Genomic DNA, 144,179 nt, shown 5'->3' with positions numbered 1-144,179 from the left:
AGTGCTTTTCTGCCCAAAGATAAATAAATAATAGATGTAGTAAAGGAAAAGGGACAATAGATGTAGTATTTCTTAATGCCACCACAGTCACAATTTAAAAATATAAATAAGCAAACAATTCATTCAGCTAACTAAATACAAAAATAGCTATACCATCAGTATTTATTGAGCAACATGTATTGATTTACAAGAAATCAGCATGTGCTATATGCCAAAAACTGTGCTGAATGCTTTATTTATCTGTATATACAAGAAGTAGCATGGCCCTGGTTAATGCTGTTGAATTAATTGTTTGGTTTCCAATCCTGGCTACTCTATTTACTAGCTGTATGACCTTGAGCAGGTATTTATCCCAACTGGACCTCAATCTGCAGTATGGATATAATAACAGTACCTTACTGACTGGGTTGTTATAATGAACTAGAGGCCCGGTGCACAAAATTGTGCATGGGGAGGGGGGTCCCCTCAGCCCAGCCTGCACCCTTTCCAATCTGGGACATCCCTCTCGCAATCTGGGACCACTGGCTCCTAATTGCTCCCCTGCCTGCCTGCCTGATTGCCCCTACCCACCTCTGCCTGCCAGCCTAATCACCCCCTAACTGCTCCCCTGCAGGCCTGATCGCCCCTAACTTCCCTCCCCTGCCAGCCTGATCACCCCTAACTGCCTCTTCCTCAGCCCCTGCCACCATGGCTTTGTCCGGAAAGATGTCCAGAAGATGTCCGGTCTAATTAGCGTATTACCCTTTTATTAGTATAGATTAGTAATAAATGCAAAGTCCTTTGAATAATGTTTAGCCTATAGGAGGCACTGTAATATTAGATTCTGCTATCATTACTTTATCTGTACCTTAAAACTCTGAAGTCGGAATGATTCTTTTCACTATTTTACAGACAAGAGTATTAGGACAGAAAATTTAGATAATAATATTCAGTTAGTATTTACTACAAACACAAGACATTCTTAGTGCTTTACGTAAGTTCCCTCATTTAATCCTTAATTCAGCAACCCCATGAGATAGATTCATTGCATTTTTCAGATGAAGATAGCAAGACTCAGAGGGACCACCGATGGAGGGGAAAAGCCCACTTGAATCTCTAAATAAGGGTCCAGAACAGAGCTTATTTCATAAATAGCCCTTTTCAGTTTATCTCCATTCTGGGTCAGAAAAGATGATCTCTCTTTACATTTCTTCTGTCCCCTTACCTCTATTGTCCTTTACCTGACTGTTACATGTGTATAGTGTGGTGAATGCAGAGATTTATTTTCATTCCTTCAACAGCTGTTTATTGAACTAGCTTCTGGAGACACTACAATTGAAGATCTGCTCCCTGTCTACTCTTGCACTAGAACATTAGGAGACTGAGAGAGTACAATTTTCCATATTGCATTTATCCTCACACATCATCGCTTGAGCTGCCTGCTGGGAGAGGTTGCCCTGATAATCATAACTCAGCCAAGAAGTTGACCCCATGAGTTCTTCTAATGGTTAATTGATCCAACTGGTCCCAACTAGCTTTGCAACCAAGAGAAGTATCCTTCAAGATGGGACATCTCAACAAGGGAAAAAAAAAAATATATATATATATATATATGTATATATATATATATATATATATATATATATATATATATATATATTGTTATTGATTTCAGAGAGGAAAGGGGAGAGAGAGAGAGAGAGATCAATGATGACAGAGAATCATTGATTGGCTGCCTCCTGCATACCCCCTACTGGGGATGGAGCCCACAACCCACACATGTGCCCTAATCAGGAATCGAACCATGACCTCCTGATTCATAGATCGACCCTCAACCACTGAGCCAGTCTTGAAACATATTCATGAAAATTTGAATGCCCATCAAGTGACTGTATCATGGTTTCCTTAATCACTTCCCCTACCTTTGGACATTTAGATTGTTTCAAACTTTTCATTTTTAAAAACAAGATGAGATAAATATCTTTGTACACAAAGTCTTTTCTGTGGTTAAGATTATTTCCCAGAAGTGCAGATACAAGGTCAAAGGTAAGAACATGTACTTGGCTTTGGATCCTATCACTCAATGCTTTTCCAAACTGGCCCACTTTGTGTCAGTAGCCAGCGGCCTCCTGAGTCAGCCCTGGATGTTCTGATCCAGTCAGTTCTTCATGGTTCCGCTCTATTTTTATCAACTCTCCTGGTGATTCGGATGCTGGCCAATTTTGGGAGGTTTGCCCTATCCAAGTGGTTTCCTTTCCTAAGCAAATATTCTAAGACTTCATATGTGTTAATTCTTTGCTACCACCTTGAGGAACAAATCCAAGATAGTATCTCCAATGACATAAAAGTGGTTGCAAACATTAATTTATTCAACAAATTCAATAAATATATATGGGTGATGGACATCCAATACCAAGTTCCTACTTCCACATGGCTTTCATTAGAATATGATTTGACAGGTAACATACAAGAAAACAAACAGGTAAAGAAGTGATTTCAGCCCTAGCTGGTTTGGCTTAGTGGATAAAATGGCCTACAGACTGAAGAGTCCTGGGTTCAATTCTGGTCAAGGGCACATGCCTGGGTTTCAGGCTCCATCCCCTGTAGGGAATGTGCAGGAGGCAGCTGATCAATGATTCTTTCTCATCATTGATGTTTCTATCTATCTCTCCCTCTCCCTTCCTCTCTGAAATCAATAAAAATATATATTTTTAAAAAGGTGATTTCAGAGAGTGATATATGCTGTGAAAGTACCAAAATGAAATAATGTGATAGATAGCAGTGTGGCATGGGAGGGGTTACTATACTAGTATACAGTATGGTTAGAAGTGACACTGTGTGAAAAGAAGGATGTGTAGATCTGCCAGAAAGTGTTCCAGGCTGAAGAGACTGCAAACTTGAAAAGTTTGAGCAACAGAAGCAAAAAACCAGCATGGGTGGAATGTAGCTAGTGAAGGGAAGAGTGAAGAGGAAAGGAGAGTGGGCAAGGATCAGATAACGAAGGTCTAGTAGGAGTAACTGTGGCTACATTCAGGACACAATTGGTGGGTTTTAAGTAGGGCAACGACATGCTATGATACACACTTGGAAAAGATCACTGTGCTTCATGTGTGTAGAAGGGAATGGAGAGAAGCAGGTAGCGATTAAGAGACCGCCGAGAGAGCGACTGAAATTCCAGGCAAGCGATGGTGGAAATTGGGTCTAGAGTAATGGAAAAGGGGTGCAGAGAAGTGAATAGACTCCAGCTGTGTTGGAGGCAGAGGGGCTGTGACACTCCATAGAAGAACTAGTATCTCATATAGTTTTAGCCAAGAGCAGACATTAAAGGTAATGCCTGCAATAAATGAATTGAAGCAGAGGGTCTTGGATTCTAGTTCTAGCCCTGTAGTCTCAAAGCGATGTGACCTTGAACAAGTCACTTTATCATTCCTGGCCTTGCTTTCCAGAGTTGAAATAAACATAAAGATCATTTCTAGTTCCAATATTTTTCTACGCATTTTGTGATGTAGTAATTTCTACATTACTCCTCCTTTATTCAACAAATATTTATAGAATGCCTACTAAGTGTCAGCACTGAACTAAGTGTTGATGATCCATCAATACTTAGTCTCCTCTATTGGAGGTGACAGCTCAGGAGAGGTGACAGTAAATAAATAATTGTACAAGAAATTATTTCAATAGCTATTGTGATAAGAGTTACTGGAAGAATCACAGGGGATGTAGGCTTGACCGGAGGTTAGGGAAAGGCCTCCTTGAAGAAGGGGCATTTTGGCTATGGTATTTGGCGAGGGCACAGTCTATTTAAGACAAATCAAGAGGCGATGTCTTGTGAACTTCGACTGCAAGCCATAGTCACCTTAAAGTCAGTTGCCTGTGACACTGAAGTGACTCAAGCCCAGGACTGCCACAAGGGGCCACGTGGTTCTGGGTACATGCTCTCCTGAGGTCAGCTGGTTCTAGTTCGACAAAGCCAAGCATTTTTTCCTAGAACTGAAAGTCATCGGAGGCACGCCCTATGACCTGATGTCATGATACCCCAGAGCGAAGGAGGCATTTGGCAACATATCAGGCTCCTCGGTCTCTCTCTCTGCCTCTTTCTCTGCCTCCATCCAGGGTCCTGAGCCAGGAAGCCAACTAACTGCTGAGCCTCCTGGGGCCACATTTGGCCCATCCATTTGGAAAATTGGTACCCTTCAACTTTTGATTTTGAGGATTATGTCAGGAATGACTGTCCAGCATGAGAAAGAGGAAAGCATTTCAAAGCTCTTGTCACTTTTGTACATGACTCCAGTTTCTCCATCCCCCACCCAACTGTTACACGAAGGCATTGAAACAGGACCTAGACTGGGCAAGAGTTTCCAGGATCCGGGGCTGATGTGATCACACTGCTTTCTTATCTGGAGGCGGATCCTAGAAAACTCTCACCCGGTGAAATCACCTACCGTCCAGACCCAGGGTGTCCGCATGTCTGGCAACACTGCACATGGGAAAGAAGCCCTTTTCCTGAGGCTGAAGAGCATGGGAGGAGGACTGGGGCTCTCCCTCTGGGCCCTGCCCCAGGTACTAAAGAAAGCCCACGGCCCATAAGGAGGGTGCCCTGTTTGCTAACTGGTCTCCTAATTAGGAATGCTAGGTCATTAAAAAATTCCATCTTTATGGAATATTTCCATCACTCTGAATAAGAACCCATGGCCCCACAGCCTCCCCTATAGCGAGGCAGTGTGGTGTAATGGTTAGGTGAACAGATCCTCCAGCCAGACTGCTTGGGTTCAAATCGTAAACCTGTGACTTCAGTCAGACACATCACCCTCGAAGCTTTACTTTCCGTATCTTTTTGTGAAACTGATCTAAACACCCCTATCATAGGTAGTTTTTTAAAATAGAGGTGTAATTGAAAGATAACATTACATGAGTTTCAGGTGTACCTATCATAGGTTTTTTATTTTAAGAAATGAGCTGATGTAGGTCACGTGTGTAGCACAGGATTTGAGCTCAATCACTGACTTAACGTTATTATCAGGTGTCCACAGGAATCTATGTTTCCACTGAGGGATGGTCTAGGTACGAGCTACTGGGCACAAGTGGCCACGCGGTCAGTGGCAAGAGTGACAGATGGAAAGCGGAAGCTCTGCCACCAATTCTTCCTGTGACCTAGCCCAAGTCGGTAGAGCTGGAGATCCAGGGTCTGAAAATGAAAAGAATGAAATAAAATGTACTCTAAGGCCCTGATGAACATTGTCAGTTTTCAGAGGGCTCACGTTGGTCACCGGGAGGAAGTAAAAGCTCCAAATTAGTGGTGTGACTTTCAGGGTTTCTTTTGCCTTTTGGCATCTTCATCCCACAGCCTCCCCCTCCCCCTGTCATTTCCCAGGGAAGAGGAGAGCATCTGCCAATGCACATTCGTGGTCCAGGTGACTCCCGACATCATCTGTCCAGGCTTTCTCTCTGCAGATGAGGAAACCGAGGCCCATACATGTGAGGGGGGTCTACCTACCATCACACAGCTACGGGTCCCAGAGCCCGCACTGGAACCCACTTTCTTTTACTCTAAGTTTGCCACCCTTACCCTAAGTTTACTCTGAGTCACTGCCTCTCCGCTTTCACCCAAATCAGTGGTAGGAGCACAAGGAAGGAGTGACACCTGGACCCCTCATGTGAGCAGCTTTGCTTGGAACCGAGCAACCTCCAAATACGCCAAAACACAAGAACTTGGGAGGCCTGTCCTGACTCCATTTTTAGCCCAAGCTGGCTGCGTGTTTTGAGTAAACCACCTAATTTCTCTGCGCCTTTTTTTCCCCACTTGACCCCAACAGCTCTTAAAGCAAGACTTTCCCGTACCTTACCAACCCATTATACAAAAGGCCCCACGGTGATAAAACCTTCCTTAGACATGAAGTCGCCCAAAGGGATGACTCAGCCCCTGGCTCCTGCTGGGGGAATTCGAGGGAAGCTTTCAGCTCAGCTCCCAGGGTTTGACACTGAGCCTCGGAGCTTTCTCTTCCAGTGGGTGAACAATGCCTATTTAGAAACCAAACCTACGGGCCAGCCCCTGGGGTCCAGGTCCAACCCCGGGATTTGTGCGGGCCAGAGAGGAAAGCACCTGCTGCCCGACTCAATGGGCCCATTATGCCCGGCTGATTCCATCACAGAACATTGTGTCTCCGAGAGCCTGGCGGCAACTGGTCCTACCTGTTTAGGGTCAGTGCGTTGTGTTTGCTGGACAGATGGGAGCAGAGCAGCACATACCACATCTCAGCATCGTAAACGCCATTTCGGGTTAATGATTACCACGTACAGTAGTACTGTCGTCAAACTCCGCACACACCAAGCGCCCTTCCCCTGGAGGCTGCCGGGCGGTGCATAAAAGGAGTCATTGTGTGCGCTGGGTGAGGAGGGAGAGGTGCCTATGGATGCCAAGTGCGGTCTCATAGCTCACACACTCGGGAGCGGGGAGGTGGGGACGCTGTGCACGTATGCTCTCATTTTATAAGACAGTCTATTTGCAGTCACTATTGACACTGGGGTACTGTTACTGAAGCTGGAATTTGTGTCATTCAATAAAATACCCTATCAGCCTAACCTGACATTACAGAACATCAACTGGATCCCACACAAAAAGTTCCCGTCTCTGGCCAGAACCAGTTCTTGGGCAACGAGAGCCATTCTCCTCTGCAGGGGAGTCATGTGGGCCTGTCTGCAGACTGACAGTTGAGGGGTGTTTCTAACCACCTGGATGACTGCAGTTGATGGTATCAGGCCCCGACCAGCCTCTCTGTCAGCCAGAGACAAAGCAAGAATGTTCCCCTCCTGAAGTCTCAATTTACAGGCTTTCTACATTGACAATTAGGCAAGGTTTGCCACCTGCCCTTCTGTTTAGAGATTCCTCCCAAGACAGTCCTGACATGGCTTTAATCAGCCCAGCTGTGACACCACCTGTTTCCATTGCCACCTCCAGACAGGAGATTGCTCTAGGCTAGAAGGCTGTGACCTTGGCCAACTTTGTGGGTCAACAAAACCAGTTGTGTAGTTTGGCAGGACCTAAGAGACCTTCCTCTCCTAAGAAAAGAAAAATCTCCCAACACTGGAAATGCCATCTCTAACGTATAATTCTTTGTGTCAAGCATTGTCCTCTGTTGCAATTCTTACTTCAAGTCCCAATAATTCTGGGAGGGCTAGGAAATATAGATGTTTAGCATCAAATACATTTATCAGACTGGGAAAGGTAGAATGAAATTTTTGGGTGTTGGAGATGGGGGGATGCATCAAAAAATGGGGGAAGGGAGTCCGAGGAGATGGGAGCCAAGCTGAGCATTAAAGAGGAGGTATGGCATCAAAGGCACAATGACAGGGTTTCCTGGGTAACAGGAGTTTCAGATTCTTATCTCCTTTCCCCCCTTACAACAAACAAACACCGAATAAAAACACAGGCTTTCACGTGCATGAATTCCTAGTGACCACAGTTGACATTGTCGTTTGCCCATCCAGCAAACAACATTCTCCTTTCTGTTGGAAACCTTTCCTCTGTACTTTAAGTCCATGTGGTTCAGGGGAAGCTGACTTCCCTCCAGGTTGTGAGCATCATCTAAGCCTCATCCATGAGATCACTGCCTCCCATAGCCCCACTTGTCACAGTCATTGTTACATCAATGGACAGGCATGTGGCCTGAGCAAAACAACAGAACTCAAATGTAGAGCTCTTGCTGAAACTATTGGAAAAGAGAGTGCTAAGCTGATGGAACATAGGCCTAGACCAGTTAGTGGCCTTCCTACCCTGGCATACGATGAGCCTGCCAGGGAGTGAAACCAATTCAGAGTATAGAACTCAACCTTTCAGACATCCTTATTCATCATGATAGCATTCAAGCACCAAGATCTGACTATACCTGCAGCCAGCATAACCTCAGATATTTTAGTGGCATGAACCAAAAAACTCCCCCCTCTTCCTTAAGTGGATTTGAATTTCTGATGCAATAGAACAAGTTCTCAGAGTAACACTGACTTTATCATATGGTTCACAATGGTGCTAGTACCCAGCTGCTGGAAGCATTCTTCTCTACCTGATTCTGCCACAGTACCGTGAACTTGACCCAAACCTATGCCTTGGTATACCCAGGAGCTACTTGGGGTTTATAACGGGGAAGGTTGAAGGGAGAAAGAATTACTGATATGGAAGAACTTTGCTCTTCTTGGAAGACCTCCACTGCAGAAATCCAAAGTCTTGGATGAACAGAGCTAGACTTCACACTTGGCCTTTGAGGGGACTCTGGAGCTTTGCCACTTAAGGTGAGGTCCCTGGGCCAGCAATGGGCCTCACCTGGAACCTCAGGGTTACCCCTGCCCTAGGAATCAGAACCTGCACTTTCACGAGGCCCTCGAGTGACTCATGGACACAGGAAAGGTAGCAAGACATTGCTTAAGAGCCCCCAGGAGGGCAGAGCCCCCAGGAACACATATGGGTTTTATATGCTCAGGCACCATGCATGGGCTCAGGCAAAAGTAGGTTCCCTTACTTGCAAAAAGTTTAAAAAACTCTTCTTATCACTTCAATCTCCACATTGCACAGAGGGTTTTGTTAAGGCCGAGAAAGGGTAAATGACTTGTTTAGAATCAGAAGCAGCTTCTCAGTCAAGAAGAAAAGCAAGGGTTCTGAAAGGATTTGTGACCTTGGCTTAGGCAAAGATTTCTTAGATAGAACACCAGAAGCATGGTCAATTTTTAAAAATCATAAATTGGACTACATCAAAATTAAAAACTTCTATTCTTCAATAGTTATTGTTAAGAAAATAAAGACAAGCAATAGTCTGGTAGAAAATATTTGCAAAACACATATTTGCTAAAGGGATTTTATCTTCTCACACTCACTAATAAGAAAACAAACAACCCAATTAAAAATGGGATAAAGAGTTTAATTGATACTTCACAAAAGAAGTTATATGGATGGCAAAATAACCACAAAAAAATGCTCAGCATTGCCCAGCTGGTGTGGCTCAGTGGTTGAGTGTTGACCTATGAACCAGGAGGTCACAGTTTGATTCCCGGTCAGGGCACATGCCTGGGTTGCAGGCTCGATCCCCAGTGGGGGGCATGCTGGAGGCAGCCAATCAATGATTCTCTCTCATCATTGATGTTTCTATCTCTCTCTCCCTCTCCCTTCCTCTCTCTAAACTTTAATAAAAACGTTATTTTTAAATGCTCAGCATCTTTAGTTATTAGGAAAATGCAAATAAAACCACAGTGAGATACTGTACATACCTACTAGGTTGTGAAACACCTCAAAGGTTCATACATACTGGCAGCAATGCAAAAATGAAGCAGCCACTTTGGAACCAATTTGGTAGTTTCTTACCAATGTAAGCCTACACTTATCATATGACCAAAGAAGCCTGCCCCAGGTATTTGCCCAAGAGAAATGAAAACTTGCATTCACACATTAAAAAAAAAAAATTTATGCAAACATTTATGGAGGCTTTAGTCAGAATAACCAAAACCTGCAAATAACCCAAGTATCCTTCAACTGGTGAATGGATAAATAAACTGTGGTACAGCCATACAATGGAACACTCCTCAGCGATAAAAAGGAATGAAAAGTAAAGGAACATGGATGAATCTCAAAAGCTTTCTGCTGGATGAAGGAAGACAGACTCCAAAGCTCCGTACTATACAGTGGCCAGATTATTATGATCTCTGAACGCATAATAATCTGGCCACTTAGTGTATATCCTATATAATAAAAGGCTAATATGCAAATTGTCCCCTTGACCAGGAGTTCAACCAGCAGTCAGGCCGGCCAACCGCCCATGTCCCCTCCCCCTGGCCAGGCTGGCCGGACCCCACCCATGCACGAATTCATGCACCGGGCCTATATATACACACACACACACACACACACATATACACTGAGTGGCCAGATTATTATGCATTCAGAGATCATAATAATCCGGCCACTCAGTGTATATCCCACGTATGTGAAATTCTAGAAAAAGTAAAACTATAGGCCACAGGTCAGATCAGTGATGGCCAGGGGCTGAGGTGAGGGAGGTGATGGGCTGCAAAGTGGCTAGATTAGCTTGCTGGGGCCACCACCACAAAGTGCCACCCTGGGGGCTTACTCCACAGAAATGCACTGCCTCAGAGTTCTGGAGGCCAGAAGTCTGAAATGAGGGAGCTAGCAGGCCGGTTTCTGGTTCCTTCTGCAGGCTGTGAGGGAAGGATGTGTCCAGGCTCTCCCATCTCCATGCTCACAGGGTGTCCTCTCTGTGTGAGCCTGTCTCCTGATCTCCCCTTTTGGTAAGGACACCATTCATATTGGATGAGGGCCCACCCTAATGACCTCATGTGAACTCGATTACTTTTGTTAAGACCCACTCTCCAAACAAGCTCACATTCAGAGGGGCTGAGGATTAGAAGTTCACTGTATGAGTTTTGCAAGGACCCAATTCAACCCACAAGGGAACTTTTTGAGGCCATGGAACTGCCCTATATCCTCATCGTGGTCCCATGTATGTATGTGTTTGCCAAAACTCATGTAACTGTACACTAAAAAGGGTAAATTTTACTGCAGGCAACAATCTGTACACTCTAAAAAATAAAGCTGATCTCCCCAATTTTTCTTCCCAACCTGCCGCACCATCCTGGCTTTGCCTGTGTTTCAGGCGTCCGTGGGTAAGGGAGGTTATGTTTTAGAACCCCAATAGGTCACATTTTCACAGAAAAGGCTATTTCTCTGCTGTGTGAATTTATCCATAAGCAACATTCCACCAAAGCATAAGGGCCCCATCACATCAGATGGCCCCTTTAATAAACTGCCTTTTTGGAGTGGGATGAAGTAATTCATGGCAAGGGCCTGCTGAGAAGATCTGGTTTGGGACCTGCCAAGGGTACGTGGAGCTGGGCTCCACTCCTAGGGGGTTGAAGCTACACATCTGAAGTGACGGCCCCACTGGAGGAGGCCACTCAGGGGACACCTGCAGGAGAGGGAGACAGGAGATCAAGCAACCTGCCAGCAACACTCAGAGACACAGGAGGTGACCTCATCTTCACGGGAGGGGAGCAGGTGGGTGAACTTGCTCCACACACTTCCTTTGTGGGGAGGGAGATGTGTAGATTAGAGACATACAGACCTTGCTTCATGAAGGAGAAAAACAATATTGGAAGGGGGCAGAGATAACAAACCTTGGAGCACACACCACCACCACCCCCCCCATCCCTGGCAGCTTCTGCCCCCGTGCATTCTTATCTGTCTTATTCTGCCACCGTGTGACTTTTAGCCATTCTGCAGGTCACTGACTGTACATGCTCAGGTCAGATGGAATGGCTTGATCAGTAGTGGAAGCAGAAAGTCCATGTTCCTTCTTTCCCTGAGAGAGAGAGAGAGAGAGAGAGAGAGAGGCCTAAGTCAAGGTGCACGGGGATGACTGAAGAAGGGAAACCATGATTCTGGAAAAATCAAAAGTGTGCTACAGCACAGGGGGCAGTTCTCCTCTTGGTGGACAGCTCCTTCTGAGCACCCCCACTTCGTCAGTGTGCACAGGGGTGGCGTGGCTGAGACTGGGAACGTGAGCCAACTGGAGCCAACAGGGATCCAACGGGGAAGCAGGGACCTCCGAGCGAATCTTCTCCAGGGGCTTGAGGGGAACATTACCCGGGGGGAGCTGCGAAGGTGGAGGAGCGCGGAGCCACATGGCCCCGCTGGGCCAGACGGCTGTTGGCATGTTGGCCGGCTGCCGGCCAGGCCTCTGCGGTGTTTGGCAACACGGCTTGTCCTTTCGGGTTATTTGTCAGAAATGAGCTCACTGTTTTGTTAACCTTCTCAGCCCTCACCTATTCGTGGAGCCTCTGTCTATGTAGTTTCTATGTGGTCTGGCCAGGCTGGATTTTTTTTTTTCTTTGTGTTTTTATTTCTGGTTCTTCTTTATTTTAATCTCCTAAATTTTATTGCCCTTAGTGTTATTTCCTAAACTGAAACAAAAAGATTCCATTTGGATGGACTTAGCTTTCTCATCTGTAAAAGGAACACAGATGAAGGGTGCTTCTCTCTGTCAGTGATGCATCCAGAAAGCAGGCATCTGGACTCGGAGGGCCTGGATTTCCATGTTTCCTCCCCGCACACATTTATAAACACGGCTAGAGACCACATGCCACACACACTCCCTCTTGCCCTCTTTCTTTCTCTCTCTTATGCTGTCTTCACGACAACCTTATGGGGTAATATTATTATCTTCACTTTACATACGAGGTAACTGAGACACAAAACTTCCACATTACATGACTAGCCGAGGTGGAGGGCAGGCAGGATTTGAATGCCAGGGTGCATACTTCCTCCCCCCGCTCACCCCAGCTTTGTTAAAATAGAATTGACATATAAAATTATGTAAGTTTAAGACATAAAGTGTGACAGTTTGATATATGTACATGTTGTGACACAATTACCCCAATATGTGAGTTAACACATCCATCCCCTCACAGAGTTACAATTTATTTTTTCTAATGAGAACTTTTCAAATCTACCCTCTTAGCAACTTTCAAACACGGTATTGTTAACTACAGTCACTATGCTGTACATTGAAGAGATCATTGCACCTACATGTTCACTGTAGCATTACTCACAATAGCCAAGATTTGGAAACAACCTACCTGTCCATCAATAGATTGAAAAAAAAAATGGTGTGTGTGTGCATAAATATGCACATACACATACATATATGTATAGAACGTGGGAGGCATATGTGTGTGTGATGGACTATTATTCAGCCAGAAAAAAGAAGAAAATCCTGCCATTTGTGACAACATGGATAACCGTTTAGGACGTTATGCTACTTGAAATAAGTTAGAGAAAGACAAATACTGTATGAGCTCACTTATACGTGGACTCTAAAAAAACAGAGCCTAGCTCTGGCCGGGTAGCTCAGTTGGGTAGAGCGTTGTCCTGTCAGAATGCTGTCATCAATAAATCAACAAGTAAGTATTGGCAAGGATGTGGAAAAAAGGGAACCCTCGTGCACTGTTGGCGAGTGTGCAAATGGACACAGCCACTGTGGAAAACAGTATGGAGCTTTCTCAAAAAAATAAAATGGAATTGCCTTACGACCCAGTGATCTCACTTCTGTATATGTATCCAAAAAAACCCAAAACACTGATTCCAAGGAATCTATATACTCCTATGTTCATGAAGGGTTATTCACAATAGCCAAGAGATGGAAGTAACCCGAGTGCCCGTCAACCGATGGAAGGATAAAAACGCTATGGTACACATACAGTGGAATGTTACCCGGCTGTAAAAACAAAGAATGAAATTTTACCACCTGCAGCAGCATGGATGGACCCAGAGGGCATTATGCTAAGTGAAATAAGTCAGTCAGAGAATGACAAATATCTTGTGATTTCACTTATATGTGGAATCTAATGAACAAAATAAACAAGTAAACAAAATTGAAACAGACTCATATAGAGAACAGACTGGTGGTTGCCAGAGGGAGAGGGGCTGGGCGACTGGGTGAAAGAGGTGAAGGGTTTAAGCCAGCCGTGGGCAAACTACGGCCCGCGGGCCGGATCCGGCCTGTTCGGCTGTTCTATCCGGCCCGTGGAGCCGAAAGAGCGGAGGGTTTCTTGCTCTCCCCTCCGCTCCTTTACTTTGAATTTATATTAGTTCACACAAACACTCCATCCATGCTTTTGTTCCGGCCCTCCGGTCCAGTTTAAGAACCCATTGTGGCCCTCCAGTCAAAAAGTTTGCCCACCCCTGGTTTAAGCAGTACAAATGGGTAGTTACAAAATAGTCACAGGGATGTAAAGTACAGCATAGGGAATACAGTAAAAAATGTTGTAATAACAGCATGGGGAATATGGTAAGAGATGTTGTAATAACAGCATGGGGAATATAGTAAGAAATGTTGTAATAACAGCATGGGGAATATGGTAAGAAATGTATAGTAAAAAATGGTGTCCTACATGGGCTTCTCAGGGGGAACATTGTGTGAAGTGTCTGGCTGTCTCACTACAATGCTGTACATTTGAAACCAATCCTTCCTATATAATAAAACCCTAATATGCAAATTGACCGAATGACAGAATGACTGGTCGCTATGATGTGCACTGACCACCAGGGGGCAGACGCTCAAGGCAGGAGCTGCCCCCTGGTGGTCAGTGCGCTCCCACAGGGGGAGCGCCGCTCAGCCAGAAGCCGGGCTCATGGCTGGCGAGTGCAGCAGCGTGGCAGGAGCCTCTCCCGCAGCAGTGCTAAGGACCCCTCGGGAGATGTCCGACTGCTAGCTTAGGCCCGCTCCACACAGGGGAGGGTGCAGGCTGGGCTGAGGGACCCCTCCCGCCCCCCCCCCCCCCCATGCACGGATGTCGTGCACTAGGCCTCGAGTACAACATAATATTGAATGTAATCTGAAATTTAAAACAAAAAAGACATGTCTGGATCAATGCTAGGACAAAACAAACAACAAAAAACAGCCGCCGCCGCTGCTGCTACTGCTGTATTTAGATGTCAGCTTTTCACTTTCAAACCCCTACTTAGCACTTTGTGTTGCCCTGGCCAAAGAAAAGACCCCCCCCCTTTTTTTTTGAGAGTATGTTTATTAAAACTGGGGACAGTGAAACAAGGAAGGGCTTAGGACAGAAGAAGCAACAGGAGAGCCCAGATGGGGCTGCTTTGGCTCACTGAGAAGTCAGAGAAAAGGGGGCCTTGGGGACAGGGTCACGGTGTTAGCCTGAGAAGAGCTGCCACAGCCCGCTGCTCCCCTGGTTACATGTCTCCTGGGGTCCTGGGAGATGCATGCCTGTGGGGGACACACAGGGGGAACGGAAAGGTGTGGGCATGCTCCCAGGAGGGGGAGAGCATGCTGGGTTCTTCCTCTTGAGGATTTTAAAGGCTGTGAGTTTAGGGAAGGATCTCAATAGACTCTTTATCAGCTTTTCCAGGTGTATCCTTTCAGGGTCCTGGTCTCCACTGATTGGTCGGCGCCAGGGCAAGGGTTCGTGAGTTATTGCAGCTGGTCCTGGCATCGCCTGCCTGGCTTTGCTGCTTTTCTGGACCTGGAGCTGAAGTACAACTGAGGCCTAGATGTGATCTCTGGAGAGAAAAGGTAAGGGGGTGTCCAAACCACATGGCCACCGGTAAACCAGGGGAGGAGGGGCCACCCTGGGGATGAGGTCTGGTCCCTGTTTTGTCTGTTGCTAGGCACCCGGGGCTTTCTGCTCTGATGATCTTCTGGATTTGTCTGTAAATTGTTCTGTCAGTTTGTTCAGCTATCTGCCTCAGTTTCCCCATTGCACTTGCCAAGGAATTTTCCTAGCTGATTGTCTGCCTCAGAGACTTCCATCCCTGAAATCTTTCAGGGGTGATGAGGGCGGAACGTCTGCCTTCAGTCACTTCTCCCTGCTGACAAGGATTGTGGTCCCTGCCTGCATAGGGTATAAAATGCTCTCCCTGACTGACCTGAGGGAGACAAGGGAATGGGACCGGTGACTGGAACAGAGAGGCTGTGAGCTGATTCTTCTAAAGTAGGGATAGGCTAGAATCCCTGAAGCATCATCATCTTGGTATGGAATTGTATCCTAGCGGTGACAAATTTGACAAGAAGGTTAAAAAGGCGTGACCTGGAAATGAGAAGAAAAATTATAGTAACTAACAGTCTGTGGGGAGGGAGGAACCAGGTGATGGAGGGAGGGACCGACTTCCCAGTGTCCCAGAGTCAGTGGTGGGGGGGCTACCCAGGACCAAGGGGTGTCACCTGCCCGAAGCCCTTTTGTTTACTATACTTTATTCAAATGAGGCTAAGGGGAACATCCTAAGATCGCCTTCTGGAGGTAGGGTTTTGTGTGTGTTTTTTCTGTCTGAACCTCTTGGCAGAAAAGCGAAAGCAATTTCAAGGTGGCAGAATTATGGTCCCTTCAGGCCCTCCCTTTAAAGAATAAAGGTTTACATTCCAGAAGCAAAGTTGGCAGATTGCTCCATATTTCATGGACTGACTCGGTCATTTAGTTCTCAATGTAAGTCAGTTCAGTTACATTGCTGAGTCTCATTTCAGGAGGCAGAGATGCAGATGGGCTTCCAGTGTGAGACCTGTATTGTGTGAACAAGCAATCGGGTCCTTAATAAGTTGTTTCAGGAAGCTGAGTTTTCTCTAGCCTTTCTTTCTCATCCACCACCCAGGATCGGAGTTCCTACATCCCGGAAAGGAAGGAGGCAGAGCCAGGGGAATGGTCCCAAACAGCACCATAGACCCCCAATGCCAGGGAGCAATGGGGTGGATGGGGAGATGAGGATGTGAGGGGTTAACATGAGCAGTAAGAGTCAGGGCCCATGTCAGCAGGGTCCAGCCTAACATATAAAATAGATAAATCTAGTATTAACACCTTGCCCGACGGAGTGGCTCGGTTGAGTGTTGAACTATGAACCGGGAGGTCACGGTTCAATTCCCAATCAGGGCACATACCCAGGTTGTGGGCTCAGTCCCCAGTAGGGGGCATTCAGGAGGCAGCCAATCAATGATTCTCTCTGATCATTGATGTTTCTATCTCTCTCCCGCACTCTCTGAAATCAATAAAAAAATACATTAAAAAAAAAAACACCTGGACAGCCTTTCCTTAAAAGTCTTTCTATCCCCCATTACCTTTCACCTCCAGGGACTCTTTCACTAACTCTTCCCACAAGGCCTTCCTCTGTGTCAATCCATTTCTACTAAGTTTATCTGTGATTTAATTTACAGAAATTAGCTACCTGACAGTATTTGAATTTTAATAGAAAACTTCTGGGGACCACAAGCAATTAATCACCAAATTGCATTTCTTTTGAGGGGATGGGCTGAGCTGGCTCCTAGTCTAGGGTCACACATCCACAGGTCTCCAGTAAATGCAGACTTAGGAAGCAGGTGCATGGCAGCGGCAGCGGTGGGAGGTTGTGGCAGAATGGAGAACCATGCCCCAGCCAAAGGCATTCCATTTCCAGCATTTAAAAACACCCTTCAGGCAAAAGAAAAGAAACACAAACAAAAACAGCTACAACCTAAATGCAATGTGATGTCCTGGCTTAGATCCTGGGACAGAAAAAAAGGACAATCAAGGAAGAACCAATGAACTGGGAATAATGTCCTTTAGATCATAGTAATGGACCAATGGTAATTTCTTAGTTTTGGCAAATGTACTATGTTTGTGTAAGATGTTAATGTTAGAGGGAGTTGGGTGAAGAACACATAGGAACTCTCTTCATTAACTTTGCATCATTTTTGTAAATTTAAAGCTATTTCAAAGTGATAAATGTATTAAAAAACAAAACAGCTATATTCATAGGTGACATCTATGATAACAATAGCTACCACTTATTTACTAGTAGATAAGAGGCTTACTATGTTTAAGAGCTTAATATATAGTGGATTAGTGTGTATATATATGTATGTATATGTGTGTGTGTGTATATATATATATATATATATATATATATATATATATATATATATTATATACTAGAGGCCCATTGCACGATGTTCGTGCAAGAATTGGCCCCTGGCTTCACTCCCAGCCGCCCGGAAGCCAGCAAGACCCTGCTCCTGGGCTGCCCAGAGCCGGCATGTCCTCACTTCTATTTGGAGCACCACTCCAGTAGCTCTCTCTGCCGCCCCCCTTCCCCTCATAGCAGGCTTCACACCACTCTGTGCCTGCCTATGCAAATTAACCTCCATCTTTGTTGGGTTAATTTGCATGTTTCTCTTTTATTAGGTAAGATGCTATATATACTAGTACACACTATAATGATATATACTAGATATTCATATATACACACACATATATTAATCCACTTAATTCTCCTGGAAACTCTATCAGGTAAATATAATTATCATCCTCCTTTTATTGATGGGGAAAATAAGGCACAGGCAGGTTAAGTCTCTTGCCCGAGGTCACACAGGTATAGTGTGGCAGAGCCAGACTTCTGATTCAAATGCAGGGTATTTTTTCCTACACCAGCCACTGTAGGATGTCTGTCAGGATCAGAGGCTCATTAGATGTCAATTTGTAACCAGGGGACAGGGGACAGACTAATTACAGTGAGGTGAGTGAGACACCCTCTCCGGTACAAAATTGAAGAGGCAGTACCACCTCACAACCACGAAGATGCCTACTATTTAAAAAAAGAGAGAGAGAGAAATAAGTGTGGGCAAGGATGATGAAAAATTGGAACCCTAGTACACTATTGATGGAAATGTAAAAGCTCCCTAGATGATTCTGATATTCAGCATTCCCCAATATCCACCACACACACACACACACACACACACACACACACACACACACACGCGAAAATTTCAACATGTGTGGGGGAAACTGATCCAATATGGTTAACTCTCACTTATTAGAGGTCACCACTGAATTTTGGTGGCATGTCTGGGAGCTCAACAGCCCGAGAAGGATGCATTTGGGGACTGGATGCCTGCTGTCCCACCCCCACGCAGTTCTGTCTCAGGGGCCCTGTGACCCAGGCTTTGAGGTGCTTATTAGGACGCCAGGCCTGCACTTCTGTGGCCGGATCTGTGGGACAGTTTACCCACCAGCTCCAGGCTGATTTTTACATTTCTTTCAGACCTAACCTCCCAGTACCCTGCTGCCCTTTGCCAAGTCCCTTGGGAAGTTGCAGATGGGGAGGCAGCTTTGGGACAAGTTTCTGCAGCAACAACTGGGGTTTAGGTACCTCCATTAGCAATGCAAATGCAGGGAGTGTCAGCTGATTTATTAAATGGAGCTCTTGGCAGGTCCTCCTGCCCCATTCGGGGTTCATCTGTCATCCCCTCGTCAGCCCTGAGAGCGGGGTGTTTGGGCTACATGTGCTAACCCAGCTCAATTAATATTGTCTCACAGTTCCGGATTTGTGCAGGCTTATTTCTTAATTTTTGGATCCCAATGATTAGAGTCATGAGATCCTGTCATTAGCCCTGTGGGCGCTCTCTCTCTCTCTCTCTCTCTCTCTCTCTCTCTCTCTCTCTCTCTCTCTGCATCTTCCTGTTTTCCTTACCAGGGAGCAGACAACTGGTTTCTTCTTTCTCAGCCTGCAGGGTCTGGCCCTGTCTGCCTCTCAGAGTGCATCGCCAGCCCCTCCAGACGCACGGCCCTCCCACAGGGGCCTCTGCAGATCCGGCTCCCTGCCCTTGGCATACCTTCCCCCTTCTGCCCCTCTCCAGTTCCCCAGCACCTGGCCGCTCCATGGTTCAGTGGTTCTAAACTATGGGTGATTTTGCCCCGCAGGAGACATTTGGCAATGTCTGGAGACATTTTGGTTATCACACCCGGGACGTGTCATATCTAAATAGTTGAGGTCAAGGCTGCTGCTAAAGATTGTACTGTGCACAGGACAGCCCCACACAGCAAACAGTTATCTGATCTCACATGTCAATAGTTTCTAGGCTGAGAAACACTGGCCCAGCTAACCACATCCATCAACTGTAGCTCAAGCATCACTTGCTCCCCCAGGGAAGCTGTGTCTGACCCAAATTTCCTGCCATCCTCATCCCCTGACCACCACCCCAAATGCACACTAGACGATGCCATTTTCAGGGTATGCACCTTCTTTCCGTTAGGGTATTTAACAGAGTCTCTCATTATACTTCTGTGTTTTTGTTTGATTGATGTCTACTCCAGGCTCCAAGCTGCACAAGGTCAGGGACCTTGTCTGTGCTCACTCACTTTTATGTCTCCAGAGCAGGTTGCTTGATGAATAATAAGTTTAATGGGATCTATTGGATGAATCATGGATATATCCTCCCTCTATATTCCTTACAGAGGGCCCTCCAGGTTCAAGGCAGCTTCTAGGACATGACGGATGGAAATGGCTGGGAAAGGGCTCAGCCTGTATGTACCACAGGGGGCTGAGAATGAGGGATGAATGGATCCTGATAGAGTCTCCCCCTCCCTTTCTCTCCCTATTTCCTTCCCCTCTCTTTCTCTGTTCCCCCCCTCTCTCTTTCTCCCCTCTATCCCTACATCTTTTCTTCCCAATAACAAATATTTATTGAGCACCTACTGAATACCAGGAGCTACTCAGTATCAAGTATACAACAATGAACAAGATGGACACAGGACCTGACTTCATTAGTTGTCAATCTTTGGCAAGACATTGGTTAAACAAGTTACTTCAAGTGTGATGAATGTCCCAATGGGGAAGCAATAGGAAACCTAACTGGGTGGGGAAGGTCGGGGAAGGTCTCCCTTCTTTCTTCCTCCTCCTTGCCACCCTCCTACAGTGCCTCTGCCCCTATCCCTGGGCTGGGATTAATGTGCATAGTGTTTTAAACTGTAAGCCTTGGGAATCATCTCCAAAGTGGGTAGGCATAGCTCATGGGGGCACAAGACAACTTCTGGGGTGTAAATAGAAAATATCAGAGCTCTTTATATTTATTTTCACCTCATCCTTATTGGAGTTTTAATTTGGGGCTATATTTGACAATGCGCATAATTGTCTATGATTGGGTCCTCAGAAACAGACTCTGAAATGTGGCGCTGTGTGCAGGTTTATGGTGGCGTGGTCACAGGTGATACAGCTGTAAGGAAGTGAGGAGGGCAGGATTGGCCAGAAGGGCAGCTGACCTGAACACACACAACAGAGGCTCAGCCATCCTACAGAGATCTCCAGAGCTGAGATGGCCCCATAGAGCAGCCCTGAATTAAGGCAAAGAGTTGAGTCTTTGTATCCCCATCTGTCAGTCACTGGCTGCAGACCACCCCTGGGAAGGCATGGCCTTGGGTGAGCAGTTTCCCTCAGCTCAGGGCAGTTTCCAATGAGGAATGCAGCGTGTGATATTCCCAGATCCTGGAGATGGAGACATCAGCTCTAAAGAGGAGATCTGGACAGATCACTATAGTATCCACCTAAGAATCTATTCATAGAGCAGTATATGTGAATTTCACTCACACACACACACACAAACACTCATGCTTTGAGGATTATGTGCCCCCACATGTTATACTGTAGGTCATGACATCCAGAAAATTTGAAGACTATTAATTTGGAGTTGGGGTACCCAATTAATAAAAGGACCCCTTTTTATCAATTCATACACACACTTCCATTTCCATATGAGTCCCATGTTTCAAAAAAGGTCCTCTCAAACTGCTACATTAAGTAATGCATTTCTTTCCCTATTTTGAAAGTAATAAAAGACAAAACAATGGTGGGTGATGGAAAGCAGGACAGGGAACAATCAAATCCCATCTGATTTGGACTTCTGATATGACTTTTAGTTAATACAGTTGTTACGAGTCTGGGTTTGGAGCCTAGCTATCGGGGTTCAGATACCAGTTCTACTACTTACTATGTGAACTTGAGCAAGCTAGTTAACTTTCCTCATTCCTGTTTTCTCGTCTATAAAACAAGAATAACATAGCACTTACTTCATGGTATTATTGTGAGGATTAAGTGAACTAATGCATGTAAAGTGCTTAGGACAGTGTCTGAGACATAGTAAGCATTCAACAGATATTACTCAGTATCATTAACCTATGTGGTTTTTCACCAGGGAAATGGAGGATTTGGGCTTTTGAAACTATTGTGGAATCCCTTGTATTGGTTAAGATTTGGCTTCACTATGAGTGATTTTAAAAAAAAAACTTGAAGTAAGAGGTACAAGTTTATTTCCCTGTTATGGTATGCATTTCCAGCTAGTATGGCAACTTCACAGTCTTCAAAGAGCAAAAATTCTTTAAGCTTGTTGCATGTTAACTTCAACATGAAGATCCTACCTCATGGTCCAGTCTGGCTGCTCCAGCCCCAGCCATCATGCCTGTATTCCAAGTCAGTTGGAAGGAGAAGGGCATACTTCCTCTCTTTACAAACATTTCATGGACATTGCACACTTGCTGCATTCATCCTTTGGGCTAGAACTTAGTCTCATGGCAGAGCTGAGCTGCAAGGGAGGTTGGGAAATGTAGTCTTTGTTCTGGGTAGCTGCATGTTCAACTAAAATGTGGAATGGGGACCTATTGCTCTGGAAGGAGGAGAGAAGAAATATCAGAGAACAATTAGCAGTTTCTGCCAAATGGCCTAACTATGCTCTTAACATCAGAAGGGCAGGAAGGCACAGCCCATTGCTCACGGTATCTCACTGATCACTAATGGTGAACTCAGGAGGATATAAAGAACTACTCTTTCCCGTGTCTGAAGCTGACCACTGTGATCCCGCGGGACCCACCTTTGTCATGGACTCAGGAATGCATCCTGACTGAGCCATCATTTGAAGGGCTTCTCCTCTCCTGGCCCCTCAGGGAATCTTTCTCCTCTGGGGGCATCCAAATCACACACATCCCGAGGTCCCGGGACCCCCTAAATCCCATCTTTTCCCTTCCTTGGTCATTAAGCTGATTGTTCAGCTACTCCTTTTCATCTGATTTCCAGTGTTGTGGGCATTTTCCCTCAGAGACGGAGAGGCCTTAGGATGACTGCGCTCCAGGACAGGAGCGGGAGGAGGTAAACTTGACCACAGGCACCAGCTCTGCCCAGACTTGTATTAGACACAAATGTGTTAGCCACACAGGAAGTGCCTCTTATAGCCACTCCTGTTGTTATTCAGGGCCATCTCAGTCTCTCTTCCACCTGGGCATACTTTTGACACAAGTCCGTCTCATTAGCATGCCGGGCGTGGTTGCCCCAGAAGGAGTTGGTGGTGGGTTCTCAGCGGGTCGCATCCTAGAACATGTTAGCCACTGCCCCCTTCAAGGACCACTGAGGATTTCAACTGAGAGTTGTGTATGGCACTAGCGGAGTCGAAGTTACTCATGTAGGCAGTAGACTTTATTTCTTACCAAGGCCCAGACAATTGCCTAGCCCTGCCAACCCTTGTATGACCTTTTACAATAATTTATTACTAAAGGGACTAATAGTTACTGGGTATCCACTATTCCCAGGAACTCTGCCAGGGACATAAATTAGTTCATTAAATCCTTCAAACAGCTTTTTGAGTTGGGAGATTTTAGCTCCATTTACAAATGAGAAAACTAAAGCTCAGAGAGGTTGAGTAATGCCCCCAACCTTATAGTTCTTGAAAGTTATGTGGTGTGGCCTAGACTAGAACTCAGGTCTGATTCCCAGACTATGTTCTTTATCCTATAAGAGTTGCCTGTCACTTAAATGCATTTGATAATTTGGTGGTGTGCGTGGGGGTGTGGAAAAGCAACAAAATTAATGCAACATATATTTACTGAGCCTCTACTAAGTGCTAGTTATTGAGGATATGAAGATGAATAAGACACAACCCCTCAAGGAATATCAGTAGAGCCAGGGAGACAGTCATAGATACAAACTATTTTGCATCAGTTCATTAGGAGCAAAGATGTAACACAGAATATTATGGATAATCCATACCTGGGGAAGACAGGGGACTGCTGCAGACTTAGCCAAGGAATCCCCCCAGATGCAGCTGCTTTTTACTAGAAGAGATGAACACATCTTAATGTATATGGCGTTCAGCTCTCCAGTTTTAAGTTCCCATCAGAAAGGAGGTTTGGAAGGAGCTGACATGTACATGCCATTAACAATTATATACGTTCGCAGTTTCGCCTCAGGGCTGTGTGCTCTTCTGCCCTCTCTGTCACGATGTAGTCCAAAGGAACCTAAACCATCTGACAATCATGCAGAACATCACCTCGGTCCACTGTATTGATGAGATCATGTTATTCAAACCTGATGAGAGGTGGCAAATTCACCAGATGCCTTGGCAACATACATGTGCTTCTAGGAATGGAAGATTCACTACAAAGATTCAGTGACTTGCCCCATTGGGGCACTTTTTAGGTGTCCAGTGACCCAAGGCATGCTGAATTATCCTATTTAAAATTAAGGTCCATTTTCTTGTACAATGGTTGAGCGTTGACCTATGAAGCAGGAGGTCACGGGTTTAATTCCCCTAAGGGCACATGCCCAGGTTGTGGGCTCAATCCCCAGTAGAGGGTATGGAGAAGGCATCCAATCAATGATTCTCTCTCATCGTTGATGTTTCTATCTCTTTCCCTCTCCCTTCCTCTCTGAAATCAATAAAAATATATTTTAAAAAAGAAAGAAACACAGTGCTTGATAGGCCTGTTCAGGTTTAACAGGTAGCATGCTCCACGCTGGGATACTGATGGTTTTTGGGGTAACACAGAAGGAGCCTAGATTGAGTGGGATCTACAACACTTTTCCAATTAATCTCTTAAACTAGAACTCTCACCTCAGGCTCTGTTCCAGGAAACCCGGCCTGAGACAGGTGCTTCTGAAGAGACCAAGTTGTTCAGAGCCAGAAGGCAGAATGCCTGGGTTTTAGTTCTACTGAGTTTTCTTCTGGCTGAATGATCTAGGCATGTTCTTTTGCCTCTCTTAAGCCTTCATGTTTTAATCTGCAAAATGTGGAATTTGTGTTGGTTCAGCATGTCTTCCATCAGATAACAAACATGACAGGTAAGATCTACATGCCTGACACACTCCCAAGGGCGCGCCCCTGGGCATCCATAAAAGAGGCTGTGGGTTATGTGCACTTCCCAGCAGGCTGGCTGTAACCACCCCCCCTCCCCCCCCACCCACTCAGGAAAGGACATTGCAATGGGGTAAGAGTGAAATAATAGTAGGATAGCCTAGATGCTGTCCTAATACATTTTTGTAAAACATCATTCAAAATCTATAGCACTTTCATGTGTGTTAAAAATTACTGTTAATGCCCAGCTGGTGTGGCTCCATGGTTGAGCATTGACCTATGAACCAGGAGGTCACAGTTCAATTCCAGTCAGGGCCTATGCCCGGGTTGCGGGGTCAATCCCCAGTGTGGGGCGTGCAGGAAGCAGTTGATCAATGATTCTCATCATTGATATTTCTTTGTCTCTCTCCCTCTCCCTTTCTCTCTGAAATCAATAAAAATATATATATTTTTTAAATAAAATAAATAATATGATTTCTTTACTGCAGAACTTCTCAAAGCCTTTAATCTAGTCTGCTAATAGGTCTTGTAAATCTCCAGGAGAAAAATTTAGTCTTTCCCAAAGATTTTGAAGGTAGAATCCATAGAACAATAGTTTCCAGGAAAAGACTTTAGAAAAGTCTGTCTACCAGCAATAGCAGGCTTCAGTGGTTCCCAGAGATATTATGCTGAATATTCTGCAGTGATATCATGCTGGCTTACTCACCACCAATAGAATTATGCTCCTGAGTGAAGTGCAGTGCTGTCTACTGAATGTGCTTCCCACTCTTCCTCATTACTTCCTTCCCATCTATAGTCCAGATCCCACAAAAGCAAACATCCAGTGGGTCCACTCTACAAAGTGTATGGCTGCCCTTCTCAGGTACTGACAGACATTTGCTGGGTAATGGACAAGTGGTCAATACACCCAGATATGCTCTGGCACCCAGTAGAAAGGCAACCAGGAATAAGAAACTATGATTAAATGAGATACATTAACTAAAATAAGCGTGCTTATGTCTGTGCAATGAGCTGATATTTTTTTTAAATGTTGCTTATAGATGTATTTTTTTAAAATATATTTTATTGATTTTTTACAGAGAGGAAGGGAGAGGGATAGAGAGTTAGAAACATCGATGAGAGAGAAACATCAATCAGCTGCCTCCTGCACACCCCCCACTGGGGATGTGCCCGCAACCAAGGTACATGCCCTCGACCGGAATCAAACCTGGGACCCCTCAGTCCGCAGGCCGACGCTCTATCCACTGAGCCAAACCGGTTAGGGCTAGATGTATTTTTTAAAAATAAAATAAAAAGCCTATGGCATTTCCAGGCACACAGTCTTGAAGATGGAAACCTGGAAAGAAATATATTAATGGTCTCATTGATTAAACACTCTATGCCTGAACTGTGCTAATGTTTTACACTCGGATCTTGGCTCACATGCTACTTTCTCAAAGAGGCCCATCCTGGCTGTTCTTTCTCAGATAGACTCCCTGTCACTCTCTGCACCCTAACAAGGGTTTATGCTTTATCGACTTTATCCCTGCCCAACATTCTATTATTTTTATGCTTATTGTTTGTTTCCCCAACTAGAATTTAAGCTCCGTGAGGACAGAGATTTTATATATTAGATATATGCTATAACCCTAACATCTAGAATAGTGTTTGGAACATTACAGGCCCTCAGTAAAGTATTCATACAAGAAAGGCATGAATGAATGATCAGGTGGAATCCTAACCACCACCCTATGAGCTGAATTCTATTACTATAGCCATTTGGTAATTAAGGAGACTGGACCACAAAGAGACTAAGTCACTTGCTTAAGGACATAGTAAGTGGGAGAGCCTGTATTCAGAACTAGGTGTGACTTACAGCCTTAGCTAGCAGGCTATTCATGAACACAGCATTGCTTCTCAGAAGGTGGTATCTGGTCTCTGGAGGGACTAATTAAAATGTAGATTATTTGGGGTTCACTCTGATATATTGAAACAGAATGGGTGGAAAAGTACGGGGTAGGGGAAGGGAGGAGGAAGAAAGAGAAAAGAATATCTATCTCAGATATCAGTTCCCAAACGGACCTGTCTGACCCCCAGGGACTCTTGTCTGATCCCTCCCAGAGAGAGGCAAGAAGGAGGTGTTTTCACAAGGGGGTCCGTGAGACCTGGTATGCTTTGATGCCAAGGTGAAAAATAGTACCAATTTGGCCCCTTTCTGGCTAGCAGCTCTGTAGCACCATGAGACACAGTCTTGACCCAGACACCAGGCTTGTCATGGAGACCATGGGGGGAATCTTGGGGACCAGACATTGTCAGCACAGAGCTAGAATGGAAAACAGCAGGCTTGTATGTGAATGCCTATGGAACATCAACTGGGGCCTCCCAGAAAACGTTGCAAAGTGGGCAGAATTTTCTAGAGTCTGATGCCTCGTGTTCACATAAGTGTGGGCAGGTGCTAGCTACTGACATGTGAATTGTTATTGTTGTAGTGATTCCCCTAGTAACTACAAATATGTTTTCCTCTTTCAAGATCCCTGCTTTCCTTAGTCTGTTTGGGCCTGGGTGGTTCTGCTCCCTCAGGCCACGCTGGCCTATTGGGCTTTTATCCTGGCATGAGCAAGAGCAAGACAGATGGGCAGCATTGATCTTTTCTTCTCTGTAACTATCTATAATTCTCTGCTAATTTTATTTCTTTTTTTAAATAAATTTTTTTAAAATTAGTTTCTTATTAATCCTCACCCGAGGATATTTTCCCATTGATTTTTAGAGGGAGTGGAAGGGAGGAGGAAGGATATATAGAGAGAAACATCAATGTGAGAGAGACACATTAATTGGTTGCATCCCACATGCACCCCAACCAGGGTCAGGGATCTAGCCTGCAACTGAGTTATGTGCCCTTGACCAGAATTGAACCTGAGACCCTTGTGTCCTAGGGCCGACGCACTATCCACTGAGCCAAACCTGCTAGGCCCACAGGGGTGGGCAAACGTTTTGACTCGAGGGCCACAATGGGTTCTTAAACTGGACCGGAGGGCCGGAACAAAAGCATGAATGGAGTGTTTGTGTGAACTAATATAAATTCAAAGTAAAGGAGCGGAGGGGAGAGCAAGAGAGCCCTCCGCTCCGCTGGCCGGATAGAACAGCCGAACTGGCCGGATCTGGCCCGCGGGCCGTAGTTTGCCCATGGCTGTAGGGCATCTCTGCTGAATTTAAATAGGGAAAAACAAAGTCCAGAATAGAAACTACATGGGAGGATTCCGAATCTGTTCTGGAATCCCACCTCCTGGCGTCCCATCTCTATGGACATGGGTGAGCTCCTGAGAGAGAAAGGAACCCTTTGTCCTCCCCTTGGTCCAGGCCCAACTACCTTGCTGTGCCTAAATTCCAGTGTCACAGGATTGGAGTGAAGTTGCCCTTGATTTCTGGTAGCTGAGCTTTCTGGAGAGGCCCCTTCAGTATTGAGCTATTCACTCACCACTCCTTTATTTACATATCAGTTGGGTGAAGTACACCCACTCAGATTGTGAAACACCATTCATTGTTTTTGGCGAGTCACTCTTTAGGTGTAGTCAAGAAGTCTTATTCTTAGGGGTTCAAAAGTGTTTCATAGCTATGTCAACTCCATAGTTATGGCCCTAAGTGAAAACCTTGACCTGAGAAATGAGAAAAACTCCCAATCGGTGAGGGAAGTAATTAAGCAAAGGACTATACTTTATTGTGTAAATTACACCACATTTACTGTGACGCTAAACTTCCAATAACCCTTATGAAGTCCTCCTGGGTAATGACTGAACCATGACTAGTGAGTTCCAGGGCTGCAGAACAGAACACGTTTGTCCTTTAAATGCTATTGGGAAAGAGAAACTGGATTAAAACGGAAAACAGCAGGGTTCCCAGTCTCCAGTCATTGAAGATTTGGCTTGGGTTCAGGGGTGGAATCCTGGTTTTCCCCCCAAACCTCCCCAGCACCAGGTTATGCAAATCTTAGGTGTATCAAGAGTTGAGCATGAAATCGGTTAATGTTTGGAATGTTTGTAGCATACATGCAACTCGGTAGAATATTCTCTCTCTCTTCTCCTTGGCCATTTTGCTCCCTGGAACTGAGAGGCATGTGACCATTGCTTTCAGAACCACAAGGTTTGCTTCCTAAATATGGAAACTGTGTGCATAACTCCGGGAAGCACCATGACCTTATGTGAATGTTGCCCCCTAGAGTTGTGCAAACCACCAACCCTGATTCCTGTATAATGGGGCCATTCATACAAGTGCCTGCAAAAACAGTGTTCCTGTCCTTCTGGATATTCCATTCTAGTGTTCTCTTCCCACCACCTGGTTCAGGTTAAATGATGTTGCTAGTCTTCATCTATTTTCACCTTTTCCTGTTCACCCTTCAAAGGTGGGACCTTTCATCCATGTCCATGACCAAGGGTTGTAATATGCAACATCTGGCACAAGGAGATTGGTGTGTGTGGCGGGGGAGGGAGGAGATGAGGGCAGTGAAAAAGAGAAAAAGTCCTAAATGGCCCCAAAGAAGCTGGAAAATGTGTGAGAATTTGTTCTGGAAAAGATGTGATAATTGGCTTTTGATAGAAAATAGTATTTCAGAACCCATAGCTTGTGTTTGGTGCTGAGATGAAACGAAGGCATGGCATTGCTGGCAGATGATGAGGAAAGTGATGTATTCCCCTCACCCCCACGTCCCTTTTTCTTTCAGAAAAGCAGGTTTTTTTGTTCTTTTTGCAACGGGCCTACTTACAAAAACAGCTGGTTCTCTTAGGAAGTATGCATCCAACTAATCCTCCACATAGATACTTGGCCTCAACAGAGAAAATAAGTTTGCCACATTCAGCATAAAACTTGATTGCACTTGTCTCTGGGCCTTTGAACAAACAGGGCTACTTTGCCCATAAGGCACTACAGGCATAGTGCCTAGGCTGGGGCCCAAGAACATTTCCAGAGCCGATTAAAATACCTTATACCTAGGAGGGGACAAAAAAGAGAGAGAGAGAGAGAGAGAGAGAGAGAGAGAGAGAGAGAGAGAGAGAGAGAAGGAAATGTTTTGCTTCCTAAATATGGAATTGTGAAATCAGAATTTAAAATGTTTAGTGACATAGCTGCAAGTTATAGCATACGTCATCTTCATCAGTTATTAAGTTCAATATTTATAAGCATCTCGTTACAATTAAAAATAATTTGTGGGTTAGATTTTCTTAATATTTCTCATGGGTGTCCAATGATTGCTGAGAAGGCATAATCTAGTGTGAATCAAAGGAATTACTCATAAAAGATAATTTTGAGAAAGTCAAATTAGAAAATGCTTTTCAAGTTACTTTTGTCCCGAAATGATGGTGGATGTGCATATATCCGAACGTGTTTGATAAGATATGGGTGGAGCTACCTAATACTAAAGAGGATCTTCAAGTAGCCGGGTGGGTGGGTCATTTCCCCTTCCTGGGTCTCTACAACCCATGTTCTTTCTTTGATTTAAACCTTTAAAGGAAACTCCCCAAGAATATTCCTTTGTTCTGTTGCACTGGTCTCCTTGACTATTTCTTTAGCAATCACACATTGAAGGACTTTGTATTTGCTTGTGTTACAGACCCCTTACATTCCTTTATTTTTACTTTTGAGGGCCTTCTTACATTTATTTTATGTATTTATGTTCTATTTCAACTAAAGTGAGAGCCTGGTAAGGGAAAGCATTTATTCATTCATTTATGGATTCAACGAAGCTACCATGTGCTGCTTGGGATAAAGTTGAGGGAAGCACAGTGTCTGACCACTTCCTGCGAGACTTTGCAGTCTGGGAAAGAAGGTAGAAAAGAAAGCAGGTAAATTATAGCACGGCCACCTCCTGGAGGATTATTCTCTGTTGCTTGAACTGGCACAGGGTTCAATATGTTTTTATTTATTTCTTAAGTGTTTTGTGTATCGGGTACTGTTCTCAACAAGGTGCTGGTTAATACTTTTGCAAATATTAACCCATTTAATTCTCAAGACAGTGCTATGTAGCATTATTATTATCCCCATTTTACAGATGAGGACATTGAATGATACTTGAATTGCTTTGTATGAAATGGGATTTTGCCCAACAGATAAATTTGAAGTCTAGGATGAAGAATTGCATTCCAAATAGAAAGAATAGCTTATGCCACAGTCTACAGGTATAAACAAACAAACAGATATGATGCCTTGTTTACAAATAATCTACATGGCTGGAACTTGATGTGCTTGGAGAGGATGTGTAGAGATAAGAGTTGAAAGGAAAGCAAGATAAACATAAGCCCTTGGTTATCTTGAGGGGTTTGGCTTTTAGACAGTTTTGACTTTGGTGGGTTAAATGTTAATGGCCTCCCCCAACTTCTACTGCTTTAAAACCGTGAAAGAAATGCTTACTAAATTTAATTATGCAAAAGAAGATTTTTAGTATGCAGGGAAGGAAATGACACAAAGTCAAAAGTCAAACAATAACTTAGGATGAAATATTTGCTCTGCACAATGCAGTCAACCTTTCTTAATTTACTAAGTGTGTTTACAAGTCAATGAGGGAATTATGTGGGGTGATGGATGTTAACTGGACTCATTGTGGTGATCATTTCACAAGACTTACAAATATCGAGTCATTATGTTGTACACCTGAAACTAACAGAATGTTATAGGTCAATTTTGTCAATAAAAAATAAGTGGGGAAAAGACCAACAGATTAAGAGACAAAGGACATGAACAGATAGTCCAAAGAAAAGGCAGGTAAACATTTCTGAAGGTGTTCTGTCTACTTAAAATAAGAGAAATGCACGTGAAAATAAGAAGAAAATATAATTGTCACTGTTGGTTTAGCAAAGGTAAAACGTTTGATGATACATTAGCCCAGCCAGAGTTTGGGGAAATATCCACTCTCATACGTAGCTGGTAGGAGGATAAATTGGCCCAACCTCTGTGAGGGCAATTGGGCAACATCTATCAAAATTATGTATGTGCATACTTGTTAACCTGACAGTTTCACTCTCAGAAGTTTATTCTGCAGGTATACTAACACATGGACATGATGTTGTACATATAAGAATATGTCCTTCACTAAGGAACTGGCTAAGTCCATACCACTCCCTAGAATTCTTTGATGTCTTTAAGAAGAGCGAGTCTGTGCTATATGTACTGATGAGGAAGGAACTATATGTTTTTTCAAATATATGTATTTTTTCAATATATAGTGAAAAAAAACAAAGTACACAACAGTGGGTTGGGTTTGTTACCATTGTATGTGCATGTGCGTTTAAGGAAACATATACATTTAGGCTTCACTATGCATTAAACGCTTTAGAAGAATCAGAAGAAACTGATAACACCAATTGCCTCTAGGGAAGGAAACTAGGTAGCTGGGAAAGATTATGAAGACATACTTTTCATAGTATGATTTTGGTCTCTTTTGAGTTTTTTTAAACCATGTTTCTTTTTTATTTATTTATATATTTTTAATGTATTTTTATTGATTTCAGAGAGGAAGGGATAGAAACATTAATGATGAGAGAGAATCATTGATTGGCTGCCTCCTGCATGCCCCCCACTGGAGATCAAGCCCACAACCCAGTCATATGCCCTGACCAGGAATTGAACCATGACTTCCTGGTTCATAGGTCAACGCTCAACCACTAAGCCATGCCGCCTCAGCCATGTGTTTCCTTTTTAAAAATTTTTTGCCATCTGTTATTTTATTTTTAATTAACTTTTAAAATGTTGGGTTGACACCCCCCATCTTAAACCATTGCATTGTGTTGTATTTGGTAGGAAGATCAATTGATACATTTCATAGATTTAATCCTATGTAATAAAAGGCTAATATGCAAATCGACCAAAGGGTGGAACAATTGGTTGCTATGACGCGCACTGACCACCAGGGGGCAGACGCTCAACGCAGAAGGTTCCCCCCTGGTGGTCAGTGGGAGCGCCGCTCAGCCAGAAGCCGGGCTCACAGGCTGGCAAGTGCAGTGGCAGTGGCAGTGGCGGGACCCTCTCCCACCTCCGCGGCAGTGCTAATGATGTCTGACTAACAGCTTAGGCCCGCTCCCCAAGGGCTCCCAGACTGTGAGAGGGCGCAGGCCAGGCTGAGGGACCCCTCAAGTGCATGAATTTCGTGCACCGGGCTCTAGTTTTTTATAAAACTCCAAAGTAAGTTCTGTTCTTGAGGGAGGGAGAGGAGAGAAGGGTGTGGCCATGATAAGCAGGAGCCTCAGGTTGAAGTTGGCTTGGAGAGGTGGCTGCTCTGTCCACCTCCTGCTGTGGGGTTTGATCATGAGCCTCCCTGCAGGACCGGCCAGTGGGAGAGATGGTGTGTCCAGGGAAGGTGTGCAGCAGAGCTTGTTGTTATTTAAACACCTTCCCAAATGCTGGCTTTGTGGTTACTTAAGCCCAGAGATAAAGGTTGTGAAATCCTTCTGGCTTCAGTTTTGGTTACAACCCTGGGTTTGTGCTCACTGACACATTCCGGCATGCACATAATCCTCGCTGACCCTAATTGCAGCAAGGCTCAGTGTGGCTGAAAGGACTGAATTATCTATATATCTATTTTTAGTGAGTGTCTGGTATCAATCTGCATTGCTCTAATATGCTTATGTAACCTCCCTGAAGGACTGATGTCCTCAGTTAAGAAGGGTGAGTGCAGAAGACCTGCGTGCCCATTTAAAAGAGCCTGCGTTCAGACCTCTCAAGGTCTAGTGAATAAAGAGAATAAAGGATCAAAGTTTACTTCAACTGACAAGGCCAGGCCCTTCTAATTATGAAAACTGCCCAGTTGCCCTGCAATATTTTCTTTGCCAGGAGACAACTCCCATCCCCAAAGTTTAAGCGACTTCTTGCCGAGCTGGTTTCGGAGGATTAAGCTCAGTGTAATTTCATCTTTCCCAGGTGTGAGACGCTTGTGTGAGCAGTAATATGATTCTGTGCTGTCAGGGAAAACAGTGCGTCTTTGTCAGCTCTGCCTGATGGTGTCAAACCAACCCCTGAATCATGACCTCACTCTCAGCAAGTGTGGTCACCACTTGCCCTTCTGCTGAGAAATGCGAAGGCTCAGCTGCAGCCACACGGCTACCCTGGTCAGCAGAGTGGAGGTGTGTGCCAGTGACCAAGTTGGACTTCAGAAAGCATATCCAGTCCCATTCCTTTGGATTTGGCTCCTACGTGGTGAACAATACTGTCTCTATTTTCAGCCAGGGTGAAAACAAAATGCTTAGTAGTAATTAATTTGTGTTTGCTTTAGCTAGTCATTGGGTCAATTATATCTCAGAGCCTTTGAGTCATGTCCTCAATGATGGTTTCCTGATTAATGTTGGCATTTTTTGTATATAATATGTACTCTGTAATGTAAAATATTAGCTATCATTTATTAATAATGATGATGAACTTTCACTGAGGTATAAGAGTCATGTACTGCTCTATGTGCTTACATGGATTATTGCTTTTGAGACATGCCTCTACAATTATCATGCCCATTTTACAGATTGAAAAGTAAAATGCAGGTGATGATAAGTAACCTGACCAAGGGTTGGCTGTAGGATTCAAACCCAGGAGTCTGAGTCTGGCATTTTTGCATGTAACGACAAAGGTATCTACCTCCATAGGCAGACACATGAACACCCTGAGGGGTGGTGATGGCCCTACCCACTTTATAGATGGGCAAATAGGGTCTCAGAGAGTTGAAATAAGTTACCCAGGTCCCACAGGTAGTAAAAGGTTAATACTAGCGAGCTCAGATCCAGAACTGAGCTCTTAACTCACAAATTGTTTGATGGAGAAAGATGAATCTATTCTTATCTTGTCCACATGGCGCCTAGCACATGCGATGAGTAGAAAGATATGGGCCATATTGCCACTTGTCTGTACCTGTCCATACAGAGAAGCGTTGGAAGTAAGCTGGGGATTATAGAAACTTGTTACTGAGTCTTGCTGCCTTACCCTGAGTCTTCTTGTAGCAAAAGAAGAGTCTTGAAGGGGTGGAACCTTAAATATCATAGGTCAAACCCCATAATTTCACAGATGAGGAGCTACCACTTCAGAGATAGGAAGCAACTTATGCAAAGTCACAGAGGAAATGTTAGTGGCCTTTGCTGGGGTTGGAGCCAGAGTCTCCTGACACCTGGGCTCGAGATCTCTCTTTTACACCTTTTTGTTACCACAGAGCTTTACTGTCCCTTGTATCGCAAAAGTATCATTTAGGCGTGGTTTCCTATTGTGTAGTTTCGGGTCAGTCCTGTTCTCCAATATCGTACTTTAAAGTTCTTTATCTGAAGTCTCTATACAGTTAACCCAAAGCCCGAATTTGCTGCTTTTATGGTACAAAAAGATTGAATATAATCAACTTCTTACAATTCTACCTGATAGTTTTTAATTTAGGAAGTACCAACTGGTATAGGCTGCCTTGAATTTAGTAAATCAAAAAAGCATGTTCTTGCCCTAACCGGCTTGGCTCAGTGGATAGAGCATCAGCTGGAGGACTGAAAGGTCCTGGTTCGATTTCCATTAAAGGGCATGTACCTCGATTGCAGGCTCGATCCCTGGCTCTGGTTGGGCCCATGCAGGAGGCAACCAATTGATGTGTCTCATATTGGTGTTTCTCTTTCTCTGTCTCTCCCCCTCTCTTCCACTCTTTCTAAAAATCAATGGAAAAATATCCTCAGGTAAGTATTAACAATAACAACAACAACAAAAATAATGATAAAGCATGTTCTCTTATTGGATTACTTCTTTATCCAAATACATCTCCTAAACCTATGTGGATACTTTCTAGTCTTCCCTGTCCATCCAGAGAAAACATTAAACAACTCACGAAGAGTAGAGGAGGGACATCATAGCTAAGACTTTTTCAGGGTTTCCAAGTATGATGAGTTGTGAATGTCCTCTGTGTTCTTGGCAATTAACTTTGATATTCTTTAACTCCATCATCATGACCACCAAAATCAGGTCAAACTTCTTTATCTTTCATTCTCATAGTACCCCATAGCTCTCTTTTGTAGCATTTACACTTTTCTATTGACTTGTAAAATGATTTGACAATTTCTTCTGGCTCCATTAGGGCAGGAACCTGACTGGTTTTGCTCATATTGCACTTCAATACTTCGCACAGTATCCAGCGCATAGTAGGTGCTCAGCAAATACATGTTGAATGAAAAATGAACAAAAATAAAAACATAATGCTTTGTTTTATTCCTGTCCTCACCACCCAGTAACCTAATATCAGAATGTTTTGTTTAAATTGAACAATGAAATCTGTAGAACAAGTTCATCTTATCACTTTGAGAGATACACCTGCCCCACGCCAGCCAATGAACTACACCCAGTATCAAGGTACTCAGAAAGCAGCTCTGGCAAGGATTCCACTTGAAATTTCTTTGTATGGCCATGAGATGAGTAGTATATAGATTAACTTAAATTTTGAAATCTCAAGCTTTAGGAGGCTTTAAAACCCATCAGCCAGACATCACCATAAACATTTGGTCATTATGCTTTCTGACCATTCTGCAATTTCCCTTACTATTCTGGCTAGCACATATGCACACACAGCAGATCAAAGGCAGACCCAAGTGGACATAGGCTGGTAGAGCCACTCCTTCTAACAAGGGCAGGGATTGGAAGTGAGAGGAACATAAATGGAAGGTCCAGTCTCCCCATGTTCACTAGGGGCTAAGTTAGTATCATTGTGACACAGTAGAAGATGCTCAGGAATTGATTTGAATGGGACAGAGGTCTTAAGAACGTTGAGCCACACCCTAGTCTTTGACCCCCATCACCGTGCAGTCCTTCTTTGAGAAAGTTATCTGACCCTAGAGTGATTCATAGCCTGTCAGTAATTGGGAAAGCTAAATCCTCACAGATGACCTAGTTGTTGCCCTACGTGCATCCCAGAACCTGACATGAAACCTGGTATTACTGCAGAGACTAGAACTTTTGGTGATTGCTTTATTTGTTTAAGCCAAGGCATAGAAAGAATGATCTCTCCCCAGTTGGAAAAAAGACAGTGTGACTTGGCACCTTAACTGCTCTTAAATGCCTTGCAATCTTCTAGTCAAGATCATTATCTACAGGCTGGATGTACCAGAAAGTAGAGTCTTCTCCACTGACATCTCAGCAGGGATTATGATCCTTTCTGCTTATGGGACCTGAGAAAGCCAGGCCCTGGGAAAGAGCCAAGACAGATTGCTTGCTTGAGAAACCATCTCATCAAACAGGACTTAGTTTAAGTAATTGGTCTAAGCTTAGGTTGAACTTGACAGTTGCACAGTCAGAATTTCCTGTGTCTCTGTCTTTTTACTACCACACTTCTCCAATGAGTGATCTGTGCCTACTTCTCAAGGTCTTCTCCTTTGCCCTCTGACGTCTAGCTTCCATTTTTCAGTCTTCCCCAAGCTCAGCCATCTCCCCTTTTGGATCTGGGTTTGTCGGTACGTTCTACAGTTGCCTCTGATGTTTCTCTTAAAGGTTCCCTATTACTATCCCTGCCTCCAAGGTCCAAGTAAGGGCAAGAGGAAAATGGTTTGTAGCCTTCTCACTTGGGTTGACTCTGATGATTGATTGATTTGTATGCTGTGGAAGACAGTGTCCAATTCAGCTGCAAGTTCTGAGTTTTGAGAGCCTGAGTATATATTTTGCTTAAATTTCCAGCTGTGTGACTGACCACATGCTCTAAGTGAAAAGCTTGAAGCATCTGGGCACCAATTGGTGGCCCTAAATTACTATCAATATTTCCCCTTTATTAGCTTTCTTCTTACATCTTATCAGAAGAATGCATAGTGAAAGGGTGCATAGTGAGATACATAAGACAGTGGCAGGTTTTATGAACATGTTTGTTGGATTTTAAAGACATTAGGCAAATTTCCTAGGATTCACCAATTCTCCTTTTTGCAAATTCAAAGGTGCCCCCCCAAACTCAAAAAGCTGAAAAACTAAACCTCTACTTATTAAGAAGTATACTTGACACTTTGTATATATAATCTCATTTACATAACCCTATGGGGGGGCATTTTCATCCCCATCAAAATCATATCAACAATCAGTGGTGAAGGTAGGACTCATAGTTATGTTATTCTGAAGCTATAGTCCATATTCTTAATATTATACTACATTTCCCCCCTCAGTCATATTCTTGATTTTTTAGCAGTAGGTGATATTTTATTTTCTTTCTTCCTTCTGAAACTCTCACATCTTAAACTAAATGTTATGCTCTTCCAGTTTTCCACCTATCTCCTCTTTCTCTACTTCCTTTGTTGGTTTATTTTCTCTTTTTTACATGCTAGAATGTGCCCCAAAGCTTAGTGTTTCTTCAAACCTTGGAAAGATTGTCTATACTCATGGTTTCAATTAACACTTGGATAATACCACCAGATTCTACTGGTAAGCACCACAATAAAAGAGACCAGCTCTGTCATATTCCCTGGAAAATTTTGAACATCTTTCAGAGTTCCTGAAATATAGTAGATATTCAACAAATATTGTTGACTAAATAAATGGCTCAATGGATGGATGAATCACTGATCTGCTGAGATTTCTCAGATACTGTTTTTCCCAAAGTCTAAACCTATATTTTTAGCTACCCACTGGATATTGCCACCTTAGTGTCCTGCCCTTGCTATGAAATGGTAGTAAGAGTTTGGTGAAACTACTGAGGGTTTTAAGAATTTGCTTGGGCAGCCACACCAGTTTAACTCTCTCATGTTTTCCTTTTGGAGGAAGCTGTATTACCAAGATGGATTATAAACCTCTTCCAGGAGATAATAGAAACATGGTTCCTTCCAATGACATGAGTTTGAGCTCCTTAGGGAGTGTCTCAGTGTAGCTACTGAATGGCATCCTTACTAAGTAGACATAGATGGAGAAGATTTTCTGCATCTTAAGCAAATGGTAGCTCATTTGAGGGTGGCAATATCACCACTCTCAGTGGGTAAATGCAACCTAATGTTGAATGCCCAGGGAGGCTTAATTCCAGGTCAAGTCTAGACATGAAAGGATAATGAGCTCATAGCCATGAAGAGTCATGATTCTATCAGGGGCTCCAGATCTGTCTCTTAGTTGCCTTCTCCTACTCTGAGTCCTCAAATATGCCTATATATAATTTGGCTGTGAATGCCAAAGTTGGTGGCTGTTCTTAGTTACTAGGGTTGTGGCCCACTGAAAATTTGTTCACCCTGAAATAACTAATCAAATAACTTCTTGGTGGGGGGCGGTGATTATCAAAGAGACTTAGAGGCTAGATGGCATCTACTGGCTGAGTCATCCTATCCATTTTTTCATAACTATTCTATAGTATGTGCCCTCTGGTGGGCATTAACATATGATTCAAATATCTTCACACTTCATGACCACTCTCATATCTCTGTCTATCCTCATGCTTCTGTCCCAGACCAATTCGACCCCAACTTTCCAATCTTTCTCCTTCCAGACACCTGATCAGCCAGTTAGGCCATTTGCCACTGCCAATGAGTCTGTACTAGTATATATTTTAACTTTGGGCCACTTCTTTTGTCCATATAAACTGGGCAACCAGATTTTCTTCCTAATTGGAAGAATTTTTGCATCACCTCTATCTTTCAAGGCCACCTCTGGATGGGGATGTAGTGCAGCTGCTGGCCATTTTTGGCTTCCCCCCATATACTAGTGACCCACCCATAAATCAAGTGCAGACTTTTTCCTTCACTTTCAGCTGGATGGAAGAAATCTACCACATGACCATAGGTGTGAGCTATGTCTACCAATACAGGGCTTTCCAACATTCATATTGTTTTGGCCTTAACTTTACCCTACAACATTAATGCCTATATTTCTATTTTTTTCTCTTCATGGTCCCCTTCCCCCCCCCCCCCGCAAATTATCTTATTATGTAAATTTTCACATCGTCCTCAATCCTTTTTAGAATGAGTGAGGGTATATATAAATGCAATATAAATTCTCTAACACCATATACATGTTTCTAAAGAATCCATGCTATGCTAAAAATAATAAGACATATGGGATCAACAAGACCAAAAAATTTATGGAACTATGTAGCTAGAACAGCAATAAAAACAATAATCCTATCTAATAAAAGAGAAACATGCAAATTGACCATACCTCCGCTACGCCCACAAGCACGCCCACCAGCCAATCAGGAGCGAGTATGCAAATTAACCGAACAAATATGGCAGAGGCCATTGAGCTGGAGCAAGCAGGAGGCTTGGGTTGCCCCCAGTGATGGAGGAAGCCAAGCTTCCCACCAGCCCTGGCCGGCACTGGCCTCTGCTCAAGGCTACAAAGTTTCAATTATAGAAGATAAATAAATCCCAACAAAAATGGCGGCAGCAACGGAGCTGGAGAGAGCAGGAGGCTTGGGTTGCTCCTGGCGATGGAGGCAGCCAAGCTTCCTGCCAGCCCTGGCCTGCCCAGGCCTCTGCTCAAGGCTACAAAGTTTCAATTATAGAAGATAAATAAGTCCCAGATACCAGGGCCTCCGCTTGGGTCGCTGGGGGTGTGTGGCCAGCCTGCAAACCACTGCAGGCTTCTCGCCCAGGCTGCCCCATGCCCCAAGGGAACCCCCACCCTGATCTGGGACACCCTTCAGGGCAAACCAGGTGGCCCCCCACCCATGCACCAGGCCTCTATCCCATCTAATAAAATAGTAATATGCAAATTGACCATTACTCCAACACAAGATGGCTACCCCCATGTGGTCAAAGATGGCTGCCCCCATGTGGACACAAGATGGCCGCCACAAAATGGCCAGCAGGGGAGAGCAGTTGGGAGGGACCAGGCCTACAAGGGAGGGCAGTTGTGGGTGATCAGGCCAGTAGGGGAGGGAAATTAGGGGTGACCAAGCTGGCAGAGGAGGGAAGTTGGGGGCAACCAGGCCTGCAGGGAAGAGCAGTTGGGGAGGACCCAGGCCTGCAGGGGAGAGCAGTTGGGGGCAATCAGGCTGACAGGGGAGCAGTTAGGCATCAATCAGGCTGGCAGGGGAGTGGTTAGGGGGTGATCAGGCAGGCAGAAGTGGTTAGGGGCAATCAGAAAGGCAGGCAGGTGAGCAGTTGGGAGCCAGCAGTCCTGGATTATGAGAGGGATGTCCGTCTGCCCGTTTAAGCCGGATCCTACTGGGATTGGGCCTAAATGGGCAGTCAGACATCCCTCAAGGGGCCCCAGATTGGAGAGGGTGCAGGCTGGGCTGAGGGACACCCCCCCCCCCCCGTGCACGAATTTCGTGCACCGGGCCTCTAGTATTACTAATAAAAATGCTAAAGCAGTTACCTCTCTTCCGGTGTTTGCTCTTAGCATCACTGTTAAGCACTTACTTCCTTATGATTCCATTTGAAGCCTCCTTCATTAGTCCATTGTTCTATGTAGTGGCGGGGGGGGGGGGGGGTGGGTAGGGGAGGGAGTTGTCTTCTTAGTATCTTTATCCATGGCTGTTCCAGACAGCTCAGCAGAGTGAAAACACCGAGGGCTTGCAAAGTTACTAAATGAACCTTTTTATTTATTCATTTTGTAATGAAGTAAAAACTGCAGATTTTCAGCTTTCCCCCCAAGGTTTCCTATTTTCTTTTTCTAAAATACAGTCTTTTTTGTGTGTGTTTGTGTTTTTGGTTTTTTTGTATGTTTTTTTAATATATTTTATTGATTTTTTACAGAGAGGAAAGGAGAGGGATAGAGAGTCAGAAACATCGATGAGAGAGAAACATCAATTCAGCTGCCTCTTGCACACTCCCTACTGGGGATGTGCCGCAACCAAGGTACATGCACTTGACCGGAATCAAACCTGGAACCCTTGAGTCCGCAGGCCGACGCTCTATCCACTGAGCCAAACCGGTTAGGGCTGTTTGTGTTTTTTTAAATATATTTTTATTGATTTCAGAGAGGAAGGGAGAGGGAGAGAGAGCTAGAAATATCAATGATGAGAGAGAATCATTGATCAGCTGCCTTCTACACTGGGGTTGGAGCCCGCACTGGGGATGGAGCCCAACCGGAAATTGAACCCTGTGACCTCCTGGTTCATACGTCGTCGATGCTCAGCCACTGAGTCATGCCAGCTGGGCAGGTGTCCTATTTTCTAAAGCTTTCTCAATTGTGAGAGCTTGCCTTGATGGCTCTAACACAATGTGCTGAGAAAAATTGTGTATGAACCCACACCACTTTCAGTGATGCCAATATATCAACATCACTTATCTATTTACCAATTCTGTAATTAAGTGCCTAAAAGACTGTGGTCTTATCTACATTAATGTGAGTTAGCCTTTTATTTTGTGTAACTGAATAGCATCTATTAGTCAGGCTTTTTTATCAGCTAAGACTGTTAGGAAAGAATCCATCTTGAAACAACAAGTCAAGAAAAGCATATTTGTTCACCCCTTCTGACTTAAAGGCTGAAGGTGAATTCAAGGGCTTGGCTGGATCCAGGTACTGAGCCTCACTTTTTCCATGGATACTTCTCTATTAGAACTCTATTTCTATAGCTGCTTTTCCTGCTTCTCTTTGAGTGTTGGTTTCAATCTCTTCAGCAGGAGACAGGTTTTCTGTGCCTGGCAGAGTGGGAGAAGGGCGACAGGTCTCTTTGAATCAGAAACCTCATACTTAAAAGGATCTCTGTGGGCAGGGGATGGGTGTGCCATGATTGGCCAAGTCTGGGTCACATGCTTATACCTGCAGCCAGAGGGCAGGCAGGACATTGTGATTGACAGCTATGCCAGAACTCCATAGAATAGGAGGTTGGGTGAAAGCGGATTAAATGAGGGGAATTAGGTAGACTCCAACAACAATTTACTACTATATAATACCAATATGTATAATAATACAAAGTGTAAAAGAAAAATACCTGAAATTAGGAATTAAAAGATCCTTAGGAAATAGCCAAAAAAAAAAAAAAAAAAAAAAGGGAAGTTTAAGTGATTCTGCTCAAGGTCATTGCAAAAATACTCAAAGTGCTAACGTGTTGAGAATATAGGTGTCAGGAGAGAAAGTATGTCAGGACAGAAAGATAAAAGTAAAAAACAAAAGATGTATGTTTAAAGAATAAAAGGAAAAAAGAAAAGGCAAAGGGAGAAAAAAAGTAATAAAGCAATGAATAAAATCACCTTAATTAAGAATGGATGGGCAGAGGGAATTGGTGAAAAGGAAACCACAAAAACCTCAGTCATGGGGTGTGAAAGCTTTTTTTTTTTTTGGTTAATCCTCACTCGAGGATATTTTTCCATTGGTTTTTAGGGAGAGAAAAAGAGAGAAACACATCAATTTGTTGCCTCCTGCAGGAGCCCTGACCAGGACCTGGGCCATGGAGGAGCCTGCAACTAAGGTACATATCCTTGACCAGAATCGAACCTGGGACCCCTTGGTCAGCAGGCTGACGCCCTATCCACTGAGCCAAACTGGCTAGAGCATGTGAAAGACTTAAGATTACAAGTGATAATATACTTTAAGGTAATGTGGATTTGGTTTACAGTAATGTTTTTATTTCATATTGGAACTATAGGTGGTGATTTGTTTCTTAAGTAAATAAGAAAAATGCCTGAAGAATATGTGAATGACATTGAATGATTGAAGATTAACAGCTAGAAGTAGTTAAGGCCTGGGTTAAAATCACACTTTTTTGTAAGGTTGGTGAGTCAGAATGGTTATAAGTGCTAAATGGCAATTCTTAGGAAGCTCCCTGGGGCAAAAGTAATATCTTTCACAATGCCAGCTTTCACAACATAATGTTTTAACAATGTCTTTGGAGGCAGGGAAGGGAGATCAGCAGCTTGAAGTAAGTGGATCAGAAGAGGCCAGGGAGAAAATTACAATAGGTTCTGAAACTCAGGAAACAGAGGGAAGAAGACTTTTTCAAAGAATTGCTATAAAAAGCACAAATGGATTGCTGATATGGCATTAATGAAGGTAGATCAAAATGAGTGAATTCATTCCATTGTGTGATAAGATCACTACTTAGAGATGCCAAGCAATTAAATGAACTGCAGTAATTGCTAAACACCAGGGAATTTAAAGGACAGAATTATACCTGATATCCTATAAAAGGAATGGCTTTTTTTTTTTTTTTAAAGTGCCATTGGAAAGTGTCACTTAGGTGCAACGCCCCTAGAGGTTTGAATTTATTATTATTTTTTAAAATATATTTTATTGATATTTTACAGAGAGGAAGGGAGAGGGATAGAGAGTTAGAAACATCGATGAGAGAGAAACATCGATCAGCTGCCTCTTGCACACTCCCTACTGGGGATGTGCCCGCAACCAAGGTACATGCACTTGACCGGAATTGAACCTGGGACCCTTGAGTCCGCAGGCCGATGCTCTATTCACTGAGCCAAACCGGTTAGGGCTGTTTGTGTTTTTTTAAATATATTTTTATTGATTTCAGAGAGGAAGGGAGAGGGAGAGAGAGCTAGAAATATCAATGATGAGAGAGAATCATTGATCAGCTGCCTCCTGCACACTCCCTACTGGGTACGTGCCCGCAACCAAGGTACATGTCCTTGACCAGAATGGAACCTGGGACCCTTTAGTCCGCAGGCCAACGCTCTATCCACTGAGCCAAACCGGTTAGGGCAGAAGTTTGAATTTAAAACAGAATCAACACATTTCTAGTTCCATGAGACAGAGGTTACCAGGATTCTCCTACTAGAACCCAGTGGAAAGACAGGAATGTGCAGGCTCATCAGTGTGTGTAAATAAGGTTATTCTTAAGAATTGTAGAGGGAGGGAGGGAAATAGTTGTTTCTTTAATAATATCCTAATACTCTAACATTTTGATGTTACTTATCTCTATAAGTATTGTTAAAATGTTTTATTAAACATATTTTAGTTTTAGTAAAATGTCAGAAAGAATATACCTGAAATTTATACAAACAATGAAAATAGATATGTCAACCTGAAGATGTCCCATGTACATTATCTTGAACAATTTAAGAATTAACCAATCAAATGCATAGATTGGCATTAGCTGAGATATTTGCTTATCCAGGTTGGGCAAATGCCACAGAATTTAGAGCCAAAGACCTGGAATTTAGAGACAAATTCCCACCTCTACCACTCATAGGCATTGGGCAAGTTCATGTTCCTGAACCTATGTTTTCATCTGTAACATGGGGATTTACTCAGAAAACAAATATTTGTGGGCACAGGTATGGAAACTGATAAAACATTGTTGCCTGGTTCACCAGATGCTTATATTTTTTTGGCCAATGGTGATAACATTATAATCACAGGATTGTTGAGAAGTTGATGAGAAGAATGAAAGTGTTTACTATAGATTTTATGTAATTATTTATTATTAAATATAGTTAATGAATAAAGTACTCATAGTTTGCTAATGGGAAGATTAAAAAAATAAAGACATTAAAGAGATATCAGATAATCTTTTCTTTTTTTCTCTATTTATTTAATAATTCGAGTCTTCCCTTCCTTTTCAATGTAATATATTGATTTGTTTATTGATAACTTCCCCTCCTAATTCTGTCCTAAACAGGGATTTAAGACTTTTCCAGTCCTATTCCACTCACCACCATGACCAATCCTATCTAATAAGAGGGAATATGCTAATTGACCATCACTCTGTCACAAAGATGGCTGCACCCACAGCTGAGGCCAAGTTCCCATAAGGAGTCTTAACAAGCAATCAGCAGGGACCTGAGGCTACGCCCTCCCCCACCCCCATGGGGCTTGACAGGGGACCTCAGGCTTCAGCCCCCGCCCTGGTGTCAGGCTGGGGGACCTCAGGCTGCACCCCCAGCCCCAGTGCCAGGCCAGGGGACCTGAGGCCATGCCCCCTGTTCTGCAAGGCTTGGCAGGGGACCTCAAGGTGTGCTTCCCATCCTGGTGCTGGGCTAGGGGACCTCAGGCTGCTCCCCCTGCCCTAGCGCCAGGCCAGGGACCTCAGGCTGAACCCCCCACCAGGTGGGGCTTGACAGGGGACCTCAGGCCATGCCCCTCACCCAGCGGGACTTGATGGGGGACCTTAAGGTGCACCCCCAGTGCTGGGTCGGGGGAACTCAGGCCGTGCCCCCACCCAGTGGGGCTTGACGGGGGACCTGAGGCTGCACCCCCCTCCTGGTGCTAGGCTGGGGGACCTGAGGCTGCGCCCCTCCGCCTGGCGGGGCTTGACGTGGTACTTCAGGCCATGTCCTCCACCTGGCGGGGCTTGACAGAGGACCTCAAGGCACGCCTCCCGCCCCAGTCTGAGCTGGGGGACCTCAGGCCACGCCCCCCATCCTGGCACCGGGCCAAGGGACCTGAGGCTATGCCCCCTGCCCAACAGGGCTTGACAAGGGTGGGACTGGCTGGGTCTGGATCTATCCCAATGAGGGGGGGTGCTGGCCGGGTCTGGGTCTCACGCGATTTTGAGGTGCATGTGGGTGGGCGGGGACTTGACTCTGGGTCCCGTGGTGAGCCCCAGACTCTGACAGGAGGAAGGTTTTCATATACATTTTACTAATTTTCTTTTATCTCTGACACTTCTATTATAGAGAAAGGGCAAATAGCAATATTAAATTATTTCCTCTAATTAATCCCCTTTTAATGTGCACAAATTTCATGCACCGGGCCACTAGTCTATAATAATAAAAGCATAATATGCTAATTAGACCAGACATCCTTCTGGATGAAGCCGCGGCGGCCGCGAGGGCCAAGGCAGAGGCAGCCACCGCGGCGGCGGGGGCCAAGCCACTTGCATGAATTTTGTGCATCGGGCCTCTAGTTATGTCTATAATATAAAAGCTAACATGACAGTTATTCTTCCCAGGCTCAATTCTCTCCATATGGAATTGGGAGGTGAGGCAGACATTCCATTTTACTTGGAAGAGCCATCTGCTTTACTATTGCTGGGAGGCCAAGAAACATTCATTCAACTTCTATTGACATCTACTTACTATCCTAGGTTTGCAGCTATCATTGGAAGGATAAAGACTCCCCACCCAGGAACATTCAGTGCCCTGGGGATGTCTATGCCCTTTTTTCTTGCTGTTGTATCCTTATGGTTTCTTTTAGAACATTGGCATCAACCCAATAAGCTTGCAGAGGGTCGTCAATGCTTCCACTAGGGAGCCTTACATTTGACACCAACACAACTGCCTGCTTCAAGAGGCTACTTGTTACATGAATACATTGTATTTCCTTGGGGTAGGGTATTTTGCTTCTCAACCAGTTTTTATAAAATAATACTAGCCTAAATGAACATAAGATTACACATACACAAACACAATCTTTTTATGTTCAGAGCATGGGGAAGAAAAGTTTGTTAATTGGAAAGTTCAACCATGCATGAGCTAGCTAGTGAGTTCCAATCACAGTGGTATTGAATCATGTTAAAGTAACTTAAAGGGGTTCTACACCAGGACAATATCCCTTTTTCCTTAATTATATTAAATGTGATGGATACAATTAAGTCTGAAACCAATAGAAAAATTGTGAGTGATTTTAAAATAAATCACTCAAATAGTAGATAAGTGGTCGATCATGGCTTCATCTATAGACTCAAGAAAGGAAAAAAGTATTATTAACTGAGAGCCATAGATAACATTTACTCCTGAAAGAATGAAAGGAACTAGGTTAAATTCACAAATCACACATATAGTACTGTACTGTATGGGTGATTTAAAGGATTTTTTATGTTACTTATGATTATTGAAAGTTTTCACTTTACTGGTTAACTTTCAAACCTGAGATGCAGCTGTACTATCTATATATATAAAAGCCCAGTGACTGTTGTTGCGGAATGATGTGAACGACCAGAACCACCAGTCGCTATGATACACACTGACCACCAGGGAGCAGACACTCAACACAGGAACTGCCCCCTGGTGGTCAGTGCACTCCCACAGGGAAAGCACCACTCAGCCAGAAGCTGGGCTCACAACTGGCGAGTGCAGTGGCGGTGGCTGCAGCCTCTCCTTCCTCTGTGGCAGTGCTAAGGAGCGGTGAGCCAAGCAGTAAGGAGCAAGCAGGCGGGCGGTAAGGAGCGAGCAGGCAGACAGTAAGGAGTGGGCAGGCAGGCGGTTAGGAGAGAGGGGTCCCGGATTGTGAGAGGGATGTCTGACTGCCGATGTAGGCCCAATTGGGCCTACATCGGCAGTCAGACATCCCCTGAGGGGTCCCAGATTGCGAGAGGATGCAGGCCAGGCTGAGGGCCACCATCCCCCCCCCCCCCCCCCGCCATGCATGAATTTCATGCATCAGGTCTCTAGTTTATATAAAGTCATTGGTTTAATTTGCAAAGATATGGCCCTAAAAAATAGTATCCAGCCCTAGCCGGTTTGGCTCAGTGGATAGAGAATTGGCCCAAATACTGAAGGGTCCTGGGTTCGATTCCAGTCAAGGGCAGGTACCTCGGTTGCAGGCTCGATCCCTGGCCCTGGTCGGGGCTTGTGTGCAAGGCAACCAATCAATGTTTCTTTCTCCCATTGATGTTTCTCTCTCTGTGTCCCTCCCCTTCCCTTCCGGAAAAATATCCTAGAGTGAGGATTAGCAACAAAATAGTATCAGGTAGGAGGGTAAAAGGTACTTAGTAAAATTATAATAAGTAAAATAACAGAATTCTATATATTTAAAAGAATAAAAATTATCATACAGCTCAATAATAAATGGAAACCTAATATATCACCAACACATGGTCTCCAAAGAAATTTTGGGAAACATTAGGTTGGTAAAGCCAAAGATGCTTCTTTGTGGACATATCAAAATTCTGCTGGAGCCCTAAGTCCCCAATGCCTGTCCGGAAGCCACGTGCTCTAGGACATCCTCTTTACACCCATTAGAGCAAATAGTATCATTGGATGAGGTAAAGCTGAGCTACTGCAGAAAGGGCAGAGGGCTCACTGAGCGATATAGGTAAAATTTAAATTTTTACTTGGGTAATGTGGCTTCTCAATTTCATTTTCTTCTTCTGGAAAATGGGGGTAATACCTTCAAGCGTTATTATAAGAATTGGATGTAAAGAATTGTATTTAAAGGCCCTTACTACAGTGCATGAGCTCCTAAAAAACAAAGACCGTGAGGATGACCACAATTACACCCGGCCTGTGCTAGGTGCTGATCTAATGACATGAATAAGTTCATTTTATCCTCTTAACGTTTAAGTACTTCTAACTCAGAAAGTTTCAAGAACAATCACAGAGGAGATTGATACAGCATTCATGATAAAAACTGGCTTGCTTATTCTCTGGCCTCTAAAATTCTGATAATGAAAATCTTGCAGAAATTGAAACGAGGAATAGACAAAAACTACATATATATATATGCATTTGGCCAGGTATAATTTTCAGGAAATATACTTTCATACAATAAAATGACACCAATAGAACTGTAAAAGAGATGCGCACTGCTTTTAATTTCTAATCACAAAAGGACTCCTATTTCAGTGAGGATTCAGTGATTAGAAACACAGATCAGGGAAATGAAAACCAACCTCTCTCTCTTGCAGCCATGTTTTACGGCATTGTGGTGGGAGAATTTGAATTGCTTCTTAAAAAAATGCTATCCATGTTTCTAGTCCCACATTCGACGCCCTGACTAGAACTGCTGCTGAGAGGGCAGTTTTCTTCACCGAAAGGGAAATCGTTGAGCACACAGAAATATAAGATTAAACTCGCTTCAAGGTTACGACCTGGCCTTTCTGGTTGCTTGGGACATTCTCTGGGGAACTATATTATTTTGAAGTACATCCAAAAAAAGACCTGGGAGGGAACCAAGGGCTCTAAAATCATTTCAGAAACTGACATAGACTCTTGACAAAATATGTTAATCCCTTATTCAATCTGAGAGGAATGTCCTGCACTTAATAAAAGTGTTTGATCTAGATCTCTTACCAGTTTAATCCTTCATTCATAACATTTGCCCTTATTTATTTATTTATTTATTTATTTATTTATTTATTTTTGGTGCCGAAACCCAGGAACGACATTTGCCCTTATTTAAAGAAGGGGAATAACCCAGAGAACAACAGTCACCAGGGCATGGGGAGAATGCCCGCTGCCCCTTCCACACACACTCACTGAGCACCATGTGCCAGACAGAGAATAAGCCCTCCCAGGGCTGTGTTTGTCTTCACCTTTGGACCTCAGCTCCCAGCCATCACAGTGCGGGGATCCCTTTCTCCTGAATAAACACCCACGTAGCACAGACTGCCACCTGCTATTCCCTCCTCCCCCACCTTTAAATCAGGTGTTTGTAAAATCTTCTGCATTTGCAGTGAAGAAACATACAAAGATGTATTAATGACTGTTCTTTCACCTCTGCTATCCCATTCATTAGCTCCATTTTTAAAAATGAGGGAAAGGAGCTTCTTCCCTGGGGAAAGAACCTCCACCAAGAACCCAGGACACAGGCGTTTACTGAGTGGCTTCCGATGTGTCAGGGTTTTCCTTAGTGATAGTGAACAGAACAGAGGTCTGTCTCAAAGAGGTTTTTGGCATAAGCATTCAGAACATGTGTGGGGGTGAGAGGAGGGTATTGGTTTATAGGGAAGAAAAATCAATAGCATTGTTTGAGGCACTGGCAGGTTTAAGACGCCAATGAGGCATCCAAATGCTGAGAAGTAGGAGGTGGAGAGGTCTGGAATGTAGGGATGTCTGGGCCGGGGCTGAAGGCTGCCAGGCATTAGCATATAGATAACACTTAAAGCTATGACACTGCATAAGATTTCCTAGGGCAGTGGTCAGCAAACTGCGGCTCGTGAGCCACATGCGGCTCTTTGGCCCCTTGAGTGTGGCTCTTCCACAAAATACCACGGCCTGGGCGAGTCTATTTTGAAGAAGTGGCGTTAGAAGAAGTTTAAGTTTAAAAATTTGGCTCTCAAAAGAAATTTTAATCGTTGTACTGTTGATATTTGGCTCTGTTGACTAATGAGTTTGCCGACCACTGTCCTAGGGGGAAAAAAAGTATAGATGAAGACATGGCTAAGGGCAGAGAGCCCTGAGGCCCCCTAACATTTCGAAATCTGATAAAGGAGAGAAATTCAAGAACCACAAAAGCGATGGGTGAGGTAAGTAGAAAATCACATCAGTCTAGTGTCATGGAAGCCTAGAGAAAAATGTTTCAGGGAGGGAGTGGCCGCTAGTCATGCTACTGTAAAGTCAAATAAAATACAGAGAACTGACCACTAGTTTTGGCAAAAACAAGAAAGTGCTCATCCCATAATTAAGTGGAAATTTCCCAATGAATTCTATTATTTCCAGCAATTTTGAAGAATAAGAGGAATTCTTTGGGAGTGTATATATAAAAAGGGAATTAACTTAAAGGGAAATATTTTTGCTGTTATGGATTTAAAAATAAACAGAGACATTCATTATAAAATTTTTATTCTACTGCATTGTCAGTCAAAACAACAAGAATTTAAGCAAATACCATCCAATGTCAGAAGATATTCAGGGTGGTCATCTGCAGTGTTTAGTGGCAAATTAATGGCAGCAGGTTCAATTTTTAAAAAGTCAGGTTTCATTTAAGTAACAGTTAAGATAAGCTTTGTCCCTGTATATAAACATCCATTTGGCTTATACAATCCCATTTTCTCCAACTGGAAACTGTGTAGGATCCAGTCCGACTTTCTTCATGGATACGGCGATATCAAACAAATAGTCATAACACTCACACCTATGAAAGAAAAAGCAAAAAGGACTGAAGGTCCTTAGAGAAACAGAGTCATCCAAAACTAATCATCACACTTCTTCTCTCCATAAGTTAACCCTGTTCCTAGCTGGTTAGGAATTTTTCTCAGTTTCAAGCTATATTTTTCTTATTTTGCCCCCACCATTGTTAAAACATGGAAAGGGTTAATATTGAACCATGCAACCATATTATATAATTCTCAGGATATAAAAGGGAATTTTAAATGCACCACTTATATAAATTTAAATTTGTTACTATGTGCCACTTTTAGAAATAAATGTAGCAGACCATTATATAACTTGGATTTGCTCTATTCTCCCTTCCAGCCTTAAACTCCACAAACAAGGTCTGACTGCTTCCTTGTATCAAAGTGCATGGTGCCTTTCCAAATAATAGCTCATCCAATAAATATTCCATATTAAATGAATACACAATGCAAATCAAATATCTAGAAATAATAAAAAATATTTAAATTTAAATCAACTTGACCAATAACACATAAAAAAAATCACACTTCATTTGAAATCTTAAGGCATAGTTTGTTCTCTTTCACATTTAGAGTGTGGTGACTTGTCCCAAATGCTCTTTGATTTATGCTTACATGGTTTTAGCCTTCTCCCACGTTTCTCCCCAGACATAGACGCCATGACGTCTGACTAGTACCGCACAGGAGTCTGGGTATTCATTCATTGCACGAGCCATTCGTTCTTTGAGGTCTTTCTCCTCAGGCGTATTCTCAATAATGGGTACCACCAATATATCATCGTATCTACAGGATGAAACAAGCCATTTCCCCCCATTATAACAAAAGTATTCATATGTAAAATTTACAGTTTTTTCAAGCAACCAGTTAGACATCCTCTTTGTATCTGGAAAGCCACTTCAAGTTATGAACAAGATGCTGCATGTTAATTCTTTGTATCTTGCACAAACATCTGTATCAAAAGATGCCTTGGGAATTTAGCAGGCATTATTCCAATCCCAAGACTAAGTGGCAGAAATTTGTATAGGATACCAAAACCTAACAAAAAAATTATCAAGATCATACAAGTATTTCCTTGTAGCAGAGGCAATATTTATATTCAACAGGAGATGGGAAATGATAGATTTCAGAATCAGAACTGAAGGAGGGATTAACAATTGAACTACTTATTAAATAGGAATTTTTCAATGATACAAAACCTTTTACTTAACTCTGCAGGACCCGAAGTGTCTCAGACAAGTAAATACAGGTGTGGTCTGTGGCACTGGGCTAGCAAGAAACTTCTGGAGATCACTATTCAAGGTATGATACCATTTCAGAACATTCTTAAGTTAAGAACTTCATTTATTCCACCTTGTTTAATTAAGTAAATACATGTGATGAAATCAGAATGTGTGTTCCTTTTTGTTCATGTAATAACATTTAAGCAAATATCTTAATTATTATAAAGTTTAAGTCTATCCCTGAGGTCATTTATAACCAGTCGAAACTCAGACATGTTTCCTTTTTACATGAATTTCTCTTGCCTTGGTAATATAACATCTGCTTTTTCACTCCCTCCGTAATGGCTAAACTTAATCAAAAAGCTCTGCTGCTGCATTATCAGAAATTGCTGCGTTAGGGCAGCTACAGGCTAAGTAGCTGTCATATGTAACTTGGCCAACCATTATTATTAACAGTATGGAGTTGCTCATTACTTGGTTTAAGTAAAGTAGACGTAATTATAAAATATCCTTCAATATGGAAAGAATGAATTGCTAGTTCCAAATCTTTCCTAATATTAGTCAGGAAAACCACAAGCTTACATTTTCCTCTAGCATATACTGAATAGTCAGACATATTTTCAGGGGCAAAATTATTTCACAGCAAAAGAAGACCTCAAAAAAAAAAAAAAAAAAAAAAAAAAAAGAAGACCTGAAAGCTAATTCAATCCAGGCCACCCACTTTAAAGCTGGAACACAAATCCTTACCAGTTAAATGAGGGACAGAGCAAGGATAGTCCGTGATCACCAAACTATGTTCTTTCCACGATACTATATACATGCATTTGCTTCCAAAAGGGAGGGCGATTAATTTAAATTAGAGGCCCGGTGCACAAAATTCATGCACTCAGGAGGGGGGCTCAGCACAGCTTGCGCCCTCTCACAGTCCAGGAGCCCTCAGGGGATGTCTGACTGACAGTTTAGGCCCACTCCCCAGTCGGACATCCTTAGTGCTGCCATGGAGGCGGGAGAGGCTCCCACCACTGCTGCTGCGCTCTCCAGCTGGGAGCCCAGCTTCTGGCTGAGCGGCGTTCCCCCTTGTGGGAGCACACTGACCACCAGGGGGCGGCTCCTGCGTTGAGCGGGATCAGGCCGAAAATGCCTCTCCAACATCCCCCAAGGGGTCCCGGATTGCGAGAGGGCCTAGGCCAGGCCAAGGGACCCCACTGGTGCACGATTGGGGCCAGGGAGGGATGCAGGAGGTTGACCAGCCGGGGAGGGACAGTGGGAGGGCTCCAGGGCATGTCCAGCCCATCTAGCTCAGTCCTGACTGGCCGGACACCAGCAGCAAGCTAACCTACAGGTCGGAGTGTCTGCCCCCTGGCGCCCAGTGCACGTCATAGCGACTGGTCAATTGGTTGACTGTCTGCCCCCTGATGGTCAGTGCATGTCATAGCGAGCGGTTGAGGGGCCTTAGCATATCATTAGCATATTACACTTTAATTGGTTGAACGGACGATGGGACACTTAGCATATTAGACTTTTATTATATAGGACTAGTGGCCCAGTGCACGTAATTCATGCATGGGGGGGGGTAAGGGGGGATGGGGGGAAGGGGGGGGGGATGGGGGGTCCCTCAGCCAGGCCTGTACCTTCTCCAATCTGGGACCCCTTGGGGGATGTCCAACTGCCAATTTAGGCCTGATCGCACAGACCTCTCAGATATCCCTCTCACAATCTGGGACCGCTGGCTCCTAACCACTCAACTGTCTGCCTGCCTGATCACCCCTAACCACTCTGCCTGCCGGCCCGATCACCCCTAACTCCCCCCCCGCCCCACCGACCTGATCGTCCCCAACTGTCCCCCCCCTGCCGGCCTGATTGCCCCAACTGCCCACCCCTGCCAGCCGGCTCACCCACAATTGCCACCCGTACTGGCCTGCTTGCCCCCAACTACCCTCCCCTGCCAGCCTGATCGCCCCTAACCGGCTCTGCCTCGGCCCTGCCACCATGGCTTTGTCTGAAAGGACGTCTGGAAGGTCTCCTGGAAGGTCTCCCGGTCTAATTAGCATATTACCCTTTTATTAGTATAGATATGGGAACCTCCCCTGATAAGAGCTAAATATGTGAAATTTTTTTTCTCAAGATGGACTTTAAAAAATAGAGTAGAGAATATCAGAACCCTCCTTTCTTTCTTCATCCATGTTCCTTTGCTCCTTCTTTGGAAAACTGGACTCTCAGGATTCTCCCCAAACTCTGATAAAATATCACTCCCCCGTGAGCTGTAATAATCACTATGTTACTGATTTTCCAGCCAGGCACAAATAAAATCACAAAGGATGTCTCAAAAAAATTGTATTCTTTAAATTCTGAAACATTCACAATAATATACTAAATGTGTATGTTACAATACATAAGAAATGGCATCTTTTAAAAAAACTCATGTCTGTTTTTTTCTCACACAGAATTCAAAAGCTCTCTATTGTGCTCTGTTCCTCTACCCACCCTTTCATATGTTCTTTTTATTCCTTCACCAAAGCAATCAAATACTGATGAAATTGATATCTTACATAATGCATTTCCTTCAAGACCCAGATACGAAAAAGGCAGCTATACTTTCTTTAGTATGTATACTTTCATAATATAAATATTTAACTTTTGTAAATAGGTATTTCACGGTGCTGAGGAATGTTTTAGGCACACAATAAATATTAACTACAATCAAATCAAATTAATTTCTCAGCACACTAGTTTAAACATGTGCTTTCTATTACATGCAGCAACAGTAAGATACTGCTGTCAGGACACTTTATAAAACTGGCACCCCTTTCCTCTAAACAAGGCCCTTTAGGAAATGAAGACTCAGGAGTAAGGATGCCGATACATTCAAACAAAATGCTGAGCTTGTACCCAAGCCGCAAGAACATGTTTCCTCATGTCACTATATTCTAGATGGATGAATACTACATTTTTGTGGGCTGGTGGAATTATATGATTTTACCTAGGCCTTTGTTCTATACTATCTATGCTACTTTCCAGACTGAAAAATTATAAAAATATGGAGATCTGCTTAATGGAAATAATTATAAAACTTTATAAATATGAACATACTAGAGGCCCGGTGCACGAAATTCCTGCACTCGGTGGGGAGGGTCCCTCAGCCCGGCCTGCACCCTCTCGCAGTCTGGGAACCCTCGGGGGATGTCCGACTGTGGGGAGCGGGCCTAAGCCATCAGTCGGACATCCTTAGTGCTGCCGCAGAGGCGGGAGAGGCTCCTGCCACCACTGCTGCGCTCATCAGCTGTGATCCCAGCTTCTGGCTGAGCGGTGCTCCCCCCTGTGGGAGCGCACTGACCACCAGGGGGCAGCTCCTGCATTGAGGGTCTGGTCCCTGGTGGTCAGTGCATGTCACAGCAACCAGTCGTTCCACCATCAGGCCGAAACTGGCTCTCTGACATCCCCTGAGGGGTCCCAGATTGCGAGAGGGCACAGGCCAGGCCAAGCGACCCCACCGGTGCACAATCAGGGCCGGGGAGGGACGTGGGAGGTTGGCCAGTCAGGGAGGGACTGCAGGAGGGCTCCAGGGCATGTCCAGCCTGTCTCATTCAGTCTTGATTGGCCGGACCCTATCAGCAAGCTAACCTACCAGTCAGAGCGTCTGTCCCCTGGTGGTCAGTGCATGTCATAGTGAGCAGTTGAGCAGTCTTAGCATATTATTAGCATATTACGCTTTGATTGGTTGAACAGCCAACTGGACGACCGGACACTTAGTATATTAGGCTTTCATTCTATAGGATTCTAGAAATATGAAATCAAATAAAAACAAAGTGAAAACTTTAGCGGGGGCTGAAACTTCCTGAAGACAAAGTGAAGGTGGGGATACCTTGCTCTCTGGGTGCTTCAGTGTAGGGACATAATCTTTCCATCTCTACAGAAGTTTCAGCCAAGGTCTTGTCATTTTGCTCTGACAATCATTTCATTATTCATGTTGCTAATCATTTACCAAGGCTGCAGTGAAAAGGGTTGGGGGAGGCATCTGATCTGCATCACTAAGAAGAGATCTGGAAGTATAATATCAAGTGGGGTATTACTGAACACAAATTCCACAACATCTCATTATGTGCATTAAAAAAATCAGTAGCCTGTTTATTAAAATGAGGAAAAATGCTTTTCAAATTCTTTAAGCAAAAGTAGAAAAGAAAATACCTATAATACCCTCCCGAGGTACACTTCCTTATTCCTTTTATCATCTCTTGATGTGTAATTTTAAACTCCTGTCCTGGAAAGAGAAGGGTGGCCATGACCGCGGCTTTAGAGTGGGTGTGAATCACTGCGCCTGCTCCTGGGGAGGAAAGAAAAGTCACATGTGAGGTGAAAGCTAAATTATACCTTAAAATTAAGAAAAAAATACACACATGTGCACACACACATACACACATGCATTGGAACGCACATTTATATATGCACTTGTTGTTCTAGGTATGGAATAAGTTGGCAGTAGGTAGCAAGGTAGGAGGGAAGGAGGAAAATAGAAATACTAATAGAGGAATCAGAAAGCAAAAAAAAAAAAATTACACTTTATCCAGCATCAGAACAGTTCCTTATACTTTACATGAGCCCATGAACTAGCTCTTAGATGGTCTGAAGTGCAGCTACAACAATCATGGAGATCACAATCACAATACTACTATCACCTACTTAGGGCTTCCTATGTGCCAGGCACCTACTTAGGGATCCCCTTTTTATGTTATCTCTTCGCATCATCACAGTCACCACAGAGGTCACCAGTTAATGGTCAGTGGAAGCTCGGAGAAGTTAAAAAACGTGTCCATGGTTCAAGGACAGTAGTGACAGCACTTGAATTTGAACCCAGGTCCACCTGACCCTTGATCACTAAGTTAGGCATCATAGCACAGGACATATCTTGGTAGCATAAGGGATGATTTTAAGGTGTAGATGTAATGAATTTACGTACAAAGGACTTGTCCTATATAATAAATCCTATATAATAAAAGAGTAATATGCAAATTAAACATCACTCTGCCACACCCACAAGCCACGCCCACCAGCCAATCAGGAGCAAATATGCAAATAAACCCAAACAAGATGGCTAAGGCCACAGAGAGCAGGAGGAAGGCTTGGGTTTCCCTGGCAATGGAGGAAGCCAAGCTTTCCGCCTGCTCTTGCCGGCCTAGGCCTCCACTCAAGGCTACAAAGTTTCAATGATAGAAGATTCATAAACCCAAACAGACATGGCGGCAGCCACGGAGCTGGAAAGAGCAGGAGGCTAGGGTTGCCCCCGGTGATGGAAGAAGCCAAGCTTTCCGCACACCCTGGCTGGCCCAGGCCTCCGCTTAAGGCTACAAAGTTTCAATTGTAGAAGATACATAAACCCCAACAGAAATGGCTGCCGCCACGGAGCAAGCAGACGGCTTGGCTCCTCTCCAGGCTACAAAGTTTCAATTGTAGAAGATAAATAAACCCCAGATACCAGGGCCTCCGCTTGGGTCGCCAGGGGGCGTGGCCAGCCTGCAAACCATCACAGGCCCCTCGCCCAGGCTGCCCCACACCCCAAGGAATCCCCCACCCTGCTCTGGGACACCCTTCAGGGCAAACCAGCTGCCCCCCACCCGTGCACCAGGCCTCTATTCTATCTAATAAAAGAGTAATATGCAGATTGACCATCACTCCAACACACAAGATGGCTGCCCCCATGTGGACACAAGATGGCCACCACAAGATGGCCAGCAAGGGAAGGCAGTTGTGGGCGATCAGGCCAGCAGGGGAGGGCAGTTGGGAGGGACCAGGCCTGCAAGGGAGGACAGTTAGGGGCAAACAGGCTGGCAGGGGAGTGGTTAGGGGGTGATCATGCTGGCAGGCAGAAGCGGTTAGGAGCAATCAGGAAGGCAGGCAGGCGAGCAGTTGGGAGCCAGCAGTCCTGGATTGTGAGAGGGAGCCCAGATTGGAGAGGGTGCAGGCTGGGCTGAGGGACACCCCCCTCCCCCGTGCACGAATTTCGTGCACCGGGCCTCTAGTATACTATATAAGTCAGTAAGCTTGTTTAGCTTTATGCTGGGAAAGCTTCATGCTGTGAAAACCTGCTTCCTTCAGTTTTATCCTCAGTCAGAGCTGACAATGTTCGGGAACAGAAGAGCGTGGTGACTTACTCAATACTGCTTTCATTAAAGCAACGTTCTATGACTTCACTGCTGTGGCTGAACCGGTACTTCAGTTATAATTTCCCATTTTCACCATGTCCTCTAGGTTCAACCTTTATAGGCTGTTTTCTACCACAATTTTGGGGAATTAAAATAAGACTCCTATTTTTATCACACAGTAGATTTTTCAAAAGGAGATTTACTTCTACTACAAGTTCCCAGAGGTATAACTCTAAACTGAGAGTGAGAACCTGATTGCAAACATAATCTTTAGTCTACTTGACAATCTACTAGAGTCCCACGGGTCTCGGTTGGAATTCTGGACCCAAAATGCTCACTAGCTGTTTGTTTTGGAAAATATCTTCCCAGAGCCTCTGTCCTCTCACCAGTAATATGGACTAATAATAGAACTTCCACATAGGCTGATGCGAGGACTGAAGGGGTTAACACATTGAAAGCTGGGGTGTGTAGTAGGTACCCAAGAAATGTTAACTGCAGCAATAATTGGCATTATTTAGGGGAGCCTACTCTGCAAATATTCTTTATATCAAATACATTTCTGTCTACCTCTCATAGTGTAAGCGTTCATAAAAAGAGGAGTACACTGGCTTTTTCTTAGATTCTTATACGACGGAGGTCCGCTTATGTCATGTTCATTGATGTCACAAACAAACATGTCTTCAGGCTATTTACAGAGAGCAAAAAAGAAAAAAAGAAAGTTTATACAATATCATTAGAAATGTCCCCTTTCTTATGTATACAGGGGCGGGGAAAAGTAGGTTTACAGTTGTGAATATGAGAAAGAGTTTATTCTTGTATTATTATTTATTAATTATTGTATTATCTTTGCATTATAAATATAAACCTACTTTTGCTCATCCCTGGATATAGTATACACTCACATGCAGAGTGATAATATAATTACACATATTCAACTCATATTTTAAATATTCATATAATTGTAATTTCTCTCTCAAAATTTTTACCCATTTTGAGAATAAAAAATATTTTACACTAATGAAAATATTCTAAAGAAAGCTAAAAAAAAAAAAAATCTCCCTTTAAAACCCGAAGAAGAAACTGATATGGAATATTTAACATGTATGCAATGATGTTGCTGTCATTTCATCAATTTAGGTTCTCAATTTAGCCCTGTAATTTCACAACTATATTTCAGAGAGACTATATAAAGAAACCATTATCCTAAGATGGGGGTTATAATTTCATAATACAAGAAGAATACTACAGAGTAAAATTTTCTTATTCCAAGATGCTTAATAGGCACTCTCAGATGTTAATCTCAATAAGGTATATTATTCTGAAAGTTCTAAGGAATTATGTAGGGCCACAGACATTTCCTAGCAATGCGTGCATGTTTCTGACTTGTAGCTTTAATTCTCCAGGTGTATTACAAACTACAGGGTTTATTACAAATGTTTTATTAATGAACCATTATGCCATAGACAGATGTTAAGTATTATGTGGTTGTTTTAAATAGATTTTAGGTATTATTCTAGCATTAATACAAATGAGTCTTCTCCAAATTTGAAATAAGTTTTACGACTTTAAATTGGAATAGCTTTGCCATCATTTAATAGAAATCAGCTTCGTGCATTTGAGACCATCAATCTGATTATCCTACTAGCCTGATAAAGATGGTGTTATAATGCTACAAAGTTAGAATCCCTTTTTATCATATGACTTAAGATTGTGCTATTCACTTTTGCCCTCTAGAGGTTGAATGAGAATTCAAACCATACTGGTTGCATGGAGGACACTTCAGACCTTAAAAAAAATTAATGGTTATTCAACAAATGTTTGTTGATTAGTTATTTAAATTATCATCATATTACCACCCTTCAAAACTAACATTTCTTTTACAATTAATTCCATTTCACAAAACAACAGTTAAGTAGAGAAGAAAAGATGTCTGGGTTTAAGAAGGACCCCTTTGCCATACCTGAATCCGTTCCTTTTGCACTCCTGAAGGAGCAATGTAGATTTCATTGCTGGTAACACAAAGTACAGAAATTGGTATTTAGTTAACTTTATTGTTCTGCTTTTGCACAAAGAAAAACGTATCCTTGCAGTCCAATCATTAATGTTCTGAGTAATGAAGTCATACAAGTAGCAGCTTGATTTAATTAATGGTATAGGCCGTATAGAAAGAATACCAAATACTTTAATGCTTTTGTCATGCTGGTGACAGCGTAAAATGTTGATAGTTGCTTTAGTCTTCTATGTTTTCTTTTTGTTTGTTTGTTTTTTTATTTTTTATTTTTTTATTGTTTGAAGTATTACAAATAGCAGTACATATGTCTTTTTTTCCCCCCATTGACCTCCCCCCGGACTCCCCTACCCCCCAGTACATGCCTTTACCTGCCCGCCCCCCAGTGTCTTGTATCCATTGGTTATGCTTATATGCATGCGTACAAGTCCTTCGGTTGATCTCTTACAGCCCACAGCCCAACCTCCCCTGCCTTCCCGCTGTAGTTTGACAGACTGTTCAAAGCTTCTTTGCCTCTGTATCTATTTTTCCCCCATTTCTTTCCTTTAAAAAAATCTTGCCTCTGCATAGTCTTCTATATTTTCGATGTGTATTTATTTCTTTCCATGGGGCAAAATCCCTGGTAACCAGGCTTTCACCTGGTATGGAGAAATACAATCTGAAAACACAAGTCTTTAGCATGAATCTTGAAGCATGAATGAGCAGAGTTTATCCTAGCATATGTGAAATACAGTTATTCTAAAATCCAATCAGGGGGAAACATGCTCACTACGGTAGGAACAGATGTCCGGCTGGCATGCTCTTATTAGAAAACATGAAGTTCAGAGACCTCTGCTGGACAGTTTGTTAAATTACAGTTTATTAAACTACAGCATTAACAGGGCTACTTTTGGGGTGGAACAGTATGCTTCCTGTTTGAAAAACACATCTACCTTATGAAAATATTTGGAAATAAAAGCTAAAACAATTGCAAAAGTTATAAATGTAAAAAGAATGGCTACATCTGGAGATGTCTCTGTTACAGGATGTTGTGTTATACCCTATTATTCACAAGATGTTCTCAAATTTGATTTGGAAATTAATTTCAAAGTCTTCTCTAAATTCCCTCCTCCACTCAAGAAAGATCCTTTGGCTCATTTATCAGTTTCAGTGACTTCCAAAGGGTATCAGAGCCGCCAGACATGCAAGTGAAGGAAACTCCAGCAAATGCATGTTCTAGCTTCTGCCCCTGAGGCATGGACACGGAATAAATACTGTTTCATAGTGAAAATGAGGAGGACAGCCTCTATTGAATCCAGCTATCAAAATTGGGGTCACTAGTAAACCTACAGACTTGGAACCTACGAAGATGTAAGGAGATGGTCCACTGGTAAATTAAGGTCTAGAAAATAAACACCTGGCCTGATCATGGCAGTGAAATCCAAAGCACATAAGCAACCTTCACACATCTGTTTTCACCAAGTAGCTAGTGCTTTAGAGCTTCGCTGCATAAGAAAACCATAGAGTGCCATTCCTCTAGAGCAGTGGTCGCCAAACTTTCGGACCTCGAGGACCACTGGGACCAGCTTTTGGCGACCGCTGTTCCAAAGGTTTCCTTAAACCAGCGGTCGCCAACCTTTCAGACCTCACCGACCACTAGTGGTCTGCAGACCACCAGTTGGTGATCGCTGCTCTAGAGCAGGGGTGGGGAACGTCCAGCCCGCGGGCCTTAGAGAGCCCGGGAAATCATTTGGTCTGGCCCTGCCAAGGCATTAGGGGTGAGTTAATTAAATGTTTGGCGAAGAATAGTAGGCTAATTTTTAAGTAGATAATTTTGTATCGACTGCAAATGATGTCATAAATATCCAAATGGCCCTTGGCAGAAGGAAGGCCCCCCATCCCTGCTCTAGAAGTAGTGGGAGTGGGCAGGGGGTGACACAGTTAAATAGGGCCCTTTACAACTACCAGGGATCCAAATATTTTGTCCTGTGTCACATGGAAGAAACTGTAGAATCATGTGTGGTATGGAGTCAAATGACCTCCAGTGGGAAGTAGACTTGCAGGTCTTCTTATGTGGGAAAAACTTAGGCAGTCCTGGGAACAGAGCCAAGTAAAGTACAAAACAGTCTGCTGGTAAATAAAACCCATCCACAAAGTAGGAAAATCCAGGGTATTTATCCTGTTTATTCAAGTGATTGGTGCGCCAAATCTGTTTTTAGTTCTGCCTTTGTAAAGTGGAAATTAGTTTAGACTTTGGTCAACATGGGTCATTAAAAGATTAGGTAAATAGATTTTAGAAAAAAAATATTTTTACACCTACAAAAAAGGAGATATTTGGATAAAAATGCAAAGATGACAGAGCTTTTATCTTAGGAGGGAAATATGCCAAAGACTAAAAGTGAAGTATTTACTTGGTGCTGTAAGCCGCAAACAAAAAGCATTTTAAATGCCAAGGTATTAAGTTTTGGAATTTATTTCTCTAAACTCCCTGCTCTTTCTTAAGTGTTAAGCAGACAGATATAACCCAAGAGCCCATAATACATCTACTTTTATTTACTGTCTAGTCATTTGAATCTTACTATGCCTTAATTATCTTGGCTCTATATGAGTTTATTAACTTTAAGTCTAATAGCATGCAACAGGATTAGTATCTCCGACATATAATATTACAGCAGTGAAAACAGGAAATGCTAAATGTGAATGGTAGGACCCAACCTAAACACAACGGCTTCTGAGTATCCTAGGATTACCTTGCTCACTGTCATGTTCTTGGTCCTCCATTTCCTCCTTCTGATTTAATTCTTTTATATGTCTTAAGCTCTTTTATATATACATCTTTGGGTATCACACATCAGTAGCATAATCTGGAATAGTATCAGCCAAACCTTGGAATCAGTAAATAATTTTATGTTCCTAAAGAGCTTATTGTCAGTATTTTTGTAGAAACATAATCTATTGGGTGTGTATTTCATTCCTAAGCATCAGATAAAGAAAACCAAACTTTACCTAATAACATGGGAATAATATTGCTGACAAAGTAGTTGATGTGGGCTTCTGAAGTCATTTAAGTATTAGGAAAAAAGTGGAATATTTTAGTACAAATTACTTATTTTACTATGTAAGGCACAAATTTAATAAGATTCCAAATACAGGGCCAGAAAATTGTGGCTGTTTCCACTTATGAACCCCAGGAGGAGCTCCTCAGCCATTAAGAATCGAAGACAAATTTACATATGAGGCAACTTTCCTATAAACGGACTGTAGTGCTATAAAAGCCATTGAATTTTTAAAAGGTGTCAGTGAGTGTTTTAGGGTGACCACACAACTCAGTATATGGATTAGTAAAATTCTTCTAGGAAGAACGTAGTCTTTTATGTCTATACTAGAGGCCCGGTGCACAGATTCGTGCACTGGTGGGGTCCCTCGGCCTGGCCTGTGCCCTCTCGCAATCCGGGACCCCTTGGGGGATGTCGGAGGCCCAGTGCACAGATTCAGCCCGATCCCCGCAGGCCAGGCCAAGGGACCCCACCAGTGCACGAATCCGTGCACCAGGCCTCTAGTATGCATATAAATCTTTGGTTAATCTCTTCCTGCCTTCCCCCTTCCCCCTTCCCTCTGAGATTCGTCAGTCTGTTCCATGTTTCCATGCCTGTGTGTTGAGCGTCTGGTGGTCAGGGTGCGTCACAGCTACCGGTCGAACGGTCACTTAGGCTTTTATATATATAGATGTATATTTTTAAAACCCTCTTTAGATTTGCAATGACCCTTTATCTGCATTCTATTTCTAACTTCGCTTTCTTTCTTTTTTCTAAAGAGCCAGTTAAAAATGGTTATTTTAGCTCAGTTTGGTAGAAAGCTCTATTTTGTTCATATATAAACTACTTCTGCATATGCAAATATAAATTAGTTAACTAAGGGCAATGCTTAGAATAATACAGCTGAGAAACCAATGCTAGGACTCAACTCCTAAATGCATGAAATAACAACAAATGTTGTTTTCATAGGACTTTGCTAGAAATAGGTCATCTCAAAAATTTTGGCAAAATAACCCAAAAGCCTGCCCAATGCTGACTTGACACATTGGTACTGGGTTGATGGTAAGAAAAGAGGCATAAATGAATGTCCGATGCACCACACAGAATGTGACCTTCCCGGACTGAGTGCATCCCCTACACACGTAACTGTGAAAGTGGTTGACTAAGACCCCTGCTGTTACTTCCCACACTTCAATTAATATTTCATGACTTCCTTGGTAATTTGAATCAGATGAAATTACAATGGCATCATCTCATCTTGCGGTATGCCACAAAATCCCTTTTGTTCCAAATGTCCTGACTACATTTTACATTCCTTTCACACAATGCAGCCTCCTTGGAAGCATTACTATATATACTCAATATTATATAAATGTTGTAGTAATCCGATTTCGTTAAAGAAAGTGAATTACAGTAAAGAAATAAATCAAGTTACTCAGTTTAACATTCAGCCTCCAGACAATAACATTCTTAACCATTTCAGGAGAAAAAACACTTGAGAGAATGAGATGCCTTAGCCTCTCTTTTCATTGTCAGTAAGTTGCTTATTTGTTCATCGCCTTGGAGGAAAGACACTGAATAATTGAATGAAGTATTAAGTACTATTCATTCCTCCTGTTTCTAGTTCAGAACCTCTTGTTTTGTCCTGAGCCTCATGGACCATCAGGTGCTACCTCCATTAATAAATGACACATGTGCTTAGAAAGGCATATTGCCTTTCTTTTGACTCAATAACATGTAATTTTCAGGATTTCGATAGTTGGTAATTTGTATTTAAGTGGCTTTAAAATATGCATCTGGCCCTTTAAGGCAAATCCTGTCTACCTTGGCAATTCCAGACATATGAACATACCTGGAAGCATGTATTTATTTACCTTTGGTACTCTAAAGACCGAGGACCAGATTATTCTGGTTAGAAATTGTATTCCCAAATCCTTAGGTGTTTATTATATTGCAACTTCGGCATACTTGTTCCACTCTGTTATGCAAATATCTACTTCTCCAAGTGGAAATGAAATACCTTCAGTATCACATAAAACTGCATCAGTTGTTCTTTGGACATATGCGCGTTAGGCTCCCCATGGTCTGCTTCTACGGGGAATTCCCAGAAATGAAATCAGCTGAAAACTTACCCATGCTTCAAGCTAATTCCTCCTCCAGTCCCAGTGACCCAGCCCAAATGGTAAAACTGTTTGCAAAGCTCTGGGATCAGGTATCTTGGGTGTTCCTTGTCCTTCAAAAGAGGAAAATGATTTTTAAAATAGACATTATTTTAGCAAGTGACTATTGTAACTTCTATTATTGATATCTCTATTAAGCTAATTTAAGGAAGTTTAAGAAAAACCTACCACAGAGAGGGTACTATGAGAAAGAAAACTATTATAAAACATGCTTAGTTTTTAGTTTTTAGAAAGTGGATCTATTATATTATTTGGCAACCAGGAATTATTCAGAATAAGGCCTACAATGCATTACTGAAATAGTCTCCAAGAACAAAGTGGGGAAATGTCCAGTATACACTGAGTGGCCAGATTATTATGATCTCTGAATGCATAATAATCTGGCCACTCAGTGTGTGTGTGTGTGTGTGTGTGTGTGTGTGTGTGTGTGTGTATTTTAGAGGCCCGGTGCATGAATTCGTGCATGGGTGGGTTCCGGCCAGCCTGGCCAGGGGGAGGGGACATGGGCGGTTGGCCGGCCTGCCTGCAGGTCAAACTCCTGGTCGAGGGGACAATTTGCATATTAGCCTTTTATTATATAGGATATATACTGAGTGGCCAGATTATTATGCGTTCAGAGATCATAATAATCTTGCCACTCAGTGTACAGTATATTACGAAGTGTCTATTGAGATGGCTGAAATAAAATAAAATACAGTGTTGAAGGAACATACTTGTCATCTAGCAAATTTCTTTACACAAAGCAATTCAGTAAGACCCTATATATAGGATATACCCTATCTAATAAAAGAGTGATATGCAAATTAACCACCACTCTGCTACACCCACAAGCCACGCCCACCAGCCACGCCCACCAGCCAATCAGGAGCAAATATGCAAATAAACCCAACCAAGATGGCTACAGCCACAGAGAGCAGGAGGAAGGCTTGGGTTTCCCCGACAATGGAGGAAGCCAAGCTTTCCGCCTGCTCTTGCCGGCCTAGGCCTCCACTCAAGGCTACAAAGTTTCAATGATAGAAGATACATAAACCCAAACAGAAATGGCGGCAGCCACAGAGCTGGAAAGAGCAGGAGGCTAGGGTTGCCCCCGGTGATGGAGGAAGCCAAGTTTTCCGCACACCCTGGCAGGCCCAGGCCTCCGCTTAAGGCTACAAAGTTTCAATTATAGAAGATACATAAAAAAAAAAAAAAATGGCTGCCGCCACAGAGCAAGCAGAAGGCTTGGCTCCTCTCCAGGCTACAAAGTTTCAATTGTAGAAGATAAATAAACCCCAGATACCAGGGCCTCTGCTTGGGTCACCAGGGGGCGTGGCCGGCCTGCAAACCACCACAGGCCCCTCACCCAGACTGCCCCACACCCCATGGGAACTCCCACCCTGATCTGGGACACCCTTCAGGGCCCCCACCCATGCCCCAGGCCTCTATTCTATCTAATAAAAGAGTAATATGCAGATTGACCATCACTCCAACACACAAGATGGCTGCCCCCATGTGGACACAAGATGGCCACCACAAGATGGCCAGCAAGGGAGGACAGTTGGGAGGGACCAGGCCAGCAGGGGAGGGCAGTTGGGAGGGACCAGGCCTGCAAGGGAGGGCAGTTAGGGGTGACCAAGCCGGCAGAGGAGGGAAGTTGGGGGCAACCAGGCCTGCAGGGAAAGGCAGTTGGGAGGGACCCAGGCCTGCAGGGGAGGGCAGTTAGGGGTGACCAGGCCTGCAGGGGAGGGCAGTTAAGGGCAAACAGGCTGGCAGGGGAGTGGTTAGGGCAGCCGTGGGCAAACTACGGCCCGCGGGCCAGATCTGGCCCGTTCGGCTGTTCTATCCGGCCCGCAGAGCCAAAAGAGCGGAGGGTTCTCTTGCTCTCCCCTCCGCTCCTTTACTTTGAATTTATATTAGTTCACACAAACACTCCATCCATGCTTTTGTTCCGGCCCTCCGGTCCAGTTTAAGAACCCATTGTGGCCCTCGAGTCAAAAAGTTTGCCCACCCCTGGGTTAGGGGGTGATCATGCTGGCAGGCAGAAGCAGTTAGGGGCAATCAGGAAGGCAGGCAGGCGAGCAATTGGGAGCCAGCAGTCCTGGATTGTGAGAGGGATGTCCAACTGCCCGTTTAAGCCCGATCCCGGTGGGATCAGGCCTAAACGGGCAGTCAGACATCCCTCAAGGGGTCCCAGATTGGAGAGGGTGCAGGCTGGGCTGAGAGACACCCCCCTCCCCCATGCATGAATTTCGTGCACTGGGCCTCTAGTATGTTCATATTCTGTGTGTTGGTTCAATTTTTTTATTGAACCAACACACAGAATATTGCGACTATATTGTTTTCTCTTAGTATAAAAACAATATATACTCATTATGAAATATAAAGTCAAGAAAATAACATAGAAAGCATTTACTCAGAAACAATCATATTTCTGTGAAGATAGGCATGCTCAGGAACATATGTATGTTCAGTTGGGTAACTGAGTCTTATTTATTTTTATTAAGGTATAACTGATATACAACACATTAGTTTCCAGTGTACAACATAATTATTTGGTATTTCTATATATTGTGAAATAATCAGCACAGTAAGTCTAGTTAAAATAAGAGCCTTATTTTTATATAAGTCTAATAATTGCTTCTTTAGGGAAAAAAAACCACAAATGTTTTGCCCTCTTTTTAAAAGTTAAAATGAATGAGCCAAAACCGGTTTGGCTCAGTGGATAGAGCGTCGGCCTGCGGACTGAAGGGTCCCGGGTTCGATTCCGGTCAGGGGCATGTACCTTGGTTGTGGGCACATCTCCAGTGGGAGGTGTGCAGGAGGCAGCTGATCGATGTTTCTCTCTCATCGATGTTTCTAACTCTCTATCCCTCTCCCTTCCTCTCTGTAAAATATCAATAAAATATATTTAAAAAAAAAAAAAGTTAAAATGAATGAAAACAAAACAAAAAATGCAATGAACTCCATTTTTGGCAGCATGACATACAGCCTTAACTTTGAAAACAACTAAAATGCTGCATAAATTATTTTTTAAAATATTTCAAAATAAATTGTTGAGCTGTCAAAAAAGTAAGGTCTCATAGAGGCCATAAAAGAAATGAGAATGCCCTGGCTGGTGTGGCTCAGTTGGTTGGGCAACATCCTGTGCACTGAGAGGTCACGATTTCAATTCCTGGTCAGGACACATGCCCAGGTTGCGGGCTTGATCCCCAGTAGGGGAGACAGATGCAGGAGGAAGCCAATCAGTGTGTCTCTCTCTCTTCCGCTCTCTCTCAAATCAATAAAAAACATATTAAAAAAAAAAAAGGAAATAAGAGTAAGTCTACCTGGAAGGGAAGTGAGCTCCAAAGCCATCATTTCCCTGAAGGTATTTGCAGAACTCTGATGACCTAGAGCTTCAATTTTGATAGCTATGCAAACTACTAGAAACAACGATAAAACCTAGGGCATGCCCAAAATAGGGCATCTAACAGAAAATTGCTATATATGCGAGAGACTCCAAGGGGTTATTCCATCTATCTAAAATAGACTCACTAAGCAGAAAAGCACAGCAAGGAAGCTTGCCTACAAAATCTTGGCACTGGGTAAAAAGGATTAAAACATCCTTGAATCCAAATTATTGTTGAACAGACTGAATTTTCAGCTACTTAACTGGATTTCTGAAATCATGGTAGTTTTTCAAATTCACCTTTTAATATTTGACATACACATTTTATTTTAGGTAAGTATTATAAACTAGAGGCCCAGTGCACAGAAATTCATGCATTCGGGGGGGGGGGGGGGGTCCCTCAGCTTGGCCTGTGCCCTCTCGCAGTCCAGGAGCCCTCAGGGGATCTCCGACTCATGTCTAAGCCGTCAGCTGGCCATACTTAGCGCTGCCACGAAGGCTGGAGAGGCTCCCGCCACCACCACTGTGCTCGCCAGCCATGAGCCCGGCTTCTGGCTGAGCGGCACTCCCCCTGTGGGAGCGCACTGACCACCAGGGGGGAGCTCCTGCATTGAGCATCTGCCCCCTGGCGGTCAGTGCATGTCATAGCGACCAGTCATTCTGACGTTCGGTCGATTTGCACATTAGCCTTTTATTATACAGGATGATAATTTGATGGAATAGATTCAAAATATAAAATTAAGAACATGGGAACGCTGACATTGTTTTAAGTTCTGATTCAACATATGGCTTAGGAGTAAATGGACATACATTCAAACCCACATTACATAATTTTATGCTTACATGACTTTGAGTTTCAGTTTACTGATCCATAAAATGAGAACATTATGAGGGTTAAAATGAGATCAAATGAATATAAAGCACCCAGCACAATGTGTGACACAATCAATGTTAGTTTCCTTCCCATTTTAATGAGTTAAAATTTTTTGAATTCCTGAATTAAAATTAATAGTCAAGCTATGTTAGTTTTTCTTACATCTGTCCTTACTAAATCTAGCCAAGTTATCCATGCCGTCTATAATTTGCTATTTCCTTTTTTAGAGATACAAATGTTATTTTAATTATATAGTAAAGTACAGCTAATGAGAAGACTCCTATACTTTTCCAATCCTTAGAACCACCAATTTTCACAGCAAGTTACAAACATTATAGAAAATGGTCTGTTATTAAGGGTCTCCCTTTGCCCTTTTGTCTTTTCCAGTACTGAGGTATTATAGCAATTAGCCAGCTTCCTTCTAGAGGAATAACAATGAGAAGGCAGCTGTTGTTAATGCAATTTTATTCAATCGTTCAAACCCACAAAGTTACAATTTCAAGAACAATCACTTAGCAGGGGGAACCAACATATTTGGTAAAAATGCAATCATTTAAGTTGTCCAAAGTAAAAATCAGAATATATATTTTTAACAAGAATTGACAGGAAGGAAAAGTTTAGTATTTAGTTTTCCCTGAATGTCAATGACATAACTTGTCTATTATTATTACATCTGGTTTTCAATTAGAATAAGAATTTAGAAAGACATATCTAAAGATGGATTACAATCAACTGCTTATAGTAGAGGTCCTACTCTAAGTGAGGGAGGAACATTTGCCAGTACACAGTGTTTTGTATATGTTAAAGACATTAAAGGCTAAGGTTTTTGAATCGGTATTTTGTTTTTCCAATTTTTGAATCTAGCTTTTTAAGGAAATCAGTCTCAATCGTCACTGAGATACCTGACAGCCAACCATGGCTCTAATCCCCTCCTCTACTTTTTGTTTCAATCTCAGCATACTATAGAGGCTTGTATCACTCAGACAGGTTTTCTTGGGGACGCTAATACAAATCCTATCTAATAAAGAGGGACTATGCTAATTGACCATTACTCCATCACAAAGATGGCTGCACGCAGAGCTGAAGCCAAGTTCCCATAAGGAGCCTTAAATAGCAATCAGCAGGGACCTGAGGCTACGCCCTCCCCCACCCGGCAGGGCTTGACAGGGGAACTCAGGCCGTGACCCCCGCCCTGGTGTCAGACTGGGGGACCTCAGGCCATGCCCCCCACCCTGGCACCAGGCCAGAGGACCTGAAGCCACGACCCACGTCAGGCGGGGCTTGACAGGGGACCTCAAGGTGAGCTTCCTGTCCTGGGTCCTGGTGCTGGAGTAGGGGACCTCAGGCTGCTCCCCCCACCCCAGTGCCAGGCCGGGGGACCTCAGGCTGTGCCCCCCACCAGGAGGGGCTTGACAGAGGACTTTAGGCCGCGCCCCCCACCCCAGCGCCAGGCCGGGGTACCTCAGACTGCACCCCCTGCCCAGCAGGGCTTGACAGGGACCTCAGGCCTCACCCCCTGCACCGGCACCAGGTCAGGGGACCCGAGGCCACGACCCCTGCCAGGCGGGGCTTGATGGGAGACCTCAAGGTGCACTTCCTGTCCTGGTGCTAGGCTAGGGGACTTCAGGCTGCTCCCCCTGCCCCAGCACCGGGCCAGGGGACCTGAGGCTGCGCCCCCCTGCCTGGTGGGGCTTGATGGGGGACCTGAGGCTGCACCCCCCCACACCTGGTGGGGCTTGACGGGTGACCTCAGGCCATGCCCCCCACCCAGCGGGGCTTGACAGGGGATCTCAGGCTGTGTCCCCCACCTGGCAGGACTTGATGGGGGACCTCAAGGCACGACCCCCGCCCTGGTCTGGGCTGGGGGAACTCAGGCCATGCCCCCTGTCCTGGCACCAGGCCAGGGGACCTGAGGCTACGTCCCCTGCTAGGCAGGGCTTGACAAGGGTGGGACTGGCCAGGTCTGGATCTAGCCCAATGGGGGCGGGGGCCAGCTGGGTCTGGGTCTCATGTGATTTTGAGGCGCATGTGGGTGGGCGGGGACTTGACTCTGGGTCCCATGGTGCGCCCCAGACTCTGACAGGAGGAAGGTTTTCATATACATTTTACTAATTTTCTTTCATCTCTGACACTTCTATTATAGAGAAAGAGCAAATAGCAATATTAAATTATTTCCTCTAATTAATCCCTTTTCAATGTGCACGAATTTCGTGCAGCGGGCCACTAGTATAAAATAAACCTGTGTTAAGGATATTATTTAACCCATCAATTAATGAGGGAACCTGAAAGATGTCACAACTGCTACCACAATTCAACTTTCATCTCTATAAACAATAATCATCTGCACTGCTGTCAGTCATCGACAATTCAGAGTTGTAAAATAGCTCAAAGATGGCCCCAAGTCAGCTAGTAATCTCCTTTGCTCATTTCAGTCTTTCACAATTTTTCCTGACACTGGCCCCAGGAAGGGACTGGATGCAGACATAGCAAAACTGTCAGCATTGTTTGTCTCTGGTTTTTGCTGCTTTCTGCACATCTGTTTCACTGTCCTCTAGCCGCATATTGGTTTTCTTTGCAACTTCACCTCCACTCAAAGCCCTTTGCCACCCTTAAAAACTCTTCTTCACATTAGTCACACCCTAACTAGAAATCAGAAGACCCTAAGGCAAGTCAGTGACCCTTTCTGGGTATCAGTTTCCTTATATTAATAATCTGGATCAGTGATTCTCAGACTAGTGAAGTTCAAGACCAGTAGTTTTTGTTTTTAAATTCTAGGACTGACATAAGGTTGCCAAGTTATAGCATTAATTATACTTTACAATTACTATAACCTTCTTTCAAAAATAAAGTACATTTTTAACATAAGGAAAATAGGAAGGATAATCTCAGAATGAAAGCTAATCCTTGAAATGAAATGCAATTAATTTTGTGAAATTCACTTTTTCACTGTCCTTACTTTTATTTTGCAACTAGTGGCCCAGTGCACGAAATTCATGCACATTAAAAGGGGATTTATTAGAGGAAATAATTTAATATTGCTATTTGCCCTTTCTCTATAATAGAAGTGTCAGAGATGAAAGAAAATTAGTAAAATGTATATGAAAACCTTCCTCCTGTTAGAGCCTGGGGTGCACCACGGGACCCAGAGTCAAGTCCCCGCCCACCCACATGCGCCTCAAAATCACATGAGACCCAGACCCAGCTGGCCCCCACCCCCATTGGGCTAGATCCAGATCTGGCCAGTCCTACCCTTGTCAAGCCCTGCCGGGCAGAGGAAGTAGCCTCAGGTCCCCCAGCCCAGACCAAAGCAGGGGGCGCGGCCTGAGGTCCCCTGTCAAGCCCTACGGGGGCAGGGGAGGGCATAGCCTCAGGTTCCTGCTGATTGCTCATTAAGGCTCCTTATGGGAACTTGGCTTCAGCTGTGGGTGCAGCCATCTTTGTGACAGAGTGATGGTCAGTTAGCATATTCCCTCTTTATTAGATAGGATAGTCGAGTAAAAATTCAAAGACTGATATTTGGGGAGGATTAAAGTTATCTTTTCCTATTTGGTCTCCTTGCCTACAATTTCTCCTTCTCCAGCTTACCCTTCACTCTATTATTAGTACTAAAATAATAAACTATTTTGATCATTGAACTCCGTTCCTTACAGCATCTAATGGCAAAACACCACCTTTTCAGTCTAAGTCCTTCTGCTTTCTTGCCCTAATTTAACTTTTCAAATACTTTCACTTTTTTTTTTACATAAATCTCCCAGTTCTATTCAACCTAGCTGTGGATGTCAACCATCAGGAAGGCTCTTAAAGACCCCCTGGTGTTCATACCATGGTCTATAGTTCCGCTCCTACATTGTACCAGGGTTGGTCTGTATGCCCAACAGACTACTGCAGCACGGTACTATGTCACTCCTGGGATTAGGCTGTAAGAATAGCTTCCATCTTGGTTGTCCTCTCTCCTCAGTTCACTTGGTGTGGGGAAAGCCAGCTGCTCAAGACACTCAGACAGCCTATGCCGAAGGCCACGTGGTGAAGAATTGAGACCTGTGGTCAAAAATCAGTGAGGAACAGAGGCCTGCCAACAACTACATGAGGGGCTTGGAAACTCACTCTAGCTGAAGTCAAGTCTGGAGATCAATTGTAGCTCCAGCTGACAGCTTAGCTGCCAACTCATGGAGACCCTGAGCCAGAACCTCAAACTAAACTCTCCTAGATTCCTAATCCTCAGAAACTGGTTCACCAAATGTTTGTGTTTTAAGCTTAAGTTCTGGGATACTTGTTACGCAGCAATAGATAACTAAGACATTTTCTTACCAGCCAAGAATACTTTTTTTTGTCTTTGCACTGTTATTGCTTATGCTGGATCTCTAATAATCCCAGTTCTAGCTGCCAGATTCCTGCTTGTCAGCCTTTACACCAGGCCCCCTACCCACTTCACCTATATTCCTTCTCTCATGGTAGCAAGGATCACTCCTTCCTTCCTTGGACTCTGACACAGCATTTGCTCTATGTACCTTTCTTTTGGTATTAATTATGGAGCCCTCTCATTCATTCATTCATTCATTCATTCAGCAACTTTTGCTGAAGGCCCCAAAGAAATGAATATGAGGAAAATAAAAATCTTACCCTTGAGGAACTCACAATCTAGTAAAGAAGTTAACAGTTATGAAGTGACAAAGCAACATACAATTCAAGCTGGTCCTGGGCATTATGGGAGCAGAAAGCTCTGGGTGGGAGGGAGGAGCGGTAGTTAGGAAAAGCTTCATAGAGGAGGGGATGGTTGTGCTAAATCTTAATGGACTGGGAATAAGCTGGACAGGTAAAGAGGAGAAAGGGCATTTCAGTCAGAGAGAACTCCAGTAGTTGGAACTGGTTATAAATTAGGTTCTGTGGAATGGAGGGGAGTGGGAGGCAGGTGCACAGGAGTTAGGACTTTATGTTATAGGTACTTAAACCACTGAACAGTTTCAGATAGATGACATGACTAGATCTGGGGTTGGCAACATTTCTACAGTGGCAGTGGAAAGAAGAGGATGAGGGTGGTGACCAAGGAAACAAAAGAACAGACCAGTAAGGAGGCTCTGGAAAGAGTTTTTAAAGGAAATTGCAAGGACGTGATGGTGGAGATGGATGTGGAAGGTATTTTAGAAGTTAAAAAGAAAGGATTAACTTTGGGTGAGAAAACTGAAGAAAACTCAAGGTCATCTGTGAAACAGGCTTGGGGCAGAGGATGAGGCTAGATGGTGAGGTTTTGGGGTAGCTACTTAGGGGGATGTGAGAGGAAGCTCCCCAGAGGCCTGCCTGAGGTGCTCAGAGGCTAGCAGTAGGACACCAGAATACTTGGAGAGAAACTTAAGGGGTTCAGAACAGGCCTCCTTAAGATGTGCCACTTTGGCACCTGAATAATTTTGAGCAGAAGGCAATTGAGACCCTGCAGACTCAGGAAAAACATTAATTTCTCCCTTAAAGAATTTAAAGTTGGGGCCTTGCTCATAAATTATTACCAGAAATAACCTTTCATGACCTGTCTATAAGGCAGGGCAAGCTTCTAATTACTTAACATCTGCTCTTCTTATCAAAGAATGACCTTCTTCATGTATGTGGGGGGCTCTGGCTCTTATTAGTATGTATATGGGGTTCCTTTATGTACTATGTAATTTAATTTGGTTATTTTTTCTTATTAATCTGTCTCATGTTTATTATTGGACCAGCCAAAAGAACCTAGAAGGGTAGAAGAAACGTTCACCTCCCCCACAAGTATTTCACAAAATCTCTGGCTGGTTATTACTTTTTCATTGGGACCTTCAGCCCTAAGAAAGAATAATGGGGGAGGAATAAGGGGACCAATTTTATCTCTGCTTCTTAAGCAAGGTTTCTCACAATGTATCGAAGTTGTTTGTTTGTCTGGTATTCCTACACCGGCCATTTGTCTTAATCATCGCTGTATCAATGAGCACATAGGTGCTCCATAAAATTGTTGGTGTGTGTAAGTAAATGAAAAGCATATACAGTCCCAGGGTGGATTTTCTTGTGACCTCAGTTTAAGGAAGAATCGTTTCTATGATCATCTCATAATCACTCTAAACGGAGGCAGGAAAACTGCTCAGAGGGACCGTGCTGACTACTGAGGCACAGCTCCGGCCCAGGCGAAGGTTTCCCGTGTGCCTACGGCGTGCTTTGCAAACCTCAGGCTGGTCGCCGTGCGCAAAGGGACGCTAGAGAGCTCAGTCTTTGCTCCAGTTCACTCCAGGGCTGCAAGTTTCCTCGACTGGCCTGTCTTCCTGATAATGACAAGTTGCTTTGAAACACACACTTAAGACTCTCCTCCGTTATTTTTCCTTTTTTTACCGTTTGGTGCCCAGCTCCCGCTGTAGGTTATAGCCCAGCCATGCGAGCGGCGCGAGCCCTGTGGAGCGTGGGCTGCAGCACGCGGGGGTCGCGTGGGGATTGCGTCCCAGCCGCCCGGAAGCCTCCGCCGCGTCCCCCGCCCCAGCGCTTCGCCTCCTCGGAATAAAAAGCACTGGCGGCCCCGCCCCTACCTGCGCGCTGCTTCGCCGCCAGCAACAATCTCCCTCCAGAGCGGGGCAGTCAGACATGGCCCGGACTCAGGGGACCACTGGCCTTCAATCAATATTCGCACGCCTTAGCTCCTGGCGACCCGCCTGGACTACCGAGGCGAGATCTTAAATACAATCAGGCGAATCTGAGGACAGCACAGGGGCGGGGCGGACCAGGCGAGGGGCGGGCCTGGGAGGGCCTCGCTGACTGGGGAGCCTGCGGCACTGCAGCCTGACCGGGAGGCGGGGCCAACGAGTTTGGGGGCGGGGCTAAGAGGCTTTAACTGAGACCCCAGGGCACGACTGGTACTTAGGGGGCGTGGCTAGTAGGGTGGGAGGCGGATCCTGGGAGGGGCTTGATTACAGAGTGATCAGGCAGTGCTGAGGGGAGCCCGTGAAAGGGCCGGAAAGATGGCGGCCTCCTGGAGGCTAGGCTGTGACCTGCGGATGCTGCGCTCTCTCCTAGGCTTCGGCGGCCGGCGAGGCCTGGGGCTGGTTAAGGGGGCTGCTGGGTGGCCTGCCGGCGGCGGAGCTGGTTGGAGATGGCTTCACAGCACGCAGTGGCTGCGGGGTGAGTGGTCGCGGCTCGCTCGGCTTCTCTGTGGAACTGAACACTGGGCCTGGGTCAGGCAAGGGCTAGTTCATGGAGGGCCTGCGTTTGGCTGTGGAGGTACTCGGGCTCTCTGTTCCCTGGGCCTTTTCTCGGGAAGGGGTCAGCTGACTTGGCCGCCTGATAAGTGCATGCCCCGAAGGGCTTCCTTGGGAGCTGGGGGAACTTGACTGTCTGTGGCCCCCTGGTTGGTATGCTTCTCTTGACCTTGCCTTGGAATTTGGGTTGGTTGGTTGTTTTTTGAAAGGCGCGAAGATGAGTCCTAAACGCCCTTCTCTCAGGCCCCTTCCCAGTCACGTCTCAGGTTCCTTTAGGGTTGTCAAGCATCCCTGTCAGGGAAAAGCTGCCTAAGGTTCCTGCGATTCAAAACGCTACTTTGGGCTGTTGTTATTCATTCTTTCGGGCTTTCTGCAGTGGGAGGTCTTTTCTTCTAGGCCACCCGGTTGCTCCGCGCGGCGCCGGTAAAGGACTTGATTTGTAAATGCCTACCGCGTCCCAGACAGGCCCGGCAAAGCATGAAAGTGAAAAATTAGGAGGGGAAATCATATGAAGTTTATTTTAGGAAATCGGCATTTAGTAATGATAATCGATATAATTAACAATTCTTCCGGTACTTCACAGTATATACATAGGGCATTATTTTTTTTTTACACGTGGGAGGGGCGGGGTCATAGGATTAACGTTTTTTTTAATGTGACGCATTACCCGCCAGTCGTTCTGGCACTACACAGAATGAATTTTAATCTAAAAAATTAGTTGCAGTAGATATTTGCCTACATTCTGGGCTCCCCGAGGCCCAGGGGGGGTAAAAAAAAAGAAAGTTACACCAAGCGACACGGTAAGATGAGTGCACTGGGATTTCTAAAGATTTGGTTTATGGCAGTGGTCTGCAAACTCATTAGTCAACAGAGCCAAATATCAACAGTACAATGACTGAAATTTCTTTTGAGAGCCAAATTTTTTAAACTTAAAAACTTCTTCTAACGCCGCTTCTTCAAAATAGACTCGCCCAGGCCGTGGTATTTTGTGGAAGAGCCACACTCAAGGGCCAAAGAGCCTCATGTGGCTCGCGAGCCGCAGTTTGCCGACCACGGGTTTATGGGAACAACTTATTTCAGTTTCTTCAGATTCATGTTTCATAAAATACTTGGAACAATGTGTGTTTTTTTAACTGTGTCTATAGACTATTCTTTCCTCCCAGTTTACTAACTATTGAACTTTTCCTACCACCCCCAGAGAGCTGCCTGGGGTTAGATGAGTTTTGATGTTTTGGGTTGGTGTTTGTTGGGCTACACTTTGAGACTCGCTGCCTTAGAAAATCATGGCGTAGTAAAAGCCCAGTGTTGGAAATAACCTGGGGAGAGTGTTCTTAACCTTGTTTGTAAAACAGATCCTTCTGAGAATATTTGGATGATCTTCTCCACAGAGAAAGGGGCATTTGTTCATGCAGGTTCAGAGGTGTTCCTCAAGCCCAGTTGAAGGACCCATGCGTTTAGAAATTCACTTAGACCAGGGGTCCTCAAACTTTTTAAACAGGGGTGGCCAGTTCACTGTCCCTCAGACCGTTGGAGGGCTGGACTATAGTTTAAGAAAAAAAACTATGAACAAATTCCTATGCGCACTGCAGGCCCGGGACGAGTTGGCTGCTAAGCAGGACAGGCAGCGGCACCCGGCGGGGATAAATGTCCTCAGCGGGCCGCATGTGACCCCCGGGCCGTAGTTTGAGGACCCCTGACTTAGACAATCCTTATGGGATGTATGGTGGCCTTTTACCCTCCCTCATGGCCCCCACACCATGAACACTAACTCGGCTGGAGCATCATCTGCAAGGAAGCTGTATTAGTTTCCTGGTGCCTCCCTGTTTCACATCTAGAGACCCTTGTGGTTACATTGGGTCCCTGTGGGTAAATAGGATGCTTTCCCCATGTCAGGGTCAGCTGTTGAGCAACTTTCATTCCTTCTTAAACTTTAATTCGCCCTTGCTATATAACATAACATATTCACAGGTTCTGGGTGTTAGGACCTGGCCATCTCTTATGGGGTGGCAGCGAGGAGGACATTATTCTGCCACCACAGAAGCTGCTTGTGCTGTTGGGTAACTCCAAGTTATTTGAAAGTTTTGGATTTTTCTTCTAATACTGAGCCAAAATTTGTCTCCTACCTTTTCACCTACATGCTTTTGTCCTGCCATGCTCCTGGAGCTGCAGCCCTAAATTCTGTTCTAGGCCTTATCCTTAAGGTGTGTATAGTCTTCTTGGGGAAATAAGGAATAATGGCGTGATTTCAATAGTGCGGGTAGTGAGCTCTGAGAGGTAAGTTGAGGATAATAAGGGAGTACATAAGAAGGCTTCCTAAAGGTGGCAGCCCTCCCAGGCTAAAGGAACAGCCGATGCGAAGGTCCAGATACCAGATGTGTATTTACATAAGTGACATAGCATCTGTAAACATGTTTTCAAAATAGTCTAGGCAGTTAATTTTAAAGAGTTTCTTTCCATTGCTGCCCTTTTAGACTGAATGGCATGATTTTGAATTTAATTAATAACTAAGATGTTAATAATATTGGTTTTAAGTTCTTTCTGAGGATTAACATGTTGCATCTAAAATAACGTGAGGAGGAAAATGAATGAGGCTCAACCTTTGTAGTGCTTTTGCCTAATATATAGCTACAGGCCTTGCATATTTTGGATGTTAAATAAACATCTAGGGAAACTAAAAATCTGAAAAGTTATAAAAGGACACAGAGGTCCACACTGTGATTGCAAATTGGCAGCCAGTGAACTGACCTATATCATTTTAGAAGAAAATTAAAATTATTGACAACATTTAAAAACTAAAAACTTTGCCCTCGCTGGTTTCTCAGTGGTTAGAGTGTCGCCCTTGGACTGAAGGGTTGAGGGTTCGATTCCGGTCAAGGGCATGTACCTTGATTGCAGGGTTGGTTCCCAGCCCCTGGTCAGGACGTGGGTGGGATGCAACCAATCGATGTGTCTCTCTCACATGGATGTTTCTCTCTCTGTGTCTCTCCCCCTCCCTCCCACCCTTTCTAAAAATCAGTGGCAGAAAAAATATCCTTGGGTGAGAATTAATCTACAGTAAATAGATAGATAGATAGATAGATAGATAGATAGATAGATAAAATAAAAATTTTTACATAAAAATATAGATTTTTGTCTTTTCTTGAAAATTTAATTTTAGGGTCCATATGGTGACAATTAGTTAAAACTGAGTAACGATTGTTCTCTTTAGGTAGGAAATTACTTTCTAGTTTACCACTTTCCACTATTACTTGCCAGCCTGCAAGGCTGTATGTGCCTTGGTATATGTCATCACCTCTAGTTGTCATTTTTTTCTTGTATCTTTATCTGTTGTAGAAAGCAGAAGACAAAAGATAGACCAGGAAAAGTGGCAGAGGTCAGATACTGTGTGCATATAAAGGAAGAGAGTTTTTACAGGTTTAATATGAAAATAAAGCATGTCTAGATCTAAAGAAAAGACCTTAGATGTTGCTAGCCCCTTTCTTTCACCTGATTATTCCCTGTAGGCATCTGAGTTTTTGATAGCAGTTCAGTGACAGGCAGATTCTTTGGTAAGAGTTGATGGTACAGTATTTTTGCTAAAGCATGGATACCATTTTAGGCCTGATCCTTATTAAGTGCTTCTATGCTAATACTGATAAGACTGATACTGTTCTTTGAATTCTTTAACTGTGGCAACAAACAGAATAGCTGAAGTAAAAATAAGATTTATTGCAAGCATATAGTAGCACATATATGAAGTGCTGCTGGGCCATGGGGGGACTATGTTGATTTCATCCATTTCTTCTATGGCTCCCATTGTCTGTCTTTCTCTCTTTCTCTGATTTACTTTGTTTTTCTTCATAAACTTGCCAATCTGTTTACTCATAGCTTTTCTTTCTCTATAATGTCAGCTTGTGTTGCCTTAATGCTGATTCAGGCCCTATGTCCCACGATCTTTCAGTTTAGCTTAAGTGGGCACTACCTCTTCGATCTAATTCCAGATTCCCTGGAGTGAAGCTGTTGACCCGTTGTAGGTCAGTCGTACCCAGGGCACATAGGGCAGATTCTTTCAAAGGCTGTGGTTTGGACATTTTCCTTTTAAAAAGGAAGTATGAGTTGGGAATCACTGATTGGCATGTCTGTTACTATGACCGGTAGATTAAAGTAGAATAGTAGTGAAGTGCTTCTTAATTTTAATTGTATCTAGGGCAGTGGTCGGCAAACTCATTGGTCAACAGAGCCAAATATCAACAGTACAACGATTGAAATTTCTTTTGAGAGCCAAATTTTTTACACTTAAACTTCTTCTAATGCCACTTCTTCAAAATAGACTCGCCCAGGCCGTGGTATTTTGTGGAAGAGCCACACTCAAGGGGCCAAAGAGCCGCATGTGGCTCACAAGCCGCAGTTTGCCGACCACGGTTCTAGGGTAAGTAATGGCTAAGTATGATCATCTAAGCAAAGCAAAACTGGTCTAGTTAGTAGTTGAGAGACGCCCCTTTTCTCCCTGACCTTGTGGGTTTGTGTTTAAAAATAACAAAAACAAAAATACACTTTTTTTAGATGTTAGATAAGTTTGGGGAGAAAGTAAAATTAGATAAATTTATTGTAGAAAGTTAACATTCTATATAATAAAAGCGTAATATGCTAAGTGTCTGGTTGGCCGTTCAACCAATCAAAAGTGTAATATGCTAATGATATGCTAAGGCCAGTCAACTGCTATGACGTGCACTGACCACCAGGGGGCAGACACTCGACTGATATGTTAGCTTGCTGCTGGGGTCTGGCCAATTGGATTGAGCTAGACAGGCTGGACACGCCTGGAGCCCTCCCGCGGTCCCTCCCCAGCTTGCCAACCTCCCACGTCCCTCCCCGGCCCTAATCATGAACTGGTGGGGGTCCCTCGGCCTGGCCTGCGCCCTCTCACAGTTTGGGATCCCTCAGGGGATCGGAGAGCCGGTTTTGGCCCAATCCCACAGGCCAGGCCGAGGGACCCCACTGGTGCACGAATTCATGCACTGGGCCTCTAGTGTAGGCTATAAAAAACAAAGGTAATGAAAATCACTTAGAATAATATCACCAACTAGAGATAACTACTGTTGTCATTTTGGAGTATATCCTTTCAGTCTTTTTGTACAAGCTGAGCAGGGAGTAGAAATTAGATTATGCTATATAACTGTTTGGGGCATCTCTTATATGTTTTTGTACCATACCAAGACTTGTAAATGCTATTTTCATCCGGACTGTTATGCATACATTTTCTGTTGTCATCCATTGATATTTTCAATGTATTTTTATTACCCCTATACTTCATTCTGCTTTATTTTATTCAGCCTGCAGGTGGCAGAATTGTTTTCTTTGAATGGAAGTTTTAAAGGTTCAATTAAACTTAATGAGTTCTTGCCTTGAAAAGAGAGGTAAATGAGCAGTATCTCTCCCTATTAGAGAAGAAGCAAATTAATGTTAGGAACAGGGAGCCATACTAAGAAAGTACTGGGTAATTTCCTTCTTCATTGGTCTATCTGCATTTCATGATTTTTGTGTTTGGATTCTAGTGGTATAAATGGGCCAGAATAACTCCCGAGCTGTACCATGTACAAACTGCCGAATTCCTTAATTATTTCAGTCAGCATAATGGAGCTGAGATCTGCTTCATGTTAGCCGTAAAGCAATTTGATCTGCATGTGTATGCTTATATTATCTTTTTTTTTTTTTTTTAATCTTGAGAACTTTTAGAACTGATCTAGATCATCAGTTTAAAGCTTTGGTATAATTGATTTTGCCTGAAGTAGAAATGTTTTGCTCTTAAGGAATAAGAAACTAGAATTATATCAGTGTGCTGTATTTGATGTGGAAGGCAGAATTGTGCTGTAGAAAGATTGGAAGAGCAAATTTGGAGAAATGTAAGAATTGCTTAGGGAAACAACTATACAATTCAGTGATTGAAAGATTGCTTGTGTGCCTGGTAAAGCAACAATATGCTAAGCAAAAAAATTTTATTTATTGTGTCATTCATTTGATTAAAAAGAAAAAAGATTAAGACAGTTTGAATGACTTGTGAGACGCTACTTTTAAAATCAGCATGTAGCCCTGCTGGTGTGGTTCAGTAGTTGAGTGTTGACCCAAGAACCAAGAGTCACCAGTTCCATTCCAGGAGAGGGCGCATGCCCGGGTTGTAGGCTCGATCCCAGTAGGGGGCGTGCAGGAGACAGCCAATTGATATTTCTCTCCCTCTCCCTTCTCTCTCCAAAAATCAATGGAAATATATTTTTAAAAATTAAAAATCAAATCAGAATATATATTTAATTTATGTATAAACTGGAAATGTGCATTACTGTAGTTATTTTGAATATTTTTTAAATTGCTACAGAAGGACAGACTTTATTAGCCATGAGTGTAGTTTGTTAGCTTGATAGAAAGGAATAGAACACTAAAATGACTTCAAAGGGATTAAATTCTAACAAAAAATGTGGGGTATTTTTTTAAAGTTAATTGTGGCGTTTTTACTAATTGAAATAGCTTGAATGACCAGCAGAAGTGGGGGAGACCACACTTCCTTTATTCTTACCCAGGAGTGTGCCCAGTTTTTCATAGGAAATATAACTTGGTGCACATTTCAAGGCCTCCTCAATTTGACAGGAGAAGGGTAGAATGTACTGCTTACTGGAATGAAAAGGGAAGCTATATTTAATTTCTAGTGAAATTAAACAATATTAGGTATAGGTTAAAATTCTGAGAGGTCTAGAAAAGCCCACATTATCTCTGGAATTTATGGCAACTATAAAGGGTGGATATTAATTATGTGCAGCTCTGTCAGTCAAAGCTGATATTAATGCTTGTATAATTACTTTTCTACTGGAAAAATACATTTGAAAAAGATGTGTATAATGTTCCAGTTGAAAGCGGATATATATTAGAATGAAATATGTACCATTATTAATAAATTAACGCTTATGTTTGAAATTATTTTCCAGCATGACAGTTTGAGGATAGATTGGTTAGATTAATCAGAAAATACAAATGGGGGGGAAAAGGAGACATATATAATACTTTAAGCACTTCAAGAATTTTTTAAAAAAAGTAAATACATTGCACATTTTACCTGCCATAGTAAGCCAGTATAATCAATCAAAAGATATTACTGAATAATGGAGATGTTTAAAATGACTGTCTATGTTTTTTGTTACCTTCATTTCAGAATGAGGGTAGAGATTTATTACACAATTCTTATATTTTATTGTTGTTATTCAGAGAAGCAATTTCAATTCATCCATGAAGGCTGGCTGTATTAGGAATGATTACATTCTTTTTATTTTAAAAGATGAATAATTTTGCGGCTTTTGATGTGGTAATTTTGAAAACAATAATAAATGCAGAAATTTTATAATATAGTCCTTAATGTCAGGAATGATGGAAATGTGAAGGTCTGTTAGGTGAGAGATTATAATGGCAGAAAGAATCATAAAATAAATATGAATTGTATCATGGCAGCTAGAACCAAGATGTAAAAATATTGAAGACAGACTTTGTTTAGAGAGAATTGATTTAGTGTTTGTCATAAATTGGAATCTGGACTTAGAAGCAATGAGGTCCATTTATTTTGCTTCTTTGAAGTGGAACTCTATTTGATATAAATTTAATATGTGTGTGCCTATGAAATATTCTCTCATAATGCCAGCCTTGATCTTTTTCTTAGAAGCAACAAACTGGGATTTGTTTTAAGCTGTGTCTTTCAAGGAGAGGCTGGCCTCTTATCGTGGTGCTATTAGAGTGTAGGTTTTTTTCATATTGGTTTTCTTTTTCAAAACCCAGTTCTCAAACATTAAATGCTCAGGCTTAGGCTGGCTGAACATTCTGTAGGCAAATGTGCTTGATTGTTTTTCATTAAGCCATGCAAACATTTTCATTTCATGTAAAAAGTGCAAAAGGTGATTATATGTACCTACAGGTACCCTCCAAGTAGGCAGTTCTTAAAAGAAAATGAGGAAAAGACGAAGGCAAGTATTTACTCAGGTCTTTTTCCCAGACCTTTAGAGAGGAAAGGGTGAAAAAAGGGAAAAAGACAGAAGCTTCCTTCCAAATGCTTCAGAGGTATTCCTTTATCATGAAGCTGTTGGAACTCTTCATTTGAAATTATAGTAAAATTCCTTCAGTTTCCCAAAGAAAATAATTAATTTCATTTAATATTAGTGGTAAAATATTCCACATTTGGAATATCCTAGATATGCAGTTGTGTTTTGATTGTTGAATAATCTGAGGAGAGAATAGGTTCTATGAAAGATTTCATGGACTATAATTTGTTACCATGGCTACTGCTAGAGCTGGAGCATGCTGTTAACAATTTTATTAGTGTAAACTTTATATAAATTGTAATCTAGCAGCTGTGCGTGCGCTCTATGAATATGGTCCTGTTTAGTGGGTGACTATTGGGAAGCACATCTGGGCAAATATATAAGGCATCTCCTTTTTGATATCTAAGGAAAAGCTGTGCTTCGTTGAGAGGTCCCCCTGGTTTGAGTCTACCTTTTTGTATCCCCAGTTGAATTGTGGTATGGAACACAATCGGAGGTCAATTTAACTAACCACTTAGGTTCACTTGGCCTGGTCATGCTTGACAAAGCATACCTTTCCTTTCACATATACCAGCAAGAACCTTTGATTCTTGAATAATATAATATTAGAGGAAAATAAAAACACAACCAATTTGTTAAAGTGTAACCTTGATTATTCTGTTGTAGGTTATCAGAACCCTAGTTATTTTTCCTTATCTGTCTTTTTCGTTGATCATTTTATTTGTAAATATTTTTTGCATCAACGAAAGGGAATGGAGAAGATGAAACATAAATCAACTTTTCTATTTGTTAATCTTATAAACATCTGGCTTAAAAATATGCAGAGTACACTATGAGAAAGGAGTTGAAAATATTCAAAAAATTTTTTAAAAAGTTGAGAATTTCATGTTTCTATACTATTTCCTGGATACTTACTTTGACCAGTTAGTAGTCTTTTCAACTTTGGAGTATTTTCTTTCTCAAATTGAATTTGATATTATTAATTTACTTGAACTTTCTATTGATGCCTTGTGAGGTGCATTATGTTTTTGTGGCTAATCTTTCCTTTTTTCACTTTCAGCTGATCCTATTAAGATACTAATGCCATCCCTGTCTCCAACAATGGAAGAAGGGAACATTGTGAAATGGCTGAAAAAGGAAGGTGAGCAAGTACATTCCTACTGTCTTGTGTTATTTGATCATTTTAAAAAATCAGTTGTATTACTTAGTACATGATAAATGCAATAAATTGGGTTCCTCTGCTAGTTAAGTTTGTTTAAACAAAATTTTTCCGTGTTAGTGTAGCAGAAGTTTTCTGGATTCAGCCTGTAACCTTCCATAAGCAGAGAATGGTAAAATATTTTAAGGTTTTTTTCCCCTCTCAAGTTTTAGTCCTTATACTTAACTTTTAGTTTCAACATCCTAAATTTGTTTCTAGAATTTGAGAAAGACATGTCATATAATTGAAACAGCCAGTGCTTCAATAGGAAGCACTTCGAGTATTTGGCTCTGCATGGCTGTTGCCATCATTTAAAATAATTATCAGTATCTAAGAAAGTTTCATCTTTCTAAAAAAATGTAATCACTTGGAATCTATTTTTAAATTTCCTTTTCCTGATAAATTGCAGAGCTATGGCTATTTCCAAGTTCAGTATGATAGAGTGTTGGTATCATTAAATAGTAATTGAGACAAGAACAGCCTTTCAAGGTTATTATAAAAGATTAAATTTTTTCACACTTTGAGAACTGATAGGCAAGTAGATAAGAGGATTCTTTGGACCACATTTATCTCTCAGACTTCTAGCTCACTGGTGATCTGATAGTTATTCACATTCATTATAATGGAGAGTATGATGAAGAGCCAGGAGACAAATTGTCTCATCATTCTGTTCTTTTTTCCTTTTGATTACAATGTGCTGTTTTATATAGGACAAGCCAAGATGTACTTTAAGCCCATGGAACACATTTTCTAGGAGGTTTTTCTTAAAATTCTGTGTCCTGTTAACTGAGGAGGAATGTTTGCTAATATACTACAAATACTTGAGAGCAATATTAATTCTTGGTTCTCAATAATTCACTAGCTTCTTTTTTAAGTTCATCACCTATGTGATTTAATTGAGCATAATTTACTTTTAACATTTATGTACTGTACACATGGGTATGATTGTATATGTCTAAGTATGTTTAGTACTATATATAATAACTTGGTTCAGTCATTCTGTATTAAAATCATTTCTATTCTGGCAGCAAACTTTTTACATACCTTTTTCTCTTTAATAGCTATGTATTTAAAATTTATCTTGAGATCTTATTAATGTATGATCACCATTATTTAAAACTCTGAGTTTAGATCTTCAAACATTAAGAGGATTGACATTTTTTTCATGAAAAAGAAGTGTTATATCTAATTATGAATCTGATTTGTTTTGAAGAGAAGATTAATGTGATAACTTTTAATGGAAAGCAGTTCAGTCTTTAAATTTTCTTGAAAATCTGAGACTGTTATTCATAGCTACTATTACTAAAGTCGTGTGTGTTTGTGCGCGCACACACGTGTTTTAAGCCAAGGCAATAGTGTGCAATGAAAAGAATGCTGGCTTAGGGATCATGCTTTGTCTTTTGGGGTTCCCACTCTGCCATGAAATATCTGGGAATGAGTTGAGCTAGATGAGATGTAAGGTATATCCCTGGCTTTAGAATTCTCTAATAAATTTCATTTTCTTTTCTTTAAGTCACAAAAACATGCAAATAATATAGCATATAAATTATTCCCATCTTTGTTGCTCTAATGAATGTTTGAAAAGTAGTTTTATAGTGAGTGTTAGAATACTTCATTTCAGTCTGAGGATTAAGTAAAGAATATACATCATAAAATTAGTAGAGAAAACACTTCAAAAGTGCTAGGTAACACGCAACATCTCTTGAAAGGTGAATTGAGCTGTATGTAATTCCACAGGTTGGTTATTTGGGGTGGAAAGTGTGCTTCTGACATTTTCAGTTTCATTAAAGGTAAATTTTGTTAAAATTTTAAAAAAGGAAGAAAATATTCTTGTTGCCCCTTTGGTGAGAGAATATTTGAGTGTATGAAAAACATTGTTTTCTTTCCTGAGAGATTTAAGAGCATGTGATGAAGCACTGGCACAGAGCCAGGCTGAGACAGTTACGTGGAGAACTGAGCCACGTGGTGTCTGGCACCTACGGAGTGTGCTTCTTCAGTGCTGGTTGCTGCTGCTGCTCTCGGTGTTCTCTCTCTCCCGTCATTTATGTGGGAATTCCTTCTGTCACGGGACTGGGGATGTTTAGGTAGTGTTGTGGAAGTTGTAAACTATAATAATAGTGTGTAAAGTTCAGAAGTAAAGCTGTCTTAAAGGAGTTTGTCACTGAAGTGTTATCACTAGGGACCACTAGAAGTTGTATGGGTATCTGACATCTGCTGCTAGAAGAGGCTTTGATTTTTATTCATTTGGGGTGTTTTTATACTGTGTGGTGCTAAAATGGAAATTTTTTGAAATGGGTATTTCACAAATATCAAAATTTTTTCAGTATACTTCTATTTTAACACAGCTTTATTGAGGTATAATTTACACAACATAACATTTACCTATTTTAAGTGCACAGTTTAATGACTTTTAGTAAATATATGAGTTTTGCAACCATCACCACAATCCAGTTTTAGAATATTTCCATCACCTCAAAAGATACCTATTGCCTGGTTGTAGTCCCTTTTTCTACATCACTAGACTTAACCCTGAGCTGCTGCTTATCTCTGAAGTTTTGCTTTCAGGACATATGTAAATAGAATCTATATATACTAGTATATATATGTGTGTATGTATATATATGTTTATATATATACATATATAGTCTTTTGTGACTGGCTTTTTCCGTTTAGCATGATTTTAAGGCTCATTCATGTTGTAGCATGTATCAGCAATTCATTTCTTTTGTTAGTAAATAGTATTCCATCACTATGCTTTTTTACTCTTGTTAGTATTTCTGTTATGTCGTTATTTTAGAATTGGTGAGTGGAATTTTGGGTTACAGTATTATTCAGTAGAACTTTCAGTGGTGATGGAAATGTTCTTGTCTGCACCGTCCAATACAATAACCACTCACCACGTAGTCAGGTACCTGTAATGAACAGTACAATCTATAATAATAAAAGCATAGTATGCTAATTATACTGACAGCCAAACGTCATTCCGGACGAAGCCGCAGAGGCGGTTAGGGGCGATTAGGCAGGCAGGCAAGCATTTAGGGGTAATCAGGCAGGCAGGCAGAGTCGTTAGGGGCGATGAGGCAGGCAGGCGAGTGGTTAGGGGCGATCACCAGGCAGGCGAGTGGTTAGGGGCGATGATGCAGGCAGGCGAGTGGTTAGGAGCCAGCAGTCCAGATTGTGAGAGGGTGCAGGCTGGACACCCCACCCCCCATGCACGAATTTTGTGTACTGGGCCTCTAGTAAAATATAAGAGGTCAGGAGAGTATAAGGGAGTTACCACTTTACCTAGCCATTTTCTTCTCAAACTGCTACTCATGCCTTTAGTCCTCTAGGCAGAACCTCAGATGGCCTAGGAGCCAGGTTGCCTGGGGACTTGGGCCATGCACATAATATCCTGTGTCTGATGAAGTGAAAAGAGTTGGCAGACTTGCTGACTGGGGGCCGCTCCTCTAGCTTCCCACACTGCTGTAGGCACTGATTGGGTGGACTTGGCATTGCTGCTTGTTTGTTTGTACTCTTTACTCTGATGAGGACTTCCTGAAGCAGGTCTAACATTATTTTGTACTGAACTGTCTTATACAATGTCTTAACATAAGAGCAGTTAGTAAATATTTGTTGAATAAACAATTGAGGTATTTTTGTTTCTAATCATGGTTGTCATGATGGTTCAACATAGCACAAAAGTATTTTTTTCTTTAATGAACATTAAAGTAGGTTAGATTTACTTGGTTTTACAGATAAAAACTAACTCCCCCTGCCACTACTACCACACACATCTTTTTAATCCTCACTCAAGGATGTTTTTTTTAATTATTATTATTGACTAGTGGCCCAGTGCACGAAATTCGTGCACATTAAAAGGGGATTAATTAGAGGAAATTAATATTTCTATTTGCCCTTTCTCTATAATAGAAGTGTCAGAGATGAAAGAAAATTAGTAAGATGTATATGAAAACCTTCCTCCTGTCAGAGTCTGGGGCACACCACGGGACCCAGAGTCAAGTCCCCACCCACCCACATGCGCCTCAAAATCGTGTGAGACCCAGACCCGGCCGGCCCCCACGCCCCTCATTGGGATAGATCCAGACCTGGCTAGTCCCATCCTTGTCAAGCCCTGCTGGGCAGGGAACATAGCCTCAGGTCCCCTGGCCCGGCGCCAGGACGTGGGGCGTGGCCTGAAGTTCCCCAGCCCAGACCCGGGTGGGGGGCGTGCCTTGAAGTCTCCTGTCAAACCCTGCCAGGTGGGGGACATGGCCTGAGATCCCCTGTCAAGCCCCACTAGGTGGGGGGCATGGCCTGAGGTCCCCCGTCGAGCCCTGCCAGGCGGGGGGGGGGGGGGGGGGGAACAGCCTCAGGTCCCCTGTCAAGCCCCATTGGCAGGGGGGGTGCAGCGTCAGGTCCCCCCTGGGTGGGGGTGCGCGGTCTGAGTTCCCCCGACTTAGCAATGGGGGTGCACCTTGAGGTCCCCTGTCAAGCCCCGCCAGGCAAGGGGGCACAGCCTCAGGTCCCTGGCTCAGTGCTGGGGCGGGGGGTGCGGCCTGAGGGACCCCGGCCTGGTGCTGGGGTGGGGGGCACGGCCTCAAGTCCCCTGTCAAGCCCCACCTGGTGGGGGGCGTGGTTTGAGGTCCCCCCGCCTGGCACTGGGGCCGGGGTAGCAGCCTGAGGTCCCCTAGCCCAGCACCAGGACGGGAAGCACACCTTGAGATCCCCTGTCAAGCCCCGCCAGGTGAGGGGGCATGGCCTGAGATCCCCTGTCGAGCCCCGCCGGGTGGGGGGCGCAGCCTGAGGTCCCCTGTCAAGCCCCGCCGGGTGGGGGGGACGCGGCCTGAGGTCCCCTGTCAAGCCCCACGGGGGCGGGGAGGGTGTAGCCCAGGGGTCCTCAAACTTTTCAAACAGGGGGCCAGTTCACTGTCCTTCAGACCGTTGAAGGGCTGGACTATAGTTTAAAAAAAAAACTATGAACAAATTCCTATGCGCACTGCGGACCCGGGACAAGTCGGCTGCTAAGCAGGACAGGCAGCGGCACCCGGCGGGCCGGATAAATGTCCTCGGCGGGCCACATGTTTGAGGACGCCTGGCGTAGCCTCAGGTCCCTGCGGGCCGTAGTTTGAGGACGCCTGGCGTAGCCTCAGGTCCCTGCTGATTGCTTGTTAAGGTTCCTTATGGGAACTTGGCCTCAGCTGTGGGTGCAGCCATCTTTGTGACGGAGTGATGGTTAATTAGCATATTCCCTCTTTATTAGATAGGATTTTAGAGAGAGGAAGTGAGAGAAACATTGAGGTGAGAGAGAAACATTCATCAATTGCCTCCCATATACACCCCAACCAGGATTGGACCCGAAACCTGGGTATGTACCCCAACTAGAATCAAACCTGTGACCCTTCAGTGCAAGGGATGATGCTCCAACCAACTGAGCCACACTGGCTAGGGCTACCACGCACATCTTTTAAATTAAGACTTTTATTCTTGGCAGAACAAAGTTATTTTGTAAAAGCCACAGGATATGTTTCATTAATAACATAAACACCACCATGAACTGTGTTTCATCAAAACTATACTTCCTACCCAGAATGTTTAAAGAGAAAGGGAAGCCTCTTTATACTCCGTTCCTCAGCTCTGGCAGCTACCCATCGGGACAAAGGAACAGGATGATGATGCTGGCTTCGGTGCTGGGGAGCGGCCCCCGGGCGGGCCTCTGCTCTGGCCCCTCCTGGGGCCCGCACTCTCGCTCCGGGCCCGCTCCACCTCGTCTGCACCACGAAGAGCTGGCACAGGGACACTGCAAGGCTGCCATCTCTTTCTGCAACCAGTCAGCCATCAACATGGCAGCTGAGGAGCCTCCTGTCACCTCACACCGACCATGATGCTCTGTCCTAGCTTCTCATCTTCTCTCGACTACCAACTTATGGACAGAACCATATTTTACTGTTGTATTTACACCCAGTGCTTGGTATAATGTCTTGTACATGAATATTTGTTGAATGATCTGTTTGCAGTTACAGGGTATGGACTAGGGAGCTAGAATGAGTCTTGGTTCTTGATGGTTATTAATAACACACCTAACATTTTCATCTAATGATGTTGCAAAGTATTATTTGAAGATGTGTGTGAAGAGTTAACATTTCCAGTTCTGAGATTTTGTTTTTAACATAGCTGCACATTCAAAATTTTTTTGAGAGTCAGAGAGATTATGTAACTTGGTCAAGATTTCTAGTGTCAGAGCTTAGACTCAAACCTGTCTGAGTTGGAAGGGTTCCTTGTAACTATTCTGCCTTGCAGCTTTTCTAATTACAGTGCTATATTGTGGATCAAGGCTGCACTGAGTATATTTGGAATCTTCCTGGCTCATTATTGGGCCTCAGAATTTTCTTTTGGCATTTACATTATGCTTGATTAATTGATAGATAGAACCTTAGTTTCATGATAAATTAAGAGTACTGTGCTCTTATGTAATATATGATGTTTTAAATTCGACAGTTTGATGTATACCTTCTGAGGAAATGAGGATGTGTGAAATTATTGTAATTTTTTTCTGAAGTGTTTTAATCTCAAACTCATTATCTGTAAGGTACTAGCCTGGGGAATTAGGTAGACTATAAAATACTTAGGATATGTCCTGTTCCTGTTGTGAAGACGCCCATAGTTTGGTAGAAAGAGGGGAACCTAATTTTTTTTAATATTTTTTAAATATTTTATTGATTTTTACAGAGAGGGAGAGGGATAGAGTTAGAAACATCAATGAGATGAGAGAGAAACATTGATCAGCTGCCTCCTGCACACCCGCCACTGGGATGTGCCCGCAGCCAAGGTACATGCCCTTGACTGGAATCGAACCTGGGACCCTTGAGTCCGCAGGCCGACGCTCTGTCCACTGAGCCAAACCAGTTAGGGCGAGGGGAACCTAATTTTTTTAAAAAGCAATTAATAGTAGCAACCTAACATTTTATAATGCAATTTCTGATTCATTGGAAATAAATTACAACTATAAGAATTCAGGAACAGGAACAAAACCATTTAGGTTGATCTATGGCTGAAGTAGAATTTATGGGTGGTTCTTAAAGGATGTTTAGAATATGGAATAGGTGAGCTCAAGTGATAAAACATTTTCTCTTTTTCTAGGTGTCTAGAAAAAGTATTTAATTGCTAGGTTGCCTGGTTCAGTTTTTTTCCATGGTTAACAGCAGAAACATATAAAGGTGTGATTTTTTCCTTTTGAAGTACAATCTGTTTTAACTACTAAAACATCTGTCTTATAAAGAAGTAAGGTTATATAATCTGTTGCTGTAGCTTTCTCTGTATGACATGTAACAATAGGTTTTTTTTAGCTGATTCCTACTTACCTGACCATCCTAACATCTCAGTCCTTCTCAGGTACTGTTAGGAAGATCCTCCAAAGTTCTCTGTTTTCTTTGCCCCCAGGACTTTGGGTATGTTGTGCCTTCTGCCTGGATTACTGCCCATTTACTTCATTATCTGCCCCTCATCTTTTCAGGCTCCAATTAGATGTCCTTCACCTTCCAAAAATGGAAGTAGATGCCCATTCTGAATATACCCATTGCATCTTGACTTCACCTAATCTTATTGTAATTTCCAATTAGCTTTTCACTAGAAAGTAAATAAGCTTCTTGAGGCCAGAAATCTTAACTCCTCCCCCGCCCTTCAATTCTGTATCTTCAGTGAGCTAATGCGTTTTCAATAAATATTTGTTCAGTAAAAAAATCTCCTTGGAGTCAGACCAAGCACCTTTTCACTAAATATTATCTAACAGATAAGTTTGTTTATTTCATTAATACAGTATATATTGGTGGTTCTGAACTATTTTAACTAAGAGGTATTATAACCACCTCTGTGAAAATTTTGGTGTACAATGAAGTAGTTTCTGTACAGTGAACTTAATTAGTATTTTAGATTTTTCTTCATGTTCTTCTTTTGAGTATGCCTATTAATATTGTTGTACCAACTGTTTTTTGGTGTGTATGTGAGGGGCGTGTGTTAGGGTTTTGGCTGGTGATATGGGCTGTGAAAAGAATTCACAACTGAGAGAAGAGATAGTAAGAGAGAGGGAGTTTATTTTGCTTTCCCCACAGGGGAAAGGGCAGTGCATTGTTAATCAGTACAAGGGCAAGAAAACAAAGGGCAGCCTCCTTTTTTTTTTTTTTTTTTTTAAATATATTTTATTGATTTTTTTACGAGAGGAAGGAAGAGGGACAGAGAGTTAGAAACATCAATGAGAGAGAAACATCGATCAGCTGCCTCCTGCACACCTCCTACTGGGGATGTGCCTGCAACCAAGTTACGTGCCCTTGACCGGAATCGAACCTGGGACCTTTCAGTCCGCAGGCTGACGCTCTATCCACTGAGCCAAACCGGTTTTGGTGGCAGCCTCCTTTTTTAAGCTAGGACTATTGCTAAGCAACAAGGAAGGGGGTGGAATTTGAGAATGAGCAGATATGGGGTTAGTGGTAGGAGGGGGGTTGTAGTTTGTTTTGTTTGTTCTTCAGGAGGCAGCCCTGGCTGATGTCCTTGGGAGGTGTCATATCAGTATTTTTCCAAGCCTGTAAAACATACTTGGAGCAAAAGTTATGAGGCTTTCCTAAGAGGCTTGTTTGAAGTGCAGTGGGGAAGGGAAGTTTGTACTAATTATCCCTGAGTTGTAAAAACAGCAGGGAGGTATTTTCAAGAATGTAGCCCTGAAAGTAGATTATCTTGTCTTGCTATTTGAAAAGAGGGGCTGTTTGAATCAGAGGAGCTAACAATCTTCAGGTTTAATTACCAGATACTTCTCATAAATTGTGGAAAACCATAGCAAAGAAAAAGCAAGCCCCCCCCCCCCCCCCGCTTTTTTTCCTAATAGATGTATCTGTATGTTGCATATTTCTTTTGTCCCTTATTTTTTATTGTTTTTGTTTTAGGTCTTGTTTTGTTATAAGCCATATTTACCATATTTTTATTTTTTAAATTCATTTTGATAACCTCTGCTTTTGGTAGGTGGTTTTAAGCCATTTATATTTAATACAATTACTGACACATTTGAACTTATTTCTACCTTTTTGTTTTTATTCTTTTCTGTTTTTCTTATCATGTGTCTGCCTTCAGTTAGATGTTCGTTTTTATTATTTTCTGTGTTTCCTCAGCTTTTTGAATACTGTAGATATTTCTATTTTTTACAGTTTTTGGTGTACACTATTAAGTTTTTAAGGTAGATATTTAATTAAATGATGCCAATAAAGTCTAGAATTATTTGATATTTTTTTCCTCCTATCTATATCAAAGTTCTTAGCATGCTTTAATGATCGTCTGAACATTCCCTTATTCATCTTATTCTTTTTTAGAGTTTCAGCTTTATAAACACTCAAAAATAACCTTTTAAATTAATAGTTAACATTTTTATCAACTTCCCTGCTAATTGTTTCTTATAGCCCATGGGTTATCTCTGTGTCCACTTTTCTTCTTGATGAACTGTAGTTTATAATAACTCATCAATAGGTGATAAGTTTTCTTAGCCTTTATATGTCTAAAGAATACTTTTTCTTCATTCTCAAATGATGGTTTGGCCACATGTAAAATTCTAGACAGTTATTTTTCCTCAGCTTTTTGAAGATATTTCTCCATTGTCTTCTGACCTCTATAGCAGCTGCTGAGAAGTGTGCTCTCAGTCTGGCATCCCATTGAGGTAATCTGATTTTTTTCCTCTGAAAGCTTTTATTATTGTGTTTTTATTGTTGATAGTATGCAATTTCTCTACAGTGTATCTAATGTGGATTCCTGTTTATACAGTCTCATACTTTTTTTTCTGTTTAACCTTTTCTTTATCAAGTTATTACTTGCCAGAAAGCATAAGCTCAGTTCATTTTTACATACACATATATTCAGCTAGAGCAAGATATAGAATATTTCCAACAAGCTGCAAGGCTCCCTGTGCCCCCTCGCAGTCTATACACCACAGATAGGCATATTCTAAACTCATTCAGAACACTTTCATTTGAGGATACATGTCTCTTCATTTCTGAGAAATTCTCAGTAGTTATCTTTTCATGTATTGTATTGCTTCTCCACCATTCCCTCCAGTCTCTTTTCCTGGAACCCCATTAAACAAACATTGCAACCTCAATCTATGTCTAATGCCTCTTTTCTATTTTTTATCTTCTTGTCTGCCTACGTTAAATTCCAGGTGGTTTCTTAATGCTATCTATAAGTGAGCAATTCACTTCACTCTGTTCATCTAGAATACACCCCATTGATTGTTTCTTTTTATTTCACTGACTATATTTTTCATTTCCAAGATTTCTAATTAGTTTTTCCATTCTACCTGATATTATTTTATTTCTGTACATTATTATTTTTTCTATCTCTTGTTTTTCTGATGGGTCTTTTTTTTTTTTCATTTGTATTTCTGAACATCCTTAAGATACTTATTTTAAAATCTTCGGCGGTCTCACTTAAATGAATTGCATCTGAAATGAGTTTCTGTTCCTAGTAGTGATTTTATGGTTTTTCTTTCTTAGCATTAAATTTCTTCATATGTTTTGGAACTTTGTTTTGCAATTTACTTTTGAGTGGAAGGTTTTGTGTTTTAATGTCTTCCTACCTGTCCCCTACTCCTCCCCTCCTTCACCCTCCCAATCAGGGATTTTGCTATTGATACTAGAGATATTAGCAGGTGTAGTAGTGGAGCCCGAGGGTGGCTTGCCTCTGTTCCTGGTATTGAGGCAGTGTTTTTGTTCACCCACCTTCCTAGACCCACAGTTCTTAAAGCCACAGTCCTAGTCAGCAGGCGATGATCGCCTCTGTTATCAGCCTCCGATTATTATGAGTAGAGGAACCCTGACCCAGTCCTAGCTTTAAGTTGAGAGTCTGATTTGAGCCCCCTGGCTTCATGAAGCCACTTTTAGTTTCCTTTACTCTAAGAGCAACTACTACACTTTACCTCCAATCTGCTTTTAGATCTAGAAACCAGCCAGTCAGGTCCTGCTCAACATTTTTGAGTTTCCCTACTGTTTCTGTTGCACAGAAATGTTTCTTATTTGACATCATTGTATCTGTGATTATCTCTCTTTTTGCTTAATATGCTTTATTCATTTATGCTCTGTAGTGCCAATAGGTTTTCTGAACTCAACCTACGTTGTTAACCCAGAAGTGCTATTAATTGTAACACTTTTCTCTTCATGGAATAATAGTCAAAGTATACTATAAAGGAAGGAATATGGGGTCTGGAATTGATTTGTTCAGAGGAGGATGTGCATTCATTGCTATTCGCTGTATCTTCGTATATACTCTTACACACATGCAAACATGCATACATACATGATGAGAATTACTTGTAATTCCACAGCCTAGAAACAAATACTGATATTTTGGTACTGATTATTCATGTTTTACAAACATATACACACACCAACTCACATACTAAAATTTATATTTTAAAAAACAAAACAAACCCAGTCTTGTTTTGTAGGTGAAGCTGTGAGTGCTGGAGATGCCTTATGTGAAATAGAGACCGACAAAGCTGTGGTTACCTTAGATGCAAGTGATGATGGCATTTTGGCCAAAATAGTGGTAAGTTTATTTTGATTGTTTACAACAGATGAAGATTTCTTATATTTTAAATTCAGATGTATAAAATATTTTAGTATTAAGGTTTAAGAATAGCCCGTGGTGATCAGACCACAGAGAACTGTTTCAACCTCAACAATAGTACTTGGTGTTTGGGTTTTCTAGTGAGGTATGAGAAGCATTCTGGCCTGAGGGCTGAGAGAAGGCTATTTGAGATGGAATTTGAAGACAAAGAAAGCAATAAGGTAAAGCTTAGAAATAGCAATTTCGAAGTTTATAGTTGGTAAAATGAAAAAGAAGGAATGTTTTACTCTTATCTCAGGAGGATGATAAATCCTATCTTCATTGCTCCCTGGGACGCCCAGGACTGCAGGAGTATAAAGCTGTCATCTGCTCAGCTCCTTTCTCTAGACAAGACTGTTTTAAGATGTCCTGGGAAGTCTTGTCCATAGATTTCATAGTCACACTCACTGGCCTAGTTCCATTCTTACTCATTCTCACAATTTAGACATTTTTATAATTTAAAATACATATTTATATAAAAATGTATGTATAGAATATTTCACATACTTGAATATAATTGAGTTGACAGTCTTTTCTGTTGATAGTATAAGTTCTGTTCCATGAACCTTTTTATGGAAAATATGCTGTGGATCCAGCAAGACCAGTCATTTCCTTTAAATCTAAATCTATATATATATAAAAGTCTAATATGCCAAGTGTCCCCTCGGGAGTTCGACTGGGAGACTGGGAGTTCAATCGCTCGCTATGACGTGCGCTGAGCACCAGGAAGGCCCCGGCTGGCAGCCGGAAAGCCCTGATCGGCCTGATCGCCAGCCAGGCCTAGGGACCTTACGCATGCATGAATTTCATGCACCAGGTCTCTAGTTTAAATATATGCAGTTGTTTAACAAAAACATTTCTAAAAGCTTTTCTAAAAGAAAGGATTTGTTGAGCCAAATGCTAGCCAGAAAAAGAACCAGGTCCTACAGCAGAAAGTCTGAACCCCCAGCAGCAGTGCTGGATGAAGACATGACAGCTGTCCTGGAGTTGAAGGACAAACAGTTTGGGGAAGAAGATATACATTGTTTAGAAAGAATTTGCATTGGCTGTAGATAAAGGGGATGGGGTGGTCAAGAAGCACTAGTTCTGAGCTAAATACATAGTCCCTAAGGAAGAAGTGTTTGTTCCTGTGGATTGGTTGTGGATCACAGTCCAGAAAGTTCTAGCGTAAGCAAGAAGCGGAGGCACTGGTGGTGGGCTACTTGGCTGTTCTCTTTAAATAATCCCCGAAATAGTCACCTTGAAGTTAAATCAGTTTCAGTGCACACTCAGGAATATAAGCAGTCTTTTGTTGGTTTTGCCTGATAGTAACCTCTCCTGTCCCTTACTTCCACGCTCAGGCCTGCTGTAATTTAATTTAGGACACTAGAATTTTCTCCTTGTCACAGTCATTTTGAGAGCTCTTCTCTGGGCAATCTCTCCTTTATAACTAATATAAAATATGGAGCTACATCCTGGATACTCTAGTGGCTTCACAAGAAGTTGAAGTTGGGACAGCCCTTCAAACAAAATGTCTAGCAATATAAGAGAGGTTACTTAAACAACAGAAGGAGCCATTGTAGCCATTAAAATTTGTTTCTAAAAACAAATGTGACTTTTTTCCATATTATACATTAATAAATAATCAAAAATTTTTGGAAAGGTGGTTTTTAAATATATGTTGACATTGATTACAATCTTGTGGACTACAAGGAAAAACCTAAGTATAGAAAAGAATAAAATGTTATAAAAATGTTGTGTGTTTGTCTTTGGGGAGTGGAACCAAGTGATCTTCCTTCCCCATTTGCTATATTTTCTAAATTTTAAGTAATCATATTATTTTTTAAATGGAATATTAGAGTTTATGTGAAAAGTAAGTAAATTAAAATGCTTAAAGCCTGACTAGGTAGGGTTACTATAATGGTGCATGTTTGTTTCTTATCTTCCAGAACATCTACTAGACAGTAGGTGTAGCAACTAAAATTGCAGGCTCTGGGGTCACACTGCTGCCTGATTCATATAGCTAATGAGTTGTGCCACTTATTCATGACATAATGATTGGCAGATTCTTTGACTTCTCTCTGCCTTTTCTTCATAATAAAGTGGAGATAATAATATCCACGTCATGGGGTACTAGTGGAGATTAAGTGAGAAAAGATATATGCACTCATCACAAGACCTGTGGCCCCCCCAAGTGCTGAAAATGTTGTTATTCCCGTCAATATTATAATTACTAGCATTCACTCGGCTCTTGGTGACCATTAGATCCCATGCTCTCAGCACATTTGTCCAATAAATTGTAGTGTTTGTGACTAGACGATAAGTATCCATTCATGCCTCTCTAGTTTGATTTGTACAGATAAGCTGTACATCTATTAGTAGTAGTCCCTTGTACATGTGTTTTTAATTCTGAAACTCCAGTTCATTTCTGCTTTGAGCATGGATATTATATCTTCTTTTGTATATTCTATCCACAGACCACACTTTTAAATGTTATACTCTAATTAGATGTAGATCTTTACACAGTTTTCATTTGTGTTTCTTACTTTTTTGTTCCTTTCCCTTTTTTCTAGTTGCTTATATTTTATTTTTTATAATCTAATTTGACAAACTTCCTTTACTTGTCATCTACAATATTAATAACCATGTAAAACACATTGTTGAAAATGCTTTCTTGGAGGAAATATGAACAGAGGGCTAAAATTTCTTTACCTTTATAACTAAATGTAAATATATGATGTAGCAGCTAAAATTGTAGGCTTTGAAAATATAAATATTCGTATAAAAATAGTTTTTTGACTAATTTATGCAAAGGATTTGAAAACGAAAAAGGTTGTTTGAATTCCCATATGTAATAAACCCAGCTACATTTTACCCTGTGTGCTTTGGCAAGCTGTGTTCCTGGCCCTAGATTGTCTGGATTGTTTGGCTCTGAAAGTCTCCCAGAATTGATAGCATTTTCCAGTTAGCTGCTTAGCAGTGCATTTCACATTGCTAACAATGACACAGGTCAGGAGTGCCTGTTCATCTGGCCCCCTAATGCTCTGGAAAGCAATGGGGGGTATGATTGATAGCAGCTTTAGTGGCACAAATAGCTATTTTCTTGCCAAAGAAAAGATTGTATGTATATTTTAGGGCTTTATGGCTTTATTATTTCGCATGCTTTTTTAATAGAAATGGGAGTATATTAATGTACAATATATGCACTTTTATGGGGGGAAATAGTGAAAAAATGAGGTGGTATATGCTGGTTTGTCTGTTTTTTATTGTTGTTGTTTTCTTTTGTTGTTGTTTTTTAGTCTTTCACCCCAATCTATTCCCAAACCCCCAATCCCACATAAGCAAGTGACACCTTTATTTTCATTGTGGAATAATTCTCATGTTAGCATAAATAATAAAATGATTTTTATAGGAATACATAAAAAAGATTTTACTTTCAGAATCAAAGAATTGGGTAATTGAGCTCATTAAAGCCAAGATATGATATAAAGCTCTAGTTTTTAAGCTTTCCTACATTTTTTTAAAGGGTTAGATATTATAGCCTATTTTGCTATTCACAGGGATTTATTTCCATAGTCTTTGAGGGGTTTTTGCATCCCCCCAATTTTATTATTCTCTTTGTATTTACTCTTACAATGTTTGCATCTGAATTTCATTTTAAATATAAAACAATATTTATTGCACTTCACCTAGCACCAGAAAAAAAGCTTAAAAGCTCTTAATAATCTTAATAAAGAATATTTGCTGTTAGTGTAGATAATTTTATGATTTATTTCCAATTTAGTTCAGTTAATTGGAAAGTTAAATGCTTATTTAAACACTAGTAAAATGTTGAGCATAAAACCTTAAATTATTATACACACATTAGTTCTTAAAGCTTATACTTATTCAGCAAACTGGACTGCAGGTGTTTTAAATGATAAATTAATAAAAAGAATATTAGGATGACATGTTTAGAGAGTTTATTAGAGATTGTCTTCAGTTTCTTAGCTGTATCTCACTCTAATACTATATCAATGGTGTTTGATAAAAAAAAACTTTTCAATTCAAAGCTCAGAGCAAACTCTATTAAATGGAAGATATTCTGAGTTCTATTTTCCAATTGAAATGGGTAAATGACATTGGCATGGTAAATAAGTCTGTGTTCCCCACGAATTAAAAGTGAAATCAATTATAATCCTCTTTATATCTTCTCTTTTAAGCTTGTTTTTAAAAATGGTAACACTGTCCTGACTTGCTATATGATTATTGTTATATGTGTATGCAGTTCACAGATTTGGTACTGATCCTTTTAAATGCTATCTCTCCTGTCAGACAGTGTTTGAATCCTGGCCCAATACCTGATAGCCTTGTGATCTTGAGTACTTAACATTGTTATGCCTCAGTTTCCTCATCTGTACATGGGAATAACGATAGCACTTAACCTCCTAAGATTATTAGGAGCATTAAGTGAGTTAATCCTGTGCTAGAACAGAGCCTGGCACTTGAATGCCAGACAAACCATTATCCAGAGACACGATGAGGCTCTCTTCTGCCCCTCTGCAGTTTACCTTGTCATTGATTTGTTTTCAGCCTCAGTGTTTCTTAGTTATCTTCCTTTTAAACCCAAGTTCGTTGGCATATAAGTCAATCCGTATATATTAAAGAATAAAAACAATTGAAAGCTGTATAATGATTCACATGGAAAATCTTTACTAAGTTTTCAAACCGATTAGGCCAGTCAGGTTACTTAGCTCATCTCCACTAACCTCTGTGCATGCTCCTCAGTACTCACTTAGCGGTTCTGAAGTGTTCTACTTTTAAACAGAAAAATATTTACATAATTGCTTAACTTACTGATTATTTTTTAATATCAGAGTCAAAACACTGTATTTACTAGAACTTAAATGGAATGAACCCCCTTACACAGTTTCCCTGTTAGAAATACTGCTAAAGTTATTGTGTCTCTTGACTTCACCTCCTATCCTTTGGTACATGGATGAGGGTAGGTGGCTGTTCTGAGCACATTTACAGGTGATTTATAGCAGCCTATGGAGATGTCTCTGGTAAAGAGGCCCTTTCCAGGGATTCATGGCTTGGGACAGAATTCAGCCTCTGAGTATTGTGGAAAAATAGCTTGTCAAAAGCCTTACCACTTTGGTTTCATATGTTGCTCTTTACTCTTCAGTTCTTCCAGCCTCTGCCAACGGACACTCCTCTGAAGTCCAGTCTTTATCCATGTTGAGTATATTTTTTTGTTTTAAAAATCGGTAACTAGCCCTAGCTGGTTTTGCTCAGTGGATAGAGCATTGACCTGAAGACTGAAGGGTCCCGAGTTCGATTCCAGTCAAGGGCACATGCCCCAGTTGTGGGCTCGATACCCAGTTTGAGGCATGCAGGAGGCAGCTGATCAATGATTCTCTCTCATCATTGATCTTTCTATCTCTGTCCCTCTCCCTTCCTCTCTGAAATCAATAAAAATATATTTTTAAAAATAATAATAAAATAAAAAAACTTAAATACCAACACTATAGTAGTATTAATAATAACATCTCGTATAGTTATGTAGTGGTTACTAGATGTCTGGCACTGTTTTGTGTCTTATATCAAACTCATTTATTCCTCATTACAACTCTGAGTAGCTACTATTATTATTCCCGTTACAGATGAAGAAACAGTCATGGTGAGACAACTTTCTAAGGTCACCTAACTAGCAAGTAGCAGAGCCAGTATGAAAACTGAGGAAGTCTCTAAAAGACTGGAAGGGAAGGCTTATACATTAAATGACAGATTCCAGATCAATATTTCAGTATTAATCAGCAGTTTTATCAGGGCTAACTATAAAAATCCTACATTTCACATTAAGAGATCAGTGGCACAGGAGTAGGAGAGAATTTTATCCAGTAAGCAGGTGCCTGGAAAAAGAACTGAGTGAAGTGTCCTGGAACTCCAAACGCTCTGGTGGAGTGGAGTCCGTCCCAGTGCTAACCCAGAGGGAGCAGTAACAAAGGCCACCTTGTTCGGTTTCTAAACACTTTGGAAAGAGCATTATTTCCTCTTCTTTTACCGAGTCTATGCCAATTTTAAACATTTGCCAACTACAACATAAGCACACTAGTCTACAGGAAGCTAGCACACTTCTAAAAGTCCTCTTATTTCTCAGGGAATAAAGAAAGCCAGAGAAATGATCTGAACTTCACTTAGTGATTTCAGTGACTTTAAATGGAACTCTAATAGATATTATTTTAACTTCTGTTACATATTCAAGTTGTGTGGTAGCATACACTTGTCCGGTATATTTGGGTATCATGCTTAATGGTGTCATTTTTTTAATGGGAAGAAAAAATGTGAGTAGTTAAAAATAAATGTTACTTGATTTTTAAATATGATAAATGTTGAAATGATACTAAATACTTATTGCCTACTTGTGAAGGTATCAATTGGTAGAGTATATATGGGAATCATTTATATGATGTATAAATAAAACAGATGTGGTGTCAGTTTTAGATTTAATATTGTGTCTGATTCAGATGTTAGAAATCTATCGATATTTTTCCAATACAACTTTCCTATTTATTAAAAAATGATTTGCATTGGAATATTGTTCTTTGCACTTGGATATTGATCCTATTTCTGATTCAGTTTTGATAGGAATTAACACCAAGTGGACTTTATATCACTTAGTGCTTTTTTCAAGTTTTAAAGAATATTAGTCATTTTACTTTGTGATTCTTAGCAATTCATAAGCAAATAATTAGACATTTTTAGAAGATGCAAAAAATAACCTAATAATAATCTTAACTCATCTTTTTGATGTAGTATGGACAAATGAGCAGTCCAAAGAAGTAAAACTGTTCAGTATGTGACAAAGAACTAAAAAAAAATGTTCTTGGGTTTCTTAGTATTTTTCCACAGCTTGCAGTTCCTTAAACGTTCTTACTGAGTTTTACCCATTTCTTATATATATTTTGCCTTATCAAAGCATTGTTCTGTTTCTTCTCCATCAGTAATTAGTAAATTAGAAAGTTTCCTTACTCCCGGGACTTACGCCCTATTCTTTAAGGAATAGTGCACATACTAATCAGCATAAAAATTAGAATCTCTCAGAAATGTCAGCCTCATTCTAGGAGTTATGCTTTTACTTATAATTACTATATTAGTGAACATCCTGCAGCCTGTCATTCAGTTATTCATTAAATTACATCTGAAATGAACCTTACTTACAGTAATTGAAAGGGAATAATAAAAAATGTTAAAGGAATGCCATTTTCTTCTATTACTGAACTTACAAAATACTGTCATTTGAAGGTTCTCTAGGGACTTTTTAAAAATAAGAATTTAAAAAAATAAATTAATGCTACTGAAGCATTTAAAATATATTTATCTCAAGCTTTATCTTCAATCTTACACTTTTAATTGGCATTGTCTGTGAAAATGTGTTTGATTAGTTGAGACACCACCATGTTTCTGATGTACTTATAAAAAAATTCATGCAGCCAAAACCGGTTTGGCTCAGTGGATAGAGTGTCGGCCTGCGGACTGAAGGGTCCCGGGTTCGATTCCGGTCAAGGGCATGTACCTTGGCTGCGGGCACATCCCCAGTGGGGGGTGTGCAGGAGGCAGCTGATCGATGTTTCTCTCTCATCGATGTTTCTAGCTTTCTATCACTCTCCCTTCCTCTCTGTAAAAATATCAATAAAATATATTTACACAAAAAAAAGAAAGAAAAAAGAAAAAAAATTCATGCAGTTTTATTTCTCAGGTTTATAAATAGATATGTAGAAAAAGGTAGGAACTACACTTAACATTAACCAGAGTTGTTAACCAATTCTATCTATACAGTGAGATGTTCTTTTCTCTAGATTAAGCTTACTGAAAATATTTTTCATTGAATTAATTTTAGTAAAGTAAATAGGACCTATTGCGGGAATTAATCTCTTATGGGTTCTTAGAATTCCCTAAGCCATTGTATAGAACTCTGAGAAAGACAAATAGTTGAGATATATAACCACAGTTTTTTTTGTTTGGGATTTGTACTGATTGACATCAGAAGGAAGATGGTCATAAATATGTCTTATATATTTAAAGGCTGTCAGAAAGAGGGGAGATTCTAGATTTTTCCTTTATTGCAGGAAATAGCATTAGTAACTGGGAGGGGGAAAGTGATAAAGGAAGTTATTAGTAGGGGAAGGAAGGAAAGGAAGGTCGTGAGTGGGAAGGGGAGTCAGGCTCTCTTGGAAGCACATGTTAGCTCATATTAACTGATCTTTCTAACTGGCACAGCAACATCCAAAGGAATAAGCTTATTCATGCGGTCATGAGCCTTTCCATCTCTGCAGTTATTTTCTTTTTAAAATATAGGTTGAAGAAGGATCTAAAAATATACGGCTAGGTTCCCTAATTGGCTTGCTAGTTGAAGAAGGAGAAGATTGGAAACATGTTGAAATTCCCAAAGATGTAGGTCCTCCAGCAGCCACTTCACAGCCCTCAGTGCCTCGCCCCTCTCCAGGACCACCAACTCCTGTGCCTGTCAAAAAGGAACTCTCACCGGGGACATTGCAGTGAGTGTTTATTTGAATGAACCACGTGAAAAGTAGAAGCCTTCTCCTTGTGAATATTTACTCTTCTTAAAAGAATATTTTGAAATAGTAACTAATTTAATTTGTGTGAAAATGTGTTGATAGTAATAGAAACCAGATTAGTACAGATTAACTTATTTGTCTGTGGCTGTCTATTTTAGCTTTATGTTTCTGTTTTTTTAATTATCAGAAAAACCGTTGACTTTAGGATATATTTGAATCAAATATGAGTGTTAACTGATCCCACTAATCTTCATGTTTTCTTCTTAGGCTCCGTTTAAGTCCAGCTGCCCGTAATATTCTGGAAAAACACAAACTGGATGCTAGCCAGGGCACAGCCACTGGCCCTCGGGGGATTTTCACCAAAGAGTATGTGTGTGCTTTTCGTAATAACCAATTTCATTACTTATCATGATCATTATTTTCTGAAAGTATTTAAAGAAGAGCTTATTCAAGTTATGATTTAATAGAAAGTACACTGTTCCTTTGTGTTTTTAATTGCCTTTGTCTGAGTAAAATTGTATGCTATGCAAGGGTTTTCTGAATAATTGCAGCATTGCTGAAGAACAATTCTAATTTGGTAACTAAGCGAGATCCTTGGAAATGGTGATAAATGCAGAAAATTAGAGTTCAGGAGAGTAAAACTTTGTGTTGTTTTATGTTTGTATGGGAAAAAAATGCAGTCACATTTAAATTTCTAAAACATGGAAATTACTTTTATTATTTTTTTTAAAATAAATCTTTATTCAGATTATTACAATTATTTCTCCTTTTTCCCCCCATAGCTCCCCTCCACCCCTTTCCCACCCCACCTTCTGCCCTTACCTCCCCCCCACTGTCCTCATCCATAGGTGTATGATTTTTGTCCTTTCTCTTCATGAACCCCCCATACCCCTTTCCCCCTGAGAATTATCAGTCCACTCCCTTTCTATGCCCCTGATTCTATTATATTCACCAGATTATTCTGCTCCTCAGGTTTTTAAATTCACTTGATTTTTAGGTTCGCTTGTTGATAGATATGTATTTGTTGTTCATAATTTTTCTCTTTACTTTTTTCTTCTTCCTCTTCTTTAAGAATACCTTTCAGCATTTCATATAATACTGGTTTGGTGGTGATGAACTCCTTCAGCTTTTTCTTATCTGTGAAGCTCTTTATCTGCCCTTCAATTCTGAATGATAGCTTTGCTGGGTAGAGTAATCTTGGTTGTAGGTTCTTGCTATTCATCACATTGAAAATTTCTTGCCACTCCCGTCTGGCCTGCATAGTTTCTGTTGAGAAGTCAGCTGACAGTCGTATGGGTGCTCCCTTGTAGGTAATTAACTGTTTTTCTCTTGCTGCTTTTAATATTCTCTCTTTGTCTTTTGCTCTTGGCATTTTAATTATGATGTGTCTTGGTGTGGTCCTCTTTGGATTCCTTTTGTTTGGGGTTCTGTGGGCTTCCTGGACTTGTAAGTCTATTTCTTTCACCAGGTGGGGGAAGTTTTCGGTCATTATTTCTTCAAATAGGTTTTCAGTATCTTGCTCTCTCTCTTCTTCTGGCACCCCCATAATTCTGATGTTGGTACGCTTGAAGTTGTCCCAGAGTCTTCTTACATTATCTTCAACTTTTTGGATTTTTTTTTTTGCTTTTTGCTTTTTCGGTTGAGTGTTTTTTGCTTCTTTGTATTTCAATTATTTGACTTGATTCTTGTGTTCCTCTATTCTGTTTCTGGGTCTCTGTATAATATTTTTTATTTCAGTCAGTGTATGTTTAATTTCTAGTTGGTCCTTTTTCATATCTTCGAGGGTCTCGTTATATTTATCGGCCTTTTCTAGGATATTCTTAAAAAGTCTTATAACGGTGGTTTTGAATTCTATATCCAGTCGTTTGTTTTCCTCCATTTCTTTCATTTGTGATCTGATTCTTTGACCCCGCATTTTTCACTGATTCCCTGAGTTGGTAAGGTAGATATTTGTGCTAGGTTTCCAATATGGCCCAGTGGGTCTGCTTCCCCAGTTAACCTGAGGTGGACACTCTTGGTGCACCCCTTTGTGGACTGTGTGTACAGCCTTGTTGTAATTAAGTCTTTATTATTGTTGGTATCACTGGGAAGAATTGACCTCCGGGCCAGTTGGCTGTAAGGATCAGCTGTGTCTATGCTGGGAGAAGCCCGGTGCTGGAGACAGCCCTATAGGATTAGACTTGCCAAATTGCAATAGCCTCTGTGCTCAGCTTGGATGGGGTGGAGTCTCAGTCTTGGCTTCCTGTCAGCCCCGCCCTTGCGCGCATGTGCGCTTTCAGTCCTCCGCCTTCCCCAGCTCGAGTCTCCGCCTGAGAGTCCAGACTCCCCCCACAAGAGCGTGGGTCCCCAGGGGCTCGCCTGGAACTGGGGTTCACTGCAGTCAGAACTGGGGCTCAGTGTAGTCAGAATCCTCTGACTCCCCTCCACTAGGGAAAGCCTGTGGCAACCCCCGCAGCCTTTGTGCGCACTGGCCCGCGTGCGCCTTCAGACCCCGCGGCACCCTCCGCAGCCCTTGTGCGCACTGGCGCGAGCGCGCTTTCAGTCCTCCGCCTTCCCCGGCTCCGGAGTCTCCGCCCGAGAGTCCAGACTCCCCCCACACGAGCGTGGGTCCCCAGGGGTTCGCCCGGAACTGGGGTTCAGTGCAGTCAGAACTGGGGTTCAGTGCGGTCGGGGGCTTCCTTCCCCCTTCCGCCAGAGGAAGTCAGCCAGGCTCTCAGCCGCCCTTCCTCTCTGCGCGCACAAAGCCCCTTTGCCGTACCTCCAATTCTCTGTGAGCTTTTCTCCTTCCTTCTAGTTGTAGAATTTTCACTCAGCCTGCTTTCCTGTGGTTCTGGATGGTGTCCGTTCTGTCTTTTAGTTGTAGTTTTAAAATTGTTGTGCGAGGCAGCAGTTTAGGTGTTTACCTATGCCGCCATCTTGGTTTCTCCCGAAATTACTTTTAAAAACAGTTTTATTCTTATCTGTTTGGATTTTATTCACTTCTATGATCAAAGTAATTTCCAGATACAGTTGGGTCTCTTTTTAGATTTTCTTTTCTATTTTGTCTATATTTTTTTAATACCACACTCTTAATTCTTCCAAATGAATTTTTTTTTTCTTCCAAATGAATTTTGAACAATTCGTCTAGCCCCCTGGCAGGCTGTGGCAGGGGAACCACGGTGTTTGTATTGGGATTGTGTCACATTTTAAATTAACTTAGAAAGAACTGGCATCTTTATGATGTTGAGTCTTCCAAGAACACTGATATGTCTTCCCATTTAAATTTTGTCTTTCAAGAGTGTATTAGAATAGACAGTCCCTCATCTATTGAAATTTATTCTAGTGGGAAAAACAAAGATTAGTCAAATAGGCATATAAACCTAATAAAGGCTGCTGTAGTTATATGTGCCACATTTCTATTGGCAGTACCATTAAAATTTTTAAATTGAGATAATGTTTTAAAGCAATATGCTTATTTATAAGAATCAAAGGCTTGACATATTTAGTAATCTCACTATATCCTTTTTAAAAACAAAATACCTTTATTTTACACAGTAATACAATGGCAAGTTTATTACTAGTCTGTTTTTTATTCTAAATGATGTTGTAGGTTAGGTTCATTACATTAGATTGTGCTGATAGCCTGTTGAGCAAAATTAATAGTACTGTGATTTTCTGGCCATAAACAATGTAATTAGCACTAAACAGTGATTTAGTAAATATCCTAATGAAAGTCATAAGCACAATAAACTTCATAATTTCTGAATGTGAAAATTATTTCACAAGTTTAAAGAATGAGGGTGTGGTTTAATTTATGAATTGCTCATATTCCAAATGATACCTCCCCCCCACCCCGGGAATGAAAAGACTAATTTCCTTTTTTAAAATAATTATCTATACCAGTATGTTAATAAATTTCTAATTCTTTGGTTTTTGAAACTGTACAAATATTGTACTGATTGGACAAATAATATGAATCAGCAGACAAGATTCATTTGTCTAGCTCAAATAATTCCTTTTGCATTTTAGCCTTGACATGTATATATTTCTGTATCTTCCCTCCACATCTCCCATTTTTCTAAAGGTTTTATTATAGTTCTTGTTGCTGATCATGATTATCTAATTCCCTCTTATCTCCAGGGATGCTGTCAAGCTTGTCCAGTTGAAACAGACGGGCAAAATCACGGAATCCAGACCGACCCCAGCCCCTCCAGTAACTCCCACTGCACCTTTGCCCACACAGGCCCCAGCCCCGCCATCTTATCCCCGGCCCATGGTCCCACCGGTGTCAACTCCTGGACAACCTAACGTAGCGGTAATGTCATCTAAGTAGATTTTTATTTTTCAGATTTAAGTGGGAAAGGAAATAAGCACCATTGCTGCATGTTTTACAAGTACTTTTTTGCGATCTATTTTAGTAGCAGCTAAAGTGAGAAAGGCAAAACTCTCCAAGTGCTTTGTTTTGCAGAGTTCCTATTACAAACCAAACTTATTTGTACAGTTCTGACTTCCAGGAGGAACACCAGAATTACGATTCTATTCAAATTTACTACAAGTTCCACAACTTCAGTACCATGTACCTGCTCTGTAGTCCCGACACTTTTCATGTCCTGTTTAGCTAATAATTAGTAGCTGACACTAGCTCCCTTTTGTGGCCGTGCTTTAATTTTTGACTAAGGAAATTGATAGGCTCACTATGAAGAACACGCAGACTAGAGTAATCACGTTTTCTTCTGAGTATATGCAGTGTAACCGTCTTTTTGTTTTCAAATTGCTCCATTTTTACCTCTCTCTTTCTTTCTTAGGTTTCATGTCATTTCTTCCCATCAGAAGAAATGCAGAATAATCAGGTTTATTTAAAATTGAATGGGCACTTAAAATATTAACAGGCAAACAAAGAGACAAACCTTTGCTACTTTTTCTAACGGAGAGATATATTTTAATATAATATTTTAGAAGAATTGAAAATAGTACAAGTTTCATAGGAAACAGATTTTTTTTACTGTACATTAGTGACTTATGACTACATACACAAAAATTTTATGTGTAATCAAAGCTTAATTTCTTTAAAAACTAAGTTATTCAAATTAGATAAACCTCACTTTCAAATTCTTACAGTATATAGAGAGCATTTATTCTGTTTAATTATTTTATTAACCTAAAATGTTTAATTCTTTAAGTGAGCAATTGTTAAAAAGGAAATCAGCTTCCTTATTATCCTGAAGTGATTGTAACCCAATCCCAGGATGATGTAAAGGACAAGGAAGGAATTAGATGTAATTTAAAGTCCCATGCTTTTGTTAGAAGTTCAAGGAACAGAATGGAAAGGCGACAATAAAGTTACGGGAAGATTTTATTATCTCATTCATACTCCATATTTTGAATTTCTAGGATATAAGGTATTCATGTGATTTTTAAAAAAATAACAAATTGCCCTGACCGGTTTGGCTCAGTAGCTAGAGCGTTGGCCTGCGGACTCAAGGGTCCCAGGTTCGATTCCGGTCAAGGGCATGTGCCTTGGTTGCGGGCACATACCCAGTAGGGAGTGTGCAGGAGGCAGCTGATCGATGTTTCTCTCTCATCGATGTTTCTAACTCTCTATCCCTCTCCCTTACTCTCTGTAAAAAATCAATAAAATATATTTTTAAAAAAAATAGCAAACTGAAATAGAAATAATTTGATAGATTATCCAATATATTAGATTATCTTTTTCTACTTCATGCCATTTTTTAAATATATTTTTATTGCTTTCAGAGAGGTAGAGAGAGTAAGAGAGAGAGAGAGAGATAGAAATACCAGTGATGAGAGAGAATCATTGATTGGCTGCCTCCTGCACGCCCCCTTTTGGAGATTGAGCCCGCAACCCAGGCATGTGCCCCTGGCTGGAATTGAATCTGGGACCCTTTAGTCCTCAGGCTGACGTGCCTGCCATCTACTGAGCCAAACCAGCTAGGGCTACTTTATGACATTTTTACAAATAAAAATTGCTTTTAGTTGTTTTGTTGATTTATTGGCTGCTTTGAGTATTATTAAGAAACTAGAGGCCCAGTGCACGAAATTCATGCACAGGTAGGGTCTCTAGGCCTGGTTGGCAATCAGGGCCAATTGGGGCCTTCTGGCTGCCAGCTGGGGCCTTTCTTCATTATTCACTGCCCCCTGGTGGTCAGCGCACATCATAGCAAGCGACTGAACTCCTGGTAGAACTCCCCATATTAGCCTTATATATATAGAGATGATGTTTATAACAAAAATTGCTTATAGGTGGTACCTCTGGGGTATGTATGTTTGTGTGTTTATACATGTGCATGCACACACACATCCATGAGGAATTATTCATGATTTGTTAGATATTTTAAAATCATCTCAAACATAGTAACATAAGAAGTCCCATTCATAACTGAAACTTGAATTTTTCCATTTTCTTCTACACTCATATACTGTGAAGTTTTTTCTACAGTTTTACACTCCTTAAGTTTCTTACATTTTTCCTTATACTAAGAATTTTTTTTTAATCTTAGAGAAAGGAAGAGAGAGAGAGAGAGAGAGAGAGAGAGAGAGAGAGAGAGAGAGAGACTGACTGACTTCAATGTGAGAGAAACATTGATGGATTGCCTCCTGTACATGCCCTGACCAGGCATTGAGCCCGCCACCTTATGGTGTACAGGAAGACATCCTAACCAACTGGCTAGGACACTAAGAATTTTTAATAGTACTTTTTCTATATTAATCTTTAATTATTATCAAAAGTAACTGGGACCTGATTTCTGTTATGAAATTTATTTTTCCCCTTTCATTTTTCATGGTTTAATAGACAGATTTCTATTCCTTTGCAGGGCACATTCACTGAAATCCCAGCTAGCAATATTCGAAGAGTTATTGCCAAAAGGCTAACTGAATCTAAAAGTACTGTACCTCATGCATATGCTACTGCTGATTGTGACGTTGGAGCTGTTTTAAAAGTTAGACAAAGTCTGGTCAAAGGTTAGTAAAGTTGAATTTACTTAATGCAATACACATGCTAACTATCATAAAATTCTTTATTTATAAAATGCACATTGTGTAGCTTTTAATTTCAATTTCATCATCTTGGAATATATTAGTGCTAAAAAAATTGGTTTATTTCTTATAAGAAATAAATTTATTCCATAGTATTGAATAAATCATACTTTTTGATATGATACCCAAATAAAGCTGTCCTTAGCATTTTAGACAATATAAAATTCAAAACTGGTCTAAGAATGTTTTAGATTATAAATATGTCTTATGTATCACTTTTCTTGATACAAGTTTTAATTTCTTTTTCAAAGTGCATTTTAGGTTATTAAATTTGTAATGTTTCTCCCAAAAATCAATTAAAGCTAAGGTTGCTGAGACATAAGAATTTTTAGCATAAATAATGTATCATTTATTTCCAATTTGTATGGCTCTTATTTCATTTTCTTGCCTTATTGCACTGTTGAGGACCTCTATTGCATGACAAATATGAGTAGTAAAAGCAGATATTCTCACCTCATTCTTGATCTTGGGAGAAAGTATTCAGTCTTTAATATTAGCTGTAGGATTTTATAGATTTCCTTTTTCGGACTGAAATTCACATTTGGATGGATGTTGAATTTTGTCAAATACTTTTTGTGCATCTTTTGAGATAACGTTTCCTTTTCCTGCCTATTAATATGGTGAATTTTATTGCTTTTCAAATGTTGAATCGACCTTATTTATATGAGTGATTACTTGTAATGAGTGAATAAAACTCATTTAATCATTAATGTTTTCATAATTGCTTGATTCCATTTTCTGAAATTTTGCTAAGAATCTTTACACTTATGTACATTAGGAAATTCTGACATGTAAGCATTGGAAATCCATTTTTATTTCTATGCCTGAAGGGATTTTAAAGAAACAAAATGTTGTATGTTTCTGGAGATCTGAATTAGAAGAGCCATGAATTAAATGAGCAGCTGACAGTTACCATGACAGTTTGGCAGTATTTATGTTTATGGTAATTTATCTACTCTCTTTCTGAAATCTTCAGCATGCCTTTGGAATGAGGTCTTGTTCACACAAAATTTCATGATACTATAATAACAGGATTTGTGATTCCTGCCACATATCATTGACTAGATCTTGATCTTCTAGAAGCTCTTGCAATAAAGAATCAAGTGTAGTTTACATTTTCCAACACTTCCATACCCACTGGGGAAAGCAAGAGTATAAATCAAATGCTTTAGTTATAGCAGCTCTGTGAGGAGGGAGAGGACCTCAGCTTTATCTTAAAATCATCATGTGTACTGGAAGGACATTAATTCAAATGGACTCACCATAAAACTGGATAGAAAACCTCATTTTACTTATTACACTAGGACCCACACCAACATTGCCTCATCTTTGGCATTTGCTGTATCCTGTTCTGTTAAGTTAAAAGCAGATCTTATCTAACGCAGTGGTCTAAAATTTTTGTTGTACACCTCATTAGTAAAAAAAAATTTGAATATCCCCCAGATACATATTTATAAAGTGACTATGTGTACCACAGTTCTAATATAGTTAATATATTATAAAGCATATGCAGAAAAAGAACATTTGAAAAGGATGAGAAAAAAATGAATCATCCTGTTTATACACATCATAGAGAGACCATTTGTCTCTTTAGAGACATAGGAGTTGATTTTCTTTCTGTAAGTTCTTGTGTATTATATCTGAGCAATTTAAAATAATTATAATCAAGCCCCAGAAATAAACATTTCATGGTTAATACTATTTATCCAGGACCTCATATAATACAAGTTTTTCTAATCAGTGGAATCTTATTGAATAAGCAAACAAAACCTGTCATGTTTTTTACCATTGCTTGTCAGTGTAGTAATTTACAAGTTTGAAATCCTAATGGTCAATGTTAAAGTTTATTATGAACGTTAATTTTAATAATGCTTGTTTTTCTTTCAGATGACATTAAAGTGTCAGTAAATGATTTTATCATCAAGGCAGCAGCTGTTACTCTTAAAGTAAGTAGCAAATCCCAATAATTTTGACTTCTAAAGTAATCTCACATCTTTGGATTTTTATAGAAAAATAGAACTCTTATTTTTAAATCACAAGCACTTTATAATTTTATTGCTAAAATCATTCTATCATTTAATCTTCCTCAGTTTTACAAATGAAGAAACAGAATCAAAAGGGCTTACAACTAATTAATTATAGCAGAATAATGACCATTTATTGAACGAATACTAATTTACCCCCTTTCTTGTGCTAAATACATCCCAGGCATTAGAAATATGGTGTTGAACAAAAGCCTACATATTTTCTGTTCTCATGGGGCTTACGTTCTGGTTGGAAGAGACAAGCAAATGCTAAATGTCAGATAGTGAAAGTGCTCAGGTGAAATAGAGAGCAAAATAACTAGGGGTGTTGTTTTCAAAAGCAAGGCCTCTCTAGCAAGGTGGTAATGAGACAAAGCCTGCAAGAAGAGAGGGAGGGAGCCAAGTGGGTGTGAGCTAGAAGATGATTCCAGACAGAGGCATGGAGTTTCCCATGTACTAAGACTGGGAAAATGGGAGAGGAGTCCGTTTGCAGCAGGGAATCTCGAGTTTGTGTCTGGACCATGTGTATTAAGTTTCAGAAGCCCAATAGTGTTCCGGTGGAGTGGCAAGAAGGTAGGTGGTCTGTCTGACCAGCGATGTCAATCTGAAACCCAGGCTTCCTGACTAGCTGCTCAGCACCATCTCCTGTCATGCCTTCTTTGTGGAATGAGGCTGCTTTTCTGTACACTGCTTAGTAGGTGCTATATTGAAGGTACATTTACAAAGAATGTATTTTTATTTCTTGAACAGTTAAATAATTGAGAATTTATAGGCATGCTTGTTCAGCTGTTCATGTCAAAGTGTTCATGTCTTTGACCAAATAATATTTTGAATTATTAATGATTTTCTAAGTGTGAGTTATTCTCGCCCTCCTTGAGTGGTCATTAGCTATTTGTTAATTTCATTTCATAATTTTGTATCAGGAGCCATAGTAATTGTAATTTAAATTTTGTGCTAGCTTTTTCAGGCTTTTTCTTTCTTTTTTTAAATAAATGGATTCATCAAAATGGATTTGGGCGCTTTTTTTCCTTCCCTTTCTCTGTGATTCTTTTAATATTGTGAAGCTTTTTATTTCTTGAAGATGTATAGCATTCACCAGTAAAAATATCTGAGTTCTGTTTTGAAGAGGGAGCATTGCCAACTTTCTCACCGCCCCCCCCCCATAATTATTGAGCTGTTTAATTTTCAGCTTTTTCTTGAATCAGTCTTAGAAGTGTGTATATTCTCAGAAAATCATTGATTTCATCTAAATTCCCAAACTTATTAGCCTAGAGTCACTTAAATTTGCTTATAATTATGTTAATGTCTGAAATGCCTGGGAGTGTTCTGAATTGTCTCGCTTTTGCATACTTACAGTCACTCCTTTTTTATTATTTTATTTTGTATTCCTTCACTTCCTCAGGTTTATTTTGATAAGAGATATTTTCTTAGAAAACTTGAATGTAATTCATTATAATTATCTTTTATTAGTAAGATTATTTAGATTTATAAATTTTCCTTTGAGTACAACTTATGTCCCATAGGTTTTTGTCACAATAGCTTCCTAATTAAATTTATTTGCCAAGTGGAGGGTGGTTTTTTCCTCTTTTATTTTACCACTAGAGGCCTGGTGCACGAAATTCGTGCATGGGGGGTGGTGTCCCTCAGGCCAGCCTGCACCCTCTCCAATCTGGGATCCCTCTCACAATCCGGGACTGCTGGCTCCTAAATGCTCACCTGCCTGCCTGATTGCCCCTAACCACTCTGCCTGCCGACCTACTCATCCCCAAATGCCCCCCCCCCCCGCCAGCCTGATCACCCCCAACTGCCCCCCGTACCAGTGTGCTCGCTCCCAACTGCCTCCCCTGCCAGCCTGCTCGCCCCCACTGGCCCCCCTGCTGGTCTGCTTACCCCCAACAGCCCTGCCCCCCACCAGCCTGATCACCCACAACTGCCATCCCATCCTGGCCTGATCACCCACAACTGCCCTCCCCTCTTGGCCTTTAACTGCCTCTACCTCGGCCCCGCCATCATGGCTTTGTCCAGGAGAATGTCCGGAAGGTCTCCTGGAAGGTCTCCCAGTCTAATTAGCATATTACCCTTTTATTAGTATAGATAGAGGCCTGGTGCCCAGGTCGGGGCCAGCTGGTTTGCCCTGAAGGGTGTCCCAGATCAGGGTGGGGGTTCCCTTGGGACATGGGGCAGCCTGGGCGAGGGGCCTGTGGTGATTTGCAGGCCGGCCATGCCCCCATGGGGTTAGGGTCCCTGCTGGGGGTGTGTGGCCAGCCTGGGTGAGGGGCCAAGGGCTGTTTTCAAGCTGGCCACAGCCCCTTCAGGGTGGGGGTCCTGGGGTGCCTGGCCAGCCTGGGTGAGGAACTGATGGCTGTTTGCAGGCTGGCCAAGCCCCCCAGTGGGGACCCTCACCCCATGGGGGTGTGGCCAGCCTGGGTGAGGGGCTGAGGGCTATTTTCAGGCTGGCCACAGCCCCTTCAGGGTGGGGGGGGGGGGTCCCGCTGGGGTGCCTGACCAGCCTGAGTGAGGGGCTGATGGCCGTTTTTAGGCTGGCCATGCCTCCCCCCCCCAGTGACCAAAGCTCCCAGACCCTTCTTTTTTTTCTTTTTCTTTTATTTTTTTCAGCGCCTCCTTGAGCGGAGGCCAGGGCCGGCTGGAAGCAGGTATCAGGGATTTATTTATCTTCTATAATTGAAACTTTGTAGCCTTGAGCGGAGGCCAGGGCAGGCGGGAAGCTTGGCTTCCTCCATTGCCGGGGGCAACCCAAGCCTCCTGCTCTCTCCAGCTCTGTGGCTGTGGCCATCTTTGTTGGGTTAATTTGCATACTCGCTCCTGATTGGCTGGTGGGTGTAGCGGAGTAAGGTTAATTTGCATGTTTCTCTTTTATTAGTGTAGATTATCTTTAAAGAATTTTAAATCTTCTAAGAGGTTGGGACTTCCTTGTTTATTTTGACTTAATGGCATTGTTGAATGAGTGAACCAAGCCTCAGAAGATGAAGTGAAGAGTGAAGAAATGAAAATGAGCTCAGCATGGCAGGGCGGGGCCTGAGGGACCTGGGAAATTCATCTTAGGGGAGTGGTCAGAAGTAAGATTAAGTAGGTAGGAGAAATAGTGTTGTGGATGGCTATGTTTACATTACAGAAGAGAGATATGGATCTTATTCTGTAGAAAGCAAAGAATTTTTGAGAAGAGAAATTTGTTTTTTATGTCTATTTTTCAGCATCATTTTCTGCTATGATACTTGACAACATATCAGTTCACATTGTTTCCAAGTATTTAACCATTTCATCTGGTTTTTCAGCCTCAGTGTATTGTATGTATATTAAATATAGACATGCTCACATGTAGGACATATCATATGTTTATGAAGCTAGAAAATCTCTCTTAAATAAGGAAGTCATTTATGAATGGCCTGCTGGTACCTCCCAGGGCTATGCTAGAAAATCAGACTTCCTTAGTACCTCAGGAATGAGTGGATGAATGTCACCACCCCTCTTCCCTGTCTACCTTCTCAAGGTCATGTTGGTCAAATGTTGGGGCAGGAACTACACCAAACATTAAATACTTTATAGCAATCAGGTTTAACAAAGGGAGCCTTTTTTAAACCATGATATAAAGGGATCAAAATGTGTACAACATCAGAATTTCCTCAAGCTTGTTTCAGAAAAGATGGTATGTTTAATTGTTCATCCCGGATATAAAAGGTATTTAACACAGAGATCCAAACCATTTTTTAAAGCAAATTTTTATTTCCTTCTGTCTAGCTATATTCACTTTTCAGTGAGCATAATAATTTAGTTATTTTTCTACTCACCTTGGTCTGAAGCTGCTTCGTTATTAGTAACATGTATTTTTGTTTCTGATTTCTAGCAAATGCCAAGTGTTAATGTAAGCTGGGATGGAGAGGGCCCAAAGCAACTGCCCTTTATTGATATTTCAGTGGCTGTGGCAACAGATAGAGGTTTAATTACACCAATCATAAAAGACGCTGCGGCCAAGGGCATACAGGAAATTGCTGACTCTGTGAAGGTAGGCCTTAAATACTGTGCTTTCAGAATGTTGGATTTTACTTCCTGATAAAGCATTGATGTGATCTGGCCACTCTATGGTTGATATACATATATCTATATGTAATTATTTATATTTGTATATGCAGTTGTGTCTGTGTATTTCCAAGTGATTGTCATTTGTGTATATGGAATTTAAGTTTTTAATCCAGATATGATCCATTTATTTATTTTATTTACTTATTATTTTTTAATCCTCACCTGAAGATATGTTTTTATTGATTTTAGGGAAAGAGGGAGGGAGGGAAGGAGGGTGGAGAGAGAGAGAGAGAGACATCGATAAGAGAGAAACATCGATTGGTTGCCTCCCTTATGTGCCCCAACTGGAGATTGAACTTGCAGCCTAGGTATGTGCCCTGGTAGGGAATTTAACTCACAGCCTTTTGATGTACGGGACAATGCTCCAACCAACTGAGCCACCTGGCCAGGGCGCAGATATGACCCATTTTAAGAACATTTAACATTCAAAATTTCAGAAATAACATGCAGATAAAGTAGGGTCAGTTGTATTCAAGTTATAGATGAATTATTTACTTCCCGAAGTCTAGAATTCAGCTTCAAAGATGATAGTTTAGATAGTTAAAGCTGAAACTATATTTCTAAAAACATGGTAATAGATAGGCCTCACTATTAACATCATTTTATTCTTAAAAGTTTACTCATTTTCTTTTTAGAATTGAGACCACTAAAAGTGCTTGGTATTCTAAAAACAAAAGTACTTCATTTTTCCTGGGTTTTCTTCAGAAGCAGTTCTGTAGCTCTAATGTAGAAGAATCTGATTTCATGAAAAATATTACATTGAACAAGCAGGAACACAGGCAGTAGATCAGCTTTGACAGCCTCAATAATTTCTGTTTTTGATCAGAAATATCATAGTGTCAGCATTGACAATTTCAGGTTCGTTTGTTTTGTTTTGTTTTGTTTACCAAGGACCAGTTGTGTTTAGTGGTAGAACAAGTTATGAGAGGGATTAAAAAGTAGAAGATAAGATTTCTTTGGGAAGCTGATGCTGTGTGTGTGTGTGTGTGTGTGTGTGTGTGTGTGTGTACCTACTTGCCCAAATAAATAAATGAATACAAGGCAATCTGGTTTAAAAAACATGCCTTTGAATCTCAGAGTTAGATATAAATAACGGTGACCTTAGTAGAATTGTCATTTTAAAGCCTTTCTCCACTCCTCTTTGAAAAGATTTGTAGAGTGTGTTCTTATAGATAAAAATGCAACTGTATTTTGTAATTGAGAGGTGGTGTTAATTTGGCCAATTTAAGAGTCAAAGTAATTTTCCAAGGAGTTTGTAGGCCCTTGGAAATGCATCATGGACCCTAGGTTAAGAACACCTGCACTAAGTATTTACTTCTTGACCCTCAGTAATCCCAAGGATGCCAGTGTGTGCTGCTAAAGGCATGTTTTGGCCAAGTTCAAATTTGTATTTCCTGAATAGAGGAATATAGTAACAAACCTTAGATCATCCCACACTGTTCTCAGTTCTTCATTAATTATAGTAGTTTTTAAAGGCAGAGGTAAAGTTTACTTCGCATCAGTACCCAGTATAATTTTTGAATGAATTAGTAAGGCATGTGATATATTTTAGAAATGTTTGCTGGCCATCTTGTATTATATTGTTATAGCTGTCTGCTTAGAGTTGTTACCAGCTTTGACTTTAAGTTCATATTTTCACACTACCAGGAAAATCCAGTGAGAATTCTTTAGGAATTTTTAGAACCATCAATCCTCCTCAGAGTCTATTTTTATTTTAGGTTCTTAGAGTTCACTGATAGGAATATCCTGCTGATGTCTTCAGAGTGTACAGAGATTTTTTTTTTTTAAGTGTATTATGCGTGCTTGCAGCCTAGTTTTTAAAATGGATATGCTTTTTATTTGTGTTAGTGCAGTAACTCATGTGGAAATCATCTGCCTCTAAAGAAATGCCTCTCAAGGTCCACATGACATGTGTCTGTGCAGGTCATGTGAACAGTTGTATTGCTTCAGGCAGGAAAAGCACTTCTGCAGGTCGTTCTCTCCGCCTCTGACACTCCACGGACTGCACAGTCTGAGTCTCTCTCTTGAGTTTTCATTTTGGTTTCAGATAGCTTCATTAGTAACTGTATCCAGAGAAAATCAATCTGTGGTTGTTTCAATTGCATTAAGTCACAGTACTACGTTGAGATTATTTTTAGATTTTTAAAGGATGTTTTATTTTTCAAAGTGGAAATCATTTATAGTTTCAAATTAAACAGTTATTAATGGTGATTGTACTTATGTTAGTCATATAATACAGACCATTAGGTAAGCCCAGGATTTATTTTATCAACCCTTCTCCTCATAAAGTAAATTCATTATTAATTTTTTTATATGGAATGACTGAGCCTCTGTGTCCTTGCTTCGGAAGCATTGAAAAGTAAAACTTAAAAAGAAGTGCAGTTAACTGCAAGTGCAAGTAGAGGAAAATTTAAGGACTTCTTAAACTCACTCCCAGGGTGTCATCTGTCTTTCCCTCTGTAAGAAAGTTTTTAGAACTCAGTATTGTCAGGAGTGATATAACATTACTACATCCTTATATTCTTTGTGGGGTGTCAGACTAGCTCATCCAGGAAATGCTTCAGCTGTAGGATGAAGAACCAGTAATGTCCACTTTTTGGGGCTTAGTAATTCCACTTCTGAGAATTTATATGAAATCATTCAAAAGAAACCAGTGAACCAAATGATGCCACTGGGGAAATGACTAAGTAAATTCTGGCAGATGCAGTGTTTAGAAAAACAGACATTGGAAAATCATTTATAAAGACTTGGCAACAAGAAAGATGCTTCTAATATGGGGAAGTGAAATATAAAGTTTGGGTCTTTTTTAACAACTGTCTGAAATTACATACGTGTTATGGATTAAAAAAGAGGAAAAAAAGTGAAAGATGAAAACTGGTATGTTGGTTGCAGGTTTGTTGCCATTGCATAGTTTATTTAAAATATTACATTGACAAGAATGTCTTCTTCTAATATAAGAAAAACGTTTTATAGACAAAATGGAAAACACCGAAACATTTTGTGTAGTAGTGGTGCACCATTTTTCAAGGAAAGTGCTTTTTCTAGAGTTTTTATTCACATCTTTAGCTTCTTTAGACTGTGTCCTATCTTGTTCATTTTAAAATTGACTTTAGAGAAAATTACATATCCATCTTATAAAGTGAAAGCAAAGCATCTCAGAGATGAGACTGTACCCTGTCCATATATTTCAAGTGACAAATACCCTGCACTGTGCATAATACAGTGTTGTTTAACATGTTTTGCATTTTTCTCAGGCTCTCTCAAAGAAAGCAAGAGATGGGAAATTGTTACCTGAAGAATACCAAGGAGGATCTTTCAGGTAAAATTTAAACTCTTAATTATCAGTCGCATCAAACAGATGTCACCTGTTTTATTTATTTTCTGAAAGTTTTTAAAAATTTAAGCTAAATATCACATACTATATTTAGATAACAGAGTGTGTGAAAATATTCAGACAAACTTTTGTATCAAAGCTAGTAGAAACCCTTTAGGGTTAGCTAGTTAACTCATTCAAATGTTCATAGAGTGACATCTGGAGTTTGTTTTTGATATTTAAAAATATATATAAATACAATAGATTTATTAACCTCAACTATTTTAATATATTTTAATTGATATCAGAGGGGAAGGGAGAAGAAGACAGAGATAGAAACATCAATGATGAGAGAGAATCATTGATTGGCTGCCTCCTGCACAACCCACACTGGGGATCAAGCCTGCAACCCAGGCATGTGCCCTGACCGGGAATCGAGGGAATTGAACCATGACCTCCTGGTTCATGAGTCAGTGCTCAACCACTGAGCCACATTGGCCAGGCTCCTTGATATTTTTTATATTATTGTATATGGTATTGTTCTTAAATTTTATTTTCCAATTATAGCAACTTGTATATAAATATAAAATGAATTTTTATATTGACCTTTTATCTAGTGACTTAGCGAAATTCACTTACTAATCTGACTGGTTTATCTGTAGAGTCTTAGATTTTCTATGTATACAATCAGTTTATCTGTGAATGACAGTTTTAAAGTGAAAATGTGTGCTCGGGGAAAGTCTTCTTTGATTGACGACATGCCACCTTCAGAACTTTTTGTTTCCTCTAGCATTTCCAACTTGGGGATGTTTGGCATCGATGAGTTCACTGCGGTGATCAACCCTCCTCAGGCCTGCATCTTGGCCGTGGGGCGATTCCGATCTGTGCTGAGGCTCACTCAGGATGAAGAGGGGAATGACAAACTGCAGCAGCAGCAGCTCATCAGGGTCACCATGTCGAGTGACGGCCGAGTAGTCGATGACGAGCTAGCCATCAGGTTTCTTGAAAGTTTTAAAGCTAACCTAGAGAACCCTATCCGACTTGCCTAGTTCTCAAAGATAGAACTGTTACCCAGAAACATGTACTATACGGAAAAAATGAGGTATTTAAGTGTGAAGTGGATGAAGTGTTTATTTATTTAAGGTAAAAGTTTCACAAGAGTTCAGTGTGGGCTTAATGTTGTAGAAATAACAAACTGTAACTAATAAAAGAAAGAGAACATTTAGTTAGAGCCATTTTTAACGTTGGTGCTGTACAAAGGGGGTGTTAAACTAAATGTAAATTAAGTTACGTTTGGCTCTTTAGAGCATATTCAAGAAATTGTTCCAATTATATTTAATTGTATTGACATTGGATGTGGTCTTCAAAGAAACACCCATCAAGTTAGCAGTGGGACCTCACTTTGACAAGCACTGCTCTAGATATACTTGAACAATTAATATGTACAGACGTTTATTCTGGGTAGTGGTAAATACAGATCACATTGTATTAGGGGTTGTGGCAACATTATTGAATTTTTTATGTATATAAAGCCATATGTTTTGGAGTGCTTTCTACCAGTCTTGTTTTTTACTCCTGTGACACTGTGAACTTCTTAAAAGGAAGAATTAAAAAATCAAAAATGAAGGAGAAAGACCCCAAAAATCTGCTTGTTTCAATGATAAACTATAGTTTAAATATCTAAACCTCAGAAATAACTGCTCACCTTCATATTAAATTGCAGTATATTAAAATAAATTACGCTGTTTCCTAACCAAACATTTTAAATTAGTGTTGATTTGAACACAAAATGTTTCTTAGTGCATTTTAATCAGGTTTGTATTGTGCAGTAGGATGTGAGAAAATGTAAAAATGTCCATTGTATTCTGCATGTTAGGACACAGAAGTTTAGAGAAACCGTGAAGTAGATTAGTAATTTCCCTGGTACAGCTCAAAGGGACTCTACAGGAAGAAAGGAAGCATTTAAAACTAATGCATTAGGAAAATAATGGATTTTCTGTGGGGGAAATGCAAAGAGGGTAGAGAAGAAGGCGTACAAAGCAGGTGAGAACTATCCTTGTTACTCCATTGATGATATGAAACTTTCACTAATTATCATAAAGTTAGAAGAGTTTCTTTCTTTTAACAACTCTTAACTGGCAAGATAGTCCCACCAAAATCGGATGGTGATTTGACTGTGCAATCACAGAAAGGCTCCTGGTAGTGTCTGCTGCTGTGAGGTGTGACATGCTGCACTCCTCACGCTCTAAGAAAAGAGCCTTCCAAGATAATTAGAGCCCCAGCCCTGTGCTAAGAAAACGCTTAATCTGATTCCTCCGTTGGAAGGTTGTGGCCAAGTGCTCCTTTTAAAATAACTTTTATATTTTCAATTCTTTTCAGTCAGTTTTAACTGAAATTGTTTTGGTTTGTGTGCTTTTTCTAATTTTCATATCTAAGGAATAGAGCACTAGACCGCCATAATGCCCCTTGGCCTGGTGCTCTGTTTTCCCGGGCTGAGGTGCATAAACCTCAATGCATCTGTTTCCCTGTGGGGGACACGGACGTTGGTCCTCACCCCAGCCTGCCTTACGGGGTTATTGTGACCTGCACAGGAGAAATGCTATGTAACTTAAGACATTTCCGTTCATGAACATCACAACCAAGCTTTTCATGTAATCAGTTGCTTCTCATGGTTTGACTGACTTCTCAGCTGTTGGTACAAATACTCATTTATGCTGACTAATATTTCTGTATTGCTTAGGTTTGTGTAAGGAAATTGTCGTTTCTGTAGAAAAAAGAATCCCATTTCAGTGTGAAGTCAAAGAATCACTTCACAAGCACTAACCAAGCACTAAATGTTTCCTAACCAAACATTTTCAATTAGTGTTGATTTGAACACAAAATGTTTCTCAGTGCATTTTAATCAGGTTTGTATTGTGCAGTAGGATGTGAGAAAATGTAAAAATGTCCGTTGTATTTTACATGTTAGAAAGGACTTGAGAAAGGACCGTGGTGTAGTTGGTTTGGGTCATTGTAGAGTGTGCTGCCCGCGCAGCCTCTTCCGCGTTTTATGTAGATTTGGGTACTGATAGGCATCACTGCGAGAGGATAGAAAAGTGAGACTTTATCCCTCGTCATCCTTTTTCTCATTTAAACAGGGAACCTGACTAAAATACTGAGAAGACTTCTAAGGAAAACCACACGTCCCAGTTACCACTTGGGCAGGAAAATAGCAGTGAATATTAGAGTTATGTCACAGCAGCCCTCATCTCCCTGATTGCAGCTCTAGTTAACTCTTACAGGCACAGTCTGTACACTGACTGTTCCGTGTCAGATTGAAATTCTTAGTATGTTGCTGGCCAGACTCCTGGGTTTGGAACATTACTAGGAAATGTATGTGTACTGGTATAATTATTTTTTATTTAGTGCCATATGGAACTTGTGTTTTTAGATATTTTTTCTTCTTTGCATTTTGAGCCTAATTACATTCTACTTTGTACAGGTCAGCCATTTGGGCATTATGCTAAAAGTAAACCTAGTTTCCTAGCCTTTTAGTGAAAGGTAGGTGGTGCTGTGAGTTAATACATTGTACTTGGAGTATGGGAGAAAAATTTTAAATGCCTTTTAAATCTTAGTGTTCACAGCCCGGCTAGCGTAGCTCAGTGGTTGAGCGTTGGCCTATGAACGAGGAGGTCACCATTCGATTCCCTGTCAGGGCACATGCCCGGGTTGCAGGCTTGATCCCCAGAGTGGGGCGTGCAGGAGTCAGCCGATCAATGATTCTCTCATCTTTAATGTTTCTATCTTTCTTTCCCCTTCCTTTCTAAAATCAATAAAAATATATTTTAAAATAAAAATCGTAGTTTTCATGGGAAATTTGTCTTCATTGCACATTGCGTTGTGATGAACTTTGCCTCCGTGAAGTGACTAAATGAAAGAACCAAGTGTGTGGCAGATAGGAATGAACCATTAATTTAAATGTCACATTATCAGTGGGGAACAGTACCAATGCAGAACCTCTTGAAGATTAGTCTGGCCACAGTATGCAAGGTCGGTCAGAACGGAGAGGGCAGCAGTCAGGAACCAGCTGCAGGCTTTTGCCACGTGAAAGCGTGAGTGGACAAGACACTGCACTAGGTCAAGCGGCTTTAAAGATGGGGAGGCTGAAGAGTATTGGCCTGTCGGTTTGCAGTGGTGGGTTATGAACGTAAGGGTGTGTGTGCTGTGGGATAATGCGGCAGCAGGGATGCAGTTGCCCAGACCAAACAATACACCATGGCCCCATCACCATGCAAAAGTTATGTACAGCCAGTGGTATATTTTAGAAGCCATTTAAACGTTATAAATGGCAAAAGCAGTAGTCTTCCATTGAAATTTTTGAAAATGGTTTTGTGGATTTCTTTTCTACTGTCTCCATTGATTGCAAGAGAGGAGGACAAGCAGGGTTGGAGGGAAGGTATTGGTCTAGATTTGTAAAATTAAAAACATTTAATTGAAGTTATAAGGAATAAAGAAGTTTTTTGAAAACTTATTAGCCTCAAATAGTGGCTGTCTTTTATTTGTTTACCATATAGTGTTTACTTTTACATTTTTATTATTTATTTACATTTTCTGCAACAAATCCTAGCAGGCTTTTTCTTTCTAGCAAAGTAACTATTGTTTTCAAATTCTAATTTAACCTTTACTATCTGTGATAGGTACAGTTAAGGGACACGTGGACTTTTATTACAAGTTGAGAACTTATAAGCAAATTCATTAATTAGTTATGATTTTCCTTTTTCCATACCTTAAAAATTTTTTTAATTCTCACCCCAGGATAAGTCTTAATTACTTTGAGAGAGGGAGAAACATCAGTGTGAGAAAGAAACATCGATCAGTTGCCTTTTGTACGTGCCCCAACCAGGGATCAAACCTGCAACGTAGGTATGTGTTCTGACCAGGAATCAAACCTCCACCCTTTTGGTGCACAGGATAAGGCTCCAACCAACTGAGCCACCCAGCCGGTATTTTTTTTTTTTTTCTGAAATTTCTTATTACTCCTATCACTAAAAAGTAGGTCTTAAAATATACGGCTGTTGTGATCAAATTAAATGACATTAGACATAGCAGTTGATCAAGCATAAAGTATTACATAAATCTAAGATGTTACTTTTTATCACATAAATTGCACTTATTTTGCACTTTTTCATCAGTAGGCTCACCAGCTGTCTGATAGGGAATGGCATTTATCAGGAAGTTAGTTATAGGATGGTATTTAGTAAATTACCATCCTTCTCAATAGAGCCATTGGCATTTAGTGCATATTTTCTCTCCCTAGCTTGCATACTTAAATCAAGAGTCTTTTAAGCACTCTCAGTAAACAACTTATTCTGTGCCTCAATACGGTCTTACCTATAAAATGAGGAAACAGAAGAATAAATTAATCATAGTGGTGTTTGTTTATCATGTTTAGAATTGAGATTAACTCTGTGAGGTAAATATATCCTACTTTACAATCATCATTGCCAGACAGGATAAGGAAACAAACTCCGAGATTATGTAATTTGGCCTAAGGCACACAGCTCAGAAGTGCCACTCCTGGGATTTGAACCTTGGTCTGTGCAGTGCCAAAATTCAAACACTGCTTTGCAGAATACAGCTTCCTAAGTTGTGTTACTGCTGCTGAGGTTGTTCTGTATTAACAGATAGCATTTTCCACTTGAAATAACTGAAGGTCCTATTCTTCAGTAATAACACGAATGTGTTTATACACCAGCAGTCTTCAGTCAATTCGTATGTTCCCTGTATTGGTTCTCTTTGTGCCTTTATGATAATTGTATGCAGAAAGTGCTAAGGGATTTTTCCATTATGGGCAACTATTCTTAACCCGAAATCCTGAAGTCAAGTGTTAACACCTACTTCTGAATGGCGGACTTAGAAAAGTATAAGTTTTAAAAATGTAAGGGCTTAGTTCCTCTAAGGATAAAATCATGATACAGAACATGTTTCTTTTAATAAATATCTTCGAATCTGGTCAAAATTTAGAACCAAAAGTAATTACCTCAACAGTTTTTAAAAATATGTTTTTAAAAAGGATGGTGTAGTTTTTAAAAATATATATATTTAAATATATTTTTATTGATTGCAGAGAGAAGAAGAGAGAGGGAAAGAGAAACATCAAGGATGAGAGAGAATCATCAATTGGCTGCCTCCCCCACGCCCCACACTGGGGATCGAGCCCACAACCTGGTCATGTGCCCTGACCGAGAATCGAACCTTGACCTGGTTCATAGGTCGACGCTCAACCACTGAGCCACGCCAGTTGGGCCATATATATTTTTCTAGTTACTGAATTAGTTCTCAATAAGTACCTGGGGTCCTTTCCTCTTCAAACTGTATATATACTCACCTTGAAAATATAGTAAAATAATACGATAGCATTAGCTAACTTACTGTGTTCCAGACATTGTTCTGAGTGCTTTATATGTATTATTAATTCATTAAGTCTTCAACACATAAGATAGGTATTGGTATTATCAGTACTTCACAAAAGTATATACACAAAAATCTAACTTGTGTAAGATTACACAGCCAGCTAGCGGCAGTGACAGGATTCAAGGCAGGTAGTCTGGCCCTAGAGCCTCACAAGAGATTCCTCTTTTAAAAAAACATCAAATTTTAAAGTTTAGCACATTAAAAAAAGGCATGGGTTGAGGAAATGCCTCTCAGTTCATATAGTGAAAAGAGTTTGAACTCAGTAGCGCCTCCTTTAGGAATATAGAAGTAATACAGAAACAAGTCTGGCTAAAGCCACAGTAATCTGACATGTAATGTCCTCTAAGTTTTGATACTAATGAATGATGTGTTCCTTTAACCTTCTGATCCATGAGTGGGTGGCAGTGGTGTAGATTAATAATTAAGGGTCATATAGAAAAACACCTCAGTTATTGGGTGATGACCAGGGAGTTTTTTACTTTGGGATAACAAATTAACAGAAAAAGAAATATCTAATAAAATATTTTTAAGTCAATAAATATCTTTGTGGTTGAAAGTACATGTTCTTTCTATGCAGATAGCAGAGCTCGGTAAGTAGAAATATCCTTGATTTTTCCCATATTGTTTTCTAAGTTTCTTGGATGTGTTTTTGTTAGAAACATATCACTTCTCCATCCTGTGTTACTGTCACCAACATAATTATTAATTCATAAAAGATAATAACATATGGCTCATACCTTGTAGGATGCCAGACTGATTGGGTTCCTCCCACTCTTCCCCCCTCAGGCCCCCTTAATGTGTCAGCCTGTGGTCCACTAAACATTTCTCTCCTAAGGGCCTGAGAGCAGTTCTGTGCCTGAGTTTCGATTAAGTAAAAGTGTTACCATTTGTCAAGATTAGTTAGCTTCATGCTTTCTGTAAGATGTTCTGAAGCCAGTTTCCTTTTTGCAGTGGGTGGATATGTCAACATTTTATGATGGTAGCATTGACTCATCTGTTATTTGGAAGACAGAGAAGTCTTTTGTGCATATTATAAATAAGACAGCAGAAGCCGCTTACCTGAAGACGTCTTGCCTGCATCAATCGTGCTTTCTCATTAGTGAAAAATTGCACTCCTTTTAATTGGGAGATGACTGTTTAGCAAAAGGTTCTACTTCATGGCACTCAGAGAATAACAGATATATGGTGACCTTTTGCTTTTGTGTTTTTTTAAGAGGAAAGTCATTAAGGAGAAGGTGAGGGGGAGGATAAGACTAACAAGTGGGAAAAAATTATGGTATTGAGTAGATGCCTGGACAAGGAAGAACACAGAGTAACACAAACAGTCAGAAATCTGATATGAATAGAGACAGGTCTGATCTTTTTTGTTTGTTTTGTTTAAGAAAATGTTGAAGTTTCATGTCTTCCTTTCTTCCTTCCTTCTCTCTCTTTCTCTCTCCCTCCCTCCCTCCCTCCCTCCCTCTTTCTTTTTTTAGCATTAAAGGAAATTCCTTAGTTGTAAGGATTGGCTAATGGCATTGGCCTAAAGTTACCAATCAAGACTACCAAGTAACACTATTTTAAATTTCTATACATCTTGGTTTGGTAACTTTGATATTTACCTTTAGAAAGACATTTTAAAGTCAGTGACCATCTATATTTATAAAAAGCCAACAACCTGAACGCCGGAACGACCAGTCACTATGACGCCCACTGCAGCTAGCAAACCGGCCCAATTGGGGGATGGGGCCAGCTGGCCAACCTCCTGCAGCCCCTTCCCCCAGACGGGCCTCCAGCACCCAGATCAACCTGCAGCCCCTCCCCGCAGCCAACTCTGCCCCCAATCGCCCCCCACACACACCAATCAGGTGGGGCTGGCTGGCCAACCTCCCATGGCCCCTCCCCTGGCCCCATTCAGGGGTGGGACCAGCCAGTCCACAGCCCCTCCCCATGGCCAGCCCTACCCCCAATTGCCACCCCCCCCAGTTGGGGGCAGGGCCCGCTGGCCAGTTGCCCATGGTCCCTCCCCACAGCCGGCCCAGCCCTAATTTGGCCCCAATTGGGGCCAGCCAGTCGGCCAACCTCCCGCTGTCTCCTCCTCCTGACAGACCCAGTCCTGATCTACCAATTGGGACCAGGCTGACCACACCCCACCCATGCACAAATTCATGCACTGGGCCTCTAGTTTAAAAATAAATGTAGGAACCCCTGATGCTCATGTGTATTCTGCTTGGTGAAAGGTGGGAACATCCAACTGATCCTTTGTTATGTACCTCAAACATGTTCCAGATTTCACAGGAAGATTCCTGTTGTTCCTACCTCAGTGCCTCTAACCCCCTGTCCTCTGCTCCCAAGGAGCCATCTATGTGGATTCAAGGAGGAGGACTTTTATTAAGTTACTAGAGGCCCGTTGCAGGAAGATTCCTGCAATGGGGCTTCCTGCGGTGGTCTGCTTCCCTCCCTTCTCCCCAGCCCCGCCTGCTTCCCTCCCTTCTCCCCTGCCCCGCCTGCTTGCTTCTCTGCAGCTTTGCTCCCTTCTGCAGCGCTTGGCTTCCTTCTAAGCTGTCTTCAGTCTTCACTCTGTGCCTGGATATGCAAATTAACCACCATCTTGGTTGGGTTAATTTGCATGCTTGCTCCTGATTGGCTGGTGGGCATGGCTTGTGGCCGTGGCTTGTGGGCATAGCAGAGGTACGGTCAATTTGCATGTTTCTCTTTTATTAGATAGGATGATGCCGACACTGTTAGGATTCTCTTTAATTTTTGCCTAATGGCAGGTGTGATCAAATCAGCCTATAGCTGTCTTTTTTTGGAGGGCAGCCTTCTTAAGAAAGGCTGGATTGGCCCAGCCAGCGTGCCTCAGTGGTTGAGCATTGATCTATGAACCAGGAGGTCACAGTTCAATTCCCAGTCAGGGCACATGCCCGGATTTCAGGTTTGATTCCCCAGCATGGGGCTTGCAGGAGGCAGCCGATCAATGATTCTCCCTCATCATTGATGTTTCTATCTCTCTCATCCTCTCCCTTACTCTCTCAAATCATGAAAGGCTGGATTGGGCAGATTATACCGGTATGCTTTGAGTTTTCAGGAAAATATCTTTTTCTTTTGATTTGTGTTCTTGTACAATTATTTGTAATTTTCTTGACAGAGGAATAGTAAACTACAGAGCTAAGGGCATAGACCTATAAGATAGAAGCCAAGGAGGAACCAACCTGTTTTTGTTCTTGATTTAGGCAGTGGTGTGCTGGTAAATGTTGTAACAGCCAGCTCTCTGAGAAAGAAATGTATATTTCATATATAATCAACTGTAAGTCTGTTAGAAATTTTACTGATATACAAATAATAAAATATTCAGTTCACTTAATAGAATATGCAATACTATTAAATACAATAAATGTGTAATACAGTAATATAATTCAACAAAATATACTATTCACAAATCATAATAGAATATGCAATACTGCTTATTGTACATTTTATAGCTCACTGGCAAGACTTTATAATCCAAGCCAGCTCACCAGGATCTACTATATCAGGGTTTAAGGCTGGAGTCCCATTAACAATACGTCTTTTTTGGCCTGGGCTTGTTCTCTCCTCATTGTATCCCTTTGCAATCTCATGGAGGAGAAGATGGAATAGGGGCTGAAGACAAAGAGTTCCCATGTTTGAGACCTTGGGACTCAGCCACTTTCTTCTAACACCCTTAATACAAGGTATCTTAGCATCACTACTACTGTACAGAAGTAGAAACCAACCCAATTTCTCACTTCCTAACCAGAAATTGGACTCTTATTTAAAGACCACAGAAAAAGCAGAACTGGATATGAAAGTCTATGGGCTAGTTAGTTGGAACCATGAGATCTTTTGCTGGGCTTGTCTGCTGACTCATGGGGAAGTTTTCTGTTCAGTAGCTCACATTTTCAAATGTCATTTGTTATTTAGGAAAGCTTAACAGCAAAGCATGATTGGCTCTTGGCTTGGTGTGGAGCTTAACTCAACAAATGAAAAAGAATGGTGGCATCCACCGTTTTTTTTGAAATTTGAAATTAATTTTATGAAAACCTGAAATTAGAACACATGAAGTGGAGAGTGATGTTGTTTTTTCCAAAAGGGCTTTTGCTTTATAAAAAGATCTACAGAGAGTTACCTGAAAAATCCTCTTCAGATAGTTTTAATGGTGCTTAAAAAATCATCATTTCTGTATATGCTTGCAGAATTACACCAACTGCATTAAACATACTGAACCTACATTCATCAGACAGTATCCAGAACCTGTCTTACATCTGTGAAGTAGGAAATAAGACCCAAGTTGGGGTTGGGAGTATCAGGGGGTTACATGCTAGCATAAGGGTATGCTTGGGGAAGGGAGAGAGAGAAACATCAATCAGTTGCCTTCTGTACATGCTCTAATGGGATCGAATCCGCAACCCAGGTATGTGCTGACAGGAAATCGAATTGGCAACCTTTCGGTGCACAGGATGGTGCTCAGCCAACTGATCCACTCCAGCCAAGCCAGAAACCGTTTTCTTCTTTGCTAGGCTGAGAGTCACTTGCAGTCCACGTGACTGAGCCAGCAATTTTGAAACTGCTTTTGTCTCTGTAACACATCCTGGGCCAGTGAAATTCCTAATAAAAACTGAGAAACCTCAGCTTGAGTGAAAGTTTTAAACTTTTACATTCCTGGAAAAGGTCTCCGTGAAACATATATATGAGGGGAAAAAATACGGGTTTTGGAGCAGAGGCCAGTGTGCATAAAATGAGATAACCCTATAAGTTCCATGCACTCATAAAATTCCTAATTAAGTTTACCCAAAATGTGTCTTGGAAATTTTAAAAAGCCCGTGTCCAGAAGGAAAAAAAGAATTGTTCAGGGGTCATTAGGAGTCAGATCATTTTCCTGAGCGGTTTCCAAATCCTCTGATGAGCCTTAAGTGAACGTGAGCTATGCTACAGATGTGACAGCAGATGATTAGTAGGACTTTGAGCCTTATTAAAAAAAAAAGTAATCCCATTTCCATCTGAAAACTCCCTTAAACTCTGTGAACGCTGGATTTCAAAAGGAGCATGTCTAATGGCACGACAGGCGCTCGTGGGCAGGGAGAACAGAGATTAGAAACAGAAGCAAGCCAGACCATGTGATTTGTCTTCTTCGTTTGCTATTGCCTCACATTTGTTCTGAGACAGTTTCTTTCTTTCTACCTTAGCTTCTCCAACATGGAAATGTGTCATCTTCTGTGCAGCAATGTTCTGATGAAACAGGGAACCCAGGAATCTCCTGGTCCCTGTCACCACATTTCCCACCTCCTCCCACCACGTGGGGTTCGCCGGCTTGTGTCTCCGCCTCTGTGCACACACTCTCTCCCCAGCTCCAAGTGCCATTTCCACTGCTGTCCGTCATCTGAATCCCTCATTTCATGGCCTTATTGCAAAGAGATCCTTCCTGTTCTGACCAGAGGACAGGTGGCTGGCCACTGCTGTAAGTCTCCCGGAGAGGTAGGCTGCAGCCAGGAATTGGCACAAAGCTCGGATCAGTCTCCCCATGCACTGTATGCAGTCACTGGCGCCAAGTAGCAGTGTCAGATGAAGTAAACGGGGACACACAGTCTTACTAACGTGTACGAACGTAGCAGAGATTTTGCCCTTTGATTCATGATACCATTCTATATTACAGTCCTGCTGTCTCTCCCCTTTGGGGACGCCTGTCTACTTTTCAGATACAGTTCAAATTTCTTAGCCCCAGGGACAAAGCCCTTGGTGCCCTGGCCACGACTCTCCAGCCTCCCTTTGTTAGGTCATTCTTCCGCATCCACATCTGTCCATCTGCTGTTTGGACTCCTCCCGAAATGACTGCTCCTTGTCCTTTAAAGTAAAATTTAGGTCAAGTGTCACTTCTTCTTGGCTTTTGGATGGATTTTTCTGGGATCTTCCAGGTTGGGTCAAGCCCCGCTCTGCATGCCTGCAAGGATCTTTCCTTGGAGCACTTCCTGCTTTGTCCAGTCATGACCTTTCTTATCTCATTCATGGTGAGCTTCCTAAGGACAGACCATCTTCAACTCTGCCCCCAGCACCCAGCAAAGTGCGCAACACAGTATTCCTCAACTAGTGTTTGAAAGAAGACATGATCTGTTGCATTACCTAGAAATTAAAATAGTGAATATAAAGAGAGGAAAGAAAAAAAGACAAGAGATAGTCTCTGAGTTCAACTAAAGAAATCGGAATTTTGACACTGTTCAGTGACCCATGGGAGAAAAGAAAGACACAAAAATATGTGCCCCTGCCTGTATTGATGAATGCTGGAACTCTGACAGCATGTGACTCAGGTATTCCTAAGAACATAAAGCCTTGGAAAAGGGCAAGCGTACTACTCAGGAAGAACTTCAAATAAAAATTATCACTAAACAAACACTGAGGGAGAGCTGTCTTCAGTAAGAAATAATGCCCTAGGAATGCACCAGGATTCAGAACAAATAAATCTAGAGAAAGAAGAGATTGTATCCAAAGGAACCTGTTTGGTTAGCTGGAAAGTTAAGAGGGATGATTCATAGCTCTCCTGGGTCACATAGTACAGTAGGTAAATCAATGACATGGTAGCAAAGAATCTACCGCTTCTTAGTAAGGTATGCTTTTAGCTCAAGGGGAAGAGCGGTATTTCATTCTATGACAGCCAGTATGCCACAGAGCTATTTGGTTGATAGGGTCAAAGAAAGTATCAATATAGAGAACTCTCCAAGTTGGTCATAGTATGAAGCGGTGACGACAGCCTGAAGCTGTATCACATTGCACAGCTGTGTTGGTTAACCCCCTAAGGTGCTGTTAACTTGTGGAGTGCTGGTTGCATAGGGATCCCTGCGACCGGGGTTATATTGTGCCCAGTTCAGCCCCACCCTCCAACAAGAGGATTAATGGTGGAAAACCCCAGACGGACCCTGAACTAAACAACACTCAATCATGTTTCCATGAAACCTTTCTACAGTAAATGAGCATGGAAAGGAGGCCCTTTCAGAACCTTGGGCCCTGGTGCAAGGAGCCAAGAATCCAGATAGCATACATTCTCATCACTATCTTTCTGCAGGGAACAGACAAGCACTTTCCTGCTAGAGAGGCTTGTTGGGTTTGGGGGTTTCTAATAGACCTGTTTTCAAAATGAACAAACATGTCTGTTCCTTTGCAAAGATCTTGCTGGACTAGAGGAGGCCAATGCTGGGACATCAGCGGTGGGCAGTCGGGACCTCCGTGGCTGTGTTTTGAAGACCCTGGAGGCAGGGCTTATTTCTTCTTGAAACCAGTCTTGAGAGTGGCTCTCTTTGCCTGGACTCTTGTGTTCGTTCCCTCATCCAGGATCATTGGAACATTTCCTGCCCCAAAACACATCAGTACGCTGACAAGCTGGCAAAGAGATCCCAAGCTGATAGTTCATCTCGAAGTGATTTTGGGCTTTGCATTTACACCATTGCCACTTGTGTTTGTCATTGGTAATGAAAGAACCCAGCAGGTGGTAAAGAGTGCATTGCCTGGCTCTAGTCTGGGTTCTTTGTAAATGCTGTTAACTGGCAGATTAATTGTGATTCTCACACTTCCTCTCTCGCCTTCTAAGCATGCAAACACCAGGAGGCTCAACCTCAAATCTATTTTCCTATATTTCTGGTGGTTCCTGAGTACTTACCTTAGAGACAGTCTGCCTGCGTTTATGCTACTTCCGTCTGACACAGGCCATGCTGTTCAAGCCCTCGCTATGCCTTTTTCCTCACCTTAAAAATAGGGGTTATAATTATAATACCTACCTCACGGAGTTCTAGAGAGGAGTAAATGAGTTAACATATGTAAAATGCTTAAGTGTTAGGTGCCATAGTTTTTAAGCCCTCTAGTATGCACAGATTCTCAGATCCAACCTTGCAGTTGCAAAGCATAGAACATGTAGCTGAAAGAGATTGACTGTATGGCCAGCTTTTCGTTTTTGTAAAGGAGACAACTGAAATCCAGAGAAGAGACAGGTCTTTTCCCAAAGTCACATGGCTGTTAGAGGTAGAGCGAGAAGCAGCATCGAGCTCCCTGCCACCTGAAGCAACTTTCTCCAGGTCCCTGGCTACCAGGCAGTGAGAGGATCAGATTCTCATAGAGTAAGTCGGCCACTTCCTGCATTAACCGGCCTTGCTTGCTTAGGCTTTCCCAGTGGGCATAAAGTTGAGGACTTTATAGTTTAAGGATATAATGCCAGATTCTGAGTGTGTGAACTCAGGAGGAGAGACAAGGATTTCAGAAGGCAAAATTATGAGTGGCCAGTGGCCAGAACTCCCATACCTCGAGGGTGATGGAAATGTGCTTTACCAATAGCTGCATAGTGACCAAGTGGGCTGCATAGGAGAAGATGAACATGGATTCTCTAATTGGGGCTAAAAATTTAAAAAATTTTTTAAACCTGTAATTTATATATATTCAGTATGGCAGCACTGTAATGAAATTGGCTTCATGAATCAGACAGTAAAATGCCTTTATTTTATAGTCATGTCTCATGTATTATCTACAGTCCCCACCATCCCTCCCCCAAGGTCATGACGATCCTTGTCAATCAGACAATGTAGGCATCATGGCCCCTCCTTACTGTCTCTTCCCTCTCCCCCCATTGGTGGCTTCTAGTGTGATTAAACCTCGATATACCGACTGGGGTGAGGCATAGTGTGGAATGATAGGACAGGAAGAAAAGAATTAAAAATCACCCTTAGAATAAAACCACTCCACAAGCCCAACTTGTAAGTGGGTCAAGGGTTATGCTTTCTTGCGGGCAACTGTCAACCTCGGTGGTCAGATGGTCTCCTAGAGCCAGGGACACAAGGGAACCCCCAGAACAAGAGGACAATTTCTCTCTAGATGTGCAGAGCTCATCACCCCTTCACTTTTATTGTGTCCAGGGAGTCTTACTCCCCTGAAGGTTGAGGATACCTCTTCCTGTTTACCTCTTGAGTTCTCAGGAACTGAGAGTTACCAGATTTTATCACTTAATATTCTTAATTTATTCTTTATGCCTCACTGAGCCTGACAGGTTAGGAAGGAAATGGTGTCTGTTTCTAGGATTGAGCCTGCTAAGGTTTGGAAATAGCCTAGAGCAGCCCTGGTGTTGGCCACCAGGAAGAGGTACCTAGAAGTTCTCTCCTTCTGAGGTTGGGACAACGTCCCATTGACCTGTCTCCCCTTTTCCTTCAGACCAGGAGGTTGCATCTGAAGGCGTGGTATGGAAATGAATAGCCTGAGAAAGCATAGCAGGATGTGAGTAAATTAAAGCATTGGGGTTTTTCCCTTGGGTTTTTAGGCAAAGAGGACCTACCTTCTATAAAAACTTAAATGAAAGAAGTACTAACATGAGTGAACGTAGGGGCAAGTCCAAAGCTGAGATGCCATTTTTGCTCTAAGTAAATTCACTGAGGGAATTTCCCCCCAGAGAGAGAGAGAGAGAGAGAGAGAGAGGAGGAAAGAAAGAAAAAGAAAGAAAGAAAGAAAGAAAGAAAGAAAGAAAGAAAGAAAGAAGAAAGAAAGAAAGAAAGAAAGAAAGAAAGAAAGAAAGAAAGAAAGAAGAAAGAGAAAGAAAAGAAAGAAAGAGAAAATGAATGATTCGGAACCACTGCTTTCACTGTTATAATTTTCCACTCTTCTGAGAGGGCTCTTGGAGGTTAATCAAGGGGAATACTGTCAATGGGTTGGATAGTTGTGGAAACTAATGAGTTAATACTACTTGGAGCCTTTATTGAAAAGGAAATCTAACTGGCACAATTGACATGGGTCAGAGCATTTGAATGCAAGGCAAGGGTGACGAATGATAATGAGGTTGCAGTGAGGGGAGTATTCTACCTTGTTACCAATAAGCGTGGTGGCCCTGGTTTCTCCGAGGGAGAGGGATCTGGCTTTGGCATTGCCTGTGTCAGGCACCCAGGGCATTCCCCTGCTGACTCTCTCCTGAGGGGCAAAACTTGCTAATATCTCACAAGCCCAAATTCCAGGTCCCTGTTTGTTGCAAGAGGTCTGCTGGCATTCTGACCCTACTCAGGTTCCTGATTGTGGTACTTTGAATTGGGTGGCTCAGAAATCCCCAGAGATTTCACTGTCTGGTTTCTGGAAGTTCATTGAAAGTGAAACTCAGCAACAGGATCCCCAAAGAAAATATAAAAGTTAGCATGTTCTAGGAGTAGCTTCTTTGTTGCCGGGGTGTGTGTGTACAGGTAGCCAGCCCCATTGAGAGCCATACCCCTGAGTCAGGGGACGGACACAGGCCATCATCTCACAGAGAGCAGCACAGCTTTCTGCTTTCCCTCCAAGGGGGGCCTGCCTGAGAGAGAGGTGGCTTCTTTTATTGTTGCTTTGAAACGCTTATTGTTGTCTTTTATTTTGCTGTCACCATGGAAACTGTAATAAATAGAGAAGCGTGATTTCTTCATCGTCTCCATCTTCAGATGCACTTCTCCACCAGGGTACCTGAGAGCATACAGCTGTTGGGGATCAGGAGGAGGGGAGAGAGAAGGGGAGTATGGGAAGGACTGGTCAGTTCCAGTCTCGCTTTATGTCTGGGAAATAATGTACTCTCATGCCAGTTCCTGGCATTTGGTGTGCTTTTGTTTGCAAAAGGGTACAGTGTGTGCATTATACAGTGTGTGTGTGTGTGTGTGTGTGTGTGTGTGCATGTGTGTGTGTTTTAGGACACTGAATTACTAGTAAACCCAAGGTTTTGGCTCTCTTTCATGGAGCTTTCTTTAGGGGGTTGTTTTCGTTAACCTGGGCATGGTGTCACACCAACTCACTCCAGTGGAATTCAGTTAAATGTTCCTAATGCGTTTGCTCCAGCTGTGGACATGTGTTTTGATTTACGTTGTGCTCAGATGGCCCATGGGTATGCTTCGTTCCTATGGAAGACATAATTTGCAACAGAAGACTTGGAATAGCAGCATCCTGCCTACAAAATCATTGGAACAAGAAGAAAAGACTCCCTGATTAATTCCCAAATCTCAGACTGCTCTTCAGAGAGATACCATTTCAAGTGGTGAACTCAGTGTGATTCCCAACCCTGGATCCATAACAGCCTCTCCTGCATGGAACATTAACTCCTCATACCCTCATCCTACCCATCCCCATCTCTCCCAGTCCCAGAGATTCCCAGCATATCTTGGGAGGTAGCCTTGAGACCAATGATAGGTAGGTAGGTAGGTAGGTAGGTAGATAGGTAGATAGATAGATGATATTTTTAACACAGAGATGAATTCGAAGATCAGCCATAGTTGAGAACCACTGAGTCCATGTGATCTTTTAAAGGCAATTTGCAATAATGACAAATCATAGGTACACCTAAGGATAGGGAGAGGAAGAGATATGCATGGAAATAAAAACAGCCAAAGAATGCCCATGGTCACTAGGGGGTTTCATGGTTACAACCAACTGCTCCCTTACCTCATGGGCTAATTTGGCTTTCTGTAGAGGCAAGTGATACAAAACTCTATAAAAATGTCATGGTTTGGAATCAGAGACATTGGAAGGTTGCAGAAGTGGCATGCATGAGTGAGCCCACAAATGAAGAGCCGTTCATGATCTGCACCGTGCGTGGCTGGTTCCTGGTAGATATTCTTCAGTTGGTTGGGGCTCAAGCTTTTGAGGGTTGTTTGGCACATCCAATAGATACACAAGCTGGTAATAACCACTTAATGTGCCAGCTACTCATCTCATGCTTTACTTACATCACCTCTCAACACCTCTACAAGGTAGGCATTATTATTCCCGTTCTATAAATGAGACAGTAAAGACCCTTGCCCACATGCACTCAGCTGGTGGGAAGGGTTGAAACTCAGACCTGTGGGGGTCCCAAAGCCAGACTGCAGCCACTGCATCACCCAGTCTCATCCCCTACCCTATGGAGGGAGCCACACTGGAAAACTGAAGACCATGTAGCTGAAAGCTATGCAACCACTTCAGAGAAATATGTCAGAGCCTTACATGGAAGGGTATGTTCACAAGACATGTCCTAGCCAAGGGCCAAATCTTCTTGTAAATGTGGCAGTGATGACCGAAGAGTGTGATGACAACCATCTTAAGCATGCACAGTGGAGTGTTAACCTCCGTTCACTCCGTGGTTTTATTTATCTATGTTTTTCTGTATGTTTGAAATATTTCATTACTAATCATTCCTGGGCAAAGGAACATGGAAGAAAGTGTACAAGCTTTTCTGCATTATGAATTATTCAGGTGGTTTCCCATAAACTGAAGGGCAGATAATTGCTGATATGACCTCAACAAAGATAAGGTGGAGAAAGAAATGTTTGCTAACTAACAGCAAAGGAAAAAGAAGTGTGAGAGATGATTAAATCGGCTGCTCCTGTGCTCTGTGCTCCTCCAAAGCATCACCCCAGGACTGTCTCTGTCTCTTCCAGCTTGACGACGGAAAGCAATTAGCCAGCAGTACACTCAAGGAGAAAAGAGACCTTTCTAGTTTTCTGAAGGATGCCTGTTGTAGGTATATTGTTTTTCATGGGTTATACTAGAGGCCTGTTGCACGAAGATTCGTAATAGGCCTTCCTTCCCCTGGCTGCTGGCACCAGTTTTCCTCCAGCACCCGGAACCCAGGCCTCGCTCTGGCCGGAGCCTTCAGCCTTCGCTCTGGCCGGAGCCTTCAGTCTTCACTCCGGCTGGAGCCTTCAGTCTTCGCTCGAGCCAGAGCGCTGCTCCTGTAGCTCCCTCTGTCCCCGGCCCTCCCCCTCATAGCAGGCATCCCACCCTGCCCGGCTGCTCCATGCCTGCATGCATACTGCCCAGAGTCCTGGAACAGCTGGGGGGCGGGGCCACCTCCATCTTTGTCGGGTTAATTTGCATACTCACTCCTGATGGGCTGGTGGGTGTTGCAAAGTGACAGTCAATTTGCATATTTCTCTTTTATTAGTGTAGATGAGTGCTCGTGAGCTGGGATTACTGTACATTAAATACTCAAAATTATGAGACCAGCCATCCCCAGTGGTCACTTGGTTTTTGGAGTGAACCTCAAAGGCAGTCCTTGGCTAGGAAGAGATTCCAGCAGCTTTTGCTTAAAAAGCTTTCTTACACTGCCTTCCAGGTTCAATGGGACACAGAGGGTTGTGCTTTGATTTTTGACTTGGGATTCATGGAAGTTATCAATGAAGTTTAATTTTCTAATCTCCCACTTCAGAGCAGCGGACACAGCTCAGCCAGCGTTTGTTGTGTGTGCAATATAAGGAAGGAGTCGCCATTTATTTCCCAATGCATTTAGCTATGAGGCACTAATGTATATGTCTTAGTGGGAGCCATTGATTTGAAGAAAGCTACTAACATAAATAAGCTGTGACAGGGAGAGTTCATCCAAGTTTTAATGAGACATCTCATCTCTCCTCCTGCTGAGTTAAAAAAAAATCTACTTTGACACTTTAATCTCCAGGAAGAATGAAAGCAGAAAGAGCAGTTTAAGACACAATTCTTGCACATGTCAATCATATTAATAGAGGGTGTCCCAAAAAAATGTATACAGGCTTAACAACTGATAGCTCGACTGATGTTTCTTTCTTTTCAGATTTAACCCGTTGGTATTAATAAATTATTTATAGTGTGTTTAATACATTTTGGGGGGACACCCTGTTCTTAAGAAATCAAAGCCACATATACAAAATAATTTCACTTTTGTTTGAAAATGTATAAGTGCAATTAAATAAGACTAGAAGAATATTCAAACCAGCATGTTCACAGCAATTAACTTTTCTTGAAGGTGATATTATAAATGAATTTTATTTTATTTTTTGCATTTCTATGTTTTCAAAATTCTCTCTACCAAGTCTATATAACTAGTGTAACAGGAGAAAAATACAATAGATGTTTAAGGGCCAAGAAAGAAATGAAAAAGAAGTGAATACGCATGCTACAAGTGGACCTTTTGTAGTGAGGGGACGTCTCAAGCTGCAATGCTCACTTGGTCAATGAAGGCCCCCGTACAGCCTGCACACACAGCCACCAGGGTGGGCACGAGTGGCTTCTGTCTGGTGTGCAGCTTCTGTAGTGAGAAGAGTCGGGACAAATCTTCCTTCCCCAGGAAGGCTTGGATGAGTGGAAGCTTCATGAGGAAAGGGAGAAGTCTACAGGCAAGTCTAGTAGAACCATCTCCTGTCACAACACTGCAGGACATGAGGGTCATCAGTGTGAGGTCTTACTCAGAGCAGATGGTTCACAGAAAGTCACTCAAAGAAGAGATGTGGTAGTAGCTGTCAGCAGGCTCAAGCAGGGCTGCCCGGCAGAAGCTCCTGGGAGTATTTTTATTTTTTTATTTTTTCATCCTCATCTGAGGAATGAGGATATTTTTTCTGTTGATTTTTTTTTTTTTTTTTTTTTTTTAGAGAAAGAGAGAGAGAGTGGAAGGGAGGGGGATATGAAGAGACAGAGAGAGAGAAGGAATAGAGAAGTACATTGATGTGACAGAGACACATCAATTGGTTGCCTCCTACACGTGCCCCCCAGCAAGGGCAGGGATTAGACCTGCAACACAGGGTCATGCCCTAGATTGGGAATTGAACTCATGACTCTCCAGTGCACAGGCCAATGCTCTAACCATTGAGACGCACCAGCCAGGGCTCCTGGAGTCTTTTTTTAAAAAAATGTTTATTGTTGAGATTATTACAGATGTCTCTCTTTTCCCCCCCATTGCCTCCCTCCACCTGGTTCTTGCCTGCCCCAGGCCTTTGCCACCCTATTGTCTATGTCCATAGGTAATGCATATATGCATATAAAATCTTTGTGTAATCTCTTCCCGCCCCCCACTCCCCTTCTCTCTGAGAATCATCAGTCTGTTCCATTTCCATGCCTCTGATTCTATTTTATTCACCAGATTATTCTGTTCATTATATTTCTTATTCGTTTATTTTGATTTTTAGATTCAATTGTTG

At 41.8% G+C, this 144,179-nt stretch overlaps 2 protein-coding genes across 3 annotated transcripts; one reads left to right on the top strand and one right to left on the bottom strand.

Moving 5' to 3' along the window:
• Positions 1–50,656: 50,656 nt before the first annotated feature.
• APIP (APAF1 interacting protein) lies at positions 50,657–76,560 on the bottom strand. Of its 2 annotated transcripts, XM_080687927.1 has the most exons (8): positions 76,298–76,480; positions 73,587–73,802; positions 65,476–65,576; positions 60,282–60,330; positions 58,889–59,006; positions 56,370–56,505; positions 51,580–51,747; positions 50,657–50,963 (listed from the first exon to the last, which is right to left on the bottom strand). In XM_080687927.1, the coding sequence occupies exons 2-8, from the start codon at positions 73,587–73,589 to the stop codon at positions 50,864–50,866; spliced, it is 675 nt and encodes a 224-aa protein (XP_080544053.1). In that variant the 5' UTR covers positions 73,590–73,802; positions 76,298–76,480; the 3' UTR covers positions 50,657–50,863. The 2 variants fall into 2 exon arrangements, with proteins under 2 accessions (XP_080544053.1, XP_080544052.1); XM_080687926.1 differs by lacking the exon at positions 73,587–73,802 and having other exon boundaries at positions 76,298–76,560.
• A 67-nt stretch (positions 76,561–76,627) lies between these two features.
• On the top strand, positions 76,628–127,347 carry PDHX (pyruvate dehydrogenase complex component X). The gene is made up of 11 exons (XM_080641762.1): positions 76,628–76,886; positions 86,075–86,155; positions 97,668–97,768; positions 106,148–106,347; positions 106,636–106,734; positions 110,488–110,662; positions 113,181–113,328; positions 115,291–115,349; positions 119,290–119,448; positions 122,780–122,844; positions 123,629–127,347. The coding sequence occupies exons 1-11, from the start codon at positions 76,727–76,729 to the stop codon at positions 123,885–123,887; spliced, it is 1,506 nt and encodes a 501-aa protein (XP_080497888.1). The 5' UTR covers positions 76,628–76,726; the 3' UTR covers positions 123,888–127,347.
• The last annotated feature ends 16,832 nt before the right edge of the window (positions 127,348–144,179 follow it).

This window comes from Plecotus auritus (assembly GCF_963455305.1).
Source record: "Plecotus auritus genome assembly, chromosome: 9".
Classification (NCBI taxonomy): domain Eukaryota; kingdom Metazoa; phylum Chordata; class Mammalia; order Chiroptera; family Vespertilionidae; genus Plecotus; species Plecotus auritus.
The sequence above is the reverse complement of the archived record's forward strand: the minus strand, read 5'-3'. Positions and strand labels throughout refer to the sequence as shown.

Bases quoted from the DNA above. Each gene is read 5' to 3' on its own strand.
- APIP (XM_080687926.1), bottom strand. From the start codon at position 76,354: ATGTCTGACTGCCCCGCTCTGGAGGGAGATTGTTGCTGGCGGCGAAGC. The intron at 65,577-76,297 runs GTAGGGGCGGGG...CCTCTTTTGAAG, and splicing joins GGCGGCGAAGCAGCGCGCAG to GACAAGGAACACCCAAGATA. The intron at 59,007-60,281 runs GTATGGCAAAGG...CTCTGTAAATAG, and splicing joins TGCAAAAGGAACGGATTCAG to CCTGAAGACATGTTTGTTTG.
- PDHX (XM_080641762.1), top strand. From the start codon at position 76,727: ATGGCGGCCTCCTGGAGGCTAGGCTGTGACCTGCGGATGCTGCGCTCT. The intron at 115,350-119,289 runs GTAAGTAGCAAA...TCTGATTTCTAG, and splicing joins CAGCAGCTGTTACTCTTAAA to CAAATGCCAAGTGTTAATGT. The intron at 122,845-123,628 runs GTAAAATTTAAA...TGTTTCCTCTAG, and splicing joins TACCAAGGAGGATCTTTCAG to CATTTCCAACTTGGGGATGT.